At 41.9% G+C, this 144,179-nt stretch overlaps 4 protein-coding genes and 1 long non-coding RNA gene across 5 annotated transcripts; 3 read left to right on the forward strand and 2 right to left on the reverse strand.

The window, feature by feature from the left end:
* Positions 1-601: 601 nt before the first annotated feature.
* Positions 602-20,958, forward strand: FBXL3 (F-box and leucine rich repeat protein 3). Its single transcript, XM_020916752.2, has 5 exons — positions 602-839; positions 5,217-5,565; positions 8,448-8,570; positions 11,492-11,663; positions 18,470-20,958. Exons 2-5 carry the CDS (start codon positions 5,218-5,220, stop codon positions 19,111-19,113), a joined length of 1,287 nt encoding a protein of 428 aa, XP_020772411.1. The 5' UTR covers positions 602-839; position 5,217; the 3' UTR covers positions 19,114-20,958.
* Positions 20,959-22,269: 1,311 nt separating this feature from the next.
* CLN5 (CLN5 intracellular trafficking protein) lies at positions 22,270-32,869 on the reverse strand. Its single transcript, XM_020916753.2, has 4 exons — positions 32,668-32,869; positions 28,731-28,896; positions 27,611-27,836; positions 22,270-25,338 (listed from the first exon to the last, which is right to left on the reverse strand). Exons 1-4 carry the CDS (start codon positions 32,838-32,840, stop codon positions 24,824-24,826), a joined length of 1,080 nt encoding a protein of 359 aa, XP_020772412.2. The 5' UTR covers positions 32,841-32,869; the 3' UTR covers positions 22,270-24,823.
* Positions 32,870-41,346: 8,477 nt separating this feature from the next.
* On the forward strand, positions 41,347-86,334 carry LOC139036337 (uncharacterized). The gene is made up of 5 exons (XR_011489072.1): positions 41,347-41,417; positions 47,948-48,119; positions 51,243-51,443; positions 85,064-85,152; positions 85,975-86,334. It is a non-coding gene; the product is annotated as an uncharacterized lncRNA (long non-coding RNA).
* ACOD1 (aconitate decarboxylase 1) lies at positions 58,236-66,629 on the reverse strand. Its single transcript, XM_070471552.1, has 5 exons — positions 66,555-66,629; positions 64,948-65,109; positions 63,668-63,757; positions 62,246-62,451; positions 58,236-61,161 (listed from the first exon to the last, which is right to left on the reverse strand). Exons 1-5 carry the CDS (start codon positions 66,564-66,566, stop codon positions 60,216-60,218), a joined length of 1,416 nt encoding a protein of 471 aa, XP_070327653.1. The 5' UTR covers positions 66,567-66,629; the 3' UTR covers positions 58,236-60,215.
* A 35,314-nt stretch (positions 86,335-121,648) lies between the features above and the next one.
* Positions 121,649-127,772, forward strand: KCTD12 (potassium channel tetramerization domain containing 12). The gene has a single exon (XM_020901296.2). It carries the CDS (start codon positions 121,826-121,828, stop codon positions 122,807-122,809), a length of 984 nt encoding a protein of 327 aa, XP_020756955.1. The 5' UTR covers positions 121,649-121,825; the 3' UTR covers positions 122,810-127,772.
* Positions 127,773-144,179: the final 16,407 nt, after the last annotated feature.

Consider the following 144,179-nt stretch of genomic DNA (forward strand, 5'->3'; position numbering starts at 1 on the left):
TCTATTTGGTATGTATTGTTACAAGCTGTGTTTTACCCCCTACCGTGACGCGGGAAGGGCGTGGCCACTAGAGGCCCCGCCTCCCACGCGGAGGTGTGTCCGCTGCCGCAGCTACTGTTTATCTGTCGGCCCAAACCAGCTGCAGCCCGCTCCAGAGACTCTCCTTTCTTGTAGCTGCTCCGCCTCCCTAAACTTTCCACTTTCCACCGCAGAGTCTCTTAGGCATCTAACTGGCTCCAGCCCTCCCAAGTTCGGCTTCAAGACGAAAAGAAAACCCCTAAAAGTCGCAGTCACGTTTCGGGGAGGAAGGCTGCCGATACTCCCCGGGGAACCAGGAGACCGAGGCCCCCAGCCGCGCGGGACGGAGCGCGCTCCCGCGTGGGTGTGGCCCCTCCGGGTCCCCCGGCTCATCCTCCTGGAACTCGCCGCGGCGGACACGCGCCCGCCCCCGTAGGCGGGGACGCGCCGCCGGGGGAAGCGCGCGGCCGCGAGCCCGGGCGCCATTTTGGTTTCTGTCTCTGGGCCGCTTCGCAGAGAACCTACGCGGTGGCTGCAGCTCCCTGAAGCCGTCCTTTTCCCGGCGACAAAGGGACCCAGGAGAAGGACACGGACGGCGCGAGACTGAGGAGGGCGGCTTCTCTCTGGGCAACCAGAACCGCAAAGGTGGAGCCGCGTTGGCGCCCCCCAGGCGACCAGCGCCTCGGATGCGGGCGGAGCGCGGGGGGCCGCGGCGGCGGGAGCGCGAGGCGCGGGGCCCGCGGGGCCTCATGTGAGAGCCGCGGGACCAGCCGCCCCCGGAGTCCGGGGTGGAACGTGGGGGAAGCCGCCCTCGGCAGCAGGTAACGGTGGAGGGTCGGGGCCGGAGCCTCACGGCGGCGGCGGGACCGGATAGGGTCGCGGAGGTGGGCGGGCCGGGGGTGGGGGGTAACACGGGGACCAAAAGTGCGCGGGCCGCCCCTCGAGAGGGCGGGGCGCGACGAGGCGCCCGGGGCCTGTTTGGGGGCGTTGCCCCGCGAACCTGCTTCAAAACATGTCAACAAGGCGTGGTCCGTGCGCGGCGCCCAGCGGCAGCCTCTTCCGACGCGGCAGCCTCTTCCGACGCCGCCGCTGCACCAGAGGCTCGCCGCGCCTGTCGCCCGCATTTGTGCCCCTGGGCGGGGGCTGGTGACCGACACCCGAGCGCTCGCGCTCGGCCTGGCTTTGAGAAATGAGGGACAGTAAGATGTCAAAACAGACTGCCCAGGATAGGGCGCGGGAGACGAGTCAGGGAAAGCCAATTCGAGGAGGTGGCGCAGGAGGAGGGGAAACCTCGGCCGCGCGTAGCCAAGTGGAAAAGTTGATCAACTTGCGATGAGCAGCTTTGCCCCTGCTTTGAGCGAGAGTAGCTCTTTTAGCTGGAGTTGCAGACAGGGATCAGGAAAAAGCCTATTAAGTGATTGGCCTGCATCACCGTGCTTAGAGATAAGCAGTTATTTCGTTGCTGAACATGTCCAATATAATCTCTCAGATCTTTCAGAATCTTTCTTTTTCCCTTCTCATGAAATCTTAATAAAAATGCCATCAACTCCCAGTATCTACAAATGATTGGTGAACCAGTTTTCACCACCCCACTCTAATACCATCTAGTTCTGAGAGCCAGTCTGTTCGGACCCTTTTAGTCTTGTATTCTAGCCAAAGAATGCATGTCAATTTTGTTATTAGTCAAGACAGCATAAATGGAAAGGAAATGTGATGCCAAAACAGGCTTTTTAGAGCTAAATACAATCGAGCTTTTAAAATTACTATGATCGCTGTGTGCTAAAAAAACAATGAAGGGCATATAGCCAAGTGTTCTCTTAAGCTCTTCATCTGAACAAAGTGACTGCTCCTTTCAGAGCGTATGGAAGTGTTTAGAGTTAATACCATAATTTTCTGTGATGCTTGATCAGGTCATTCGTTTGTTTTTTGATGTTCCATAGGAGCATCAGTCTCACCGAATGCTTTTAGTGGCCCAAGTTGCATCAATTTTGGGGGGCCTGGAAAAGTCACATTTTGAAGTGAACTGCCAGAGGCATGAAGCAGCCTAGTTTGGGTGTGCTCCTAAATCTATGAGAGGTTGATCATCCATCTTCTCTGCAGTCAAGTTCTAGTGTGAGAGAGGGGGTTTTCACTTTGACTAAAAGTAAGAAGTCGTCCATTGACATAAATTCTTTGCAGACTGGTAGATGCTCTAAATTTAACTTTCTTTATAGCAGAGCTTCATGTGTAAATAGATTTAATAAAATACTTTTGAAGGCAGTGTAAATTTTTGCATGAATTGTCTTGGAAAAGATTTGACATTAAAATGTTTTCATGGGTACCCACTATGATCTGATGTTTTTACATGTAAATGAGGGTAATACAGAGACATTTGTAGTGACATTTGGTCTTAATTTTTTTGTTGTTGCTTTATATACTGTTATTCTGACATTTTACAGTAGTCAAATATGACAGTTTAAAGTCTTCAGTTCAGCTAGAGACTGTTGTTATTTAGTCGCTAAGTCATGTCCTGCTGTTTGTGACCCATTGAACTGCAGTCTCTGTCATGGGATTTCCCAGGCAAGAATACTGGGGTGGGTTGCCATCTCCTCTGCCAGGGTATCTTCCTGACCAGGGATTGAACCCACATCTTCTGCAGTGGTAGGTGGGTTTTTTTTTTTTTTACCTCTGAGCCACCAGAGAAGCCCTCTTTTCAGTATGTCCGCTTTTTCCTCTACTTCATTTGGAAAGATACTGAAATATACTTCTATTTAAAACAAGGCTGCAATAGACAAAAGGTATTTGTTGTTAGAATCAGCAATGTATTAGCAAAGATAATTGTGTAAATAAGGTTGTTTTATTTTTGTTTATATATCCATATGAATCATTCCATCTTTAAATTAAATAGTTCTGGTTTTAGAAGACTTTTCTCCAGAAATAGAAGATCAGCATTCTATAGTGAGGGGTAGAAATTATAACGATAACTTCATTCTTTTTTGAATCTCAGTATCTCAAAATGCTGAGTAGTTTTAGGTAGTCAGAAGAGAAATTATAAACCCTGGGTAGCAAACTCTTTGTTCTTTGACCCAAATTTTGTATGCTAAAATTAAAGTAAGCCTTCAAGATAAGTTAAAGCAGAAAAATGGGTCATAATGACAGTGTTATATCAACCTTTAGTAAGACATTATTCCTAGGAGAGTTTTTTTTTTAATACTAAAGATGACATTATAGATTATACTATCTTTTCTCTAAACATATTTGAAAAATGTATTCTTAGTTTCACATGTAAGTTTTAGTCTTCCATAAAACTAGCCTCTTGCTATCACCTCTCATTCTTTGTTTTCCCTTTCTTTCCCTCTGCACAGTAGCATATACCTCATTTACTTTACTTAATGTATAGTTGAATTAGGAGTAATGAGGAATAGGCCGTTTATTGCACATGTCCTAAGACCTCCTGGACTGATCTTAATAGTGTGAGAGCCAGGGTCCTCTGCACCCAGTCCTCCTTCAGAGTTTTAGCTAGCTACTGGAAAGAAAGAGTCTGCAGAGATGTATTTGGTTGAGAGCCATGCACATGTATGTCCTACACAAGAATCAGAATTCTGACGTGCTGATGTGGCAGGAGAAGGGAGTTGGAGCTACAAGCCATCCTGTGTGAAAAAGCTGTGTCTCCAAATCCAAACTATACCTGCCAGAAACTGCTCTCTAGAGACAAAAGAATCGCAGGCTCTGAACTAAATAGAGGTACCAGTGAGTGGACTGCAGTTGCCCTCATTTAGTTAGAGCCTTCAGTACTTAAATGTAAAACAAGACCTTTTATCTGATTGCAGTGTAATTCATTGACATTAACAGGCATGTGTAAAGTTTAAGAAAACATATTGGTAAAAAAAAATTCATTATGTAATCCCACCACAGTTGTTATCCCACAATTATGAATATAATATTATACAGTCTCACTATTACAGTTACTATATTAATGTGGTGATCTATTTCCAACGTGTTTTTCTCATACATGAGCTTGCGTTCTCACACATTCTCATATACACTTCGTGTTAAAATAAATTTAGGATCATTGCCTTCTGGCTGGAACCTCAGTTTCTACGTTAATGTTTTTAATACAAGACTACTTTCCTATACCTGAGTTCAGCAGTCATTGAAGTCTCCTTTCAAAAGTCCTAGTACTGTTTAATTCCTCACAGGATCCCGGTGTGTTTCTGTTATCCCCATTGTACAAGCTGAAGCCCAGGAAGATGGAGTAATTTGTTAACGGCCACATGAGCAGTGAGACGGAGAGCCAGGGAGCTCAATTCCAGAGCCCAGTCTCCTTATCCACACTACTAGTTTATGCCATTCCCTCGTGGCTAAGATGGTAAAGAATCTGTCTGCAATGCGGAAGACCCCGGGTTGATCCCTGGGTTGGGAAGATTCCCTGGGTTGGGAAGATCCCCTGGAGAAGGGAATGGCAACCTACTCCAGTATTCTTGCCTGGAAATTCCATTCCTATTTTACAACAACACCAGAAACCAAGTAGAATGAAGGCAGGACCAATACATAGAATAAACACTCACCTGTCATTCAGAAATACAACTTGGATAAAACATTGCAACAGCTAGTGAAGTGTTGGAAGAAGCAGCTGCATTCCAGAGCAAACTATGCACAGAACAGGTGGGTTTGCTCATTTTAGGCAAAGCTTGGGTCTGGCAGTAACACACGTGACAGGCCACTCACTGTGGGAAGATCTGTCAGCGACTTCATTCAGATCCTGTCTGAATGTTCCTGTGGTTCTGTGTGCCATGAGTTCAGAAACTCAGATGTAGTAGGTATCCTTAGATGACTTTTAAGAAATCTTGAGGAAATGTCCCTGTAGGTTCTGTTTTGTATTTCTTAATAGTTGACTAAAACTTTGGAAATGTAAATGCTTGGTTTGGTTTCAAAGCTACGATAAACTTCTCCCCCACATAGTACAGTGCAAATACACATGCTTAAATTGAAAGCACCTGACAAAGATACAAGGTTGTGAAATGACAGTTGGTCTTTACTGGCGTTTTTTTATTATATTTTGCTTTGACGTTCTTCTTGAATCTCTGGTCCAGTTCTCCTGCATGTTTATGTTTGTATTTATAGGCATGTGTATACATCTCACTGACAGAAGAATGAATTTTGGATTTGTGTCTATTGAAAAGTACAAAAAAAAGAATGATGCATTTTTTTCTGAATAGGATGAAACGAGGAGGAAGAGATAGTGGCCATGATTCATCAGAAGAAGGTACTGCTGAGAAATCCAAAAGACTGCGGACTACAAGTGAGCATTCTCAGACCTGTGATTGGGGTAATCTCCTTCAGGACATTGTTCTCCAAGTATTTAAGTATTTGCCTCTTCTTGACCGGGCTCATGCTTCACAAGTTTGTCGCAACTGGAACCAGGTATTTCACATGCCTGACTTGTGGAGATGTTTTGAATTTGAACTGAATCAGCCAGCTACATCTTATTTGAAAGCTACACATCCAGAGCTGATCAAACAAATTATTAAAAGACATTCAAATCATCTACAGTACGTCAGCTTCAAGGTAATACTTTAAATCATTCTTTTTAAAAATACAGTGTATTTAGTGGCCTTTGTGGGGGCTTCCCAAGGTGGCACTAGTGGTAAAGAACCCACCTGCCAATGTAGGAGATAGACGCAGGTTCAGTCCCTGGGTTGGGAAGATCCCCTGGAGGCAGGCATGGCAACCCACTCCAGTATTCTTGCCTGGAGAATCCCCATGGACGGAGGAGCCTGGAAGGCTCTGGTCCATGGGGTATCAAAGAGTCAGACATGACTGAAGCGACTTAGTATGTACACACGCAGTGGCTTTTGTGTCCCAGACCGACACATTTTCCCATGTCTTTAAACTATTGCTTTTCTAGGGAAAGTGCTTAAAGATTTAGAATAATTGTGTACCTTAGAGGCTGTCACAAATAACTGTATTGAGCTAAATTATTCCATTTTATTGTAAATCTTAATAATTTAAATTATTTTCATAATTTCTTGAAAGCAGAAGCAGCCATTAAATAAACATAAATCATACACTGAAACCATCACATTGAGTTATTATGAACAAATCTGAGCCAAAAGAAATACATATTAAATGTAGAGGTTTTTATTAAAACTTCATTTTAATAAAATGAAGTCTGAGTTTTGTTTATTGATGGCTTTGTGATATGGAGTTCATTAAAGAGAAAGGAGATATAGACACTCTGTGTAGAATGTTTAGATAAATATATTTTAGAGAGAAATAGAAAAAGGTACACGAAAGATGCCAAAGAGAACTCTTTCTTTTCTTTGCCAGCAGGGACATACTGGAAGTTAGGCAGTAATGAGATAAATAAAGTGAGGTCGCTTTTTGAGAGGTTCAGAGTGGTTTAAAGAATCACAGTTGGTATGTGTGAGCACAGAGGCTTGTCACGTTTTGTTCTGGGGATGAATAATGAAATGTTGATATGTTCACTAAATCCTTAACACATCCTATAATTACTGTTGAAGTAACACATGAATACCTGATTTGCCAGATGCAGCTGATGTTAAACAGGTCAAGTTAAACCCAGATATTGCAGTAATTCTTAACCCAGAGATCCTTGCCAAAACTAAAGTCTCGTCTGCTCCCAAGACTGTCATTCTGTTTTAGATGGAGATTGTCTGTTTATTCTCTCATATGTGTCACAGGAGGAGAGACCTGGTGTTGGGAGTGGTTGGGTGTCTTACAGCTGTCTTTCCAGAAAACTGCACAGACACTTAGACCAGCGAGTGAAGGATTGCTAGGTTTAGCAAATAAAAATGATGGATGCCTAGTTAAGTTTGAGTTGCAGATAATCTGTGGCTAATTGTTAGTGTAAATGTCCCTTGCATTATTTGTAAGTAAGTAAAGTCACTCAGTCGGGTCCGACTCTTTGTGACCCCATGGACGGTAGCCTACCAGGCTCCTCTGTCCATGGTATTTTCCAGGTAAGGATATTGGAGTGAGTTGCCATTTCCTTCTTCTTGCATTATTTGGGACATATCTAATACTTAACTGGATGACTTGGATGTTATGTCTCAACCCTAGCTGAGGGCGAGGCTGGGGGAATGGTGGGAGGAAGAACAAACAAAAATCCAGGAGCTTCTCATGTGTTGTCCCTCTCTTGACTGCCCATGAGGAAACCTGAGAGCCTTCTCAGTTTCAGTCATCTTTGAGTTGTCTAAAAGTGTTCCTATGGTAAATCCTATAACAAGATGAGTATAATGCATTAATCTCCTAGGTCAAAAGACCAATTCCATCCAGTGGGTTGGCTATTTCAGTGTTAACCTGTGGCACAGCTCAGCTGTATCCAACTTGTATAACCATCACAAAACCATTTCTCCTATAAGTGTTAAGCATTTTTTTTTAAGGGATTGTTTATCTTTCTGAGGAAATTTCTGTTTTGCAAAAACACTTCCCCAAGATCCTTCTGAACTCTCCTGATAATATTTGTGTTTAATTCATCACTGACTGTAGGCCAAAGAGTCTTGTAGTCAGAGTTATTAATGTAGAATCGTGGTTCTCACACATGTGCATCAGAAATGCCTGGAGTGCTTCTTAAGACAAAGGATTGCTGGGTTCCTCCCCAGTCCCATCCCCGTTTCTAATTCAGGTAGTCTGGATTAGGCATGAGAGTGTGCATTTCTAGCAGGTTCCCAGATGATGTTGTTGCTATTGGTCCAGAAACACAGCAGTTCTCAAAAGAACCACTGGTATAGAAAAAATAGCTCTGAAACTGTAATGTAAATCGGTGCATCAGTTTCACAGCAGAATCTTCAGAACATTTTTGGGTTAAGATAGCATACATTAATCTGGAAATTAAAGAAATAATGTTACTTTTAACCACTCTGTTTAAAATGCTTTGTATCGTGGGGGACAGCTTCTTTCTTGAAAGAAGAGCTCCTTGATATATCGCTAAGGAGTGTTTTGATCATGTTTCCCTCCCCCCGGGAGAGGTCTGTGCAGAAGAGCAGATGGTGCAGTGTGTGTGCTCTTCTAATGGTGAATCCCAGGTTGTGATTTACCTGAATCTCTTGAGTAAATACTTACTCAGTTTGTTTTAAAGCATTTGTACCATTGGCACTGTATTTACATGTGCCACTACCAACTATATAATTATTTTTTGAAGATTATAAATTTATGTTTATACTAGGTTTTATAGTGCATTTGGAATAAATCAACTTAATAGCTAAGTCCTTTTAACAATAACTAAGTATCTTATCGCGGCCAAAGTTAAGTCTTGACAGTTGCCCTTATTGACATTGTATGTGAGGGTAGATGATTGAAAGGATAAATATTCATTCTGTAGATTATAATGCAGTAAGCTAATAACTGTATCTCTTGCTTTTGTGAAGTTGAAATGCATGCAGAGGAGTGTGACCATATTCACGTGTGAAGGACATTTCTTTCCCCAGGTGGACAGCAGCAAAGAGTCGGCTGAGGCAGCTTGTGATATATTATCACAGCTTGTGAACTGCTCTTTAAAAACACTCGGACTTATTTCAACTGCTCGGCCAAGCTTTATGGATTTACCAAAGGTATCTGCTGGTTTTTTTTTTTTTTTTAATTAATTTTTACTGAGAAATCCAGGGAGACTCTACCCATTTTTTCCACTTATAGTGGGAATATAAGAAAAGTGGTGTGTATATATTGAAAAGCCAGTTACTATTTAGAATGTTAAGTCTTACAAACAATTTTTTAGAGAGCATTTCCTGTTTTTGAATCACTTTGTGCTTCTTTTTGGGTAATGTTAAAGAGTGAATGAATTTGCAGAAGATTCTATATGAAATACTGAAAGAGACTAAGTAAAACTGAGATGTAAGCATGTTAGAAGAAAAGAGACATACATCAATAGATGCTCCTTTTGGACTTTCAGAGCAGATTGGTGAGATTATAATGAGAGAAAAGTAGTGCCAGTATTAAGAGCAGATAGAGCTCGCTTGGAAAATCTTTTGTTGATTGTGTAAAGATTGCGATTGTGTAAAGATTGCTTCTTGAGCACAGTTAATATTAGTACAGTTATTTATTGCAGCACTACACAGATAATGTGTTTTTTACAAATTGAAGATTTGTGGCAACCCTGTGTCAAGTCTATTGATGTCATTTTTCCAACAGCATTTTCTCACTTCATGTCTCTGTCACATTTGGGTAATTCTTGCAGTATTTCAGACTTTTTCATTATTATTATACTTGTTATGGTAATTTATGATCAGTGATCTTTGACATTACTATTGCAAGAAGATTACAACTTGCTGAAGACTTAGGTGATAGTTAGCATATTGTAGCAATAAAGTATTTTTTAGTTAACGAATATACATTGTTTTTTAAATGTAATGCTGTTCACGCTTAATAGATTATAGCATAGTGTAAACATTACTTTTATATGAAGTAGGAAACTAAAAACTTGTGTGACTTGCTTTATTGTAATAGTCGCTTTGTTCTGGTGATCCAGAACCGATTCCTGCAATATCTGAGTTATGTCTGTGTTACTAGCTTGTTTTATATATATATATACACACACATATACATATACACACACACACACACATACACACATACTGTATATACTTGATATATAGTATATATACTATAATATAACTGGGTTATATTATAACCCAGGTTGTTAAATGGAATGTCACTAACAGATGTATCACAGGTTGATTTCGAAGTCTCAATAAGGTACATTTGAGATAAATTATTTTTCTCATGTAAAATAAGGGAAAGGGGAGAGTCTGCTTGTGTCAACATTTTCAGATTCTGAGGACATGAGTTTAGTCATGTGGTTCTCAAACTGAATATGCATAACAGTCATCTTTGAAACTTCTAAACTTTGGATATTCCTAGTCCCAAATTTCTTTTTCTTAAGAGCAGTCCAGGTGGTTCTGATTACAATGATTCAAGGCCCTCACTCTAAGAGGCACCGAGTTACATGGTACAGTAGTGCCTTGTTTAAGCTTCAAATGGGAAATGAAATCATCTGAATTAATTTTTCTATTACATACTGTAGTTAGAAACCAAACATATAGTATATATAGGAAATATGCTATAAGGTATGTTGGATATAATTTCCTTTTTTTCTTATTACTCAGGATGATCATTATGCATATCTAGTACTAATACTGTATAAATCATAAGGTTTTATCAGAGTACACCATAAACTAAAATATAGACACCTCTTTAAACACCTAATCGTTTAATTTACTTTCATGTCATTTTGGTTTGGGGAACTAGGGGTGCATCTGGGACTGCTTGCTTCCTTAGTCAGTAAGCATAGGATGCTTATGCTCTTTTTCTTTCTTTTCCTGTTATGGCTTTTGTAGAAGATTGAAGTAGGCTGTTGATACATCTTGGAAATCCTGAAAGAACTGAAGAGAACATGAAAGAAGTGTATTTGACCAGGGCTAACTCTGAGGGAAGTGGGAAAAAGGAAAGCAGGGATGGAGTCATGCATATACTAATGTAGTGTGATTGTAGAAGATACAATTGAATTTGATATGGAAATCAAATTAGGAGAAAGATGTTAACATTTAAGTTGTTGAACAGTTACTTAATCAAAACTTAAATAGTTATTTAACCACAATAGGAAAAAGTAATTTAGGAAATGTGACCAAGAAGATAATGTTTCTTGTACTTTCTTGGCTACTAGCCTGCCCTTATCTCTTTGACTGGTGTAGTGAGTCCATTGGTTATGGCTTATTAGCCCTGATTCAGAGTCCCAGACTTTGTGCTTTAATTCTGGTTTCCCTACAATGGTTCCTTTAGGTCAGATTTTGTGTCCAACAGGATATTATAATTATTACATAGAATATTATATAATAAAGGGTAGATTATTAATTGGTACATATGTGTTAAAAATACCTTAAAATACCTTTGAAAATAGTATAATTTAACATATTTAAAGGAGTTTTAAATTTGAAATTTTACTTAGTTATGATTTTTATTATTTTAGAATCAAGTTTTATATGAGCTTCCATATTCTAAATAAGCTTTATATAGCTTCTAAGTTCATTGGCTTTAATTTTTGATGGTTATGCTAATAGCTATTACTATTTTAGTGGTCATTACCGTCACCAAGAAAGAATGCAGTTTGATGTCATCATGCACGGGAGCAGGGTTTCGGGGAAGCTTGATGTGAAGCGTCTGAGGGGTGCTCACGCAGGGCTCCACAGCTCCTCTGTTTACTGACCAGTGACTTGTGATTCAGAGACACCTGTCATGAGGCTAGAAATCTTTTTTCCCCCCCGAGATAAAAAGGCCCTTCACAAAGATAACAGGAGGTCACCTCTCTTTACCATATTCCTACCATATTCCCTCAACAGAGTGAGGGGCTGCTGCTACCCCAAAACAGTTATAAATGCATCATTAGGGTTCAGATGAACTGTTTATGTATTATATGAAGACCCTTCAATTCTCTATTTGTAAAAACTGAAGCAGTGTTTTCATTGTTTCTGTTTTTCAGTCTCACTTCATCTCTGCACTGACGGTTGTGTTTGTAAACTCCAAATCCTTGTCCTCACTGAAGATAGATGACACGCCAGTAGATGATCCCTCCCTCAAAGTCCTAGTGGCCAACAACAGCGATACGCTCAAGCTGCTGAAAATGAGCAGCTGTCCTCATGTCTCTCCAGCAGGTGTGCTGTTGTTTTGCCAGATATTTTAGTAAAATGTATTGTTGTGTTTATCAAATTAAGGGGAATTAATGATTATTAACTTTGAAGGTGGGTTCATAGGATTTATTTCCTCTCTATTGCATAATATTTTTAATGTAAATAGTAGTATAAATTCTGTATCATTCCTAACCTAGACATTTATTTTCAACTTTTCTAATCTTCTTATTTGGCAGTTTGTGTCCAGCCTGTGCCAGAAAATGTATAAATTAAAAAAATAAAAGGAGGGGACAGTATAAGGTCGGCCTGAGATGGCCATTTTGGTAAAGTAGACTTTTCTTAAATCGTGGTTGAGCTAACAGGGTAGTTTTGAGTCAAAGCAATCTTGCAATTGCTTTTTGTTTCATGATATAGAAAGAGAAGAGTTTTGCTGAAGTCATTACCTCACATTTTGCAAGATAACCTTTTCCAAAGTTGAGTTTTGGAGCTAAAAGCCCATCAAATGGAGGAGTAGCATTATTTTTTTTTTTTTTTTTTAAATAAAAAGTTTTATTGGAGAAAAATAGAACCACCACGTACACAGGGAAAAGAGCACAAAAATTCAACTGATACAGAACTGAAAGTCACAACTACCCAATGTTGTTTGCGATTACTTTTCAATGTCTTAAATGGCTTCCATCAATTTTTTAAATAGCTTTGCCAATTTTAAGCTGAAATAGAATCAAGTTTTCAGAAAAGTAAGAGCCTCAGCGAAGGGACCAGCTTTTAAGATAACAAAGGTGACACCAAGAGTCTCCCAATAGGACCAATTCTACCGAAAAATTCCTGAAGCACATAACTACTGAGTCTGGTAGAACAGTAGCTCAGAGACCATCAGGGATTAGTTAGAACACTGACTCAGATGGTCCAGTATGCAGAGAGGGCAAACAAAAAAGCTGCATTTCCCTGTCAGATGAGTTCACATAAGAAAACCAAGGAGGTGCTAAGAAAATACAGGCAATGGCTGCTCAAAATAATTAAGAAGGCATTCTAAATACCACATATTATTAGACAACAGTGTGTAAAGTGATGCAATTAGAAAACAGGCAACTTAAAAAAATTATGGTCACAGGTCTTTGAGAACTTAATAAAACAATCAATAGCAAACACAAGAGCTGAAAGTCTCAGCTGAGGGTTGAAAGTGAAAGTGAAGTCGCTCAGTCATATCCGACTCTTTGCGACCCCATGGACTGTAGCCCACCAGGCTCCTCCGTCCATGGAATTCTCCAGGCAAGAATACTGGAGTGGGTTGCCATTTCCTTCTCCAGGAGTAGCATTATTAAAGCTCTTTCCAGCTTTCCTTGCATAGGCTTAAGAATTATTACATTATTCAGTTTGAGAGCATTTAAATTCCACATGGTTTGTATTGTAAAATGATTATAAACCTACACTTTGTCTTAGTCGCATGCTTCACTCCTGACTTGCCCTCCCACTGTTGACATCTCTCCCAACCCTTCAGCTGTGTTATTTGGGAAATCTGTTTTGATCTCTTAACAGAATACTTCCCCCTCTTCTTGCTGTCACTGAAGCCTGGCCTTCCCCTAAGAAAATGATACCTTGTCGGATGGACATTACTTCCTGTCCTTCCTTGTCTCCCACATGGAGGGTCTGGTGATGGGAATGGTGAGGTCCATCTATTGCGGTGTTTTCCTAGCTTTTTTTGCCGCTTCTAGATTATCACTGACGGTGATAACCTAAGTGTAAAATAGAAGTTAAGAAGATTGGGCTTTGGGAGTTCCTTCTCATTGTGAACTTAAGTCACATTTTACTGTCCATTGTATAGAGTATGGTCCATGCTTCATAGCTTCGTAGTGTACAAAGTTCTTTGTATCCTGACTTTCACCTCTCTCTTGAATCTTGTTTGCTTTTTACTCACATGCAGCTTTTATTTGAGTCCTAGATAATGGCAGTTCTCTGTACATGTGTTTGGTTAGTATACTGTACCTTGAGGAATACCTTTAAATAAATTTTTTTTTTTTTTTCATTTCTTCACCTGGTTAACTCCAGTCCAGCCTTCAAAATTAAGTTCAGGTGTCTCGCTTTTTTCCTCCTGTCTGCTTTAGAACCCCCACCTACTGTTTCCAGAGCACTCTGAATGTAACTTGTAATATTTAACCACACTAATGAGAGCCTTTGGGTCTCAGGTTTCTCTGTGAAACTGAGTTTATTATTCTCTTTATCCTGGTACATCCCATGTTTGTTTATTTTTATTAAATATATATATATATATAATCAATTCTCATAGTATAAGCTTGCTTGATCTTACCAAGCTTGAATGGCATTTGGATTAGTTGTTTGGGAAAGAGAGAGCACCTGTGATATTCTTTAAGAATATAAGCATAGAGGGTTTTAATTTAAAATTTAACACTTGTGTGTATTCTTTCTGTTCATATTTTTCATATTTAGTTTCTTAAGTTGAAATTAAAGAACTGTTTTCTGTGCTTTCTTCACTCAACAGTTTTTCAGTTCAATTTTTATCAAACAGTTTTTCCCATTTCATGTAATCCTTACAGTTGTCTATTGCTGGATCTCTAAGTACAGTTTGACACCAGTGACTGTTCTTCTTGCTTATTTAAAAATTTTAATTGGAGGATAATTGCTTTAGTGTTGTGTTACTTTCTGCTGTGTAACAGCATGAATCAGGCATAAGTATACATTTACCTACCCCTGCCTGAGCCTCCCCCACCCCTTCCATCCCATCCTTCTGTAGTGACGGTTTGTGATTTTCCTCCTTCTTCTCTGTTTCCTTTGCTAGTTTCTCTTTTCCTTCCTTAAATTTTTGTGTCTGCCTGTGTTTTGTACTGGGCCCTTTATTATTTTACTCTGTAAACTCCAGGCTGTGTCAGCTTCATCAGCGGCTTCAGTTACATTCTATATGTTAACGCCTCCTACTTCAGTGTTTCTGGAACTCCAGAGCTGTGTGTTGAACTGCCAATGACCCAGTGCCTCTAGACTGTCTCCAAGGTATGTTATACTAATGATCATCTCTCCCCCTTTTTGAAATCTCTTACTTCTCCCTTTTTACCATCTCAGTGAATGGTGCTGCTTATTTCCTTATCCGGGACCTAACAGACATCCTTGAATTCTTGTACCCTTACTTTTTACATCCCCGTAGTCCCTGAGGTCTGGTGACTCCATCACTGACAGTAGGCTTTAAATCTCTGTGCTGTGGACTGAATTTGTGGTGTTCTCCTCACCTCCTGCCCCAGGTCACATGTTGATGCCCTACTCCCCAGTGTGATGGTGTTTGAAAGTGGGTTGGGAGTCATTTGGAGAAATCTCTTTGGGATTAGTGCTTTTCTAAGAAAAATAAGAAAGATATCTGGTCTGTCTTTCTGCCATGTGAAGACACAGCAAGAACATGGCCATCTACAATTCAGAAAGAGTTCTGGCCCTCGCAGAACCCAGCCTTGCTGGCTCCTTGATCTTGATCTGGAAGCTGGACTTCCAGCTTCCAGAAATGGGAGAAATAAATGTTTATTGTTGAGCCACTCAGTCTATGGTATTCTGTTAAGCAGCTGAAATTAACACACTCTGCCTGCCTTCATCTCTAATCTAGCTCAGTGAGTACCCTTGTGAGTACCCTCCTAACTGATTTCCTAACTTGCAGCCTTGCTCTTTTCTAATTTGATTTCCACAGTAGCACCAAGAGTAATCTTTCTAAAATAGAAATTTGATTTTTTTAAATTTCCAATTTCTTACAAAACTTCTCACTATGCTTTACGTAAGATCCAAACTCCTTACTGAGGCTGACAAGGTGTCCTATATGATCTGGTCCTTGTCTCTCTATTGGGTTTCAGCCTTTGACATACTCTATTTACATATTGCATGTTATGTTCCCTTCATTTCATAGAATGCTTGTGTTTTCGTCCATGTCTGAGTGTTTGCACAGGAAATAAACATTAATTTTCCTTGTCTGCTTGCCTTTTGCCTTCGCTTGATTCTTCTAATTCTGTAAGTCTGTGATAGATCTGGAAATTCTTCCCTGATTTCCTTGTTAACATTACCAGAGCGTTCTTGTTTAATTTTCTGCTGGCTGTTAGGATAAGGATGTTTTGTTACTGTTGACTCTCTACCATCCTAGCACCAGTTCTTAACATATAAGGCACTCAGTAATTACCAGCTGAACTAATGAACATAGCTACTTAGTTTTCTTTCTTGTTGATAGGCCAACATTTGCCTCATAGTTCTTTTAAGGTTGAATATTTAACTTGTTTCCACTATTTGCTTTGATTTAAAAAAATGAACTATTTTGAAAATCCTTTACTTCTGTTAATTCCTTCCTTTGGTCATATTAAATAAAGAAGTGGAAGAGCTAGGTCAAAGAGTTTTAGATTTTTTGTTTTTTAATGTTTCCTGCTGTTTTTTTCCAAAATGAGTTGGATGAATTTATACACCACCACCAATGTAATAGCTTTATTGGACATAATTCACATATGATACAGTTCACAGTGCATTCATCACTACAGTCAATTTTAGAACACTTTTACTATCCCCAAAAGGTCCTATGTCCCGCTTAGCTGTCACCCTCCAAAACATTAGCCCAGCCGGTCCTAGGCAGTCCCTGATCTACTTTCTGTCTCTGTAGATGTGCCTATTCTGGGCATTTCATGTAAATGGAATCACATGTGGTCCTTTACGACTGTCTTTCTTTCACTTAGCCTTAGGTTTTCAAGGTTCATCCATATTGTTGCATGTATAATACTTCATTTATTTTTATTGCCAAATGATATTCCACTATGTGAATAACAACCATATTTTTCTCTTGATCAGTTGATGGATATTTGGGCTGTTTACACCTTTTGATTATTGTGAATAATGCTGCTGTTCAAATTTATGTAAAGGTTTTTGTATGGGCATATCATTTAGTTTCTCTTGGGTGTATAACAATTGGAACTGCTGAATCATATGGTAACTCCATGTAGCCATTTAGGAAACTGATGGACTGTTTCCCAAAGGAGCTGTGTCCTTTTACATTTCTACTAGCAGTGTTTGAGGGCTCCAACTTTTTCACCCCTCATCAACATGTATTATTTGTCTTTGATGATGGGTATCCTGGTGAACGTAAACTGGTATCTTGCTGTGGTTTTGGTATGTATTTTCTTGAATTCTCAGATGTCTTTTCCTGTGCTTATATCTTCCTTGGAGAGATGTCTATCTGGATTCTTTGCTTATGTTGTAATTAGGTTATTTGTATTATTGAATTGTAACAATGTAGCAGTTTTATCTTTGTCACTGTTTTCTGTTAAACACTTGTAACTGTGTGTTAGTTTTCTGTTGTTGCATAATTAACAAATACAAATTTAGCAGTTTTTCATTAGCACCTCAGTTCTTTAGGTGAGAGCTGGAGGCATGGCTTGGACTCTGTTTATAGTCACAGAAGCTCTGAATCCACTTCCTCTTCTGCAGCCAACCAGAGGAAACTGTTTATAGGGCTCATGTGATTAGATTAGGATCGCCTGGCTAATCTTATTTTACTGCTAACTGCTATTTATAGCACTACATAATCATGGGAGTGCTCACCTTATCACATCAACAGTTTTCAGAGGTTATATGGCATGACATCTTGAGGACAACTTTTAGAACCATGCCTGTTACAACTGTTTTAGTAGTTATTAAGGGATACCTCAAAGTTTCTTTGATTTGCATCTTTGCTTACCATTACCCGTGTGTTTATTTTCTTCTTAGATGAGGCTTTATGTGATTGCAGAGAGGAGAGATGTACTCACATTAACTTGGGTGATCGGGGGTTTCTTTCAGAGTATATATACATGCCTGTGGAGAACAGAGCTTGGTAGCTGGATAGTAAAGCACAGATGTCTTTCACTCCCTCTCTGGTGACTCCCTTGCACTGATGATTCACTTTATCACTGCACTGATTCCACTGCCTACATTCCCCTCCCACTGCTGTGTAAAAGCTTCGGCTTACTGGTGACCTCTGTCTTGTCACTTTCTAGGCAGTAGGTGAGCACACGCACTTAGGAGTCACCCAGTCCAGCTTTGCTATCTTTAGCTAGCTGACTCAACTTTAAAACAGAAAAGATACTTATTTTTTAGATTTTTTTGGGGGTACTCATGGGATAACATCTAGTGCCTGACATGTCATACGTGTACAATAAACAGTAGATCATATGTTGTGTGTTTTGTTTCCTATCCTTGTTTCTAAAGACAGGAAAGAAATGGCTTGAGTTTGTCATTTATCAAGTAGTATCAGGGTGTCTCTTTGGGGTGTCTCTTACAGTAGGCACTTCAGAGATCAGAAACAAAACCTGCTCCTGCTCAGGGTTTTGGGTAGTTTTGAAGCATAGTGCCTGAAGTATAAGGAACCAGTTAAACAATGGTTAAGAGATTTCTGAGAATGTTAGCACTTTAAAAATCATAGTATATATTTCCATTAATGTTAACTGAGCAGTTTTCTTTTCATTCATCTAGTGATATCTCAGTATTTTTTTTCTTAGAAATTTGACGTTTGTATTAGTAGTAAACTACTCATTTGATAGAAATCTTTAAAAAATTTTTCTCAGATATTTCATATTAATATAAATCATTATATCTGATTTTATTTTTTTCATTAAGATTAGATTTTTGAATGTCAAAAAATGTCTTTTAGCCTCTTTTCAGTGATCAGATAAATTTGTGTGTATGACTTTCTGCAGGTTCAATCAGTGCACCTAAACATAATTATAAGTTGTATAGCAAATGTGAAATTTTATTGTAGGACATGTACTTAATTACATTTTTGAACACATGATGACAAAACTTCATAAATAATTGGTCTTTTTCCTTCCAAGGTATCCTGTGTGTGGCTGATCAGTGTCATGGCTTACGTGAACTGGCCCTGAATTACCACTTGTTAAGTGATGAATTACTGCTTGCTTTATCTTCTGAAAAACATGTTCGATTAGAACATTTGCGCATTGACGTAGTCAGTGAGAATCCGGGACAGACTCACTTCCATACCATTCAGAAGAGCAGCTGGGATGCTTTCATCAGACATTCACCCAAAGTGAACTTAGTGATGTATTTTTTTTTATATGAAGAGGAATTTGATCCATTCTTTCGGTATGAAATACCTGCCACCCATCTTTACTTTGGGAGATCAGTAAGCAAAGATGTGCTTGGCCGTGTGGGAATGACATGCCCTAGACTAGTTGAACTAGTAGTGTGTGCTAATGGATTACGGCCACTTGATGAAGAGTTAATTCGCATTGCAGAACGTTGTAAAAATTTGTCAGCTATTGGACTAGGGGAATGTGAAGTCTCATGTAGTGCCTTTGTTGAGTTTGTGAAGATGTGTGGTGGCCGCCTGTCACAATTATCCATTATGGAAGAAGTATTAATTCCTGACCAAAAGTATAGTTTGGAGCAGATTCACTGGGAAGTGTCTAAGCATCTTGGCAGAGTATGGTTTCCAGACATGATGCCCACTTGGTAAAGGCCAGATGACATAGGGCATGATGAACAGCACCTTAATTTTAACATACTGTATTATAATAAAAGTTTATTTCCTGTAGGTCTGATACAGTTCTATTTTGTGGCACAGAAATTTGATACCTTCATTGAGTATATAAGGATTGTATTTTGGAAGACCTGTGGACCAGTTTTGGTCAGAAAACTTAAATCTATTTCTCTAATAGCAGTCAGATCTCAGATAATTAAAAAGCGATTCAGATCTGAAAGTAACAACCAGTAATAAAGATTAAACATTTTACACTCTGAAGGAAACAAATCCTATACATTGTAATAGCTAATAAGTACTAATAAGTTTTCCAAAATGTTCTCTATGCATTTTTTTTAAAATGTAAACTTGACATTTTAGGGTCTTCAGTTATACATACACCTGTTATAAGGTGTTTAATATAGCTCAGGAAAGTGAGCATTTTGTGAGAAAAATGTAGGATATATTGAATCTCATGAAAAAGACTGGCTGAATGTTATAAAATGTTGCAGAGCTGTTTAAAGAGGTATATGTAGTTAATTGGAACACTTAAGAAACTGATGTCACACAGGGATTATTACAGAAAGATAATAAATAGAGCCAAGATCAAATTAAAGGAAAATAAGTGGACTAGAAGGGAGGCAGTGTTGAGCTTTGTGTAAACTTTTAGGGTTGCTCTATAATCTGCTAAACTATCTCAGTTCTTTTCTGTGATACATTACCATGTATGTGGCACTTGGGGCATCATATGTAAAGTAAGGAATGCTCTACCGGTTCTTCTTGGGTTTATCTTTGTTTAAACTAGTTTTGAAGCATTATACAATAATTGAAATGAGAAGCTTATGTATTTCAAAAAACCAAATTAAAATAAAGGTAGAACTTAAAAATGCTTATAAATTGTTTCCATGAAAGAATATTAGTCTCCAGTGAATTTTAGTGATGGCTCATTTTTACATTTTCGAATTACATAGTTATGTAAGTAGAATTTTCAAAAAATTACAAAAGGAGCACCAATGTACAGTTCAGCATAAACAGTAAATTTAAAAGAGCATATATTTAAGTTCATAATCACATTTTTGAGTAAATATTGCTCAGTGAACTGGAAAACTAATAGAAAAATGTCTGTTTTGTGATTGTTAATTTGGTTACACTGGTATTTTACATTAAGTTAGGTAGCATTTTTTACTACTTTCATATGAATAAGGTAATCCATACATTGTAGAAACTGTAAAAATACTAAGTTTGGGGCTATATTTAGTTTTTTAGGTATTATATAAACTTTGATTCTGAGCATTAGTGCTAGTAGACATTACCTTCCTGGGGGAATTAGAAGTGATTTACCCCCAATGCAGTAGATTAGTGCTTGAAACTTAGAAAGCACCTTGGTAGATACGGAAGCCAACAGTCTTACGAATCTATTCTCAAATAGATTACCTTCCTAAGAATAAAAGTGATTTTCTACATAATTTGTGCTTTCAAAAGTGATGGTATTCTGACCACATATAAAGGAGAAGAAAAAAGGTTGATCTAGATATGGAAATTAAAAGCAATTATTATATATTCCTCCCTCTTACTAAACAGTAAAAAAGCTTGGATTGTACAAGAAATACCTGTTAGTGGATAATGCTTTTTTCTTTGAACAACTTTGGAAAATGGATTTGACAGTATGTAATCAGTTCTACTAACCAAAGCTTTATTTGGAGATTTACTTTTTGTACAGATTGAATTATATAATGCTTGAAATACTTTTGTCACTTTATAAGCAAAATGCATAGCACTTAATTTGTTTATACTGTATATGTTAAATGCTTTTATCAATTTGAGAATAAAGATAGTTACTAATGCTGTTGTTACTAGTTTTTTAAAACTTATTTGATTTTAAAACAAGTTAAACTTACAGATTTATGGTTTTAGTTTCAAATCCATATTTGATGGACATAATGTTAAATATTAAATAATGTATATGATAGGATGGTTTTTTTAATTGAAGATAACAGGATTAGGCATTTAGAATAAGCATTTATAAAACAGACTGTTCAGAAATAGAATTCTTAGGATCCTTGAAACCAGCTAGCATTTTTAGAAATGTCTTTACATAAATGTGTACAATCAGAATATTTTCTAAACAATGTTATTTTCATCTTATGTCTTAATGACTTTCATAAAATAACTTCAGTTTACCTTGGTAATCTTAAATCTGGGCTACTAACAATATTATCAGGAAAAAATAGGCATGACTGAAGATTAAATCAATTTACTGCATTCAAAGAATTTTTTATATTTATGGAAAAGCTTAGGCTAGAAGGGAAGGGTTGGTATCAAGAAGCCTCAGGCCTGAACCTAGGTCCTTTAATAAGCTATAAATAAGCTCTGGGCTTCCCAGGTGGCTTAGAAAGTAAAGCATCTGTCCGTAATGCAGGAGACCCTGGTTTGATCTGTGGGTCAGGAAGATCCCCTGCAGAAGGTAATGGCTACCTGTTGCAGTATTCTTGCTTGGAGAATTCCATAGACAGAGGAGCCTGATGGGCCCCAGTCCATGGGGTCGGAAAGAATCAGTGTGACTAACACTTTTTTCACAAGCTCCACTCTGTCTTTCCATAGAGTCCAGCCCAGTTTATCTGTGAAGCCAGTTAAATGTTACCAAGCAGCCAGAAAAATTTTACCAACTTGCAGATACCCAACTTTCCTTAAAAAAAAAAAAAAAAAAAAAAAAAAAGATGTATCGTATGATACATGAAAAAGAACACAAAACCTTTTACTCCAAAGTGAATTAAGAGCTTATCCTTAAAATAATTAGTCCAGTAAAAGAATATATGATTAACAGTGTCTTGTTTTAAATAGAAAACACAGAAGGATGGAGGAGCAGGATGCTATTTGGACAATAGAAGGGTAAATATGAGGAAGATGCTGGAAACAAACTTTGGCCAACTCATTTTCTGTGAATAGGGAAAAGTATGTGTGAGGTTTGAGAATGCTGCTGTTTCTTTAAGTCCCAAATATTTAAAGTGTAAGAGTTATTTTCACCTTTTGACTATTCTCCTTTAGCTATAAATGATGACACTTTGTGGGTATACTGACCTAATATGGAGCCAGAATCAATGAGTGAGGATATACTTATTCTAAAGCTGTAATATAATTCAAACTGCAACTAAATGGGTTTTCATAGACAAAATTTTATACATTTATAACTTAACAGAAAAACAGAAATCACACGTAAATTATATAGTAGCTCAAATGACAGCAAAATTTAATTGGGAAATTCCTGCCTGGCTTGTGTTTTGGTTTCCCAATGATCATTTATTTTAAAAGCTTGTTCCTGAGTCATCTCTACTTCAAAGCCTTCACCTTCTAAGTATGGTTGGCAGGTTTGATTAATTCTTCAGCAGTACTCACATGAATGCTGTACACTGTTACAGTCATCTGAGTCTATGTCACTTTCATAGCATTTCTTCACTTGGTATTCTTAGGAACAGAGAAAACTGTGAATGCTTTGTTAGTTGCTCAGTTGTGTCTGACTCTTTGAGACCCCATGGACTGTAATGCAGCCTGCCAGGCTTCCCTGTCCATGGAATTCTCCAGGCAAGAATACTGGAATGGGTTGCTATTTCCTTCTCCAGGGCGTCTTCCCCAACCCAGGGGCTGAACCTGGGTCTCCTGCATTGCTGGCAGATCCTTTACCATCTGAGCCACCAGGGAAGCAATGTAACTGTTAGAATCTTGCATTCAAGTCCCAGGTATGGATGTGCTCATTTGTCTTTGCAGCAAAGTCCTGTGTTTTACAGTTACCGCAAACCTGGCACAGGAGTCCTGCTTGTTAACCCCAGTGCAGTTCTGGAAGTCCAGAACAGTTTTCCTGAGGTGTCTGTAGAAGCTGACACTGCCTGCTTTTAGCCACTAGATGGTGATAGTGCAGAATCCAAGTTTTCTTATACTGTGAAGACATCCAGCAGGTTAGAAGCAAAAGTAATGAGGAACATTTTATGCTATTAACATGAGTCGGCTGAAGGGAGGCAGTGAGAGCAGTTCTGTGTGTGCACATGGGTAAGATGCCCTCTCTGCAGCAGGCATCAGCATGATGGTGCTACTTGTGCTAAAGGCCTGGGTTTTTGTTTTCAGACTGTGTTTCAGAGCTAGTTTTGAAGTCAACGTATGAATTTCTAGGCAAGTGAAATAAAAGCAGAGTACAAGCCCCATTTTTTTTTTATTATTAAGATTCAACAGAAACAAAATTAGTCCAACAAGTTGCTTTCAGAGTACCTCCTCGCAGACCAGTAACATACGGGGCTAGGCACATTTGGTCCAGGCATCGGTCTGAGGACCACACTTTGAGTAGCGCTGAAAAGCCTCGCTGGACAGTGCATCCCGTTCGGTCAGCAGAACCTGATTCAAAATGAGGCTCCGTTACCACTAGCTGGGTAGCTGTGGAAAGGTCCGTTTCCTCATTTGAATCATGTAAACTACCTATGCTTAGGCTTTTTATAAAAACTCAATGTGCTAACCTCTTAGGAAGTACTCAAATGTGGGCAGAAACAGAATAGGATTGGTATATTTAAATATTAAATCCAGACTGTTTCCTCTGATCTCTGCATCATTTTACTGACTAGTATTTTTTCCCATGAATAGAAATAAGGTGTTCAGTTGATCATCAAACACTTTGAGGACCCTGACACCTTGTTCGATGGCCCTAAGAGAAGCACAGCTACTTGGTGATCCCTGACAAAAAGCTGCCCTCTCTGGGAAGTGTACTTCCTTCTGTTGCTGCAGCTTTCGTGTGTGGCGGAAGGGCTGTGAGGCAGTGAAGGAGTTAAGAGGGTGCCTGTTCACCCAGACATAACGTGCAGTCAGGTGCTCCCGTGACCTGTATGTTTGAAGACGTGCAGAGCGCTAAGCTGCCAGTTCAAAGTCTAAGTGGTTATTACAAAATCAGGAGAGACTGGCATGTAAACCACATGAGACAAGATCAAGGATGGCAGTTTCTTTGATTAGTCATTACAGTTAACCACTTACTGTGACCTCGCTAGGCCAAACGACACATGGCTTCAATCTTTACAACAGTCCTGACAGATGAATTGCTTTAGAGATGAGGAAACTGATTTAGGAAATGTTAAGTTGCTTAAATCACAAATTGCTGGTTACTGGCTAGTTCTGAAATGTTAGCTGGAGACCTGTGCTCTTTACCACTGATTTTACTGCATCTGGACACACAACCACTCCAGCTATGGTGTCCAAATTACGCTTTAAGGTTAAGTGAATACAACAAAATCAAACTGCAAGACCTGGTTCCTGAAGTTAAAAAGGCTATATAAAGTCCATTAAATGAGAAAGTGCGTAACCATCATACCTTGAGAAAGTAGCTCCCACCATGAGAATGTCACCAAGGGTATTTTAATTTAAGCCTTGGCACACCATAACCACAATGTAACATTGAGTCCAAAGATCCTATATATCTGACATGATATAATTCTCCATATGAATGAAGGCTTGGAGATTGAAATCCAGATTACCTCATCGGTTCACTTTGGCCAACACGGTAAGAGTTTACAGCTTTTCAAAAAATTTCCTGAGGTACCATTATGCAAGCAATGCTGCCCATGAGTATGTTAGCTTTCTGCCCCAAGGAAGAAAAGCCTAAGAAATCCCACATTTGTAAAACCACTCCCTGAAAAACTGATGTGCTGGTAGAAAGAAAGGCAGTAGAATTAAGGTTTTATAAACCAGAGAGTGTTCTGTTTTTTCTGTTAGGTAAAGGGATTTCTTCATATGTTATTTTAATAAAAGGGGATTTCATAGGTAAAAACCAATATTCAAAATTATAAAACAAATAGAACTCTCTGTGTATAACCACTGCATCAAAAATTTGCAAGAGACTCAACAGAAATTCTTTAGTTGACAAATGTGGTTTGAAAGGGTAATAAAATCTTTTTATGGCTAAAGCAAGAGTCTTGTTTCCTGTTGGCCCAAAAACAGATGTTTCATTTCCCAGATAAGTAGGTTCTCCACTGTAAAGAAATATCCTTGTATAGTTGGTTTCTATCTTCTTGAAGTCTGCTCCAAGTTCAGCCAATTTCTCATAGGTCCTTAACACAAATTTGGAACAATCGTAGGATTCAAACCATTTCTCTGCCCCCTTTTCTGGGCTGGCTTGGACAGTCCATGTCTCATAATAAATCCCTGTTTCATTGTCCTGTTTTACCCACTTTGCCATTTTGTTAAACATGTCTCCTAGTTAAAAACAAACAAAACAAAAATTATGTGAACATAATTAAAGCTGATCATGTTAGTTTTAAGTAAAATGTTCTAACGAGACTCAGGCCATAAGTACTTGAATAAATAACAGTTTCTGAATTTCCAAACCTGCATCTTATAACAGAAATCCATGCTCAGCCAATTTTTTTGTTTCATTTTTCAAAGCACAAGATACTTCTGAACTATAAACATTAGACATAACAGGTGTATAAAAAAATACAAATTCTATAACCATTTAAGCTACAGTCAAAAGCTAAATTACATACATGCTGAAGCCCTCGTTTTCTGCTTGGCTCAACAAATCTTGGATTCACAGGCAAAAGAATAAAAAGAAGCAAGGGAAAAATTGTGGAGAAGGAATGAGTGAATGGGGCCAAGACAGTGTACGAAGAACTTAGGAGGGTGAAACATGAAGCTTTTTTATGTAAAACAAAGTATGCATAGGATATGAATTTGCTGTCCAAGGAACTGCTCCTTGAGAAGGAAGCCCATACCCCATCCACCTTGAATATCTAGTATCTCCCCTTTCTGCCTGTACATGCGACTACTGGGAGTCTGCTTACAATCTTTCTACCCACCACACAGATTCTTCCAATGAATCAACTAAACTGGAAATAGTTTTGACCAAATTCATGGATTATATAGACTCCAGGATGGCTAACACTCTCTCCTACCACCTTGTACCAGACCAGAGGGATCTCTCCAAATGTTATCAAAATACTATACTCTGCATGGTTACAACCTCAACGGAGACTAAAACAGCATGACCCCAACATTTCACTTTGTCACTGTTTGTGACTCTTTCTTAGGTTACTCCAGCTTGAGTCCATAAAATCAATACTATTCAAGTCCTACAGGATAAACAGAGTGGCTGCTTTTATCAACTTTATGGAATTAAACTTGTAGAATAATATAAATCCTCTTTTCTTAGAACCAAGGATACCGTTCTTAATGTTCTCCAACTCTGAAAGGCCACTGCTTGTGATGAAGAGATAAGAATGCTTCAAAACACTCTTTGGTAACATGAAAACAGGTCAACAAACAGGATTAATCACAAGGCAGATGGATAACAAAAGATTTAAGTGCTAGCATACTACAGACTCTTCTACAGAATAAACAATGATCACTTGTCCATATGGTCATACTGTGATGTCAGAAGGAAGATTTTGCAGATAATGAGGTAGGTGAATACGGAAAAAGGAGAGATGTGAGCTGGCCTGGAATGAAAGAAGGGGAGTCATTTATCATACCGAGCACTGTTAAAAGAGAGATGGAATTTTATATGATTGGGGTGGTTTGGGGCACATCAATTAGAAAATAGGAAAAAAAGAAAACCGTACGATACATAATTAAAGAGTCCCAGATTACATTTAAAAGACACCAGTTCTGCAAACCAGAACCACAATGAGATGTTACCTCTCACCTGTCAGAATCATTAAAACAGACATCAAACAACAAGTATTGGTGAGGATGTGGAGAAAAGGAAAGCCTCATGCACTGTAGATGGGAATCTAAACTGGTGCAGCCTCTGTGGAAAACAGTATAGAGGTTCCTCAAAAAATTAAAAACCACCACCATATGATCCAGCAATTCCACTCCTGGGTACTTACCCAAATGAAAAGAAAACACTAACTTGAAAAGATATAAGCACCCCTAAATTTACTGCAACATTATTTACAATAGTCAACACAAGGAAATCACACAAGTTTCCATCAAGGGATGAATGATTAAGGAAAATGTGGCATACACATACAATGGAATATGATTCAGCCATAAAAAAGAATGAAATCTTGCCATTTGTGACAACATGGATGGACCAAGAGGGTACTATGTTTATTGAGTATGTCAGACAGAGAAAGGCAAATTACCGTATGACTTCATATGGTATGTAGAATCCAAACAATAAACAAAACAAAACAGAAACAGACCCATAGATTCAGAGAACAAACTAGTGGTCACCTCTGAAACAGAGATTTAAGTCTATTATTTTTTTTTTAGAAAGTCCAATTTAACCATACAAAGTTTCTTATCATTTATTTTTATGATGAAAATAGAGAAGATAATCTATAGATATGATAAGGTGAAGATCTGCATGAATAACAGTTTGGGTCAAAGGTTAGTTCAGGAAGAGTATTTTATAAACTGACCTCTAAAGAGCAGAACATTACTGAGACGCCTCAATGAAAGTCATTTCTGTCACTGGGACACTGATTCAGTCATCTAATCCTGCTATATTTTGGAAACTTACCTGATATGGTTGCTACTAGAACTAACGTCCCATTTTCCTTCCAGTGACTATCATCGATCCCTTCAAAAAAGCAGGCAGCTCCTTGATTACACCAGAAAGGGGCGTTCATTTCAGGTCGGAGATGGGGAAACGTGCAGTTTCCAAGTTGGAAGAGTTCATACCATTCCATTGTGTAGTTCTTCTCCGTTAAAGTACTCCTGAATCCAATGGCATCGTGCATAATTTTCTGTGTAAAGGTCATATATGTATAAAAGCATTTGGGAAGTAACCACTGGTTCAGGAGCCAGACAGGAGAAAATGCAATACCAGAAGTGCATACAGAGTAGAATAACTGTTTCCCTTCGCTATTGCTATTCTCACGTCCACTTCATGGCTCCTAAACTCCCAGCCCTCACCCATCCACTGCGGCTCATCTCAGGAAGGCTGCATGCTATGCGGCCGTGTTCAGAATCTCCTTACAGCTTAGAATGAGTAAGAGAAATCTCCGTGCCACAGACTCAGGAACTCTGTGTACCTCTCAGGTGACGAGAAGCTCAGATGGTGAGCTAACCCAGGAAAAGTGTGCACAACGGGGACTGAACAGGAAGTGGTTCCCACCTGCCCTATCCCCTGCTCTGGGCCTCCTCCTTTCCTTCTTTCTAGGATCCGGGTACAGGAACTGGGTTTGGGTTCAGAATACCAAAAGGGATTAAAGTAACTGCACTGATTACTGTCAGCATCATAAAACCTGGTGTTTTCTGGATTGTTCATTTTACATTTGCAAAGAGGAACTTAGGTCAGATGCGAAGAACTGACTCATTGGAAAAGACCCTGATGCTGGGAAAGATTGAAGGCAGGAGGAGAAGGGGACAACAGAGGATGAGATGGTTGGACGGCATCATCACCAAATGGATGGACATGAATTTGAGCAAGCTCCTGGAGTTGGTGATGAACAGGGAAGCCTAGCGTGCTGCAGCCCACAGGGTCAAAAAGTCGGACACAACTGAGTGACTGAACTGAACTGAAGAGGAACACCAAGGAACATAATCTAAAACCAGTCCTTTGAATAGTGATTATTCCCTCAAATCCACTTAGTCAAATCACTTAATTAGCTAGTTACAATATCAAGATGCAGCCTTACCAAGTGTCCCAGGAGGTCTCCGTACTTAAATTCCCACACTGGGGCTTGTAATCGAAAGACTTCAATGACATCGTCATCCTTCATCACAGGGATGGGGGAACCCGTGGGACAGAAAGTATATTTAGCTTGACAATAAGGATCTGGTTCCGGACGGAAGGAGAAGCGTCTAATGAAGAAAAAAAAAAAATCATCAACTTAAATTCCAAGAGGAATTTGGTTCTCACACATCTTAGAATCTAGATCTTAATTTCACTGTAACATTTTTAGAAAAAATATCCAAAATTCTGCCCATAGTGTATAAATATACATTTGTTATCCTATGAACAAACTCCAATGAGTCTTTAATAGCAAATGATACATTAAAAGCACTGATAAATGCCTGCTTCCCAGTTCCCTGCTTCCACTGTGAGAATTCTGAAGACAGGGACCATATCTGAAATGTTTATAGCTCTACATCTTATTTAGTAGACAGACATTTCTTGAATAAAAGAGTAGTTTTCAATGATATTTAACTTCCCAAACATTCCATATGTTAACATTATTCAAAGATTATCATTATTAAATAGAACATATTTTCTATTAAGAATCTGCCAACATTTCCTTCAATATTTATTGAGTATTATATTATACTAGGAATATATTATGGTAGGAAGGAGGGAAACAAATGCAGGAAATGCAGGTTCGATCCTTGGGTCAGGAAGACCCCCTAGAGGAGGAAATGGCAACCTGCTCTGATATTCTTGCCTGGGAAATCTCATGTACAGAGGAGCCTGGCGGGCTACAGTCCATGGGGTTGCAAAGAGTTGGACACAACTGAACGCACAGTCAGTGGGGGGGAATTCCTTCAATATTTATTGAGGATCTACTGTTACACTAGGAAGGAGGGAAACGAAACAGAAAATGTTATTCCTCTACTCAAGGAGAGGTAGCAGCTGGCAAGACATTAAACAAGTGATAAAAGGCAGCAGGGTATGTGCTACTGTGTGCTGATCAGTTGCATCCGACCATGTGACCCCATGGACTGTAGCCCGCCAGGCTCCTCTGTCCATGGGATTCTCCAGGCAAGAACACTGGAGTAGGTGGCCACGCCCTCCTCCAGGGGATCTTCCTGACCCAGGGATCAAACCCATCTCTCCTGCGGCTCCTGAGCGGCAGGCGGATTCTTTACCGCTGAGCCGCTGCGTAGTTAGGACTGGAATTCAAGATTTGAGGCGGCAGGAGTGAGTGCATGAGGAGGCAGGGACTGTCCTTCTGAGCTAATGCAGGTGCACCTCGGAGATGCTGTGGGTTCGCTTCCAGACCACCACAGTACATTAAATAACGCTATGTCACTGGAATTTTTTAGTTTCCCAGTCCAGTGCATATAAAAACCATGTTTACATTATACTGTGGTCTATTAAGCAGGTTAACAGTTTTATGTCTACAAAAAACAACGTACATACCTTAATTAAAAAATACATTATTGCTAAAAAAAAGAAATCACAAGGTTGTCACAAATCTTCAGTTTGTAGAAAACACAGTATCTGAGAAGTGTAATTCAACTAGGTATGCCTGGACACTGAAGATCCCCCCCCTGCAGAGTCACACAACTGGGGAGGGTTGAGCCCAGGAAGAGGCTTACAGGATCTGAAGTAGCAGGTGTGATAAAACTGAATTTGCTCCAAAATAAACCTCATTTTGTTAGAAGAGGGAGGGGTGGGAAGACAAATGAAGGCTGAGGTCAGTGAGGAAGTCATGGCAGTAATGCATCAAGAAGGGGCCTGAGAAGGCCATGGCAGTAGCAGCGGGAGTGAGATCAGCGAATTGAGATCAGCAGGTGCTCACTACACACCTTTCGTATCTAGCACCAGAGAGAGAGAGGAAAGGGAGAAACAAGCTGCTTTCTGCCCTTTATGGGCTTCCCCGATAGCTCAGTTGGTAAAGAATCCGGCTGCAATGCAGGAGACCCTGGTTGGAGTCCTGGGTCAGGATGATCCACTGGAGAAGGGACAGGCTACCCACTCCAGTATTCTTGGGCTTCCGTTGTGGCTCAGCTGGTAAAGAATCAACCTGCAATGCGGGAGACCCGGGTTCAATCCCTGGGTTGGGAAGATCCCCTGGAGAAGGGAACAGCTACCCCCTCCAGTATTCTTGCTTGAGAATTCCATGGACTGTATAGTCCATGGGGTCGCAAAGAGTCAGACATGACTGAGCAACTTTCACTGTATGCAACATACTGAGCTACTTTCACTTCACTTCATCTGTCCTTCAAGAATCCTAGATCTCTGAGGCCCTAGCCAGACCTACTGTGTTTTGTTTTCTAAGATTTTTTTTTAATGTGGATCATTTATTTTTTTAAGTCTATTGAATTTGTTACAATATTGCTTCAGTTTTATGTTTTGTTTGCTGGCTGTGAGGCATGCGGGATCTTAGCTCCCTGACCAGGGATCAAACCCACACCCCTGCTTTGGAAGGTGAAGTCTTAGCCACTGGACTGCCAGGGAAGTCCCCAGATCTATTATTTCACAATCCTAACACATCAACAAAAATGTCTAATTTAAAAAGCTTAAATATTGATTTAGACAAAAATATTAACTCACCTAAAATTTTACCTGTTTTATAGGTGCTTACCTGATTTAAAAATGAATAGTTAACTATACATAGGTTTCAAAACCTGCCTACAGCAAAATCAAATTTAGGTCAATGGTAACTTCAAAAGTATAATTTAAGTGTGAACATAATAAAGTTAAAATTTTACTAAGGGGGTTAGATGAAGGCATGTGCTTAACATTTCAAACTCTTAAAGAAATGTAAATCAAGTAGTTTTGGATTTCAATCTCTTCTTTGTTTTACTGAATATTAAATTTTTACTTTTTTGGGAACATTAATATTTTCAAGAAAACCAGCTTCAAACTTCTCTCTTCATGTATATCAAGAAAAACAAGAAGGCCCAGGAAGCCATTCAGTGAGCAGAAAACACTAATATTGTATCCAATCTGAAATGCTGGCCGGCCTTTACTAGATTTAACCACCACAATAAAACCTGAAGTAACTACTATTCCCACTTTCTGACTCAGGATATGCGGGCACAGAGATACTGAGCGACTTCCCCAAGATCACACAGCTAGTGATGATGGGGCCTGACTCGATCTGCTTCGGTCAGAGCTTAGAACTCGCTCGCGACCAGGAGGTTATCCTGCCTGCCAACTCGCTATTTTGTCATCCGAAAGAGGTGTGCATTTTCGAAAGCTGCTGGTTTTTCCCCTGCTTGATGTTGACACTTTATCTTCCTTTTCTCTGCTTAGCCACCTCTGATAATTAGGCTACGTAAATACTGTTCTAGTTCAAAGGCTCAAACACGCTTCCTTCATCTCCGCATCCACACAGCATAAGACCAGAGTTCTACCTTTTGGCTGAAGACTGTGAACAGATGAGGCCACTCACCCAGGAGGCAGGGGGACGGGACGTGGCGAGGGGATTCCCTAGACACCCAACTTTGAGTGCTTAAAAACGGGAAGTCCCAAAAGAGCTAGGTTAACTGGTAACTGGGCGTGCAAATGTTATGCACTCAAGATAACTAATGACTGGACCTGACACGGTAGAAAATACATTATTAAGTCTCAAACTATTCAAATTGTCAGCGATTTGTATCCGAAAACGACGCGACGAAATAACATTAGTCCCTTTCCACCCTCCCCACCCCCCCCATTCGGGACAGTCACCTTGGAACCGGCTCAAGGGTCCCGGGAGGAAGAAAGACCCCAGGGCATCGTGCAACAAACACCGCCCCCGGAGCTCTCCACTTCGCCCCTCGCCGCGCCTTCAGGGTCTCTGGGAGCCTCTCCCGCACGATCACGCGACCACGGCACAACTTCCCAGCCCAGCCGCACACGCACTTTGGACGGAGAACCTCGGCCACGCGCGCGCCCGCCTAGCCCCGCCGCGCCCGCGCACTCACTTGTAAGGCACCGGCCACTGGCGCCGGGAGGGGTCGCCCGCCACCGTCGCCGTCGCCGCTGCCAGCCAGAGCAGCGCGGGGGCCCAGCGCCAAGGCGCGCGCTCCGGGCCCGCACCTGCGCCCGCGCCCCGCCGTCCCCAGGCCCCCGGACCGGCGCTCCCCGCCTGCGCCATGTGACGGCTGCCGCTGCGGGTGGCGCCTCCCCAGCCCCGAAACCTACGAGAGCCGGCGAGCGGAGCATGCGCAGAACCCGAGACCCGGGCGGCGGTCCACCCGCGGCCCCGCCCCCTGCCCGGCGCGCCGGGGCTGAGGGCTCGGTCCACTGGGCTCCCGCCGCCTCCTCGAGCGCCGGGGAACCAAGCGCAGGGTGTCGGAGCCGCCGAGGCTCTGCTCCTGCCTGGCGCCCTGCGCGGGGCCGCTTCCGGACTTGAGCGACCCGGAAGGCACTCCGGTCCAGCTCCCCCAGCAGCCCAAACAGGAACCCTTTTTCTCTGACTGACTCGCAATGCCGAGTTCTGCTGGCCTCACGGCTCCGCTCCTTGGGAGCGTCTGCTCCCAGCAACTACCACGAAAAGCAAAAGCACAGAAAAGCCAGCTTTGTGCTCCTTTGGGTTTTGTGTGTGTGTGACTGACTCTTTGACCTCATGGACCATAGTCCGCCTGGCTCCTCTGTCCATGGGATTCTCCAGGCAAGAATACTGGAGTGGGTTGCCACTCCGTTCACCAGGGGATCTTCCCAACCCAGGCATCGAACTCTTGTGTGTCCTGCATTGGCCGGTGGGTTCTTTACCACTGCCACCCGGGAGCGCCGCACTTTGCCCCATCCCTCAGGGCCCAGACTCGGTGACAACAGACATCTGAGTGAAGGAGAGTATGTGGGGGAGGTGAGTGCGGTGAGGAAGCCGGTGATGGCGCGGTGACTGATCCTCACCCGGCCGAACCGGCGATGCCAGTGGCCACCCCGACAGCACACAACCGGGGCTATCGCCGCCACTAAGCGCTGTGACACAGTCCAGCCCCACCCAGCTCCCAGGCGGGTTCCTCCTGGGTAGCTCTGCCACTTCGGTTGGAGAGAAGAGTCCACATTACTGTGTCTTCCTTGACCCTTCAGCCATCTCAGGAAAGCAATGGGATCAACTCCCCTTCTTCTGGCGATCAACTGCCCTTCCACTGCCCTCGTACATGGCCGGCCCTGTTGTCATACACAGAGGTTGGCTTATGTCTATTAATAGGACATTAAAGACATGGCACTTAGAGTCACATTTTACAAGAGGGTGGCCTGCAGAACTGAGACCGGGCTTTCCAGCCCCTTCCCTTCCCCTCCAACAGGAGTGATCCATCATAGTGTTTATAAGTTATGTGGGAACTGTAATGGTCTGAGTGACCACCGTGACTCATGGGGTGGGGATGGGGTCACTGGTTTCCCCACGCCTCCCAGGACTCGTGGGGGTTGATGAGAACTGTTGACCCCCCCCCTCACACACACACACACACACACACACACACACACACACACGCGCGCGCGCGCGCACGCGCGCCTTTGCCCACTCGCTGTAGCAGGCTGGGGGCTCTGGGGAAGTTCTGGCAGGGCTTCGTTTTAACACTCACTTAAGCTCCCCTGGTGGCTCAAACAGTAAAGAATCTGCCTGCAAGGCGGGAGTCCCTGGTTGGATCCCTGGGTCAGGAGGATCCCCTGGAGAAGGGAATGGCTTCCCATTCCTGTATTCTTGCCTGGAGAATTCCGGGGACAAAGAATCCTAGCTGGCTAACAGTCTATGGGGTTCCAAAGAGTGGAACACAACTGAGTGGCTAACACTTTCACAAGCATTTAGGTAGCCAAAGCTAACCTTCCTCCAATTACCACCGCCCAGTTCAAAATCATCAAGGCTAAACTGGGTACTCCGAAGTCCTGGCCAAGATGAGAGGGAATTCATCCAAGCCCTGCAAGCGGATGTGTGCTGTTGGATTTGAAGGGCACTTGTAGCATTCTGCATGGGCCTTCACTTGAACTTAAAGCTAAAAGAAGCAGTTCTCGGAAGTAACATTATAGCGTTAGAGACCAGACACCAGAGGAACTTGCCATCCTGCTCAGGATTTCCCAGGGCTGCAATGAACAAGCTTCAGGTTGACCTTGGTAGGTGGTGGGGAATCTCCCTTCTTGGAGGTGCGGTCTCTTCATTCCAAGGTCAGGGAGCTCTGGTGATGAGAAAGCATTTCCTCCTATCAACCTTAACTCAGCCTCTTGGTAGCTCCCATCTGCTCTGCTTTGGTTCTGCCTTCTGTTCTTTTTAGCTATGACTCCAATACCCTGGGATGCTTCCAGGATACTTCCAGATTGTTGTAGCCTCATCCTGCGTCATACTGGTTACTTCTCTCTAGTTTGAGGTTTTTAAACTTTGGGAACCCAAAAGATAGACTGAATTTTAATTCAACTGGTTTTCCTTGGGATTTCCCGTTAGCATAAGACCAAAATAGTGGAATAGTACTGTAGTCTATTAAATCAGATTTATTAATCATTGCATTGTGGGAGATTGTACATAGAGGAACTTCATGGCATCTCCCCAAATAAAGGAAATACAGAGTTATAGGATTCTGGGGGTAGTGTGGCCTTTAGGTGAATTCTAAGTGAGCAGTATTTTGGTAGGCTCAAAGCAAGGCTGTGTGTCAACAGAGAGTCAATGTGCAGTCTAGACAACTAAGTGGACCCAAGGTCCTATTTCCTTGGAAAATGTGAAGGTAAAATAGGGATGGAATTTTTGTGTCTAGAAGCCCCTGATTGGGAGCTCTACACCTGGGTTATAAAGGTTGTAAATAGAAGCTGCTTCTCTGTGTCAAGGGACTGAGAAACTTCAGACAAAGGTGGGATGTTTCATTCTTACTGATATAATTTCAACAGCCAAAACTCTCTTAAGTCTTTAATTTTAGAGAACAAATTTTCTCAGTGAGTCAGAAAGCAGGAGGTGGTGACGACACTTTACAGCTCTACTGTGTCTGGGGAGAAATATTGTATTATGTTCTGGGCTTCCCAAGAGGCTCAGTGGTAAAGAATCCACTTGCCAATGTAAGATACACAAGAGTTTGATCCCTGGGTGGGGAAGATCCTCTGAAGGAGGAAGTGGCAACCCACTCCAGTAGTCTTGCCTGGGAAATTCCATGGACTGAATAGCCTGGTGGGCTACAGTCTATGGAGTCACAAAGAGTTGGACACCGCTGAGTATGCACACATATTGTTTTGTGTTAATTTTGCAACTGGTTTTACCAGCCTTTTGTTCCAGGCTACTGAATGGCAGAGCAGATTTTTACAGTCTGAGGTAATTTTCCTTTCTCACTTATGATGAAATAAAAATCCATAGTTTAAGGCAAGACAAGAATAACTTGAACATAAATTTTTTCTCTGCCCATTTAGACCTCCTCCCTTCCCGACCAGTGTGTACTGTACAACCGCATTATGTGTTAATGAGACCTCCCCAGTGGCAGAAATCCCAGCTTAACCACAAAGATCAATTTTTCTTCTGGCATCAGGCATGTTGTAACTCCTTAGAGAGTGTTATTACTTTCTCAGTCCTGTAAGGGGGTCACAAGACTCACCACTGGCCTCGTCCATGCAGGTATCTTTAGTGAATTTCATGTACAAGACCACTGTTTGTCTTAAAGATACGTATTAGTGCAGAACAGACAGCTCAGAGGACCGGGGGAGATTCTAAGTCACACCTACTGAAAGTTCTTAGCTTAAATACTTAGGTAAGACTTCGTGATGTTACTAGTTATGTTACTCTTCTACCGCTTTTATAAGATTATTGTTTCTGGCATTACCAGAAGTGTGACTGAAGCTCAGATGAAATGAATGCATATGTGACTTGAAATGATTGACCAAATATACAGTTCTGTAAGATGAATGATGGTAATAGTGTAACTCAAGATATGGGAAGAAGCAGCCAAGAGGACACCATGTCCCTGACCAGGACACTCTGATAAAACAGTCAGTTCAGAAGCTTTTGGCTAAGGTTGCACTGTGCTGTGTTTAGTTGCTTAGTCGTGTCTGACTCTTTGCAACTCCATGGACTGTAGCCTGCCAGGCTCCTCTGTACAAGGGGATTCTCCAGGCAAGAATACTGGAGTCGGTTGCCATGCCCTTCTCCAGGGGATCTTCCTGACCCAGGAATCGAATGGGGGACACCTGCATTGCAGGCGAATTCTCTACCAGCTGAGCCACATGGGAAACCCCAAGGGCCTTGTTCAGTAATAGCACACTGAGTGGGCTATTAAAGAAATCCTCTCCTGACCTGGGGATGAGCATTCCTAGCACCTGGGGACAAACTGGTCCTGAAATGCCTCTCAACCTTGGTTGAAATGAAGACTGAAAGGGAAGGGACTGGAAAATAATGTTGCCCACCATCCAGTTCTACAAGAATCATTTTATTAGCCACTGAAGTTGCTGATCTATGATACACCCTAAAAGGAATTCAGGGTGAAGATCAGGGCAAGGCACTTTGTGCTCTGGGAAAACTGATAGAACTGGCCCTCAGAGAGTTAGATAGTTTCATGAGAAAGATTTTTTTTTAACCTGATTCTTACATCTTCCCATATTTAGAAAAGCATAAAACCATTAACTAAGGTATCTGTTCTTCATGACTAGCAGTAACCTTCTGCCAAGCTGTGTGGTTGACTGCACCTACCCACTTTGTCAGAACCACATAGATACTGACCTCCCTCCTTCTTAATTCTTTGGAACAGTTCTTAGAGCTCTCTGAGAGACTGTCTCCTGGGTGATAATCCTCAGTTTGGCTTGAATAGGATTCTCCATTCCTTCCTTAGATAGACTGTTGATTAGTTTTCTCATTGACATTTATAATCCAGTGTGAATATTGTAAATCCAGTGTTACTGTTATTTTAGATACTAAAACACGTTCATCTGAGAAGGGGTTTAACCAGGCTACTAAAGAGGTCCATGGAACATAAAGGATAAGATCCTTTGCCCTGGACACGCTCATTTTCTGCACCAATTTTATTGCAAGGGGTTCATAATATCTTGATGCTAATCAAATCATTTACAGCCCCTCCTCAAAGCTTATGAAACGGGTATATGGTACATGTCTTCAGTTCAGACGCTCAGTCATGTCCGATTCTTTGCAACCCCATGGACTGCAGCACACCAGGCTTCCTGTCCATCACCAACTCTCGACATGAGTTTGAGTTGGTGATGCCATCCAACCATCTCATCCACTGTCGTCCCCTTCTCCTCCCACCTTCAATCTTTCCCGTTATCAGGGTCTTTTCAAATGAGTCAGCTCTTCACATCAGGTGGCCAAAGTATTGGCATTTCAGCTTCAACATCAGTCCTTCCAATGAACACCCAGGACTGATCTTTAGAATGGACTGGTTGGATCTCCTTGCAGTCCAAGGGACTCTCAAGAGTCTTCTCCAACACCACAGTTCAAAAGCATCAATTCTTCGGCGCTCAGCTTTCTTTACAGTCCAACTCTCACATCTATACGTGTCTACTGGAAAAACCATAGCCTTGACTAGACAGACCTTTGTTGGCAAAGTAATGTCTCTGCTTTTTAATATGCTATCTAGGTTGGTCATAACTTTCCTTCCAAGGAGTAAGCGTCTTTTAATTTCATGGCTGCAATCACCATCTGCAGTGATTTTGGAGCCTAAAAAATAAAGTCTGACACTGTTTCCACTGTTTCTCCAGCTGTTTGCCATGAAGCGATGGGACTGGATGCCATGATCCTTGTTTTCTGAATGTTGAGCTTTAAGCCAACTTTTCACTCTCCTCTTTCACTTTCATCAAGAGGCCCTTTAGTTCTTAACTTTCTGCCATAAGGGTGGTGTTATCTGCATATCTGAGGTTATTGATATTTCTCCCGGCAATCTTGATTCCAGATTGTGCTTCTTCCAGCCCAGCATTTCTCATGATGTAGTCTGCATATATAAGTTAAATAAGCAGGGTTACAATATACAGCCTTGATGTACTCCTTTTCCTGTTTGGAACCAGTCTGTTGTTCCATGTCCAGTTCTAACTGTTGCTTCCTGACCTGCATACAGGTTTCTCAAGAGGCAGCTCAGGTGGTCTGGTATTCCCATCTCTTTCAGGATTTTCCAGAGTTTATTGTGATCCACACAGTCAAAGGCTTTGGCATAGTCAATAAAGCAGAAACAGATGTTTTTCTGGAACTCTCTTGCTTTTTCATGTCTTATAGGTGCTTATAGGTACATGTCTTATAGGTGCTTAGCTGGCTTAAACAAATACAATCAACTTTATATATATATATATATATATATATATATATATATAATATAGGTATTAACTAGATATAGATTGATAAGTCCTCTTTTCAGATTTTTATCAACAGTTTCAGTTATAGTATAATTTATTTTAGTGAAAGATAATTTAACAGTATACTGTGAATTTAATAACATTACAAATTATATTCACTTGAAGGAATTAGTGTTATATACTTAATATGGAGTACTTTGAAACAAATACCTATGGAGCTAGAGTTAACATTCTGAAAGTGAAAAAGTGTGTTAGTTGTTCAGTCATGTCTTTGCACCCCCATGGACTACAACCCTCCAGTTTCCTCTTACCATGGAATTCTCCACACAAGAATACTGGAGTGGTTTGCCATTTCCTTCTCCAGGGAATCTTCCCAACCCAGGGATTGAACCCAGGTCTCCTACATTGCAGGAGGGTTCTTTACTGTCTGAGCCCTAAATCTAATAATTTTGAATTTTCACTCTTGTTACATTAAATCTTTTAAACAATTCTTTATAATCTTGTAGTTGTTCATTTAATTTTTTTTTTACTTCTGTTGTGGACAAAAACCAGCTTCAGAACAAAAGCTTCTCTTTTCTTTCATGCATATCAAGCAAAAGGAAGCAATGCCTACCACTCAGTGAGCTGAAATACATGATTATTAAGGTTTTGACACAGCTGACATTTACTATATTTAATCCTCCCAACAGCTCTATGAAAAAGGTGCCACTTCCCTCTTTCATCTTTCAAACTGAGGAAATGCAGAGACAGAGACTGTAGTAACCTTCCAAATATCACTCAAGGTAGATCCCTAGCAGGCAGACCTGAAACCTGCATCCAACCACCAGGTTATCTTGATTCTCAAGTTGACTTATAACTCTCCTCCTCCTTCTCTTGTTCCCCTTAACCTCAGAGATGTGGGCAGATACATAGGTGTTTTCATAGGCAGCTGATTTTCCCCCTGCCTGATGCTGGTACCATGTAGACTTCCTCTTTCTGAATTTAGGCATCACTGATATGCTATGAAAATGTCCTTCTGGGCCAAGAGTTAGAATCAGTCTCAAGGGTTTGTAGTCTTCCATCCATGACTTATGACCAGCAGCTACCTCTAGGCTAAGAAATGTTGGTTTTTATTTTTTTTAATTAGATGCAATGCTTTATTTAGCACATGGCACATAATGAGGACTTAGTAGGTTTTTGTTAGAGGAAGACAGGGTTAATAATTTAAATATCTAATAGGGGAAGTGGAGGTATAATTGTTAGAGATTGTAGATTTCGTCCTTTAATAAGGACTAAACTTCTTTCAAATTTCTGGTCAGTGTATAAAGTCATACAAAAGAAAGTCAGGAAGTATTCTTTCTAAACAAGGCAAGCACATTCTTCACTATTTCTTTCCTAGGATCATAGAAGAAAACTAGGTTACATATGTGGATGTTGGATTTTCTAAAAACTTGCTACATTTGTGAAACACAAAATATCAGTAGGAACAATGGATCTTAGCGAGACTGCCTCCTTTCTCTGCTCTTGGTTACGGTCCACGCTGTATCTGGTCATCAACCTTTCCATTTTGAGTGTCGTAAGAAATTATTTGTCCGTCAGCTTTGATGCAGATGAAAGAGTGCAGTGGCATTTCTCATCCAGTTTTTTTTTCTGTCAAAAATACCATTTTGACTTCCAGCCTTGGAGCCGAGTACTTAAAAAATCTATTGTATATGATTAAAAAATGTTTAATTGGAGTATAGTTGATTTATAGTATTGTGTTAGTTTCTGGTGTACAGCAAAGTGATTCAGTTACACATATATAAAGATATTTTTCAGACTATTTTCCCTTATAATTTAGTACAAGATGTTAAATATAGTTCCCTGTGTTATGCAATAAATCCTCATTGTTGGTCTATTTTATATGTAGTAGTTTGTGTCTTATTAATCCCATACTCCTTATTTATCCCTCTCCTTCCTTCCCACCTTTGGTAACCATAAGCTTGTTTTTCATGTCTGTGAGTGTGTTTCTGTTTTGAATACAGGTTCACTTGTATTATTGAAATTTTTAAATTAAAAATTATTGTATATAAATATTGATGTTCTCTTTGGAATAAGTTGCATGGAAATTACTTTAGTCCCGCTAAAGGTAGAATTTCATTTTTTTTCAGCTTAAAGATAATTTTGAAATGAGCTTCTGGTTAATAAAATCTGGGTTACAGCTCCCTCGCACACTTTTCTTCTTTCCTAGCCCAAAGCACAGAATAACTGGATGTGCAGTTTCAGCAGGCCCGCGGTCTCCCCCACCCGACTGTGTCCCCGGGCCACACTCCCTCCATCTGGTTGTGCTCAGTCCGATCCGCCGCCAGGGGTCGCTTGAGTGCAGCCCGCTCCGGCCACCCGGCACAAGGCTCGGCTGCGCGCCCTCCTGCTGGCTGATGCGACGTTTCTATGGCAGCCACGCGCCTCAAACTTCGGCCGGCCAGTGCGCCTGAGGCACCAGGGCAAGGTCAGGACTACCTGCGGACCGGGCGCCGGGGGCGGAGGTGCGGATGGGGGCTGGGTGCGTATTTTCACTTTGTAGCCTGTGGAGCTGAGGGCCAGACGCAGCCGAAAACTTTTTCCTTTCCGGCGGTTTACATCTTTCTAATTTTTATCTGTATCACGCGCTCTTCTTTTTTCTCTCTCCATTAGGTCGCCAGCTGCTGAACTGCACTTTAGCAGAAGGAAAAAAGCAGGGCCTCTGGCAATGTTCACCATCCTAGTGAGAAAGCAGGGCTTGCACCTAAGAGGCCCACCCTTCACTGCAGCGGCCTGAGAGGCTCGCAAAGGGCTGCCTGTGGCCAAAAGCATGTTTCTGCTTTGGTTTGGGTTTTCTTGTAGTGTGTGTGTGTGTGTGTGTGTGTGTGTGTACGCGTGATTGGTCACTCAGTCGTATCTGACTTTACCACTCCACGGATTGTAGCCCACCAGGCTCTTCTGCCCATGGGGTTTCCCAGGCAAGAATACTGGAGTGGGTTGCCATTTCCTACTCCAGGGAATCTTCCAGGCCCAGGGATCAAACCCTCCAGGCTCCTGCATCTCCTGCATTGCAAGAGGGTTCTTTACTGCTGATCCAAATATACATAACAAATTTTATCATCTTGAGCATTTTTATGTGTACAGTTTAGTGGCAGTAAGTAATCACAATACTGTACAACCATACCACAATTATTTCCAGAACCTTTTCACCACCCTCCAAACTGAAACTTTGTACTAATTTGTGATACTATGATTTATTATAAATGTGTATATTTGGATGTCCTCGGGTTTTTGGCTCAAAGCTCCTAAAACCCAAGGAATTTCCTAAGCGAACCTTGAAACTGTTCTTTGTGTTAATAAGATAGCTTTTGGTTGCACCTAAATTGGAGGGGAGCTGGTTGCCTGGGGAACAGGTTGATTAGAGCATTGGCACTTTGAGTCTTCCCCTCCCCTTTCATATTCAGGTTAGGGAAAAAGGGCTGGAAGTTGACTCAGTCACCAATGGCCAATGATTGAATCCATCATGCCTATAAATGACGCCTCTTTAAATACCGGAAAGGACAGGGCTGGGAGAGCATCTGGGTTGGGGATCACGTGGTGTTATGGGAAGACCAGATGGTTTAGAGAGGCCTTGGGTGCTCTCCACTATTGCCCATGCCTTGCCCTGTGCATCTCTTCCATCTGGCTGTTCCTGTTATACCTTTTTATAATAAACTGGCCATCTAGTAAGTAGAATGTTTCTCTGAGTTCTGTGAGCTGGTCTGGAAAATTAATTGAACCCAAGGAAGGGGCGGGTCACTGGAATCTCTGTTCTATAACTGGTCAGTCAGAAGCACAGGTGACAACCTGGACTTGTGACTGGTGTCTGAAGCAGGGCCAGTCTTGAAGGATGGATCCTTACCTAATGGGATCTGACATCTCCCTGTGTTAATAGATGGTATCAGAACTGAGTTGAATTGTAGGGCACCCAGCAGGTGAGAATTGAGAATTGAGAAATGAGAATTGCTTGTTGGTTCAGTGGGGAAAGCCTGGACAGGCTGGAATTGGGTGTAGAATCTTGCCATTGAACAGTAATTCTCCATTCCCCCGCCCCCCAACTTGCAGCCTGTGGTAACCTCTACTTTCTGCCCCCATGAATTTGACTGTTCTAGGTGCCTCATGTAAATGGAGTCATATAATATTTATTCTGTTATTGGCTTATTTCACTTAGCATAATGTCTTCAAAGAAAAGGAAATGGCAACCCACTCCAGTATTCTTGCCTGGAGAATTCCATAGACAGAGGAGCCTGGCAGGCTATAGTCCATGGGGTCACAAAGGGTCAGACTCATGAAGAGTCTGAGTGACTAATGCTAATGCTAATGTCTTCAGGGTTCATCTAGGCTGTACTGTGTATCAGAATTTCATTCCTTTTTAATGTTGAATAATATTCCATTTTGTGTAGATATCACATTAGTGGATCTGTTCATCCATCTAAAGCATTTGGGTTGTTTTTTTTTCTTTTGCTACAGTGAATAATGGGCTTCCCTGGTAACTCAGTTGGTAAAGAATCTGGCTGCAATGCAGGAGACCCCAGTTCGATTCCTGAGTCGGGAAGATCTGCTGGAGAAGGGATAGGCTACCCACTCCAGTTTTCTTGGGCTTCCCTTGTGGCTCAGCTGGTAAAGTATCCGCTCGAAATGCAGGAGACCTGGATTTGATCCTTGGCTTCGGAAGATCCCCTGGAGGAAGGGAAAGGCTACCCACTCCAGTATTCTGGCCTGGAGAATTCCATGGCCTGTATAGTCCATGGGGTCGCAAAGAGTTAGACATGACTGAGCGACTTTCACTTATAGCAATAATGCTGCTATGAACACTGGTGTACAAGTGTCTGCTGAATCCCTGCCTTTAATTATTTTGGGTACGTACCTAGAAGTGGAATTGTTGGATCATAGGGTACTCCCATGTTTAGCTCTTTGTGTATCTGCCATACTGATTTCCACAGTGATACTGTGGAAAATTCTGAAAGAGATGGGAATACCAGACCACCTGACCTGCCTCTTGAGAAACCTGTATGCAGGTCAGGAAGCAACAGTTAGAACTGGACATGGAACAACAGACTGGTTCCAGATAGGAAAAGGAGTATGTCAAAGCTGTATATTGTCACCCTGCTTATTTAACTTATATACAAAGTACATCATGAGAAATGCTGGGCTGGATGCCACACAAGCTGGAATCAAGATTGCCGGGAGAAATATCATTAACCTCAGATATGCAGATGACACCACCCTTATGGCAGAAAGTGAAGAAGAACAAAGAGCCTCTTGATGAAAGTGAAAGAGGAGAGTGAAAAAGTTGGCTTAAAGCTCAGCATTCAGAAAACTAAGATCATGGCATCTGGTTCCATCACTTCATGGGAAATAGATGGGGAAACAGTGTCAGACTTTATATTTCTGGGCTCCAAAATCACTGCAGATGGTGATTGCAGCCATGAAATTAAAAGATTCTTGCTCCTTGGAAGGAAAGTTATGACCAACCTAGATAGCATATTAAAAAGCAGAGACATTACTTTGCCAACAAAGGTCTGTCTAGTTAAGGCTATGGTTTTTCCACTGGTCATGTATGGATGTGAGAGCTGGACTGTGAAGAAAGCTGAGCACTGAAGAATTGATGCTTTTGAACTGTGGTGTTGGAGAAGACTCTTGAGAGTCCCTTGGACTGCAAGGAGATCCAACCCGTCCATCCTAAAGGCGATCAGTCCTGGGTGTTCATTGGAGGGACTGATGCTGAAGCTGAAACTCCAATACTTTGGCCACCTCATGTGAAGAGTTGATTCACTGGAAAAGACCCTGATGCTGGGAGAGATTGGGGACAGGAAGAAAAGGGGATGACAGAGGATGAGATGGCTGGATGGCATCACCGACTCGATGGACATGAGTTTGGGTAAACTCTGGGAGTTGGTGATGGATGGGGAGGCCTGGTGGGCTGTGGTTCATGAGGTCGCAAAGAGTCGGACATGACTGAGGGACTGAACTGAACTGAACACCATTCTTTCAAATAATAATTTAAGATATGCTACTTGTTTATTTTTTGATGGTAGGACTTGAAGTTTAAGTCAGAAGACATGTCTATTCATGAGGAGCTCACTGAGATGGTACAGAGAAGCCTGAATGAACTTTTTGGCCAGCCCAATAAAACTTAGGAAAAATAAACTATTTAAATCTCGCACCTGTTTACCTTGAAGGATATTCAAATTTATGTGGCTGTTATTCATTCATTTGCTCAACAGGGAGTTATTGATTTTCTGGAGGGTGGAGAGCAGTGTCCTACCTGCTCTGGGTTGTTGTTTTTTTAATGAACCCAGGTGTCTGTCCTTGAGGTGAAGTCCCTCCAAAGTAGAGGGATTTCCTTACTCTTTTTTTATGTTGAAGTATAGTTGGTTTACAGTGTTGTGTTAATTACTGTTGTACAGCAAAATGATTTGGTATATATATATATTTACAGAAAGTCTGTCTCTTACATCTCCTGCATTGGCATGTGGGTTCTTTACCACTAACGCCTCCTGGGAAGCCCAAGCATATATATTCTTTTTAAAAAATATTCTCTTTCAAAAATAAAATAAAATATTCTCTTTCCATTATGGTTTATCATAGGGTATTGTACATAGTTCTTTCTGCTCCATAGTAGAACCTTGTTGATGTTCAATTCTGTGTATTATAACATATCTGCAAATGCCATCTTCTCACTCCATCCCTCCCCCAACCCCTTCCCCCTTGGCAAGTACCAGTCTGTTCTCTATGTCTGTGATTCTGTCTCTGTTTCATAAATAGGCTAATTGCTGTCATATTTTAGATCCCACATACATGTAATATAATATGGTATTTGTCTTTTTCTGACTTACTTCACTTAGTATGATAATCTCTATAGTTATACCCGTGTTGCTGCAAATGGCATTATTTCATTATTTTTTATGGCTGAGTAGTGTCCATTATGTATTTGTATCACATATTCTTTATCCATTCATCCATTGATGAACATTTAGATTGTTTCCATGTCTTGGCTATTGTGAATAATGCTGCATGTATCCTTTTGAACTATACTTTTGTCCAGATATATGCCCGGGAGTGGGATTTCTGGATCATAGGTAATTCTATTTTTAGTTTTCTGAGAAACCTCCATACTGTTTTCCATAGTGGCTATGCCAATTTACATCCCCAATTACAGTGTAGGAGGGTTTCCTTTTCTCCACATCCTCTCCAGCATTTATTATTTATAGACTTTTAAGTGATGGCCATTCTGACCAGTGTGAGGTGTTAACCTCATTGTCTTTTTGATTTGCATTTCTCTAATAATTAGCGATACTGAGCATTTTTTCATGTGCCTATTGGCCTTCTTATTTCTTCTTTGGAGAAATGTCTGTTTAGGTCTTCTGCTCATTTTTCCATTGCTCCGTTTGGTTTTGGGGACTCATTTGCTCTTGACTACAATACAGCACTTTGTTAAAGGGTCCAAGGGACACCCTAGTGATGGAAGTATGTTTTTGACTGTCACCTCCACTTTGGGCAGGTAGATCCAATTAACTCCATGAAGCAACTGCAGGCCAATCTGTTTCTAAAATTATTGGTTTAAAAATCAGTCCATGTTTGTGTACATCTGTCTGTGCCTTCAGAATGTTCTATGTCTTCTCACAAATAATGGGATATACGTGTGCTTAGGATCTCTCTCACGTATATCACAGATAGGAGATATTCCTCAATTCCTCAAAACCATGGGCCAGAGAGCATGTTTAGAATATTGTTATATATTTTAATTAAATACAGAGTTTAGCGATAGGAGGTTGAGACTCTTGACCTGATGCTTTCTAGCCCTAATGGTGCCTCTCAGAGTCAGGCGACCTTTGACTCAGGCCAGCCCTGTCCATCTTCAAGAGAAGTGGACTCTGCGCTTAAGGGTTGAGAAGGAGGCGCTGAAGAAGGTGTGACTCAAAGGCCGCCCCACAGTATACAGGAAGGTGTATGGATCCAGTTGTGCTTAGTTGAATTGTTTCCTGTTGATCCTACTACTTGTAACTTTCTTTTCTCTTACTAATTGCTTGGAAGTGATGCAAATGAGAGCTTCCAAATTTGCTCTGAGCTCTTGGTAATAAAAGCCCTAAGATTTTAACTCAGAGCCCTGAGGTTGTGAGTTTTATATCTCATTTGCTTTAGATCATCTGCTGTCAACCTGACAAATGGTAGGATCACCTGGGGAGGTTTTAAGCCATGCCAGTGCTCAGGCTAGTGCTTGACTCCCAAAGGTTTCCATGTAAATAGTCTGTTTGGGCCTCAAACACCCCAGGGGATTGTAATATGCAGCCAGAGTTAAGAATCACTGCTTTCGAAAGATTTCAAGGGCTGATTTCATCCATTCTCCCATGTTTTGGAGCCCTATACATTCCTCTCTGTAAAATTGGATCCTTTCTTTCACCTCTTTAAAAAGTATATGTATATATGCAGGCATGCTAAGTCACTTTTGTTGTGTCTGACTCTTTGTGACCCTATGGACCATGGTCTGCTAGGCTTCTCTGTCCATGGGATTCCTTAGGCAAGAATACTGGAGTGGGTTGCCATGCCCTCCTCCAGGGGATCTTTCCGACCCAGGGATCAAACCCACTTCTCTTATGCCTCCTGCATTAGCAAGCAGGTTCCTTACCACTCGTGCCACCTGGGAAGCCCTTAAATACATACATATATGTGCGTGTGTGTATATATATATATACACACACATGCTTTAAATCCACACACACACTCACACATACAGCAATCAACCTCTTTCAGTTCTGCTTTCTTTATGGAAGCTAATTTATAGCTCTAGTCTTTTTCCCTCTAGGAGTCCCCTGAAATTTCTCCCTTGCAGTTGAGCTATAATATTTTTCAGTTGGTGTTGGTCCTGAAGGCACACGGAATTACCTCGTGGTTTTCTTTCTGATTTAGGCTCTGAGATTGACTTGCTCATCTTCATAGAGGAAATGACATCATTTGCTTTTATTTCTATTTTTGAAGGTGAAGATATTTGCTCCTAATGCTGAGCAGATGCACATCATTAATCACTTGAAAGAGAGCCCAGCAGAAGAGAGGAGACATGTGCTGGAGGAAAGTGCCAGGAGGGCCAGTGAGGATGCACTAGACTTGGCAGACCTGAAGTTCAGCGAGCTCGGTGCTGTCGGCGTGCCTGGTGAGTGAGCTGAAAGCTGTGAGGCCAACTGTTCATTTTAATTAATGCTCACTGACTTCCAAACCCTCTTCCCGAAACAGTGGTGCAGACTCAGCTACCATTTTGAACCCCTGTTTCAGGCTCTGAGTCTGTGGCACATGAGACACACTTGAAGAGTTTTTAAAACCTCCCAGTGCCAAAATCACTGCAGATGGTGACTGCAGCCATGAAAGTAAAAGACGCTTACTCCTTGGGAGAAAAGTTATGACCAACCTATACGGCGTATTAAAAAGCAGAGACGTTACTTTGCCAACAAAGGTCCTACTAGGCAAGGCTATGGTTTTTCCAGTAGTCACATATGGATGTGAGAGTTGGACCAGAAAGAAGGCTGAGTACTGAAGAATTGATGCTTTTGAACTGTGGTGTTGGAGAAGACTCTCGAGAGTCCCTTGGACTGCAAGGAGATCCAACCAGTCCATCCTAAAGGAGATCAGTCCTGAATATTCATTGGAAGGACTGATGTTGAAGCTGAAACTGTAATACTTTGCTCACCTGATGTGAAGAGCTGACTTATTTGAAAAGACCCTGATGCTGGGAAAGATTGAAGGTGGGAGGAGAAGGGGATGACAGAGGACGAGATAGTTGGATGGCATCACTGACTCAATGGACATGAGTTTGAGTAAACTCATGTTGGGAGCTGGTGATGGACAGGGAAGCCTGGCGTGCTGTAGTCCATGGGGTCACAAGAGTCAGACATGACTGAGTGACTGAACTTAACTGAATGCGCAGGTTGGGCTTCACTGGTGGCTCAGATGGTAAGGAATCTGCTTGCAATGCAGGAGACCTGGGTTCAATCCCTGGGTCAGGAAGATCCCCTGGAGAAGGGAATAGTTACCCATTCCAGTATTCTTGCCTGGAGAATTCCGTGGAGAGAGGAGCCTGGTGACCTTGGGGTCGCAAAGAGTCGGACATGACTGAGCACCTAACACACACACACACACACACACACACACACACACACACACACATACACAAAGCCCAGGTCACACCTGGGACCAGTTACATTGGACTCTGAGGGTATAAACAAAATTTAGTGGTTTTTTTGATGTTCTCCAGATGATTCTACTGTGCAGCCAAGTTTGAGAACCAAGCGCTCTACTAGAATGACCAGTGGCTGCACCTGGAATCCACTGGTGAGCTTCAAAACCATCGATGCCCATGTCCTTATGGCCTGGATATTGGAATTAAGATTCCCAGATGATTTTCATATGCAGACAAGTTTGGGAACCCTCAGCCTAAACCAGTGTGTCTCTAACTTCAAAGAGTATATGAGTCACCCAAAGATGTTGCATTGCAGATTTGGGTTTGGCTCGTAGGTGACAGGTGGCATTTGGAGTACAGTCCCCATTCTGGTTTAGGAAGTCACAGCAGCGGCCTGCCTGTTTCTGGGCCTTTTCTGTGCAGGAATCACTTACACATAGGTGACTCCGTCTTTTCAAAGACTGATTTACATGTACAACTGTCTTAGATAGCTTTGGCTTCTTTTCATCTAGTTCCCTTCGGAAGGAGCTATATGTTATGTATTTCTTTTTCAAACTAAAATCAGTTTTAAGATTATTTTAAGTGTTCACAATATTCTGATGTATTGGGAGGCAATTTGGAAATGTTCCACAGTGAGAAATGGGGTCGTTATTTTATTAATAGATTAGGAGTGTGTTGCTCCGAGTCCTAGTATGTGGATACTTATATTGGGTTGGCCAAAAAGCCCATTCGGGTTTTTCCATAAAATGTTACAGTAAAACGCAAACTTTTGGCCAACCCAGTATCTCTATCTAAATAGGTTGCTTAGTGTTCCTTTATATATACCGTATTCCGGATATGTATTGCTGTGTAACAAATACCACCAATAGTGGCTTAAACAATAACCTGTTACCACTCCTACATCTGAAGGTTGACTGAGCTTAGCTGAATTTGCTTAAGATCACTCATGCTGTTCAGTCAGAGTGGCTGGGGCTGCGAACCTCTGAAGGTTTCGCTGGGCTGGGTAGCACCACAATGGTGTTGTTACTCCCAAGTCTGGTGCCTGAGTTGAGGTTGGCTGGAACAGTTGAGGGCTGGCTATGCAGCAGTCTTTGGCTTCCTTAGAACCCATAGACCTCGGGTACTCAAGTTGTTCATATGAGAGCTAGTGTTGTTCAGAACAAGGATTCCAAGAAAACCGGGCGTCCCTCTTATGCTTTAGCCAAGAAGTTTCTCAGCATCACTTCTGCTACGTTCTGTTGATCAACAGTGAGACCCGATTCAAGGTGAGGAATAAAAGGGCATGAGTACTGAGATGCACGGGTACTCGGACACCATCTTTGGAGACTTGCTATATATTATATATACACAAAGTTTATCGTGTAAACAAATTGAAATGTCTACTTACAAAACCCCATGGAGAGTGAGGGAAATTGATTATATTTGAGTTACTGGTGTTTTGAGAATTTATTCTTTTCTTCCATTATGAATAGGTTTGCCCTGAGACAACTTTAGAAAGATTATTGCCCATCAGATGCTAAAATTAGTGTCTTCACATCTAACACAGTATTACTTTCAAAATCAATAAAAAGTTAATGGTATTAAAAACTTTTATTCTAACACATAAAAAAGAGATTTTTTATTTTAAGAGAAATAAAATTATCTCAAAAACTGTATACTTCAACTGTGTACTGAACTTGAAATATTTAGCAAAAATTAGCATCCTGATAGGTATTCTAGCCTGTGACAGAATTTCATACTGTTGATGTAGAATATTTGTTATCTTTATTATTATTAGCTTAATATAAACCCTTTATGTCTGTCTATAATGTCCACTCTCTCCAAGGGTTACACTGAAGCCATAATGATTAGGTCTGTGTTCTAGCATTTGGCACCAGTTTTTACAAAAACATCTCTGAGTCACTTTGACAAATATAGATTGCTATCCTGACTTTAATGAATTAAAGTCTTATCAACTCCACAAGACTTTAAAGGAATGCTATTTTTCCATCTGATTCACATGTTATTGCTCTTACATGCCTTAATTCTTTGCTTAAGATTTAATTGTTCATAGGTTTATTTTGTCAGCTGCCTCAAATAATCCCAGATCCCCTGTCTTTGCAGGCAGTTTTGGGGTGGCCCAGAACTGCACTGTCAACAGTTCTGTGAAGGACACTTCACGCCTTCCACTGTGCTAAGAAGCCCACGAGCTGGTGCTGCATTGCCCTGCGCTGGCAGCTGAAACATTCCTGCTTGTGAAGTCATAGTGGGTCAGGATAATATTGGGGATGGAGGGGAAGAAAAGGATGAAAAGCTTCCTGTCGGGTAAGCACTTTCCTATTTCCCTTCCTCCGGATGAGTATAAATGTAGCTGCTTTTCTGATAGCTTAATGAATTATCTTTCCTTACCGGTCTGCGGTATTTGGTGATTGGCATTAATGTGGGGGTGGACATAGCAAGGGACTGTAGTTTAAAGTGATAAGACCAGGTGGCGTTGAATCACGGAGAAGATGTATTCTTACAAAATGCTCTGGCTTAGTCTATAAGAAGAAAATTTCAGGATAGCAACTCTTGTATGATATCATCCAGCTGCATGGCTCCAGTTGTGCTTTCTTGAATTGTTTCCTCTTGGTCCTAGTACATAAAGCCTTCCTTTTTCTTACTAACTGGCTAGTTCATTGAAGCCTCACGTTGGAACGGATTCCTTACGTGAACAGTGCCTGTGAGCTTTTGTTCTGGATATTGCTGTGTTTGAGAGGCCAGTGCGAGCTATAATTTTAACTCTCTTCACAGCCATGCTATCAGGTGCCTAAGAAACATTTCTCCCACTTGATTAGATCTCCTCTTCTGATAGGTTTGCTGATGCAGACCCAGCAGAAGCCTGGATGCAAACACAGCTGCTGGGATGTGAGAGGATCCTTCAGGATACAGCCAACAAAATGGCTCAGATGTGCACCTAGGTGGTGTGGCCCCTCACATGAAAACTGGTGGAGTAGGACAAATGAGGGGGCTGTTTTATCATGTGTTTGAACAGTGATACCTCTCTAGTATTTAGAAGAACTTGTTCAAGGAGAACTATTTTTAGCTCCAAACAGTTGCATTGCACGCTTTATTAATTGATTATAGGCACTTTCAATGTGATCTTGACTCAAAAGATGAAATAGCTGTCATTGAATTATCCAGCTATCCTTGGTTGTTTGACAAGCATATGGTCATTTTTTTTTCATTTGTTAACGTTGGAAGAAGTGTTTTCCTGCCATGTTTTATGAGGATGGGCATCGGACTGGTCCACAGGCTTTATTCTGAACCCCCAGGTTGGCGTCTGGGAACTTGGCACTTGACCCCCTCCCTAACTGATAAAGGTGATTCACTTTGCCTAGACTGTGCAAACAATGTGATTATGCCGAACACTTGCTTTCCTTCTTGGAGTTTGGAATTGTAGTTGTTATTGGGCAGAGGATACCTTCATGACCTTATCAGAACCTTGGGTGGTAAGTGCCTTCCCAGGGAAGACATGTGAAACACACTTTACTGCCCTCTTCTCTGCTGGAGAAAGAGGCACATTCATGCAGCTCCTCACTGGAGAGAAGGAACCTTGAAATCCTGTGCAGGGGATTCTCCAGACTCTGCCTGTCTTTGTCTCTTGTCGATCTTATCATGTGTCCTTTCACGATAGTAAACCTTAGCCATGAGCACAGCCTTGTGCAGAGCCCATGGGTTCTTTTGGTGCACATTTGAATGTACTTCAAGGGAAAGTGTTAGTCACTCAGTCGTGTCCGACTCTGTGTGAACCTGTGGACTGTAGCCCGCCAGGCTCCTCTGTCCATGGAGTTCTCCAGGCAAGAATAGTGGAGTGGGGTGCCAGTCCCTTCTCCAGGAGATCTTTCCTACTCAGGGATCAAACCCGGATCTCCCACATTCCAGGCAGATTCTTTACCATCTGAGTCACCTGGGAAATCCATGTATGATCTTTAGGAAGAAGCACAGGCTGGAATCAAGATTGTTGGGAGAAATATCAATAACCTCAGATATGCAGATGACACCACCCTTATGGCAGAAAGTGAAGAGGAACTAAAAAGCCTCTTGATGAAAGTGAAAGGAGAGAGTGAAAAAGTTGGCTTAAAGCTTAAACATTCAGAAAATGAAGATCATGGCATCTGGTCCCATCACCTCATGGGAAATAGATGGGGAGACAGTGGAAACAGTGTCAGACTTTATTTTTTGGGCTCCAAAATCACTGCAGATGGTGACTGCAGCCATGAAATTAAAAGACGCTTACTCCTTGGAAGGAAAGTTATGACCAACCTAGATAGCATGTTAAAAAGCAGAGACATTACTTTGCCAACAAAGGTCCGTCTAGTCAAGGCTATGGTTTTTCCCATGGTCATGTAAGGATGTGAGAGTTTTTCTGTGAAGAAAGCTGAGCACCGAAGAATTGATGCTTTTGAACTGTGGTGTTGGAGAAGACTCTTGAGAGTCCCTTGGACTGCAAGGAGATCCAACCAGTCCATCCTAAAGGCGATCAGTCCTGGGTGTTCATTGGAAGGACTGATGCTGAAGCTGAAACTCCAATACTTTGGCCACCTCATGCGAAAAGTTGACTTATTGGAAAAGACCCTGATGCTGGGAGGGACTGGGGACAGGAGGAGAAGGGGACGACAGAGGATGAGATGGCTTGATGGCATCAGTGACTCGATGGACATGAATTTGAGCAGACTCTGGGAGTTTGTGATGGACAGGGAGGCCTGGCGTGCTGCGATTCATGGGGTCGTAAAGAGTCGGACACGACTGAGCGACTGAACTGAACTGAACTGAACTGAACTGATTATATACCAGCCCTCGAGCTCCCCAGAGCTGGCCGAGCTGTGTCTGGTGACCGAGGTCCCTTGGCTCAAGATCATGGACCTGTGCTGAGGATGCAGACATACAGAGAAGGAGCTGGAATATAAACCTCTCCTGTGAGCTGGAGCTTTTGTCCCAGCCTCATGGTGGGCTTTCTCTCTGGCTGTCTGGCCTATCACACTAACCGTGGGCTGAAGGAGACAAGAGAGAGGAAGCAAGCATTTGCCACGATGCTTAGATGTCAGATCAGAGCAGCCCAAGCCCTGTCTTGGGCTTTCTCAAGATGGAGGAGCTCACAGAGCTGTCCCTGCTCTCCAGCCTCATGAAAGGAAGAGACATGGGCTCCCCTTTAACTCTCTCAGTCCATCCAAAGTCTCCACCAGCACTATGGCTCTAAAATGCCCTAGCTTTTTAAAAGGAATCAGCTAGAAAGGAATGTGGGGAGCCAGCCTCCCTCCTCCTCTCCCTCCTCTGTTTTTTTGGTATGTGGTAAGTGAGGGTGGATGGTGTACAGGGCTGTCAGTGAAGAGGACCATTAAGCTCTCTCTGTAGACCCATGTTCCCTGATATTTTCTCCTGCCTTCAGCGAACTCAGTGGGTATAACAGCCAGTGTCAAGGTCACCTTGAGTGCTGTTGTCCCCCTCAGGGGAGATCGCCTTCAACCCCTGCTGTTGGTCTGAAGCAGCCTTCAGGGGTGTGAAAAGACAGACTGAGTCATATTAGATTTTTTTAAAGGGTTTAGTGAAGTGAAAGTCACTCAGTCATGTCTGACTCTTTGCGACCCCATGGAATATACAGTCTCTAAAATTCCCCAGGCCAGAATACTGGAGGGGGTAGCCTTTCCCTTCTCCAGGGGATCTTCCCAACCCAGGGGTTGAAGCCAGGTCTCCTGCATTGCGGGCGGATTCTTTACCAGCTGGGCCACAAGGGAAGCCCAAGAATACTGGAGTGGGCAGCCTATCTCTTCTCCAGCAGACCTTCCTGACTCAGGAATCGAACCGGGGTCTCTTGCATTGTAGACGGATTCTTTACCAACTGAGCTATCAGGGAAGCCCTTAAAAGGGTTTAGTTAAGCAGAAATTGGTTTGAATCATGTTGCTCCCAATCTAATAGGTAGAAAGGGGCATAAGGAGCTGAGCAAAATGAAAGACTTTTCTAGACAGAAGGGAGTGGAAACAGGGAAGTTACACTGGGTGAAAAAAAAAAAACCTGAATTGGTTATTGCATGGTTACTTTGCTTAGAGGATGGCAGAGGTCTATCAGGCAGATTACCTAACTGATAATCTGGTCAGAGATTCCTGATTCACTGGTTCAAGATTCTATATCTGGAAGAGCAAAAACTGTAATTCAATTAAGCCTTGATTTGGTGGATATGGACTTAGCATAAACAACTCCATTTGGGGTTCATTGTCTTGGTTTTTTTTTTTTTTTGGTGTTGTTGTTTGTTTTTAATTGGAAGATAATTGCTTTACAATATTGCATTATTTTCTGACGTACAATAATGTGAATCAGCAATAAGTATACATGTCTCCCTAGGGCTTCCCACGGGGCCCGGTGATAAAGAATCTGCCTGCAATGTGGGAGATATGGGTTTGATCCCTGAGTCCAGAAGATCCCCTGAAAGAGGAAATGGCAACCCCCTCCAGTATTCTTCCCTGGAAAATCCTATGGACAGAGGAGCCTGGCGGGTTACAGTCCATGAGGTCTCAAACAGTCAGACACAATTGAGCACACATGCATTCATGTACACTCCTCCTGAACCTTCCTCTAACCACCCCCCAGGATGTCATAGAGCACTGGATTGAGCTCCCTGTGTTATGCAGCAATTTCTCACTAGCTATCTGGTTTACAAATGGTAATATCTATGTTTCAATGCCACTCTCGCAGTTCGTCTCACCCTCTCCTTCCCTCACTGTGTCCACAAGTCTGTTCTCTATGAGTGCATCTCTATTCCTGCCCTGCAAATAGGTTCATCAGTACCATTACCCTAGAACCCATATGTGTGCATTAATATATGATATTTATTTTTCTCTTTCTGACTTTCACTCTGTATAGTAGGCTCTGGGTTCATCCACCTCATTAGAACTGAGTCAAATGTGTTCCCTTTCATGGGTGAATACTATTCCATCGTTCATATGTTCCACAACTTCTTATCCATTCATCTGTTGATGAATATCTAGGTTGTTTCTATGTCCTGAAAAGTGAAAGTGAAGGTTGCTCAGTCGAGTCCGACTCTTTGCGACCCCATGGACTATACAGTCCATGGAATTCTCCAGGCCAGAATACTGGAGTGGGTAGCCTTTCTCTTCTCCAGGGGATCTTCCCAACCCAGGGATCGAACCCAGGTCTCCCGCATTGCAGGTGGATTCTTTACCCGCTGAGCCACAAGAGAAGTCTCCTAGCTCTTGTAAATAGGGCTGCCATGAACATTGGAATACACGTGTCTTTCAGTCATTGTTTCCTCAGAGTGTATGCTCAGCAGTGGAATTGGTAGGCCACATGGTGCTTTTATTCTCAGTTTGTAAAGGAATTTCCATACTGTTCTCCATAGTGACTGTATCAATTTGCATTACCACCAACACCCCAGTTCAAAAGCATCAATTCTTTGGCCCTCAGCTTTCTTTATGGTTCAACTCTCACATCCATACATGACTACTGGAAAAACCATAGCTTTGACTAGTTGGACATTTGCCGGTAAAGTAATGGCTTTGCTTTTTAATATGCTGTCTAGGTTGGTGATAGCTTTTCTTTCAGGGAGCAAGCATCTTTTAATTTCATGGCTGCAGTCACCATCTGCAGTGATTTTGGAGCCCAAGAAAAGAAAGTCTGTCACTGTTTCTATTGTTCCCCATCTATTTGCCATGAGGTGATGGACCAAAGGGCATGATTTTAGTTTTTGAATGCTGAATCCATGTAATACAGAGCCAGTGATAAGAAAATTCTAAATTTATAAGTACCGTTTTTATTATATCCTATAAATTTTGATATGTGGCATTTTTGTTACTGGTTCGTTCTAAATGTTTTATAATTTTCTCTATAACTTCTTTTGTGATTTGAGTTATTTAGAGGAATTGTTTATTTCTAAATGTGTCAGGCTTTTCTGATTGTATTTTTACATTGATCTTTTTCAACTTAAAAATGATTTTTAAGAAGTTTAATACATTTTTTATTGGGATGTAGTTGATTTAAAATGTTATATTAGTTTCAGCAAAGTGAATCAGTTTTACATATACATATGTCCACTCTTTTTTTGCTTCTTTTCCCATATAGACCATTATAGAGTACTGAGTGGAGTTCCCTGGACTGTATAGTAGGTCCTTATTAGTTATCTATTTTATATATGGGTTTCCCCCCTGGCTCAGACAGTATAAGAATCTGCCTGCAATGTAGAAGACACTGGCTCCATCCCTGGGTCAGAAGGTTCCTTGGAGAAGGAAATGGCAACCCACTCCAGTATTCTTGCCTGGGAAATCCCATGGACGGAGGAGCCTGGTGGACTACAGTCCATGGGGTCACAAAGAGTTGAATACCTAGTGCGTATGTGTCCATACGAATCTCCTGTTTTATTACATTGATTTTTAACTTGATTGTATTGTGATTAGAGATAATGATCTGGATGATCCAGTGCTTTCAAAAGTTGAGACTTGCTTTATGCCCAAGTATATGGTCCATTTTTATAAATGCTCTGCTCTGTGGTCCATTTTTATAAGATTGTGAACTCTCTAGTTGTTGAGTGCACAACTCTGTATATGTCCATTAGATAAAATGTGTTGAGTGTGTTTAAATCTTTTATAGTCTGTTTATTTTTGGTTTCCTTGAAATATAAACTACTATGGAAGAAATGTTAAAATTCTTCAAAAATATAAATGTTGGATTTATCTATTTCTCTTTGCAGTTTAGTAGTATTTAGATACAGAAGTTTAGAATTATTTTAGTTCTCTAATGGCTTCAATTTATCATTATTATCTTTTTTCTAGTAAAGTTTTTTTTGCTTGAATTCTTTTTTAATATTAAATTTTTTTATTCTCTTTCTTTTGTTAATATTCTAGCTACATTTCCCTCATCTTTTTTACTTTCAGCTTTTCTTAATCTTTATGTGTCTTGAATAAAGTACATAACTGGATTTTTAAAATCCCTTCTAGTAATACCAAAAGTAAGAACAAAAATTATTTTTAAAAATGGCCAAAAAATACTTGATCAAAATTTTAAAGTTCTGCTCTTCAAAATACACCATTAAAAATACAATAAGACAAGCAACAGATTGGTAGATAATATTTATAAAACATGTATTTATTAAAGAATTATGGTCAGAATAGAAAATGAAGTCTTAAAACTCAATAAGAAGATAACATAATTAAAATAATAGGCAAAAATGGGCAAGAATTAGTCATCAGGAAAATGCAAATTAGAACCACAATGAGATACAATTATATACTCACTAGACTGGCTAAAATGACAAAGACTGATAATTCCAAAGTTTGGTGAAAATAAGGAGAAAACTGAAACCATCATACATTGCTGGCGGAAATGTAATGTGATAAAGCTACTTTGGAAAACAGTTTTTAATACAGATAAATAAGTAATTACCAAATGATCCAGCACTCCTGCTCGTAGGAATCCACCCGAGTAATGGAAAGATATGTCCCCAGAAAGACATGTTTGTGAATGTTCATAGAAGCATTTTTTTCATAACAGCCCCAAAGTGGAAGCTATCTACCTTCTCTTTAACCAATGAGTGGGTAAACAAATGTGGTGTATCCATATGATGGGGTGCTACTCAGCAATGAAAGGGAATAAAGTACTTATACATATGTGGAATAAAACTCTTATGCTAAGTGAAAGAGCCAGACACATAAGACTATATATTGTATGGTTCCATTTATATGAAATGTTGGAAAAAGACAAAACTGTAGAGATAGAAAGCAGATCATTGGCTGCTGAGGACTGGAGAGGACTGGAGATGGGAGTGAGAATTGATTGCAAGCAGGCCTAAGGGGTGTTTGAAAGTGGTGGTTTTCCAAAACTGGATTGCAGTGATATTTGCACGACTCTATGCATTTATTAAAACTAATAAAATGTAAAACGGATGAATTGTGACATGTAAAGTAGTATATTTGTATGTTTGTAGTATATTTGTAGGTATATTTAGATTTTTTTCCTGTCATTTTATATTGTGCTTTCTGTTTGTTGTCTTTTCTGTATTTCTTTTCCCCTTCCTTTCTTACTTTACTTCGGATTATTTTTACCTAATTCCTTATTTCTTCTTCTATTAACCTGGAAGTGATACATTCTACTGTTGTTTTTTAATATAGTCACCCTAGAAATGTCAACATACACACTTGCAAGTCAAAGTCTAGAGTTAATAGCTTGCCCTTTTCTTGGACAATGCAAGGAATTTAGACTACATGAACTCTAGTAACTCCCTGCTTATGTATATATAATACTAATGTGGCAATTTTAACCCCACAAGACATTTAATTGTTTTATACAGTTTAATACTATTTGACTATCCACATATATGCTATGTTTTGGCTGTCATACTTTATTACATCTCAGATTCTACATCCATGATATTAGTCTCAAAATTATTTTTTATAATGAAAGATGATAGATTGTATTAAGAATACTGCTTCTAGAGTCAAACTGTTCTATTTTTTATACTTTTTTTAAAAAATTAAAGCATAACTTGAGGGATACCCCAAACCATGCCCAGTGCCACATCTAGTCAATGGCAGAGGCAGGATTTGAAACAATGAAGCCCTTATTTTAAACCCAATAGCATCCCCTCCATTGTGAAGGGCTTCTTATAACTCATAGTCTAAGAAGTCTGTTGGCGCCACAACAGATCAGAGCCATCTTCACTGTCAGCAAGTTTTATGTAGAAGTTCAAATCCCTCTCACGCCTCGAGGTTCATAAAGGTTCATAAAAAACTCCTCTGAAAAGTTTAAGCTAAGCACAGGTGACTTGAATTTCAGCCTTATGAATGCTTTTAAAAAAAATTCTCTGTGTTTCTTGCACCTTCATTACCTTGCCAAAATAGGTTACTGGAACCATCTTGCAAAATTTACAGGGCAAGACTGCTTCCATGTATATCTAGTTCTGTGTCTGGGCCCTGAAGCGTGCTGCCCTTATTGCCAGGCAGGCCAAGGACAGACCCTTGTTCTCTACAGCAGAGAATTGAATTTCCCCCAATACAAAGTCACTTGGATGTTGTCAAGCCACAGGAGAGATTGTATGATGGAATTGTTAAATGCTAGATAGATTTTGAAGCTATCTTTGGTGGAGAGGGTTCTTTCAGAAGTGTGGTTAGCACAGAGCAATCTTCCAGGTCTTCTAGGTTTCCTACTGTCTCTAGAAGCCTTTCTACAGCGTGGCAGGACAGCATCCTGCAGGAATTGGCTCTGAACTTTTCCTGTAGGTCCTTCTGGCTCAGAGGCTTCCTCCAGTGACCGTAGAAGGTATCCGAACGCTCTGTGAAGATGGCTCCATCCTTGAGGGTCACACTCATCTCACAGTACAGTGAGTTGAAGTTTGGTAGGTTGTCTCGAGGGTGCTCCAGCTCCACCTTACCAAGCAGCTGTCTCACCTGTGACCTGTTGATCTGGTGTTTGTGGAAGGCTGGGACAGTGATGGCGCCGTCGAGCAGCGTGGCACAGGCCACATACTGGAAGGAGTGGCGGGCTTCGTGCTCGGAGCTGGGGAAGGGCCTGTTCACATACTGGACGTCTGGGACTCGCAGCACAATTCTCTCAATGCGGTCAGTGGGCAGCGGGGCTTTGTCTGATACAAGGTGCCTTCTCAGAGATGCAGCTGTGTCTGCCACCCAGTGGGTGGCCAAATGGGCAGGGAAACGCTTGAAGGCCACATCCTGCTTGTCCAGAAGCCAAGTGTGTGACTCTAGGTCTGGAAGGACTTTAGGAGAATAGTTGGCATAGAAGGCCCCAAACCCTGTCTCCAAATCCAAAACCCGTTTGTTTCCCTGGAGACCCAGCATTGCCAGGAAAGCAGCTTCTAGCCCATGCCTGGCAGCATTGCCCACGTGAAGTGGCTTGGTCTGAGTGGCAGCATTTGCCATGGGTGCCCCAGCATAAGAAACAGCAATAGCCAGGGCCTCTTGGCACTCTGTCACGCTGAGCCCCAAAAACTTAGATGCGGCAGCAGCACTCCCCAAAGTTCCCACCACTGAGGGGGGATGGAACCTAAAAAGCAAAAGAACACAGAGGTGGAGACTTACAAACTTCAGCTGCCAGGGGGCAGTATAGTACAGTGGTCAGGAGTTTAGCTAATGGAGCCCTAATGCCTACATTCAAATCTCAGCTCTTCCTCTCATTAGCTATGTGATCTTGGAAAAGTTATTAACTTCTCTGTACCTGTTTTCTCTTAAAGTGATCATCATCATCATCATAATAGTAACTCCCCTGTGAGTTTTGAATAAATTCATATAATTACAACAGGGCCTGACGTAAATAATAGTAAATTATTTATAAATGGTCCTGTTACAGTTGGGCTTCTCTGGTGGCTCAGCTTGTAAAGAATCCACCTGCAATGTGGGAGATCCCCTGGAGACGGGAAAGGCTACCCACTCCAGTATTCTGGCCTGGAGGATTCCATGGACTGTATAGTCCATGGAGTTTCAAAGAGTCGGACACGACTGAGTGACTTTCACTTCACTTTCACTGTTACAGTTATTGCCCAAAAGGCAGAAGTTTTTGATTGCTGAAAGCCTCTGTAAGTAACTGTAAAAACTCAATAGAAACTGTGAATGCTTACTCAATCTCCTTATTTATTCCTCTCCTGGAAGGCTGGAACAAATGGCAAAATAAATATTAGATTGAACCATATGATACAGTCAGCATTTGAACATTTTTGATCTGTGGGTTGAGTAGTTAGGTTTAGGGTATTCTGTATGTTCTTATTCATCTGAAGGACCCTAGAAATACCAAAGTAGATTCTGCTTTGAGGTGAGCTGAGAGCTATTCGGAGTACCCACAGAGGCCAGCATGTCATGATCACCTTGGAGTTAGGAGATCCAGATCTGTTTATGGTCCTGGTTGCTCGATTGGCTCGCTAAACCCAGTGGAGACTTTTCACTAGCACTTCTGAGGTCACACTTTTCTATATGGAATAAGCAGTTTGATATCTGGTTGAGTGGACTTACCTGCCAGCACTAATGACAACAGCTTCCACTGAGCCAACCTCTATATTAGTAAGCTCCACAGAGATAACGACTAACAGATGAAGGGGAATGTGGCTGCCTCAGGATGGGGCACACTTTCTCCATACCTCTTTGGTATGTCATAGGCTTCTTTGGAGAAACGCAGTAATCGGCCTTGAACTTCAATACCAACATTGAAAGCCAGCAGCAGGTCAAGGCCAGAATACTTTGGACTTGGTGGCAGGGCTTCTGATAGAGCCATGAGGACAGGAAGGACAGGTCCAGAAGGGTGGGTGGCAGGATACCACGTGTCATCAAAATCCATTGAGTGGATCTGTGTGAACAGACACACAAACAACAACCAGAACCTAAATGTGTCTCCCTTCATGTGATGGCCCTTGGACCAGTCAGGGTTTATTTCAGTAATAACCTTGTTTGATATGACATTTTTATATCTGATCCTCTGAATATTAAACCTATGAACTCTCTGTGATTCTTAATCACATGGTTGGGCACTAGATATGCTGTCCTCTGGCCAGATCAAATGGGGCCTTCCAGAGCAGCTGGTGAACTGCAAGGAGCTTGGGTCTTACTCAGGGGCTACCATTGGAAAGATCCATAACTTCCTTATAAACAAAACTGTAGAATTAGGTAGCTTCTCCTCCCTCCCTCTTTGACCTTTCAACAAGTCACATGAAGAGTTTAATGTCATTTATTCCATATCAGGCCATATTTTCTGAGCCCTTTTTATTATGAAATAATTTCAAATTTATAAAGAAGTTGCAAGAACTCTTGAACCCAGATTAACTATTAAGCTATATTTTTAGATCATTATTTTCAGCTATAAGGTTTTATTCCTTCTCATCCCAGTCATTTGTTTTTTCCTTACATGAAATAGTAATAACCAGAAGTTCAATTTAAAGTAGATTTTTGTCTCGTTGTGGCTGGTGCCTTCCCTACGGCTTACTGGATGTTTACTTGTGGATGCACCATTGGATTTGACTTTCGATCTTCTGTACTACCATTCCCATAAACCATAAAAATATCTCAGAATTCCCAACAGGTTCATGTCCAAATTATATCTCGTAGACTGCTCCTGACACACAGAAAAGTCATATAAATTGTCTCTCAGATTTGATTTTTGGTTCAGAAAAAAATAGACACCAGATGGTCATTGTTTCTATCTTGATAAATATCTGCTGATTGAATGAAAGGCTGGTTGCTGAATAGAAACTGATACTGGCCACAACAGAAGAGATTAAAAAGGAATTGAGTCTGGATATTTAATTTAGAGTTGAGATAATTTAGGAGCATTTTTTTCAAAATATTTCCATCTTATTTCCTCTCCTTCACAATTTCAAAAACATTAATTCACTGTAAAAACATGGAACTGAAATTACAACATAGGAGAGACTGCAGGCCACTTCACCTCTCTGAACTTCAAGGAACTCATCAGTAGGATATGAAAACTGGGAAATTTCTGAGATATCTTCTGGCTCTGAAATTATTCTGATTGTTGAACAGTAGGAAAATCATGGAAATTTCCTTACAGCCACACCATTAACAAAAGCAGCATAGGTTGGTGGGAGCCTGAGTTCTGGCTGGCCCCAAACGGTGCTGGATACATTGGAACTATAGATCTGGAATGAAAGAATACCAATCAGTGATACAGGTATGAACCTACATGTCAAGTCACCATTTCAATAGTTGTTCTTCATTTTTGGAGACACTACTTTATTACTCCTTATTGAGGCCTCTGTGCTAGATTGAAGCCCTAGTCATTGGATTTCTCACTTCCATGTAGAACAAAAATGCAACTTTCTCCATGGAAGGGAGAGGAGATGCTGTCACTCAATCCCAGACTGTGATCCCTAAGTGCACCAAGGAATGAAATCTGAATTTACTCTTATTTATGCCTTGAAGAGAAACACTAGGAAAAGGTGGACTGGTCGTTTCTATCAAGCATATTCTTTGGTGGGTGGGTGCACATCTCCCATGTAAACACCTGCAGGCTAGTCCAGGCTTTTCTCCAGAAAATCTTCAAATCTTTGCAAGAACAAATGGCTCAGGGCAGGTGCTATGGCCACCAAGACTCTCAGGTAAAACTGTGCTTTCAGTTATAATAGTAATCAACTTGAGATATTGCTAGCCTTAAGATTAAGACTGGCCTTAAGACAGTGACTTAGTAAACGATGTGGATGTATACAAAGACTCAGGTAATATAAAGCATAGATGTACGTATGTGAGAGTTGAACCATAAAGAAGGCTGAACACTGAAGAACTGATGCCTTGAAATTCTCATGCTGGAGAAGACACTTGGGAGTCCCTTGGACAGCAAGGAGATCAAACCAGTCAATGCTAAAGGAAATCAGCCTGAATGTTCATTGGAAGGACTGATGCTGAAACTGAAGCTCCAGTACTTTGGCCACCTGATGCAAAGAGCCGATTTATTGGTAAAGACCTAGATGCTGGGAAAGATAGAGGGCAGGGGGAGAAGGGGACAACAGAGGATGAGATGGTGGGATGGCATCATTGACTCAATGGACTTGAGTTTGAACAAACTCTGGCAGTGAAGCACAAAGAAGCCTGGCATGCTGCAGTCCATGGGGTCGCGAAGAGTTGGACACTACTGAGTGACTGAACAGCAACAACAACAAATACAGCCTAGAAAAGCATAAAACTGTAAACCACAATGCTATATTCAGCAGGCGCTCTCTCTAAAATGAAGAGTAGAGCAGTAGAACACAAATGCATGTCCCTGGATACGTCTCACAGACAGGTGTGTGTCCACTCCTGGTTTCAGTTCTAAAGTAGACATGGAGCTTCTTACTTTACTGTATCCGCTGACTTTGTGAAACACTTCTGTGCTGGTTCCCAGGAGCCCCACTCCCAGAGCATCCAGAACCATCCTCTTGCTCCTTTGAATGACACGATCCGTCAGGTGTCCCACCTTCAAGCCATGGATCACTTTGGCAAAGCTTTCTGTGACAGACTTTAAAGGCAAGAGTGTTAGAGCAAGGCTATGATTACTCTGTATTCACACACTTCCTTTCTACATGAGAACTCAAGGTACTTCTGCATAAAGAGTGTGCTCCACTACAGGAAACCCAGTTGGTCAAATTAAGTTCAGATCCTACAAAGTGACGTGTAGTGAACATATGTATGAGGCAGAGGGATGTGGAAATGTATGATGGCCAGTTTCTGTCCTCAGTTGAGTTGAGGACACAGAGGAGCAAGCAGATAATGGCCACAGAGCGTGGTGGGCTTTGGTGGAGGCAGGAAGAGACTAAGAAGAGGAGGAGAGGAGAGATGTCTGGCCCATCAAGTGAACATGCCTGGGCGTGGAGTAGGTCCCGGGGACTTCCCTGATGGTCTAATGGTTAAGACTTCACCTTCTAATATAGGGGGTGTGGGTTCAATCCTTGGTCGGGGGCTAAGATCCCACATACCTTGGGGCCAGAAAGCCAAAACATGAGACAGAAGCAATATTGTAACAAATTTTTAAAAGGCTTTAAAAATGGTCCACATTAAAAAAAAAAAATTAAAAAAAGAAAGAAAGAAAAAGTAGGGCCCCAGCAGACCCCCGACAAGTCCTGAACACCACCCCATGTGCCAAAGAATAAATGATCTCTTGGTGGCCCCTGAGGCAGGGAACACTAGGAAACAAATGTGCAACTTCTTAGCCATTTTTCACCTTGTGCCATCTATTTCTAAAATATCTTTTTGGTCTTGATTTTTCTCCTGGCATTTACATCTGCTCTTAGTAAAGATACTATGACTAATGCATAAATTATGGTAAAATAAAGAACGCGGGTTCAGTCCCTGGATGGGGAAGATCCCCTGGAGGAGGGCATGGCAACCCCACTCCAGTATTCTTGCCTGAAAAATCCCATGGACAGAGGAGACTGGTCCATAGCGTTGCAAAAAGTCAGACATGACTGAAGTGATTTAGCACACACTCATGCACTTATTTAATAAATATTTCACGAGTTCTTGCTATGTGTATGCCCTGTGCTAACCACTAATATTTCACGAGTTCTTGCTATGCGTATGCCCTGTGCTAAGGACTCTAGAATACCAAACCAAGATGTTATGGTTCGTGCCACAAAAATAATAATCTTTTCCTGGGGACTAAGGACAGTAGACAGATAATTAGGAAAGCAGTATGGCAACGTCGTAATGGATACTTGTTAAACTAGAAGGTTAAAATTTCATGAACTTATACTGATTCATTTTCTTCCTATTTTTTTTTAATCAGAGAATTACATCTATTCTTGGTAAAACATTAATGAAAAACAAGATGCTATGAAAAATATTGAAATGACATTTTTAAGGTAGAAGCAAGTAACTCTTCAAAGGAGAGGAACTGAGAAAGCTGAGAGGAAAAGGAAAGTTAGAAAAACCAGTTTAAATAAGCCCCATTAAAGGAAACAATACCTTGAGCATCATGTTGTTCTGAAGAGGAGGGTTGTCTCCAGAGGGGACTGGGGAGAAATTTGGTTGCTGGTGACTGTCTTTATACCTCTCTCTTCTCTTAAACCCATTCTCTTTCATTTTGTTCTAACTTGAAAATTTCCACTATTTCAACACCTCTCAGCTTATTTTACTTCAACTTCCTCTGTAATGAGTTGTTTAACTTGCCAGTAAACTAACTAAATAAACCTAGAAAGTACAGTAGCAATGATCAAATGAGTCCTCACAGATATCAGAAAAGTACATTGATGGCAAAACTAGGCATCTTGTGCCTAGATGCTATCCGTCACAATCAGAAAAATAGTCACAGTCTTTTATATAGGCGTTCTAAAATTTTTCCTGGGGAGGTAGACATGGATTTATGGAAAAGATCAACAAAAAAATAAAATAAAAGTCATAAACTAACTTACAATATTGTAATGAAAATTTAAAAAAATTAAGTGTCCCCCAAGTGTGACTTAATTTGAAGAGAAAAAGTTAAAATTTTATATAACCTCCCTCTCCTTCTGCCTCTGTAACTCAGCTTGCCCCTTGCAAAATCTAGATCATGCAGGTCACATAGTCTCAGAAAGTGGGGGCTTGCAATACTAGGAACTGGAGTTTATCTCACTCACTCTTTTCCTGCTCTTTGCAATCGCCCAGGCCCATGCAAACCTGCTTAATCATGCCTGTTTGTGTAAAGTCAGGCATCCCTCTTCCCATCTTGACCACTGTTCCCATGTGCGTGAAACCCCTTAGTTTAAACCAGCCTATTAACAGCTAGTGTTGCCCACTACAGTCTGTTTATCAGTTGCTCAGTTGTGTCCGACTCTTTGCGACCTCATGAATTGCAGCACACCAGGCCTCCCTGTCCATCACCAACTCCCAGAGTTTACTCAAACTCATGTCCATTGAGTCAGTAATGACATCCAGCCATCTCATCCTCTGTCATCCCCTTCTCCTCCTGTCCCCAATCCCTCCCAGCATCACGGTCTTTTCCAGTGAGTCAACTCTTCACATGAGGTAGCCAAAGTATTGGAGTTTCAGCTTCAGCATCAGTCCTTCCAATGAACACCCAGGACTGATCTCCTTTAGGATGGACTGCTTGGATCTCCTTGCAGTCCAAGGGACTCCCAAGAGTCTTCTCCAACACCACAGTTCAAAAGCATCAATTCTTCGGTGCTCAGCTTTCTTCACAGTCCAGCTCTCACATCCATACATGACCACTGGAAAAACCATAGCCTTGACTAGACGGACCTTTGTTGGCAAAGTAATAGCTCTGCTTTTTAATATGCTGTCTAGGTTGGTCATAATTTTCCTTCCAAGGGGTAGTGTCTTTTAATTTCATGGCTGCAGTCACCATCTGCAGTGATTTTGGAGCCCCCCAAAGTAAAGTCAGCCACTGTTTCCCCATCTATTTTCCATGAAGTGATGGGACCAGATGTCATGATCTTAGTTTTCTGGATGTTGAGCTTTAAACCAACTTTTTCACTCTCCTCTTTCACTTTCATCAAAGAAGCTTTTTAGTTCCTCTTCACTTTCTGCCATAAGGGTGGTGTCATCTGCATATCTGAGGTTATTGATATTTCTCCCAGCAATCTTGATTCCAGCTTGTGTGGCATCCAGCCCAGCATTTCTCATGATGTAGTCTGCATATAAGTTAAATAAGCAGGATGACAATATACAGCCTTGACATACTCCTTTCCCTATTTGGAACCAGTCTGTTGTTCCATGTCCAGTTCTAACTGTTGCTTCCTGACCTGCATACAGGTTTCTCAAGAGGCAGGTCAGGTGGTCTGGTATTCCCATCTCTTTCAGGATTTTCCAGAGTTTATTGTGATCCACACAGTCAAAGGCTTTGGCATAGTCAATAAAGCAGAAGTAGATGTTTTTCTGGAACTCTCTTGCTTTTTTGATGATCCAGCAGATGTTGGCAATTTGGTCTCTGGTTCCTCTGCCTTTTTTAAAACCAGCTTGAACATCTGGAGGTTCATGGTTCACATATTGCTGAAGCCTGACTTGGAAAATGTTGAGCACTACTTTACTAGCATGTGAGATGAGTGCATTTGTGCGGTAGTTTGAGCATTCTTTGGGATTGCCTTTCTTAGGGATTGGGATGAAAACTGACCTTTTCCAGTCCTGAGGCCACTGCTGAGTTTTCCAAATTTGCTGGCATATTGAGTGCAGCACTTTCACAGCATCATCTTTTAGGATTTGAAATAGCTCAACTGGAATTCCATCACCTCCTTTCATGGGGTTCTCAAGGCAAGAATACTGAAGTGGTTCGCCATTCCCTTCTCCAGTGGACCACATTCTGTCAGACCTCTCTACCATGACCCATCCATCTTGGGTGGCCCCACACGGCATGGCTTAGTTTCATTGCGTTAGACAAGGCTGTGGTCCATGTGATCAGATTGGCTAGTTGTCTGTGATTGTGGTTTCAGTCTGTCTGCCCTCTGATGCTCTCTTGTAACACCTACCGTCTTACTTAGGTTTCTCTTACCTTGGATGTGGGGTATCTCTGCACGGCTGTTCCAGCCAAGCGCAGCCACTGCTCCTTTCCTTGAACAAGGGGTATCTCCACACAGCTGCCCCTCCTGACCTTGAACGTGGAGTAGCTCCTCTTGGCCCTCTGTTTATAAAAACTCTGTAATCCCTTTGTTCGGGGCTCAGAGCTTGGAGTGTTAACTCCTCTGGGCCCGCTGGCTAATAAACCTGAGTTCTCCAACTCTCCGAGCGTGATGCTTGGTTTCTCGAGTACTAGTTTCTGCAACAGGTTAAGTGAAATATGGCATGTACAGTGTTTAAAGAGTACTCTCATTTTCCCCTTCCATTTCACCTCTGCTAGTCACCATTGTCAGGGACAAATATGCCTTCCAGAAGTTTCTGGTAGTTTGAGATTAAGAATCTAAAAGGGCATTGAGTGTTTATCACAATTCTTCCCAGATGTTCCCTTGTTTGCACCTGAACTGCATTTTTCAGTATACGCAGATCACTGGCTCCTGGTCCTCTGCCTGGTTTCTGGGGTCTATTGCCTGCCTCCCTGCTATGGCCCAAGAGGACCTCAGCACAGCTTGTTTGGGCATTTTTGTTTATAATCAATCACTGCAGTTTCACTAGTCTGAACCTAGCTGTGGTCCTCTAGGGAATTCTTATTGCCCTCAGGCTGCCCAGTTCTGGGCCACTGGTTTGTACTTACAGGGGGTACCAGAACTCAGGTTGAGTTTGTGGTTGCAGGTAAAGTGGCAGAACTCTTCTTGGAGGATGATTGCTTATTAATTTCAGAGGAAATCTCCTAGAGCCTTGGGGTTCTACCTGGATCCTGTCACAGAAGAGAGAATTTGAGACAAAGAGAAACTAAATGGTTCTGTATAAAAATGCAAAAGGCTGTCTTTCCTGCAGTCTGACACTGTCTCTCGGAGAAGAGGTTAAGTGCTTTGCTTCTCTTGGTTGGGGCTCTGGAGACAGGGTCAAGGCATCAGGAACCTCTGTGTGGGTTGAGGCTGGATCTGGAGAGGTAGTCAGCAGGGGACCCTTTGTTGGAAGGGCCCAGGCAGACAAATTTAACAGCAGTGGAACCAAATATCTAATTTGAAGTTTTTCTTTGCAATATAATAGTTGTTCATCATCCTCAGGAAAGTTTGTTACAGACTACAACCTATGTCAGCCATGCTTTGGGGAGTTTATGTATAAAGTTTATGTATAAAGAAGGCTGGGGGGTACCAGTCAGAGAGAAAAGTGACCGGAAGCAACATGGAGGGGTTATTGTACCTGGCTGAATGATGCAGGGAAGAGCGACCAGAAAGGATGACACTGGGGCATGTTTGGATTCTCTTCTTAAGCCAACTGCTGACTAAGGTGGGCTTCCCAACCATGGTCCAGACTGAAGAAACCCAAAGCCAGACTCCGTAGTGGCAATCACAGTGGTTGTGAGCATCAGGGTACAATTTCAGACAATCTGTCTTATATCAGTGGACTCCAAAGCCAGGTTCCAGTGGATGGGTGAATTTCTGTATCCAGGAGTAAAGTGAATATTTGGGTAGAAAGGGCAAGATAGGTATTTGGGGCCATTAGGATAGACCTCAGCAAGTAAGAACAATCACATCATAAGATTTTGTGATTTATTGCTTGATAGTCTACATAAACTGGTGTTAAGAATAATCTGATAGAGTTGAAAGGAAACAGTTATCTAGTTTGAAAAACACTCAAAATAGAACTCCTGAAGCATTATCTCAGTTTGAAATTCTGGCGTTTTCAGCTTCCTTGTGAAACAGGGAACCAAGTTCTGTTCACAGAGCCGAAAAATGGACTTCGCAAACTTGCAAACACTCATGCAGGCAAAGTTTATTTTGGAGGATAGAGATACAAAGCCCTCAGCATTGACACTGAGAAACCCCGAAAGTGGGAATGACAGTAGTTTTTATGTCTTTATTAGAATTGATCTGTTCGTTTTTGGTTGGCTAAGGGCCAGATCCATGTAATTTTTGACCAATCAGTTTAAATGTTGCATTGTCCAGTTTGTCATTTTTATGGCTTTCTTGGATCCCCCAGTTTCTCAGTTTTTCTAGACTTTGAGATGCCATCCCTTGACCCATTCTCAAGATCTCAGAGCATTATTTAGGGGCTAGATGTATGTTTAGGAGCTAATTGTCTACCTGGAGTTTTTCTCCTTGATATACTGGAGAGCAGTTTATGATTGTCTTGTCCTGGGTCTGAATGTTTTATGACCCTCCAGACCAGGGAGGCATTCCTCTGAATGTCTATAATCTGAAGCAATAAATATATCTTTTCAAGGAGTAAAATGCTTGTGTGTGAGAATTAAAATTGAAATTAGAAAAAGAACTGAGGCTCTGACTTATACACTGTGTAACAATTTCTACCTCAATTAGATATTTAGAGAAAACTAAGACCACTTTTACATGAAAGGAAAGAATGGACTATAACAGCTTCAACCACCTCACTGTGGAAGAACTTTACAAAGTGATGATAAACTGCATAAAGTCTGATGAGCTTTGATGGAAGTGCTCTCATTTAGCTTTTCTGGGCTCACATTTTTTCACTGGTATTGAATTTGAAGGTATGTTAATTCAGTTATTTGCTTGCTTATTTACCCTGTGCTTTTATGGAACAGTGACCAACTTAAAGACTAAGGCTCTCTGTAATTAGAGTCACTTTCTAGTTATTTAGGGGCTTAGATAATAAAGTGTAGATTGACTGACATCTCTCTAATCAAAAACAACTGATGGCTTCCCATTGCCTCTTGTTCTGTTTTAAGTATTAACAGAAGCCAGATTATATTTATTTATTTATTTTGCCAGATTATATTTAAAAGGAAATTTGATCTTCCATCACTGTCTGGAGGGGAAGCAGTGCATTCCCATGAAAGCCCACGTGGGGAGGAACTGAAGCCTCCTGTTAACAGTGGATTTGGCCATGCATCTCTCCATAGCAAGCCCGGTCTTCAGAGACCTGGCTGGTGGCTTATTGTTGTTTAGTCCCCAAGTCATGTCAAACTCGTTTGAGACATTGTGGACTGTAGCCCACCAGGCTCCTCTGTCCATGGGCTTTTCCAGACAAGAATACTGGAGTGGATTGGCATGTCCTACTCCAGGAGTTCTTCCTGACTCAGGGGTTGGACCTGCATCTCTTGCATTGGCAGGCAGATTCTTTTCCATTGAGCCACCACTGAAACCTTCTGAGAGACCCTAAGCCACACTTCCCAGTTAAGCTGCTCTAGGAATCCTGACCCTCAGAAGTTGTTAAGATGATGAACAGTTTGTTCTTTTAATTGGAAAAGTCTTGAGGATACTTTGTTACACAGTAATAGACAATACAAACTCCTATTTGTCTATAAGCCTTACACAAGCTTTCAGGATCTGACCAGAGTTCTCTCTTCATTCTCACTTTGGGCTTAGCATCTCCCTTCCACCCAAAGAGCCGAGGTCTTCATGCCTTAGGACCTTAGTACTAGTGATTCCCTCTCACCTCTCATGTCTTGTTCCCACACCATATTCCTTTCATGTCTAACTTACCCCACAACTTTCTTCTCTTCATCTTCCCTCTAAGTCAATGGTTCTTAGCCAGAGATGAGTTGTCTCCCCAAGGGACATTTGGCAATGTCTGGAGACAGTCACCAAGTTGTGGCATCTAGTGGGTAGGGTCCAGGGTTGCTGTTAAACATTGTGCAATGTACAGAGCATCCCCCTGCAACAACAAATTAACTAGTTCAAAGTGTTAATGGTGTTGAAGTTGAGAAACCCTATTAAGTGTAGAGTTACATCTAGAAGTCCTCCCAAACACCTCAAGTTTAGGTCAACATGCCCATCTGCATGGGACACAAAGTTTCCCTCTTTATATTCTTTAAGATAGGGAAGTTCCATTTAGGAAGGGAACTGATCTACTCCCCTGAGTCACTACATCTAGAATCTCATACATAGTAGGTGCTCAATAAATATTTGTTGAATGAATTAATGCAAACCCAATGCTTTCAATAAGCCAGTCATACTAACACCTGGATGAAATTGAATCCCTGTTTATACCCAGTGAAAATGTGCCCGGAATGTTTTTTTCTTTTTTCTTTTTTAATGACTGTGGTTTTTATAGCAAGTAAAATACAGTGAACTGATCTTTGTCTTCTCTTGACAACAGCAGGTCCAGTCATAAGGGAGGGCTTTTGAATGTGAGCTCTCAGAGTAAATCAGGAATATTTGAAAAGGCAAATCAGAAATGTGAGAGTGCAGATGATTTCGCAAAAGGAAAAATCATGTAATATGATCTTTGCCCAAAATAGTTGATTTGGCATATCTGAATTTCAGTTTTCTTTTTTCTGCCTTGCCCTTCCTTATGCGATCTGATAAGTCAGTCTCTGGGCTGTAAATATTAAGTGTCATTTTTTGGGAAAGCTTATGTTTTATCAGAGAGCAAGTGGGAGCAACCAGGTTTCCTTTCCCTAGTTAGTATTTTTGTTAATTCCTTTGTGATATTGAAACATACTGAGAATGTTTTGTAAAGGAGAAAACTTTGGAGTAAAGTGCATTTAATTTTCTTAAAGCAACAACAGCACCACAGTAATAACAGCCATCAAAATCTTCAAGGCTTACACCATTATCTGTCTGCCTTTGTTCTGGTTCCATTTTTCCCCAGGCCCTAGACAATAAAATAAAACCAGATTTTAACTTGAAAACATCAGTAAGGCATCAAGAAAGAATGTCTTAAAGTAATATTAAGAGAATGCCTCACAGAGTCAATGGTTATTTTATGTATACATGTTCACTATACGTTATTTCTCTGTGTATGTGAACTATTCTTTACCGACTTATTAAATTTTGGATGGAAGTTTGAAAGTGCTCATAAGGAATTAGGTTCCTATGAAGCGAGGACTTTAAACTGTTGAAGGAATGTGTGGATGTAAAATCAATGATTCAATATAATTGACTTGATATACTTTATTGTGAAGATATCTTTCCATTTGTGGAGGCTCAAAGTGGCTATGTTTCATCTTCAAAAGCACCCTACCTCAAAGAAAAGTATTGTCTGTAGCTTTTCTTGTAGCACAAAATAGCCTGTCAGTGTTCCCAAGCTAACTAGTAAATACTGAGCGATTATCCACCAGTTGTATCATTCTGCTTACGATGCTGTCATAAAGAAGAACTAAGTGGATGGATGTCTAATTTGAAGAAGTCTGGTAGACATTTAAAAAACATTCCATGCAGAAATTGTGTATGCATATTTAGCAGGCAGGATAGATTCTAGGTACTTCCTCCTCTTTTGAAGCTGTATTTATAGAATTGTTGTGGAGCTCAGAAAGAAATGTGGTTAAACAATTCAACAGCAAAGGTCTAGTTACTTCCTTTCTTAAAAAAATAATTTTATAATTATTTATATTATATAAAAACATATTCATCTACTTATTTTTGGTTACACCGGGTTTTTGTTTCTGCGCGGCTACTCCGTGGCTGCGATGTGTGGGCCCCTCACTGCAGAGGCCTCATTGCAGAACAGGGACTCCAGGCGAATGGACTTCAGTAGTTGCGGCTCTCGGGCTCCAGAGCACAGGCTCAAAGGCCACACGGGGCTTAGCTGCTCCACGGCGTGTGGGATCTTTCCAGATCAGGGATCGAACTTGTGTCTCCTGTATTGGCAGGAAGATTCTTTACCTCTGAGTCACCAGGGAAGCCCTCATTACTTCCTTTTGATATTCCTCTTTCACACCAGAGGCTCTTTTTCAGATGATGTAGTCTTTCTTCAGCTCAAGGAAAGTTTCTTCTATTGTTTTCTTGATTCAGTCCCCTGTCTATTCTCTTTCTGACTATAGCTTAGGTAGATATTGTTTCTCTTGCCTTTATCCTATATGTCTCCACTTGATTCTTATAATTTCCATATTTTACATTCCTGTTTAATGCTATGATAGGATTGCATGACTTGGTCTTCCAAGCATTAAATCAGTCTTCAGTTGGGCCCATTCTGCTTATTTTGGCAATAATTTTTGTTGTTGTTGTTAGAACTCTTACTTGTTCTCTGGTTAATATTTTACAGGTATTTTCTTATTTAATGAATACTTGTAACTTAATCTCCTAGAGAAGATTACTTTAAAATTAAAAAAAAATTTTTTTTTTTTCTGTTTCTCCTGGAATCATTCACAATACTTCTTCATCTGGTACCTCTCTTTCAGGCTGTTGTTTTCCCTTTGTTTATTCATGATGGGTCCCACATGAATCGGACTGCCCCCCGGTGTTGGGACCCGACTTGTCTGCTGCATCCCTCTGTCTATGGTGGCTGCTGTTCCACCAGCTCAGTCCGCTGATCTAGAATGATGACTCCTAGGCTTGGAGACCATGGGGCCTCCCTGACCAACCTTAAGGAAGCTCTCAAACTTGGCTAAGGTGAGAGGTTCTGGTCCGGATACAAACTATGGGGGCTAAGATGGTCAGCCATGCTTGCATGTTACAATTTTAACTGTAAAAAGAAATGTACAGGACAGAGAACCCAAAGAGAGAACTTCAGGTTTACTCACTATCATCTCACTTTGGTAGAAATTTTGGATCAAGCCACCACCAGACTCCCTGGGGGTCTTTAGATCAGTGTCTCCTGCTGGGACGATCAGTCACGGCAAGGATGCTAGGGTCTTGTGGGGCCTGCATGGTTTGGAGGGGGCCCATGGGTGTACCATATGTTATTTGGCTTGTTTTCTCAGGTGTGATGATCTTCCTCTAAGAGTCGTCATCATCTGCTTTTAATATTCTTATTTTTCATGTGGCTTTGACTGTCCCCATTGAGCTGAACATAGGTCATTAAGCAGGATATTTTGCTGATGTCTCGGTGATTTTATCCCCTTGCCCTCCATTTGCATATTTTCTTCATGGCTGATAAACTAGAGTTCTAAAACTTGCTTCATGAAATTAGGGTGGAGAGAGAGAGGGGGAGAACAAAGAGATACAACGTGACTGCTGGGGCCAGGCCCCATGGAGGCATCAGCCATGGGCTCACTTTGGTATGTGAGCACACTCACAGGACTGATTATCAGGTTTGCAGATCTGTTTTTAATCAGCACCCATGATCGTCTTGAGTACCAGGGGCTGACTTTCACTAAGCCAAATTATTTGAGAACAGAGAGTCAATCAGAATGCCAGTTTGTTAGTTTATATTGAGCAGAATTCCATAAGGTCTTCTATTAAGCCCTTTTCTGTATCAAGGTCCCCAAGAAGTTAAGTTAGTGATGTTCACTTGGTCAGTAGTGAGGAGGGAGCACTGAGAACTACTTTATCCAGACCATGGAAGAGATACTATCCTTGCCCCATTAAATCTCCTACCTCTCTGGTGCCCAGACACATGCACCCATTGGATTCTCTGCTAGATATGCTTGGCCAGAATTTATTTTGCTCTTCATAAATTACCATTATGTTGTTAGCCTTTTAGTTTTTGTTCTGTGAAAACATGATGCTAACTTACCACACAAAGCAATCAGACATTCCTGGGTTTTACATTTTACACCCCAAACATGTCAGCTTTGTCTGTTGGCAGGCTAGGTGAGCTCGATACCCACTACATTTACTGTACAATAAAACACAGTCTCTGGGTGGCAATAGCATGGCAGCTAACAGGAGAAACTCACTGTTGTTGTGTCTCAATAAGAGAAAAATTCCTGTCAGTTGAAATGTCTGTCATGATTCATCCAAAATAAACAAATTAGCCGTTCATTTCAACATTTAAGTATTTCCTCAAAATTTTAGAAAAATAGTTGGAGTTAATGTGGCCTTTTTCTGATTTTGCTGAGTTTTGGCACTTTCTGTGTGACTACTTGGCTTCCACCCTCTGGAATACCTACTTAGCCCTGCTCTTTCCCTTCCTTCCTCTATAATTCACAAAGAACATTCTCTTTTTTCTTCAGTTTAACAAACTTAACTAAATCTAGTTTGCGAAGATTTTTTAAACTTTCAGACTGTGGTTTCATTCCTTGGGTTATTCTTTATTTTATCAACGGGAAAAAAAAATCTGTCTTGGTCTCAGATATATGAAAAATGGGAAAAGGAATTGTCAAAATCACAAAGAATTTTCTGTATGTTAGAAAACACTGTGCTAATGACTGTGGATGTGGAAATGAGGCAGGAGGGAAGTGGGCAGGACACAACCAGTACCTTTGAGATACAACAAAAACTGGTCAGAAGAGAATGGCTCAAGATACAGGAAGATTTGACTTCTAGGAGACCTCATGACCCTGAGTCTCATTATAAGCTCATTGGAATATATTAGCATGTGATAGATGACACATCCACAGGTGCCATGACAGTTCTGGGGACGGCTATAAAAGGCCAAAAAAGTGGGCAGTGGCCCCATTCATGGAAATCACAACCCTTTCCCAAAATATTAATAGTTGGAGTAATCCTCCTACTTGTTAACCCATGAAATTACCCTGCCTATAAATGCTAACCACCCCATATTTTGTGACTGCCTCTCGCCTTCTGAGATAGCCCACAGTCTGTCTATAGAGTATGTAAACTTGCTTTCACTTTGCCATGGCTCGCTGTTGAACCCTTCCCTGCACAAAGCCAAGGACCCTCACTTGGTGGCCCCATCCCAGGGTTGTTGTTGTTCAGTTGCTAAGTCATATCTGATTCTTTGTGACCCCCATGAACTGCAGCTCGCCAGGTTCCCTGTCCTTCACCATCTCCCAGAGTCTGCTAAAACTCATGTCCATTGAGTCAGTGATACCATCCAACCATCTTATCCTCTGTCACCCCCTTCTCCTCCTGCCTTCAATCTTTCCTAGCATCAGGGTCTTTTCTGTAGAGTAGGCTCTTTGCATCAGGTGGCCAAAGTATTGGAGCTTCAGCATCAGTCCTTTCAATGAACTTTGAGGACTGATTTCCTTGAGGATTGACTGGTTGGATCTCCTTGCAGTCCAAGGGACTCTCAAGAGTCCTCTCCAACACCACAGTTCAAAAGCATCAATTCTTCAGCACTCAGTCTTCTTTATAGTCCAAACTCTCACATCCATACATGACTACTGGAAAAAACATAGCCTTGACTATATGGACCTTTGTTGGCAAAGTGATGCCCCTATTTTCCTGCAACAGAATAATCAGATGTTGGGAAAATGTAACTAAAATAAAAATCTCTCAACCCAGAAATCCTCTCCACAGAGGTAATAGAGTAAGAAAACTTTATTAAATAAGCCTTAAACCAGAATGTGATACCCACCACAGGCAATCTCCAGAGAGACTGCAAGGATAGAAAAGAATCTCACCTCCTTCTATAGGCAAGCAGACACTATGCATTGTATACACAGTGTTGAAATAAACAGTAACTAGTCCTCAAGTCCGAGGACTTGACAGCACCTTTTGTCATACATTTACCTGTCATAAATTTACCTGGTAATTGAGGTGACCGTTGTTTAATTAACTTTATCCAGAAGAAAAACACACTTCTTATTTCTTCATGAATAAGTAGCTTTGCAATTTGGAACAAGACACCCACCAAAGTGAGGCTGTAGGACCTATTAACAGTCTCTCCCACGTTCTGTGTGAACGAATGTGTGAGGGACTGTGTACATGTAGATCGTAGGTGAGTATAGTGGTTCCAAATCCCTACCTAGCTCTGGTTTCTGACCAGCTGAGAAATTGCATTTTAGTGCTGGGGGTGACATCTCACCTGTCTATCCCACAGTGCTCTCAGGGGGGGCTTTCCTGAGAGGCTCTGGGATTACTCAGCATCCATGGACGTCTGGGATGTCAGGGGCCATTTTCAGCTCAGAAACTCACCTGGGGGAGGAACGAAAGCTGACAGCGGGACAGGTTGCCATGAGAGAATAACAAGGGGGAGTTTAGAGAGGCCAACTGGCTGCCCCAGCAGATCCTTTCTGGGAAAATGCCTTCATGAGGTCACCTGGGTGAGCGGGCTGGATCCATCTCTGAGTGCGGAGCTCGTCTGGGGAAGGGCCTCGCCCCTCGTAGGAGGCTGAGGTGTGGACGAGAAGGCCAGTGTGTCATTTACACTTCGGATGCTCCTTTACATCTCGAGGCTGGCTGTGTTCACTGTGTAGGGTCCTTCCCTATGGCAGTGTGGCTGGGACATCAGATGAGTAATGGGATGTTGCTTGTTCAGTGTGAAACTGAAATAAGCAGTGGAAGAAATTGGAGGGACTTTACCAAGACTTTGGGAAAGCTAGACTTCCCTGACCCACACAATGGATACTTCTCATTGATCTTCACCAAATGTAAGATCTTGACTTTGTTTGCTTTTTTCATTTTGTTCCTCTTTTAAAATTCCATATTGATCATCTTCCTGTTGTCGTAATACACAGACATGTCAGCACATTCTTGTTTGGCTACCTTTTTGGTGTAACTCTAACAAGAAGTTAAAATCAAGTTCTTGTAACTGGGAAGATGGCACCTTACTCGTGGAATATTGTGTCTCCTTGAGGTATCCTTGTGGTCCTGAGGTTCTGTCATAATTCTTAGAAATCTCTCCGTTCCTCTTCCTTAGCATGGGTCAGTCATTATATGTGGATTTTGCTAGTATAACTGAGTGGTAATCTGCAGAATCAATCCCTGTCTAAGGGGCACCTTTTGTTGCTCCAGTGCGCTAGTAATAAGGAGACCTGGGTTCGATCCCTGGGTCAGGAAGATCCCTGGAGAAGGGAATGGCAACCCACTCCAGTATTCTTGCTTGGAAAATCCCATGGACAGAGGAGCCTGGTGGGCTAGAGTCCAGGGGGTCCTAAAGAGTTGGACGTGACTGAGCGACTGACACTTTCACTTCCAAGGAGATTTCAGAAATCTGATGCCCAGACAGTGAAGCAGACTCTTGGGGTGACCCATGCATCAGTTGTTTTTAAAGGTTCCCACCCCTAAGTGATTCTGTTTGCAGCCAAGGGGTGAGCCAGTGATCCGGCCTGAAGTTCTGAGGCTACGGAGGCTGCGTCTTCCTCATGGGTGGCCAGCACTTACAGGCATCCTGGCTTATACTCCAGGACTTCAGACTTGTTCCTGTTCCTGACACACACTGACCTTGTGCAGAGCCCCACGGCTCTTCTGCTTTTATCCTGCTCTTTCTGGGTCTTTTCCAGGGACCCACGGATCCCTCCAAGATGCTGTCTTTGTCTCTTTGCATTTCTGACTTTTGTCTGATTTCTTACAAACTGCGACAGGCTCCGTTGGGGAAAAAATGACTTCTTTGAAGACCCAAGCACTGAAAAAAAAGGGCCCTTCTGCTCTTTCCACCAACTTATAATAAAATTAATATTAATGAAGCACTGACTGTTTATCATGCACTATTAAGCTTTACATATGCTCTACTAATGTAATGTTTAATTCCCACAAAACATCATCACCCCCATTTGAGAGAGAAACCAACTGAGGCAGTGAGAGGTGAGTAATTTTCCCAAGACAACACAGCTGGTACATGGTGCAGCCAGGACTTTGAGACAGACAGTCTGATTCCAGAGACCACCAAACAGTAAAATGAGTTTAAAGAAGGGGAATAATGTAGATTTTCCAATTGGGTCTACTTTGATGCTTTTTTTGGAAATTCTTTCAAAATTTTTTTCTTCTTCTTTTGGTCTTCTTGCTTAGCAGATGCCTTAAGCACACGCCTATTTCCGCTGTTGGTGATCCATCACTGTTGGGTTAACCCATGTCAGACTTCCCTGATGTTGAAAGCTTGTCCCCAGATATTTGCATATATTAAACACACCCACTTGAAGCTTCAGCCAGCTGCTGGCAGGGCCTGTCTCTCCAAGGCCCTCTCTCCATTGTAGGCAGATCTGTTACAAACTCTTCCTACAGCTTACTAAGCGCTGGCTTATCTGTCTTGGTTGTCTCAGCCCCGAGATAGTCTCGATTCCTCCCTTCCTTGCAGGAAACAAAACACCTGGTCCCTTTAGGCAAGCAGAGTGCTGATTTAAAGCAGTGGTTCTCGGACGTTCTGTCAGTCACATGGAGGGCTCGCTCAAACCCAGATTACTTGTCAGAAATATCGCTTCTCAGCGCCAATCATGTGTGATGGGCGCTGAGAAGCAGTATTTCTGACAGGTTATGCCTGTGCTGCTAGCCCCATGACCACACTCTGAGAACCCTTGCCTTAAACCCGGTCTGCTGCAGTGTGGTCCATAGGTTGGCATCACCTGGGAGCTTGCTAGAAACACAGACTGGCAGGTCAGAGCTCACACTTCTAGAATGAGAACTTGTGTTTAACAAGTTTCTCAAAATGTGATAAGTATGCACATTACAGTTTGAGAGGCACTGGTTTCGATCACCTGTTTTGATTCCTTCTAGGACTTTTAATGTCACAAATAAACCTTATTTGACAGAAAAATTCAAAATAGTTACCACATTGAACTATATTCTGGCCACAAAAAAGACCAAATAAGATGATACAGGTGGTTTGGGACAAATGTATGACAAGTCCCTCCAAGCGCCTAACGGCTCAGCATCATGACCTTCTAACAGAGGGAAGATGATGTGTCCAAGGTGATGGCAACTTAAAAGATGATTAATATGCACATGCTCAGTAAAGCCTAAGGCTGGCAGGCAGGACTGATGAGTTTTTAAACTCCTCTTCTATCAGCAGAACAATGACATAAAATGTACACTCAATTTAAAGTTTATATGAAGTCTGAATACTTTGAATATCAGTCAGTCAGAAATGAAAACTGCTAATTCTGGGTCAGTGAGGGTAAGTAGTGGGGAAAAGGGAAAGCTATTTTCACTGTTACTTTTACATTTTAGAAAAAAAAATGATAGGGTGGTAAGATAAATATCAAGCTTGTTCTTTAAAAAGTGAGGAAAATAGTTATCGAGATTATCGTTATTTTCTCTAAGCCTCGATAAAGACTTTTGGATTTCAAAAGTCAAAGGATAGACAGATGAGTCTCCAGCACAGTAAGAGAAGATCATTTGCATCTGTCAATATATTCTGACATGCTGGGTGAGGATAATCAAGCAATATCAGCAAAGCTGCCACTTCAAACAACAAAAAAAAGTGAAAAATGAAAGCACATAATAAATGTTTCTGAAGTATAAAATCTAAGTGCTACAAAAACCTGAAACTTGAAAATCAAAATAGGTGTATTTCTTGGGCGCTTGGGCTTGCCTTGTGGCTTAGCTGGTAAAGAATCCACCTGCAATGTGGGAGACCTGGATTTGATTCCTGGGTTGGGAAGATCCCGTGGAGAAGGGAAAGGCTACCCACTCCAGTATTCTGGCCTGGAGAATTCCACGGACTGTATAGTCCATGGGGTCACAAAGAGTCAGACACAACTGAGTGACTTTCACTTGGGTTCTTACTGTATGCCAGGAATTAAGCTAGTGCTTTATCTATATGTTATACGTGGCCTCATTAATCCTTGCCAGAACCTTAGGGTTCTCCAGTGATTTGTACTTTACAGATGAGGAAACAGAAGCTCAAGGATGCTTAGGGGTGAGTGTTATTTATGCACGTTGATACATGTATACTGTAGTTACACACCATGTAACCTACCTCTTGAAGAAATACTTCTTAGCTTATTTTCCTGAATGTTGCTGGTAGGAGGATAAAGAGAAAGATTTACTTAATTTGCCTATAATTAGGATGAAGAATGCTTTCTGTGACCAGCTGTCTTGGGTTTTTTTTTTCCAATGCTCAAACCAGATGCGTGCATGTGTGCTAAGTTACTTCAGTCGTGTCTGATTCTATGCGACCCTATGGACTGTAGCCTCCCAGGCTCCTCTGTTCATGAGATTCTCCAGGCAAGAATACTGGAGTAGGTTGCCATGCCTTCCTACAGGGGAGCTTCCCAAACCAGGCATCAAACCTGAGTCTATGTCTCCTGTATTGGCAGGTGGGTTCTTTACCACTAGCACCACCTGGGAGGCCCACTGAAACCAGATAGTCTCAGGCAAATTGGGACAGTTGATCAGTCTACTGGGATTCCAGGGGAATGAAGCACTGGAGTCAAGCCTTTAAAAGCAGATCACTTGACCTTTTCGCAAGTTTTAGTTAATAAGTGTTTCTTATGATAAAAGCACTGAAGTTCATGAAGGTCTATTCTTACCGGATTAAAGAATGATGAACCTGCCTACACTAGAACTGGCTGGTTTTGCTTTGTTATTCTGAGTAGTGGTGATGGATAGCCAGATAAGAATCACAGTCTGGAGTCATGGGTACTGTGATTTGCTCTACCTTGGGAACACAAGCAAGAAATCAGCTTTGGAGGACCCTCAGTCTGGACATGTTTCCAAGCCTTTGTGCCCTTGGACTTTTTAGCTATCAAGTGAAAAAGCCTTCCTTGCTTGCTGTACACACATAACCCCACTCCTACCTGTGTTTTGTAATTTTGGGTTGTGAGCTTATCTTTAGAGAGGCTTAGTCTGTGAACTTCCATGGTGACCTGAGTTGAGGTTTGTATTTGCTTATATTGGGAGCCCTGGGGTATTAATATCATGGTTGGAGGGACATTTCTTATACTAATTTCTGGCTTGGTAGGTGAGGATCTTGTAGGTAGTTATTGAGTTCTGCCTCCAAGGCCACAGGTGTGAGCCCTGAGTACCAAGGCCACAGAAGTGGAGCCCAGAACCGAGATCACCTCTGAAGCTAATTGAGCTCCTCTGTAACTACTGCCAGAAGCCCCCTGATCATCACTAACAAGCTTCTTAACTCCAAATTAGGTGAAGATGCCCACTCCAGTAAACACACTATAAAGTCCTAACCAATCAATGCCAACCTTCCAGCAGGAATTTTCTTTGTCTTGAGGCTATAAAAAGTGATTATTAACACACGGAAAAGGTCGGCTGTCCCTGATCTAGCAGGAGGTCAGCCTGCTGCATTTACAGTGACTTCATTATCTCTGCTCTTTGTTCTCACTCCCTTCTGAAATTCTCTGTGTCTGGAAATTCTTTTCCAGCTCCCTATTTGGACTGCCTCAACAGCAGTTTAAAATTGAAGTGTAAATCCATGTAAGGGCAGGCCTGTGACTTAATTCTGGAGAGGATACTCTCCCCACCACCCCTCATCGGAAAGCCCTGATAGAGATGGGCACATATTCTCTTTGACTTCCTATACTGCTGAGTGATTTTTCTTAGGTACATGGGGCAACTAGGTGAAACATAGTGCTGCTCAGTTAAATCTGAATTTTGGATAACAACAACAAATTTCCCAGTATAACTGTATTCTAAATACTGTATTGGATATGGTTGTATTAAACATTTTGTTGTTGTTCATTTGCAATACCAATTTAACTGGATGTCTTGTATTTTTATTTGCTAAATATGGCAGCCTACATGATACACCCTAGGTATATCTTTTACTCAGGCTGAGGTCCTTTGGGAAGTCTCGCTTTATTTGGGGTCTTAGCGGTAACTCCCTAACATGAGGGGTTGTCTCTTGCTTCCATGAAGTCTTGGAAACCTCAGCCCTGGGATTGTAATGCTAGTGTTGAACAGGAAGTCTCTTACCTACTTGACTGTTGCTCTCTTGGTTTTCTGGGTTCTTGCTGCAGTTTTCAGTTTGTTTCATTTTTAGCCCCTCGAGTTATCTTATTTTCTTCCAAGTGCATGTCATGTATACCTTGAAGAGAGTGTTTGTTATGTTTTGTCCCAGATGTTTTGAAGTATAAGGGTTTCAGGTTATCTGGTCTACCCTATCATAGAAGATGTAAGTTAGGACACATGGTCTGTTAACAGTCAGCTAAGGTGTCTGATACATTGGTGTTGGGAAAGTTAAAATGCTGTTAAGATTTTAAAGTCTCCAGGCTTTCTGAGCTCTTTATAGGAGGGTGATACTATGCATGATAAAGTATATTTGACCAAAGTATAACCAAGTCAATAGTGAGATACTTTGAAATCAGGTTATTATAAAACAATTTCAAAGGTACGAAGGGTTAGCAATACACAGGAAGAAATAATTAGAAGAGCATGTAACTAACTTAAGAACATGTCATTTTTAAGTCTGGGTGACGCAGTTCCTAGGGCAGTGTTACAGATGGTACTACAGATCACCAAGCATTCTGTTCCTCCTTGCAGGGCCCCTCCCTGAGAGGGTACACATTCCCTTCCTGGCCACGTGACGGGGGTTTGGCGAGGGAAGCAGAAGTGAGCACTGCCAGCAAGAGGTTTGTGGTTTGTCTTTTCTCTATGCCATGGCGATCTTCTAGCAGATATGAGATAGATGGAGCTACATATAGCCAACCCTATGATGTATATCAAGTATAAGCAAGAAGAAACTCCTCATTCTTTTAAGCCAGTGGGGTTTTCAGGCTGTTTGTTACTGCAGCACAACTTGATCTCTTCTGACCTATTTTGACTGACAGAGATACCGTCAGCCCTCAGGCATGGAGCTGGGTGCCCAAGGTGCAAACACGAGCAGGTTTGGTGTGGTCTTTCTTCTCATGAACTTAGGTTCTAAGAGGTGACAAAAATTAATCAAACAGAAAATGTGGAAGCAAAAGTTTTGAAGGAAACCAATTCTTGGTAAAATTAAAGTGCATTTCTTTAAAATGATGGCCTACCTATTTCCAGAAAAGCCTGAAGCTATTTATAGAATCAAACACAACATACAACGTAGATCAGAGACACATTAACACAGCAGAGGAATCAAAGTCACTGGGCTGTAAGATAGACCGATTACCACAGTAGGGCATGATAATCATTTCCACCTTCTGGAGCCAAGGCAAGAAGGGAGTTGAGTAATACAGTTCTCACTGTCTGACAGCAGGATGCAGGCTAGATCTTTGAGGAACTCAACTTTTTTTGCCATGAATAAAGAAGCAGTTTATCGACTGGGTCTTCATACGAGGGGCATTTCACAACTTGACAGTCAGTAACTCTAAATTTGACCTTGCAGAAGTCATGGAAACATTTTGCCATGGAAATCCGTACCTTTTGCCAACCTGGGCTGGTGCCGTGGGCTCCACGGGACTCGTTCTCTCTTGCAGGCGCCGGTGTCTCCCCGGTGTGGAGGGCCCACCTGTGTGCGGGGCTGTGCCAGCCTACCCCTGTCCTTCCCCATCCCGCCCCGTCACCACTCCGGCAGCTGGGGGATCCCGGCCTTGAGGTGGGCCCGGGGTCCCCCTGGAGGCCTGGCCCTTTGCTTCCAGAGGAGGGATCACTCCTGCCCTTTGGCCCACAGATTTCTTGTCCTGCCTTCCAGACACCTCAGCTACAACCCAGGGGACCCGTGGCTTCTGACTTATTATGTATACCAACCTGTTTGGGTTCCAGCAGAAAGGTAGGGGTGTGTTTGTGCACAGATGGGCTTGCCGGTGGGGGTGCTGCTAAGGAGCATCATTTTAACAGATAAGTGAAGCCAAATAAAAAAAAATACTGTTGAAATTGGTAATCCTGATAAACCATCTATAAAAGCTGTGTGTGTGTGTGTGTGCTCAGTAGTGTCCAGCTCTGTGACCCCATGACCCGTAGCCCACTAGGCTCCTCTGTCCATGGAATTCTCCAGGCAAGAACACTGGGATTGGTTGCCCTTTCCTACTCCAGGGGATCTTCCCAACCCAAGGATAGAATGCGAGTCTCTCGTGTCTCCTGCATTGGCAGGCGATTCTTTACCACTGCACCACCTGGGAAGCCCCTATAGAAGCTGAAGAGAACAAAAATCTCAATTAAGGGAAGCCATTCCTGCAGGGAGCTTAGGTACTCAAAGCTAGACTGGTTGCTTTCTGCTGTCTTATCCATGACAGGTTGGAGAAGGCAGTGCTAGCGGAGGGCCCAGGAAGTGTACATTGTCAGATGACCCTTAAGGAAAGTTGCTCAGTTGTGTCTGACTCTTTGTGACCCCACAGACTATATAGTCCATGGAATTCTCCAGGCCAGAATACTGGAGTGGGTAGCCTTTCCCTTCTCCAGGGGATCTTCCCAACCCAGGGATCGATCCCAGGTCTCCCGCATCGTAGGCGGATTCTTTACCAGCTGATCCACAAGGGGAGTCCAAGAATACTGGGGTGATAGCCTATTCCTTCTCCAGTGGATCTTCCTGATCCAGGAATCGAACTGGGATGTCCTGCATTGCAGGCAGATTCTTTACCAACTGAGCTATCAGGGAAGTCCCTGTTATCAGAGGCCTCAGGAGCCTATGGAAGATGCTGCTTTTGAAGTGGTCTGTGTTTGAGTTTTTTCAGCCTAGACCTTAAATTATGTTGTGTAGTTTGTAGAAGAATCCATCCCTCCATTTGCATCAGAGGCCAGAAGGAGGCAGGACTGTCATGTGCTATATCACAGACCTTCAAGAGCCTGAGTTCTGTCTTTTGTCACACACGGACCAGTTGGAGGGATCGATATTTTCTTCGAAAAGGAACACAAAAACTTCTCAAATACTTCAACAGTTATTTACAAGACCAGCGTTTGGCACCATGAAACAGATAGAATGTGATTTGTTTCTGAATATTTTAAGGGCTTTTAATGATGGGCTGCTTCAGCCAAATAAGAGCCCGACAGGCCATCCCTGGCTCATTGAATGGAGCGCTGGTGGGCCCCTGCCCTAGATGAGTGCTGGATCTGGGGAAAGGCCCGCCATATAGTCCTGTCACGCCCTCCTTGGAAAGCTGATGAGGCTGTGTGGGCCAGGGTGGTGCATAGACATGAACACACTTCTGTGTGATCCTAGCAGATGACTTCTGTAGCGGGTATGCAACTTCACGCATAAACACAGGTGTTTAAGAAGTGCATCTTCTGTAAAGTGTCTCTGACTGAATCTGTTTTCTTGCAGAATCTTTATTCTGCTGAAGGACAGAAGTTCAGTCTCTGTCGGTGTCAGGATCTCCCCCTCTCTCATCTTCCAGGACCCTGTGGGGAGGTGATGCTGTCTCAAGGGGTTGGGGAGGGCCATCTGGTATCAGGTGTCAGAGTTGGATTGTCATCATCTGTCTAAACTGGCTTTGGTGGAGACACCCCTGCTGTTCTGGCCTCTGGTCTCTGGCCCACGGAGCCTAGTGATGTGCTGTACAATGCTGTGCTTGTGGGTAACAAAACTGTACTGTGCACTTAAAAACTGGCTGAGTGTAAATCTCATATCAAGGGTTCTTATACACACTCTCACACTCACATAGAAGGGTACAAGGAGACTTGGTAGGTGCTGAATATTTCTCTTACCTTGACTGCAGTGATTGTGTTCCACGTGTGTATACATACATCCAAACTCATCAAATTACACACATAAGGTATGTGCAGGTATTTGTATATCAACTGTGCCTCAATAGGGGCTTCCCTGGTGACTCAGTGGTAAAGAATCCACCTGCAGTGCAGAAGCTGCAGGAGGCACTGGTTCGATCCCAGAGTCAGGAAAATCCCCTGGCGGAGGGCACGGCAACCCACTCCAGGATTCTTGCCTGGAGAATCCCATGGACGAAGGAGCCTGGTGGGTCCATGGGGTTGCAAAGAGTTGGTCATGACTGAAGCGACTCAACACACAAACACACACCTCAGTAAGAGTGTTTTTAAAATGCTGTTTAAAAAAAGACCATAATATGTGGCGGGTAGTGGGCTAAATGTTACTTGTTAACTTATTACACTATCACAATAGACCACACGAGGTGGGTACCCATCGGTACATCCATTTTACAACTGAGGCAAGGAGAGTATAAAAGAATTTACTCTATTTCAGCCAGTTAGTAAGTGCTGGAGCTGGGATGGGCACAGAGGCAGACTAAAGTCAGAATCTAAGCTCCTTTTTTTTTTTTTTTTTTAAACATCTCTGCCTCCCCGTGCAGTGTGCAGGATCTTAGTTTCCCCACCAGCGCATGCCCTGCAGAGGAGGTGTAGAGTCTTAACTGCTGGGCTACCAGGGAAGTCCCCAGAACCTACGCTCTTAGTCCGCACTGTGCTCCCTCCTGAAACGCCTTCCTCTGGAGCCCGTCACACCAGGCTGTCCTGGTTCTTCTCCAGCCTCTCTAACCACGTTTCTCTGTGTCCCCGTGGCTTCTCTTCCTTGCCAGCCCACTTCCCCGGGTGCCATCTGAGCTCCGCCTTGGCTTTCTTCTTCTCATGGTGAACCCTCTCACCAGGGCTTCTTTGCAAGCTCGTGGACCCTGACTTCAGTCAAGGGCAGATGACTCCTTGCTCTGTCTCTGTGGCTTGTTCCGCTAGCCCAAGCTTCAGGCTCAGATGGTTCACTGTCTCCATCTGGATGTCCTTGGGCACCTACTGCATCCTCTTTTCCCCTCTTATGTTCTCCGGATCTCATGGGGGCCCATCCACGCTGGAAAACTGAGTCATCTTTGCCTTCTTCCTCATCCTCCAGTCTATTTAATCACCAAGTGTGGGGAATTTCATTCTGCCCTTATGGTTGCTCTGGTTGGAGCCCTTATGGTTTCTTTGATGCTGAAAAGGCTTCCTAAGTGGTCTCTTTGCTTCCATTCTCATCCGCTTCTGTATATCCTCCTGTAAACTGAGAGAGCTTTCTCGCTAAACACAACTCTTGGTTATTTGTTTGGGTGAACCCCTCATTTACAGAAGTGTTTCCCATTGCTTACAGGCTTCCCATCATTTACAGAAGTGTTTCTTAAAAATGGGGTTCTTCGACAAGATGCATCAGAGCCACATGAGAGTTTGTTAAAGTGGAAGATTTCTGGCCCCAGCCCAGATCTACTATATCAGCACCTCTGGCTACAGCATAGGGATGTGGACCTCCTTGATGCTAGCAGGCTGATTCCTAACCTGCTGCCTGGATAAAATCTAAGCATCCTAAAAGGACATGAATGTTCTGATCTCTATTCCTCTCTCTTCCTGATGTCTATCCCTTATCTCTTACCAGTCTCTCTGAGTTCCCCCAAACACTCAGCAGCTTGTCCCCATCTCCACACACACACAAAACCCACTCAGCAGGCTGTCCAATGTCCCCTCTGCCCAGAATGCCTTTGCCTTCCTTCAAGTTGTTGATCGCTCTTTCCAATAACTGTCTCAGGTATCCATCCTCTCCTTAGGTCTCTTGGCTCCCCAACCCTGCCACCATGGCCTCAATAAGTTGGTCCCCCTCTGCATTTCCCTGGGTTTCCCTGGTAGCTCAAGTGGTAAAGAAGCCGCCTGCAATGCAGGAGACGCAGGGTCAGGAAGATCCCCTGGAGAAGGAAATGGCAACCCACTCCAGTATACTTAACCTGGGAAATCCCATGGACAGAGGAGCTGGCTACAGTCCTTGGGGTCGCAAGAGCAGGACACGACTCAGCGACTAAACACACACATACCTCTGCGTCCCCCTAATGCCCCACCCCCTTGCATATCCTTGTCCATCCTTAGCGAACCCTCCTGTCCTCTGTCTAGTTTACTAGTTTCTTGACAGGGGACCCTTCATCTTTCTGTTTCCAGGGCTAGATACAATGTCTGATCCATGCCAGATGCCCAGTATTTGTTGAGGAAATAAATGAATGAGTATAGTGTCAGTGCACCAAAGCAGAGGCTCTGAGGAACCACTGAAGCTGGGGTTACAGATTGGGCTGAAGAGCCTGGTAGCCGTCACGAGGGAGGTGATGTTTCATAAAGACCTTGAGGGAAAGGGGTGAGGAGAATTTGCTAGGAGAGCAAAGGAGACAAGGAAATTGCTGGCAGAGAGGACTTTCAGGGCGAGGTAGGCTCGCAGGCACACCTGGGCCCCGGGTGACTTGAGGGGAGTAGCAGCGGGTGAGCTGGGAGGCAGCTTGAATCAGGGCTGCCATCACAGGCTTTCCTGAGGCAAAACCCTGTGGCGGCCACGTGACCTGGACTGAGCGACCCAGGGCCGGCAGCGCCACCTACTGTGCCAAACTGGTTTTCCAGTCCCTTGAGTGGGAAGATGCCAGTAAGTGACTCTTATCTCGTCAGGACTGTGTAAGTTTTAAGTTAAAACCTCTCACAGAATGAGAAAACCCATCTGTGCCACACATGAAACACATTTACCAAATGATAACAAACATTCTTCTAACTTGTGACATTTTCTTGCATTCAGCATTTTAAGAAAGGGCCCGTCTTTATTATTTCATGGACTGTATCTCACTGGCTTGCAGGATTTTCCCTTTACTTCTCTTGGTGTTTTCATTTTAAAGTTCTGTCAGCATTGGACGCTTAATCGCTGCTGCTGCTTTTAGTAATTTTCGTTCACTATTGAGAATTTTATTTCCATAAAGTAGTGACACACCACAAATGATACCACAATCATTGGTAAAGTTAATTGGAATCCAGCTCTTTCAATATATCTCATTGTATCAGTAATGCCCAGAGTTAAAACGGTTGTAATCTGCATTGTATCTGACACAGTTCTGAGCACCATGTGGGGGCCTTGATAAACTGCAATCTGTAGAAGAAGAGCGTTGCTTTCAGTCAGTTCGATCTTGTGATCTATCAGTGTTTGCACAATGCTATTTCTGTTTAAGGCTACCTTTTCTTCCAAAATTTCAGGAATAAGTCCTTAAGGCTATTCTGGAGGGAAAATCATGCAACTGTGAAGCCCAATTCACTGAGTCTTTCCTTAGAATCAGAAATTTCTGAAGGCATCTCTTCTTTTCTGCTTCCATTCATTTGTTACAATGAGTTGGTTCTATGAGTTAGACATCTTTAGATTTCACATATAAGTGATGGTCAATACTGAGATCAGATTGTTTACATTCTTTGCAGCCAAAGATGCAGAAGCTCTATTTAGTCAGCAAAAACAAGACTGGGAGCTGACTGTGGCTCAGATCATGAACTCCTTATTGAAAAATTCAGACTTAAATTGAAGAAAGCAGGGAAAACCACTAGACCATTCAGGTATGACCTAAATCAAATCCCTTATGATTATACAGTGGAAGTGACAAATAGATTTAGGGATTAGATCTGATAGACAGAGTGCCTGATGAACTATGGATGGAGGTTCGTGACATTGTACAGGAGGCAGTGATCAAGGCCATCCCAAAGAAAAAGAAATGCAAAAAGGCAAATGGTTGTCTGAGGAGGCCTTACAAATAGCTGAGGAAAGAAGAGAATCAAAAGGCAAAAGAGAAAAGGAAACATATACCCATTTGAATGCAGAGTTCCAAAGAATAGCAAAGAGAGATAAGAAAGCCTTCCTCAGTGATCAATTGCAAATAAATAGAGGAAAAGAACAGAATGGGAAAGACTAGAGATCTCTTCAAGAAAATTAGAGATACCAAGGGAACATTTCATGCAAGGATGGGCACAGTAAAGGACAGAAATGGTATAGACCCAACAGAAGCAGAAGATATTAAGAAAAGGTGTCAAGAACGCACAGGAGAACTATACAAAAAAGATCTTCATGACCCAGATAACCACAATGGTGTGATCACACACCTAGAGCCAGATATCCTGGAATGCGAAGTCAAGTGAGCCTTAGGAAGCATCACTATGAACAAAGCTAGTGGAGACGATGGAATTCCATTTGAGCTATTTCAAACCCTAAAAGATGATGCTGTGAAAGTGCTGCACTCAATATGCCAGCAAATTTAGAAAACTCAGCAGTGGCTACAGGACTGGAAAAGGTCAGTTTTCATTCCAATCCCACAGAAAGGCAATCCCAAAGAATGCCTAAACTACTGCACACTGCACTCATCTCACACGCTAGTAAAGTAATGCTCAAAATTCTCCAAGCCAGGCTTCAACAGTACATGAACCGTGAACTTCTAGATGTTCAAGCTGGATTTAGAAAACGCAGAGGAACTGGAGATCTAATTGCCAACATCTGCTGGATCATCGAAAAAGCAAGAAAGTTCCAGAAAAACATCTGCTTTATTGACTACGCCAAAGCCTTTGACTGTGTGGATCAAAACAAACTTGAAAATTCTGAAAGAGATGGGGATAGCAGACCACTTTACCTGCTTCCTGAGAAATCTGTATGCAGGTGAGGAAGCAACAGTTAGAATCGGATGTGAACAACAGACTGGTTCCAAATCGTGAAAGGAGTACGTCAAGGCTATACATTGTCACCCTGCTTATTTAACTTGTATGCAGAGTACATCATGCAAAATGCTGGGCTGGATTAAGCACAAGCTGGAATCAATATTGCTGGAAGAAATATCAATAACTTCAGATATCCAGATGACACCACCCTTATGGCAGAAAGTGAAGAAGAGCCTCTTGATGAAAGTGAAAGAGGAGAGTGAAAAAGTTGGCTTAAAACTCAACATTCAAGAAACTAAGATCTTGGCATCTGGTCCCATCACTTCATGGCAAATAGATGGGGAAACAATGGAAACAGTGAGAGACTTTATTTTTTTGGGCTGCCAGAATTACTGCAGATAGTGACTGCAGCCATGAAATTAAAAGACACTCTCCTTGGAAGAAAAGCTATGATTAACGTAGACAGCATATTAAAAAGCAGAGACATTACTTTGCCAATGAAGGTCCATCTAGTCAAAGCTATGGTTTTTCCTGTAGTCATGTATGGATGTGAGTTGGATCATAAAGAAAGCTGAGCACCAAAGAATTGATGCTTTTGAACTGTGGTGTTGGAGAGGACTCTTGAGAGTCCCTTAAACTGCAAGATCAAACCAGTGAATCGTAAAGGAAATCAGTCCTGAATGTTCACTGGAAGGACTGATGTTGAAGCTGAAACTCCAATACTTTGGCCACCTGATGTGAAGAACTGACTCATTGGAAAAGACCCTGATACTGGGAAAGATTGAAGGCAGAGAAGGGGACAACAGAGGATGAGATGGTTGGATGGCATCACTGACTCAATAGACATGAATTTGAGCAAACTCCCGGAGTTGGTGATGGACAGGGAAGCCTGGCATGCTGCAGCCCATGGAGTTACAAAGAGTCGGACATGACTGAGTGACTGAACTGAACTGAAGTGAGATCATATGGTATTTCTCTGTCTGGTTTATTCACTTAGCACGATGTCCTCTAAATTCATCCATGTTGTTACAAATAGCAGGACTTTCATCTTTTTATATGACCCCATCTTGTTTGTGTGTGTGTGTGTGTGTGTGTGTGTGTGTGTGTAGTGTGTACATACCCCATCAGTTACAGAGCCAGAGAGTAAAATGGTGGTTGCTGGGGGTTGGGGGCCTTCGGGGAGGTGGGGAGATGCTGGTCAGACGGTACAGATGTTCAGCTGAAAGATGAATAATCTCGGGGCTCTAATGTATGTCATGTGGCTCGAGTTAACAATACCGTGTTATATACTTGAATTGTGCTAAGAGAATAGATTTCGTGTTCTTACCACACACACATGAATGGTAAGTATGTGAAGTGATGGATATGTTGATCATGGTAATTATTTCACAATGTATACTACCACATAGAGGATACTTAAAGAGTCCCTTCCAGGTCAACTGGGTCCTGTCAGTGATTTACCATATAAACTGCTTTGATCAGCTCAAGCTCCTGAGAGCTGCAGTTTGGTGGAAGAGGGACCTTGGCTGTGGCTGTCTTACACTGACCAGAGCAGAGTGCAAGCTCGTCTGGTCTTGGGAATTGCCTCCCTTCAGACTGCACCTGCCCAGGTGTCCCTAGTCCTCCTGCCTCTTTGGCATAACCCACACTGCCCTCTGGGGCTAAATCCCCTTGTCATGCCCGTGGGACTCTCTGGAGGCCCACCATCTCTCCAAGTCCTATCTTCCTCACCTTTCCTCTGGGCTCGTGAGGACCGTGACGCTGGCCGAGCCCAGCTCCTGTTGTCCCCACCCTTCCGTTTCTCCTCCCCCTCGCCGTGGTGGCTTAGAGGAACCACAGGCAGATCCCAGGATGGCGGCCGCTCTGCTCTCAGACCCTTAGCCTCACATGGAACCCTCCATCATCTTCCCTTGTAGAGACTGAGGAGGTGGGAGTGGGTGCAGGAAACCTGCTTCCAGTGACTAAATATTTTTTTCATACCTCTGTGCAGCTATTAGCAGAAAAACAGATGCCACCTTACTGTGTCTCTCTCTCACACCTATATGGGGCAAAATCACTCCAGAGTCAAGAATGAGAGACGTTGATTCCTGCATTCCTCCCGGTTCTCCGTACAGGGCTGGTGCGTGTGTGCTCAGTTGCTCAGTCATGTCCGACTCTTTTGCGACCCCAAGGACTATAGTCCACCAGGCTCCTCTGTCCATGGGATTCTCCAGGCAAGAATACTGGAGTGGGTAGCCATTTCCTACTCCAGGGGATTTTCCCAACCCGGGGATTGAACCCACCTCTCCTGCATTGGCTGGTGGATTCTTTTACCACTGAGTCACCTGAGAAGCCCCATATAGGGGTGGGTCACAGGGTCACATCAAATTCAGGAGAGCCGACAATAGCTAGTGATTTGAGAGCATCCCACACTTTTGATAAGTGTTGTCACGGGAGCAGATGAGGTTCCTCCAGGGTGTGTTGTACGGCAGGGCTCCTCAAATTTTAGAGAGCATCAGGATCACCTGGAGGGCTTGTTCAAACACAGATTGTGGGTCTCATCTCCAAAATTTCAGGAGCCCTGCAAAAGGGACCAGTATTTTGCACTTAGGATGGCAAGACTCAGCAACTAAAAATACAAGATCCCAGTTCAATTGAATTTCAGATAAAACAACAAATTTTAAAAGGATAAGTAGCTCCCAAATACTGCATGGGACATAGAGAGTGAAGTCGCTCAGTTGTGTCCAACTCTTTGCAACCCCATGGACTGTAGCTCGCCAGGCTCCTCTATCCATGGGATTTTCCAGGCAGGAATACTGGAATGGGTTGCCATTTCCTTCTCTAGGGGATCTTCCTAACCCAGGGATCAAACCCGGGTCTTCTGCATTGCAGGCAGATTCCTTACCATCTGAGCCACCAGGTAAGTCCTAACAAGCATGGAACATACTCATGGAAGCATGGGACATACTTATCCTGATTTTTTTTTAATCATAAAATTTAGGCATTACTTATCTGAAAGCCCACTTTGACTGGGTGTCCTGTATTCTATCTAGCAACCTAATTTGCCTTTCCAGCAAGGGCCCTGGTGATGCGGATGTTGCTGGTCTGGAGACCACAGTTTAGACCACGTGTACAGGCTAGCATGAGTGCAGAGCCCTGGGTGATACCAATGTGTAACCAGTGAAAGAATCCGAACAGCAGTGTAAGGGAGGCAACAGAATTATAATGAGTGTTTTCAGAACCCAAAGGAAGAAAAAGTTTCAAAGACACTACATCACAGAGTTTGGGGGTAGCTGAGGATTGAAAGTGAAAGAGGAGAGTGAAAAAGTTGGCTTAAAGCTCAACATTCAGAAAACTAAGATCATGGCATCTGGTCCCATCAGTTCATGGGAAATAGATGGGGAAACAGTAGAAACAGTGGCTGACTTCATTTTGGGGGGCTCCAAAATCACTGCAGATGTGATTGCAGCCATGAAATTTAAAGACGCTTGCTCCTTGGAAGGAAAATTATGACCAACCTAGACAGCATATTAAAAAGCAGAGACATTACTTTGCCAACAAAGGTCCGTCTAATCAAGGCTATGATGGTTTTTCCAGTGGTCATGCGTGGATGTGAGAGTTGGACTGTGAAGAAAGCTGAGCGCCGAAGAATTGATGCTTTTGAACTGTGGTGTTGAAGACCCTTGAGAGTCCCTTGGACTGCAAGGAGATCCAACCAGTCCATCCTAAACGAGATCAGTCCTGGGTGTTCATTGGAAGGACTGATGCTGAAGCTGAAACTCCAATACTTTGGCCACCTCATGCAAAGAGTTGACTCATTGGAAAAGACCCTGATGCTGGGAGGGATTGGGGGCAGGAGGAGAAGGGGACGAAAGAGGATGAGATGGCTGGATGTCATCACCGACTCGATGGACATGAGTTTGGGTAAACCCCGGGAGTTGATGATGGACAGGGAGGCCTGGCGTGCTGCGATTCATGGGGTCATAAATGAGCGACTGAACTTAATTGAACTGAGGATTGAAAAGACATTAGATTTGGCAACACAGAGGCCTCTGGGGATCTTTGTCACTTTCAGCGCACTAATGGGGGCAGAGCAGTGTGCAGGGACGGCGAGAGTGGGAGTGGCAGTGATGACAGCTTGCGTATGGCTGGCGGGGGACTACTTTGTGAAATGAAAAAGAGGGGGATTCAGGGGCACTCGAGGGTACTTTTTATGAAAGGAGACAGGGAATATATTTACAGCCAGAGGAGAAGTCAGTAGAGAAGGAATGTCTGAGATTACAGAAGACAGAGAATGGCAGATGGGGTACAAGGCCAAGGGATCCCCAGCTGGGGAAGCAGGAGAAAGATGGAACAAGGGAGAAAAGTTGGGAGGGTGGTAGCTGGGCAGGTTGCAGACTTACCTCCCAGCCCAGGGCAACATGTTGGATGTAGATTTTACAATTTGGCCCGTAAAGGAAAAAGAACATCTGCTTAGAAAAAAATCTCTGCTGACAGTGATATTACTGTTGCAAAGTAGAAAAACATATGTGTGTATGAGTAAGGGTGCTGAACAATATATTAAAAAATTCTGTGTGCTTTGAAAACTTTTTTTTGGGGGGCTGTAATTTATTCTTTGAGTCTCTCTTGCATTTGGTTTTACAAGGCTATATTCACAATTTTCCAAAATTGGTTTTTCCTCCTTGGGGCTTTCTTTTTCTCATGGAGTAAACCTTTTTAATCTTCAGTTGCAGGCTGTATGTCCTCATTGGTTTGTACCTTATGTATTTCCTTCCATGCCTGTACTTTGTTGACTGTGCCTTATCCACAGACATCCCCACCCAACCTCACCGGTTTGTCTCTGATGATTTTCATTCTTGCCTTTCTCACTAATTTCTATGTTAAATTAAAAAGCATTGGTCTTATATATTCAATAACCTAAGACATACCATGTAAGCATTGTTTTACTCTATAGTATTAAAATTATCTCAAGCTCAGGTTGTTTAAAAGATCAGAGTTTCTCAAATTGTAATTTGGGAGCATCTGTCCCAGAATCATTGACTGACTTAGGCTTCAGGTGGTATCCTGAAGGTGAATCTTAAGGGCCACAGAAACCCTGGAATGAACAGGTGGCTTTGCAGCAGAGCCACCAGGCTTCTCCTCTTCTACTTCTGCCTGACTGCCCTGTTCTCTGCTGGGGCCCAGCGGGAGGAAACTCCCCTTTTTGCTCCATTTCTGTCCTCCTCTCTAAAGTGGGTGAGGCGGCTGAGGTGGTTAGAACTCTAGCAGCCTTTTTGGACCATGAGGGGAATTTGAGGGTGGAAACTAGTGGTAGGTTAGAACAGAAAAAATAGAGGACCTGGGTCCTTGATTGTATGGACACACAGTAGACTGCCAATAAGTCACACCCTTGTATAATATTCTCGCATTAAATTGGGAAGGAATCCAGAATTTGGCAAGGTAGATGGGATGTTGCACCCATGTTTATACTACATTGAATGGCAAGTGAAGGGGAAAGTGTTAGTCACTCAGTCATGTCTGACTCTTTGCAACCCCATGCACTGTATGTAGCCTGCCAGGCTCTTCTGTCCGTGGGATTCTCCAAGCAAGAATACTTGAATGGGTTGCCATTTCCTTCTCCAGGGGATCTTTCCAACACAGGGATCAAACCCTGGCCTCCTGCATTGCAGGCAGATTCTTTACTGCCTGAGCCACCTGTGAAGGAATTTTGCAGATGTAATTAAGGTCCCTTCAGTTCAGTTCAGTCGCTCAGTCATGTCTGACTCTTTGTGAACCCATGGACTGCAGCATGCTAGGCCTCCCTGTCCATCACCAACTCCCGGAGTTACTCAAACTCATGTCCATCCAACCATCTCATCCTCTGTTGTCCCCTTCTCCTCCTGCCTTCAATCTTTCCCAGCATCAGGGTCTTTTCCAATGAGTCAGTTCTTCACATCAGGTGGCCAAAGTATTGGAGTTTCAGCTTCAGCATCAGTCCTTCCAATGAATATTCAGGACTGCTTTTCTTTAGGATTCACTGGTTTGATCTCCTTGCAGTCCAAGGGGCTCTCAAGAGTCTTCTCCAACACCACAGTTCAAAAGCATCAATTCTTTGGTGCTCAGCTTTCTTTATAGTCCAACTCTCGCATACATATATGACTACTGGATAAAGTATGATTCTAAATGCAAAAAGTTCTAAAGTTTGATTCTAAATGCGATTTTGCCCCTGATCAGTTGACTTTTAGTTTATCAAAGGGAGACTATCCTGGGTAGGCCTGACCTAATCAGGTGAGCCCTTTGAAAGAAGGGGTATGCCTTCCCTGAATTCAGAGACTACAACCAGCAGAGAGTCTTTGCCTTTGTTGCCAGCCTGGAGGAAATAACATTCCAGGAATTTTACAGCCACAAGGCCATAAATTCTGCTAATAACCTAAGGGATTCTTCTTTTGTTTTCAGAAGGGAATGCAGCCAAGCCAGCAATCTGATTTCAGTCTTGTGAGACCACCCAGTTAAGCTATAACCAGACTCCTGACCTGTGGAAATTTTGAGATAGTCAATGTGTGTTGTTTAAAGCTTTTAAGTTTGGGCTAATTTGTTAGGCAGCATAGATTGATGTCCATGTTGTTACTGTAACAGCCCAGGAATGCCTACCTCCAGGCTTCTTTTACATGAGGAAGAATTTAACTTATGAAATTAAAGAATTTCTTGCTTTTTTAAGCTGTTGTGATTTTAGATTTTTCATTTATAAGGTATCTTAATCTAAATTTAACTGCTTCATTGAGTACTGAGGAAAGACTTATGGAATATCAATCATTTGTGCTTGACCTTGAAAAATGTATAGTTTCAGAAGGTGGAAACTGGGTGACTGGAGGCAGAAAGTAATTTTCCTGGGGCAGAATGCATGAAGTAGAGTAATACGTATTTTGAAAAAACAAATAATAATTGAGTTTCACTAGATTGAGTGAGATGAGGATGAAAAGGTGGATTAGAGCCAAATCACAAATCCAGATGGTCTTGGGGATTATTTTTTAAGCAATGGAGAACATGGAGATTTTCTGACCAAAGTAGTAGTATGATCAGAACTATGATTTATTTGTATTAGTTGTTTATGATTTGTTTAGTTATTATCTTCTAATTTTTAAAAAATTTATCTTTAATTGGAGGATAATTGCTTTACAATGTTGTGCTGGTTTCTGCTGTATTATTATCTTTTAAATTGAAGATTCTCCTGGAGGAGGGAATGGCTGCCCAGTCCAGTATTCTGGCCTGGAGAATTCCATGGACAGTGCAGTCCATGGTGTCGCAAAGAGTCAGACAGGACTGAGCGACTTTCATTTTTGCTTTTCAAATAGAAGTATATTTCTTTACAGCACTGTGCTAGTTTCAGTGGTACAGCAGACTGATTGAGTTATACAAATATATGTATGTATATTCTTTTCCAGTTTCTTTTCCATTATGGATTATTACATGATGGTGAATATAGTTCCCGGTATATATAGTAAATCCGTTTTATATATAGTAGTGTGTATCTGTTAATCCCACACTCCAAATTTTTCCATCCCCCTGCCCTTCCCCTTTTGGTAATCGTAAGTTTATTTTCTATGTCTGTGAGTCTATTTCTATTTTGTAAATAAGTTAATTTGTATCAGATTCTTTTAGATTCTACATGTAAGTGATATCATAGGACATTTATCACTCTCTTCTGACTTACTTCACTTAGTAAGATGATCTCTAGACATACCCAGGTTGCTACAAATGGTAATATTTCATTCCTTTTTGTGGCTAACAGTCCACTGTGTGTGTGTGTGTGTGTGTGTATGTGTGTATATGGATCACATCTTCTTTATCCATTCAGCTGTTTTTAAATTAATTAAAAAATTTCATTGGAATATAGTTGATTTACAATGTTGTGTTATTTTCAGATGTCAGTGTGATTCAGTTATAAGTATACATATATTTATTTTTTCAGATTCTTCACTCATATAGGATATTATAGATTACTGAGTAGAGTTCTTCATGCTATGCAGTTGGTTCTTGTTGGTTATCTATTTTGTATATAGTAGTGCATGAATGTTAATCCCAAACTCTTAGTTTATCCCTCCCACCCATATTTCCCCTTTGGTAACCGTAAGTTTCTTTTCAAAATCTGTGAGTCTGTTTTGTAAATAAGATCACTTGTGTCATTTTAAAAAAGTTAGATTTCACAAGAAGTGCTATCATATATTTGTCTTTCTCTGTCTGACTTACCTCACTTAGTATGATAATCTCCATCCATGTTGCAGCAAATGGCTTTGGTTCTTTTTTATGACTGAGTAATATTCCATTGCATATATGTACCACATCTTCTTTATCCATTTCTCTGTTGATGGATATTTAGGTTGCTTCCATGTCCTGTCTATTGTAAATAGTGCTGCAGTGAACATTGGGGCACATGTATCTTTTTGAATTAGAGTTTGCATCTTTTCTGGATATATGCCCAGGAGTGGGATTGCTGGATTTTATGGGGGCTCTGTTTTTAGTTTTGAAAGGAACCACTATACTGTTTTCCACAGTTATGCTTTTTCAAAATATGCAGTATGAGTCAATTCTTCGTAGGTTGCAGAAACATATCTCAAAGTAGATTTTGTCTCAAAGAGATTTACGGGAAGAGAAACTGAGAAAGCGAAACAGGAACAGGAAACAGGAGCCAAGGACATCAGCAACCAGAACAAGAGACTCATGTCCTAAAGGCCCTTTCTCCTCTCCTGTCTCCTATTTCATTTCATTCTCTGTTGTGCTAAGTTTCTTATCTCTGGAGCATCACCCCTTACAGCTGCCCATTAAAGGAGAAGGAATGGACTTCTCCACCAGTTCCGGTTCACGACCTCACTTCCGGAAGCTGCATTTGATTGGACAGTCCTGGCATAATCCCAAAGGCCACGGGGTGGAATATGATGATTGGCTTGGCTGGTGTGTGTGTATGTGTGTGTGTGCACATATGTGTGATATCTGCTATGAGAAAAAGGAGCTTGGGGAATAAAAACAAATTAGGTTAATTTGAATTTCACAGTTCTTTCTTTTCTGTGTCAGGGTCTCAAGGGCAGATGACAAAATTCATGATTACGCTCCCACCAAGGGGATAAAATGTTAGTAATTGAAATATGCACAAATGCTTATTTATAATATTTCCAATTATTTCTCCTTGCCACTATCATCATCAACTAAACTATAAGCTATATAATTAAAACTAGTTTCCATTATATATATTTTTAAATGCTCAGTTATTCATTTATTGTGTGTCCAAAGTGCATGGAATACTGTATTATATTTATGACATCTATTGCTTGAAGAAAAGAGAATTTCAGAGTAGCTATTTACAGGTACCTCCAAGTTCTTGAAATAATCTCAGTGAAATACAACTTCTTGCTTAAGAAAGCAGCACTCTTTTGCTCAAATGTGTTAGTAGACTGAGATAAGTAATAATTAAATAAACTCTCAGTAAAGTTCAGTTCAGTCGCTCAGTCATGTCCGACTCTTTACGACCCCATGGACTGCAGCATGCCAGGCTTCCCTGTCCATCACCAACTCCCAGAGCTTACTCAAACGCATGTCCATTGAGTCAGTGATGGCATCCAAACTGTCTCATCCTCTGTCATCCTCTTCTTCTCCCGCCTTAAATAAACTCTTAGATCAGCTGAAAAATATGCTATTTTAACCTGAATATTTTACCATACATGCTTTGGGCATCTGTGAAAAGTTTAGAAAGTATTGGCTCTTTTTCTAAATTCTTGTTTCTAAATTCTAAATATGTTGATCATCTATGCCTTTTTTGGGAAAATATTCAAATACATTAAATTGACTCAAATCTGTAAGTGACATACATGACAAACACCATCACGGGAATTAAAGATGCCATCATTTAAGACGCCTGAGATGTGTTTTTAAAAAATCTGGCTGAAATAATTGACTACTTCCTGGAAGACTTCCAGTCAGCTCCCTGGTGGGTGCAGCTGATACATTTTACCACTAGGTGTTACTGTTCCTCCATCACACATGAATCTAGAGTTTCAAAAGCAATGTTGTGCATGCAAAACCAACAGTCTTCTCTATCTCCTGTCTACTGTTTAAACACAAGATGCAACTTTACCCCCAATATTTACTCATCATTGTAACCATATAAGCACTCAGCACGGTAGAAAGTGAAGTGTATTTCTGCTTTCTGTAGTATCATCTCACACCAGGTGTCCAAGGACTAAAGACTGTCAATACCTCTGTGCTGTGTGCTGTGCTTAGTCGCTCAGTCGTGTCCGACTCTTTGCGATTCATGGACTGTTAGCCCGCCAGGCTCCTCTGTCTATGGGGATTCTCCAGGCAAGAATACTGGAGTGGGTTGCCATGCCCTCCTCCAGGGGATCTTCCAGACCCAGGGATCAACCCAGGTCTCCCTCATTGCAGGCAGATTCTTTACGTCTGATCCTCCAGGGAAGCCTCTCAATACCTCTAGTTGTTGTTAATTCTTCTTAATGGAAGGAAGTGACAAGATTATAATCTCATTAAAAAGACAGTTGACCTGCCCATGACTTCTCTCTGAAATGGTGATACATTGTATCTAAACAATTTTACATGTAAGATGATAAAAATACAAAATTCTCAGTTATTAGTTATGTATCATTAATTAACCAATTTATTGATATATTGTACATATCCAAGAAAGAGGGAAATGTATAGAATCTGATTATAGTGTCCTGATACATGTTTTGAGATAGAAGATAACTTTTTAATTTTCTTGGAAGCATTTCTCCCACCCTCTGCCTGTGAATGCACAGTAAATATTTTTAAAGATGAAGAAGATATAAACCACCCTCATATTTATGTCCACTGGGCCCTTTTGAGAAAAGAATCACATTTTACTAAGGCATCTGATTTTAAATCCATCTATTCTAAATATTTCTATAAAGAAAGCTGAGTGCCGAAGAATTGATGCTTTTGAACTGTGGTGCTGGAGAAGACTCTTGAGAGTCCCTTAGACTGCAAGGAGGTCCAACCAGTCCATCCTAAAGGAGATCAGTCCTGGGTGTTCATTGGAAGGACTGATGTTGAAGCTGAAATTCCAATACTTTGGACACCTGATGCGAAGAGCTGACTCATTTGAAAAGACCCCGATGCTGGGAGGGATTGGAGGCAGGAGGAGAAGGGGATGACAGAGGATGAGATGATTGGATGGCATCACCGACTCAATGGACATGAGTCTGGGTAAACTCTGGGAGTTGGTGATGGACAGGGAGGCATGGTGTGCTGCGATTCATGGGGTCACAAAGAGTCAGACATGACTAAGCGACTGAACTGAACTGATTCGAAATACTGAAATTTAAAAATTTTCTCTCCCCAGTGGATAAAAAAATGAGGCAGGATATAATTAGAAGCTAAATACATTCATTGTGATCTAAAAATTAAAACAAGCCAAATCAGATACTTGGAACATATATAATCACTTTTTCCCTCAGATTCACCTATCCAGTTTAGTAGTTCATTCACTGTCTCATTCACTCACTTACTTATTGAACAAACTTTTAGTTGGGTGAGCTCATATATTTCGGATTCAAAAATGAAATGAAACAACCTTTATTTTGTGGAATCCTGAGGTTTAAGGTGAAGTAGAGTCTGGTGGCTCAGATAGTAAACAATCCGCCTGCAACGCGGGAGACCTGGGTTTGATCCCTGGGTTGGGAAGATCTCCTGGAAGAGGGCATGGCAACCCACTCCAGTATTCTTGACTGGAGAATCCCATGGACAGACGAACCTGGCGGGCTATGGTCCACGGGCTTGCAAAGAGTCAGACATGACTGAGTGACTAAGCACAGGGCTGGTAAGGAGGAGGAGAGTCAGATTTGTAAACACAAAACTGGCAATGTGTGACAGCTCACAGGATCATCTTTTATTTGGGCATAACAACAAGATACGAATATAAGGATCTTTCAGTGACTCTAACACATCTTGGGACTAAGTGGATGAAAATGTTCCACTGACTGGATAGGTGTGTTGCTGACCCTGTTGCTTGCCTACTGTCCGTTGCCTGATAGTCCTCTGGGTCGATTGCTCCCACCTGCCCAGGCCCTGGGTGTGGCCACAGGGCTAAGTTTTGGCCAAAGAGACTGATGTGAAACATTGGGACACCTTTGGGACAGCTGAACTGCCATTGTTGCCTACCTTCCTCTTGGCCACCAGCATGTGCCAAGGTCAGGAGTGGTGAGATCTGCCCCATTCACTGTAATGGGGTCAAGGGTAAGCTGGGAATCAAACCAGCACTGCTTTATGTTTCTTTTTATAAAATATTATGTATTGATATTTAATTAATTAATTAATTAGTTTACTCATTTGTCCGTGGTGGGTCTTTCATTGCAGTACTCAGGCCTCTCCAGCTGCAGTGAGCAGGCCTCTCTTGTTGTGATGTGGCTGCCCGGAGACATGTGGGATCCTAGTTCCCTGACCAGGGGTTGAACCCATGTCCTCCACATTGGAAGGCAGATTCTCAACCGCTCGATCCCCAGGGAAGTCCCTGGTTTTTTATGTACACAAATCTGTTGCACTGAGATTCCCTGTGAAGATCCTATTTTGATCATAGGAATAAGCATCTACTTTTCATTCTAACTTTGGAAATAGGACATTAGTTTTCAGCCAGACAGAAATAAAGAGAAACAACATAATGATCAAATCTGGCAGTCCAACCTCTTTCACACAGGCAAGAGTGCAAGTCACCAACAAAGGTTATTAATACTTTTGAAGGTCAAAAGAGAACTTCAGTGGAAGGAATATTGATTAATGCAGGAGAAGCTGGAAAGGCTCTGCTCTCATGGTGGACTCAGAGCTGTGGGCTTCAGACACGTGATGTTAGAAAAGGAGGCTAAAGAGATGCTGGGAGACTGTAAAGGCAAAAGGTGGGAAACGATCTTCCCTTTATTCCCTCTTGGTTGGAAACCCCATTATATGCTCTGTTGGCTCCCTGAACTCCTCCTTTGAGGAGAAAAGAATATTGAAGAGTAATCCCATGTCTGTTAAGTGCTATTTTCAGCAGGCCCTACTCATGGCCTCATTTCCCTCTTTGAACAGGTTGGATTTATTTCATCATTTTAATCCCTCCCTTGGCTATACCTTCAACTTCCTCCCTGGGTAAATCCAACTCTTAGATTCACCTGAGTAGCTGGAAATAGCTGGGGGAAGAAAACATATGCCTTTTGATGTTTCTGTACAGGATGCGTTGCTATTGCCTTATCATGCTAACAGGAACCCACACCCCCCCAAAAAAAAGAGTTGCTCACTAATTCTCTGGATTGAATATCTGAAGGTTTGATCAGAATATTTAAATACCTAACACATGCTAGTATATATTTAGCTTTCCTAAAGTGCTCTGACAAAGCATTCAGGGATAATTGTTTGGTAGGTTGAAGTTGTGTATAACACAGGAATAATACTGAATAAAAAATACAGCTTATTTGAAGCTTATCAAATAAGTGGCTTTTCCAATGTCTTTAAAAGATGTTCAATTTTAAGGAAGTTGAATATTCATCCATTATTTTATAATATTCTTACTATTTAATAAACTCTTTTTAGGTGGTATAAAGGAAATTTTTAATTAAGTCCAGGTTATTTTTTTAATCAGTTGAGTTCATTCATTCATTTGACCAGTATTTGTTGAGCACATGCTATGAATGTGATAAACATAGAGTTGTCTATTTATTGTAAAATTAGCTTGTGTTCTGTCTGCGTTCTTTGCTGGGGACAGGAAATCTGCCTGCCTTAGACAGAACTGCAGACCTGGAACTCAATACACAGTGCCTTATTTGTGATAGGCACTCATGCCTGATGGTAAAGGGTGATGAAGATTGTTTCAGCTAAAGGGATCAGACACTCCAAATATGTGTAAAATTCCTGGCCATGGAAGAACTATCCACTGTCCTTGGGGTATACTGACACCTGGTTTTATATTAAATAGGGTAGGATTAAGTTAAAATTCCAGTTGTGATAGTGTCACTCATTGGGACTATTCCTGAGATAAATGAAAGTTATTTCTTTGTATTTTTAGTATCTCTATGGATGAGAAATTTGTAAGCAATTATGAAGCCTGGGAAGCCTGGCATGCTACAGTCCATGGGGCCACAAAGAGTTGGATGTGACTTAGTGACTGAACAACAGCAAATGGATGAGATATTTGTAAATGATTATGAATGCAGGGTGGTAGATCATTTTGGGGGCACCCAAGGGTAAATAATCAGAAGGTGATGAAATTTTGACTGTTCCATTTGAAAAAATATTAATAATAGATTTTATTTCTTTTTTCTGTTATTTCATAATTTACCTATTCTCTACTCGATATACATGTATGAATTCCTCAACCCCTTATGGTTTTGCTTTTACAAACAGTTATCATTGTATGTATATCTTTTGCACATGGGCCAATATTTCTTCATGTTGGGTTTCTAGAAGTGAAATTGCTGGGTAAAGGAATATATTATTTTAATTGAAGTGTAGTTGATTTATAATTTTATGCTTGTTTCTGGTGTACAGCAAGGTGAATCAGATATATATATATATATATATATATATATACACACACACATAATCTTTTTCATGTTCTTTTCCATTATGGTTTATTACAAGATATTGAATATAGATCCCTGTGTTATACAGTAGGACCTTGTTGTTTATCTATTTGATATATAGTAATTTATATCTGCTAATCTCCCGCAAACATGGGATACCTCATAAATTTGCATGTCCTTCGCATGTTTGCGAAGGAGCTATGCTAATCTTCTCCTGTTGCTCCAGTGTTTGTTTAGCATATGTGCATCTGAAGTGAGCACTAGAAAAGTTTTAGGTGTAAAGTAAAACTGAATAGAAAGTGTAGATCCTGAAAATGGGAGACAAATGTTGGAAAGAAACAGCACCTGTTGTGCTCTGAAATTGTAGAATCTTAGAAAGAAAGTAGAGATCACTTAGTACAGCTTCTTGCATCATGCATCCCTTCTCTGTTCCCCATCTTTAGTGGTCCATAGCTTAGATCTACAGGAGGAATGGGAACCAGCTTTTGTTGAAGTGGTTTTTCTGATCAGTGGGTGGCACTAGTTGTTCAAAGGTTTTTCTTAAGCTAAACTTGAACTTTTTCTTTTAATAACATATATCTGTAGCTTCCAGTTTTGCCCTTTAGTTTTGGAAAGACTACAGCTGCCATGCTGCCTCTAATAATACTTCCTTCTATGCTATTCTACTGTATTCTAGGCTAAAATAATTATTAAAAAAAAAAACTCTTGTCATTTTATATCTGCTATGTTGTTTTTAGATTTCTCACAACCTTGTTTATACTCTGTGAAAATATACTCTTGCCTATTAAAATAACACTTCTTCTTTACTTATTGCTATTCTCATTTGTGATAAGAACACTTAACATAAGACTTACCCTTTTAGCAAAATTTTAAGTACACAATACAGTGTTGTGAACTATAGGTACTATGTTGTGATGTAGATCTTCAGGACATCATCTCATCATTTAACAACCTAAACATTGTACCATTTGACTAATACCTCCCTGTTCGTCCCTCCTCCCAGCCCCTGGGAAATACATTCTGCTCTCTGCTTCTGTGGGTTTGACTATTTTAGATTCCTTATTTAGGTAACATTATGTAGTATTTGTCCTTCTGTGTCTGGCTTATTTCACTTAGTCTAGTGTTCTCCAGGCTCATCCATGTTTCCCCCAAAATGGCATGATTTCCCTCTTTTTTAAACCTGAATAATATTCCATTATATATTTCTTAATCTGTCAGTGAACATTTAGGCAATAAAAGCAAAATTAGACAAACAGGAGTACATCAAAATAAAAACTTCTGCACAGCAAAGGAAAAAGTCATCAAAATTAAAAGACAACCAACACAAAGGAAGAAAATATTGGTAAATCATATATCTGATAGGAGGTTAATATCCAAAATATATGAGAACTTATTTACTTCAAGAGCAATAAAACCCACAAATAACCCATCTAAAAAGTGTGCAAAGGAATTGAATAGATTTTTCTCCAAAGATGACATGCAGATGGCCAAGAAGTATAAGAAAAGATACTCAGAATCATTAAACATCAGAGACACACAAATCAAGACCACAGTGAAGTAACTCTAAGGAAAAAGATGTCTATAATAAAACCTACGTAAATACCAGATGTAGTTTTACTGTCAGTTACTGTGTTTTTATTATTGCATGCTCAGCTTTTCTCTGCAACATGAGAGGTCTGACTTGAATAATTTCTAAGGTCCTTTCCAACCTTTAAAAGCTATTGTATTCGGGTGCATGTGCATGTGTGTGTTACAGGCATACCATCTTACTGGCTTCTTGAACTTGCAGTTGATGCCGAGTCCCAGATAATTTTTCACATGAACTTCTGCTAAGCTGCATTTTAATCAGCTCTGTGACTTTACATTTATCCTTATTATATCCTCTCGTTTGTTTCTTTTTTGCTACTGAAGCCCATATGGATGATTTTGAATGTCCTTTCCCTATCTGTTGGATTGGCTAGCCCACTAAGATCTGGGTCATCTATAAATTTTGCTAGCATGATTCTACACATGCATTTAATTTTTATTTTGGTTTATTTAATTTTGATTAATTTCATTGTTGATAAAATAAAAATTCAGTAGTTAAGAGCTAAAACAGAATCTTATTTCTAGCTTTTTTCTTCAGTTTGACATGGTTCCATTCATCGACAATTTTTAAATAGACCTGTCTTATCAACAATGTGTCCATCTAATTGGGACTATTATCCAGCTTACACTTCTCTAAATTGTCCAAAAACATATCATGAATGAGCTGTGAAATCCTTGCAAAATTATAATATACTGTGTTTACAGTATCACCAAACTTCATGAGATTAACAATGCCATCCAGGAAAGGCAAATGTTTTGTTTGACCTGACTTACTCAGGGCACGCTGATACTGTCTCCAGAAGGCAGTTCTCTCTCTCTCTCTCAAAAGCTCAAAACCGGTTTACTTAATCATCCATTCTGGAGTTGTTAACGGGAGGAATGTTAAGTTTTCTAGTGTCTATATTCTGGGAACCATCGTTTTTCTCTCCTTGGAAAGCAGAACATTTGATTGTCTCCTTTATGAGTAGAAAAGATCAATCCTTTGACATGCTGTCCGTATAGAGCCTAGAGATGGAAGACATAGAAAGTTCCATGGGTTCCTTGCCATGTGAGTGCCCAGTCACGTGTGACTCTTTAGTGATCCCACTGGCTGTAGCCTGTCAAGCTCCTTTGTTCATGGGATTTTTCAAGCAAGAGTGCTGGAGTGGGTTGCCATTTCCTCCTCCAGGGGATCTTCTTGACCCAGGGATTGAATCCGAGTCTTCTGTGTCTTCTGCATTGCAGGCAGATTCTTTACCTGCTGTGCCACTGAGGAAGATAGCTGTAGGGGGAGGGAAAGGTGAGTTTTGGAGGGAATGCGGGCATTGTCAGTTTAGTTACAAAATGCTTTCTTCTTCTATGATTGTTTCATGTCTTTTTAACAGAATCATTCATAAATGATACATAGTAGATTAATAAATAAAGAATATCTTCATTAATGAGTGGATAGTCTCTATGTCTTCTCTTATGTCCCTGATGCCAGTGTAACCTAAACACCTAGTTTATATACAGCAGAGGGTCTCTTCCAACCCCTGCAGTGGAAGCTGAGAGTGCAACTACTATAGCTCCTCTGTTAAAAACATCATGGACTCCACAAGGCTGTCTAAAACTTGATCATAAGTACAGGGGGACTAAGAAGACTAAACTTGTAACCACACAGGCTCTTACACTAAACATGAGTGGAGTATCAGTTCTTTATAGCTTGTGAAACGATGGCTTCTTGCTAATGAACAGGCATCTTTTCTCAGAAGAAGTTAAGTTTCACTTCCAATAAAATGCTGTTTGGAAGTTATGATGGTTAATTTTATGTGTCAACTTAGCTAGACTATGGTGCCCAGCTGGTTGCTAGTCTAGATGTTGCAAAGATATTCTTGGAGACATGATTAATATCAATACTTACAATTAGTTAGCTTTAAGTAGATTATACTTGATGATGCAGATGGGCCTCATGCAGTCAGCTAAAGCCCATAAGAACCAAAAAAACCTGAGATATCCCAGAGAAGAAGGAATTCCATGTCAATGTAGCATAGAACTCCTGCCTGCCAGCCTCCCTGCCTGCCCTACAGATTTTACTTAAGACCTCAACTTCAACTCTTGCCTGAATTTGCAGCCAGCTGGTTTGTCCTACAGACATCAGACTTACCAACCCCCATAATTATGCAAGCCAATTCCTTAAAATTAATCAACCTCTCTCTTTTGTATCTATCATTTAATAGATATAGCTATAACTATATACAACTATTTCTATCCTATTGGTTCTGTTTCTTCAGAGAAAACTGACCAATAAGGAAGTTAACGTCCCTCCCTATGATGTGACATGTGACATATGGAACTCCCGATGGCTCCGGGCAGTACTGGCCACTTGTTTTGATATTTCATACTTCCTCATAGATTATGGGTCATCCATGACTTCCAGGAAGCTTAGGCACATGGCAGTTACTTCATAGGGCTTCTCAAGTGGCGTTAATGGTAAAGAATCCACTTGCCAATGCAGGAGACGGAAGAGATACGGGTCAATCGCTATGTTAGGAAGATCCTCTGGAGGAGGAAATGGCATTCCACTCCAGTATTCTTGCCTGGGAGAGCCCATGGACAGAGAAGCCTGGGTTGCAAAGAGTCAGACAGGACTGAGTAACTGAACACATACTGTTACTTCATAAATACTTGAAGGGAAGTTGAATACAACATAAAGAGGAGCTAAACATCCCTTGCACTGTTGATATTTCTTCTGGTAATATCTGCTACAGTGATGCAGTCTGCATGAGTGTCTTTCTCTTGCCTCATCCCAACCTGGAAACTGTGGGGAAACACCACAGTTGCCCTCTGAGATGGCATTCTTACTGCTCTACCCTCTTTAGTCTTGGATCTTCCTCAATTCCTGGAGGAAATTACCTTCATAGAATTCTAGTGACATCTGAAATTTTTTTTAAGGCCCCTACTTATATCACTTCTGCCTAATTCTACCTAGACTTTATCTCCCAGGTGTTGCCAATGGCTGGACTTCCAGTTAGAGATAAAATTAAGCTGGGCTTCCTTGGTAGCTCAGCGGTAAAGAATCTGCCTGCAATGAAGGAGACACTGGTTGAATTCCTGGGAATGAATTCATTCCTGGAGAAGGAATGGCTACCCATTCCAGTATACTTGCCTGGGAAATCCCACAGAGGAGCCTGGTGGGCTGCAGTCCATGGGGTCACAAAAGAGCTGGACATTACTTAGCGACTAAACAACAACAGCAAAAATAAGCTATGTTGATAATTGTCACTTGAGACGCAAATACTGGGATGAGAAATAATCTCTGAAATGGAGAGTTCCAAGCTGTCTAGATTTTGACTACATCTTCCAACCAAATAGTAAATTTTGTGAGAAATGACTGACTATTGGAAAGAACAAGGCACTGCAGATGAAATGTCATTGACCCTAGTCCATTATAGATAGTACCCAAGAGATGTCATCCAAGAAAAGAGAAAAGAAACTAGAAAGAGAGCAAAGAAAGCACACTTGACAAGAAACTGGGTTATAGAAGTCAATGGAAACAGGGGGTTGGGAGGGTGGAGGCAGAAAAAAACTTATGTTTATGACATGTCCATTATGTGCTGGAGAGTGTACAGTGAAATGCTTTCCCTCATCTCATTTAATTTCACAAGAGTCTGATGAAGTAGGTATTTTTGCTCCATTGTAAGATAAACGTCTAAAGTTCAGAATATTTAAATAACTTCACTCCATATCTTGGATTTTAAGTAACAAGGCCAGAAGAAGAATACAAGTTCATCCAACTCCAAAGTGTATAATTTTCTCATCTATACTTTACTTTAGGAAAAGAGACCGATTTTCTAAATACAAATCATATTAAGTAATATAAATTTAAAGTTTAGCATAAGGACTTCCCTGGTGGTGCAGTAGATAAGAAGCCGCTTGCTAGTGCAAGGGACATGGGTTTGATCCCTGGTCCAGGACGATTCCACGTGCCGTGAAGCAACTAAGCTCATGCCCACGCTCTACAGCCTTTGAGCCAGAACTACTGAAGCCCTCGTGTCTAAAGCCTGTGCTCTGCAATGAGAGAAGCCACACTGCTGAGGTGGTGATGCTGGCACTGGAGGATGTGGCTGCCACTGTCTTTCTGATAACAAGCCCGAGCACCACAAGGAAGCGTAGCCCCCACTCTCTGCAACTAGAGAAAGCCCATGTGCAGCAACGAAGACCCAGCACAGCCAATGCATAAACAAATTAATTAAACAAAGCTTAGCATAGTTTGAAGCCATGTCCCTACTGTGAAATATTACACATATTTCTGGAAAGCAAGCTGGGGAAAGGTGTTTTTCTCTCTTAGTTATATCAAAGAAATGATCTTACAATTACACAAGTAGTTGCCCATTATGGTCTTGCTTGTCTTCTTGTCCAAGCCTCACAGGGAAACATGCAGACTTCTGGAACCACATATTAAAGTCTTGGAAGTTGAGTCAGCCTTTCTTCTTTCTGAGTAACCTAAACTCAGTGCTATTCAGCAGACAAGTGAATTGCAGGGATAAGATCTTTAAAACCCAATGTCAAAAGGTGAATAGTTGATACTCATTGCCTTAGTTTCGCACTCATGAAAACAGGCTTTGTCCTAATTATTCTCAGGCACGTAGGTGTGTCCTGCAGTGTTGTGCTCTGTATCACAGCCTTGTAAGAAGTAATCAACCCCCAAATTTGGCATCAGTGTAAATTAGTGAAATAAGCTTCTTGTGTAAACTAGTCCTGAAGAAAATTCCTAAACAGTTATGCTAAAAATGGTGGGTGATTCAGACATCTCTCAAAGAAGCCTAGAGTCCTCAAGGTGATTATTTTGAATGCCAGCCTTCACTGGGGGTATTACATGGAGTAGATTTGATAAGGCTGCTAAGGGGTTTGAAGAGCACTGTATGTGGAGTCAGGAAGCATACATTTGCATCCCAGCACTGCATCCCAGCTTTCTGAACGGCACCATTTGCATACCCGAGAGCAACGTCAGTCACCTAACCTTTCCCAGCTTCTTTTCTTCGTGTGTGACGCTGTTGAATAACACCTTCTGAAATTGTGATCATCATGATGATAGGAAAGCCCTCAAGACAGTGAAGCACTAGAACAGGATGTGACAGCTCATTTATAATTAACCTCTAAGTTTCATGTCACAATTTGAAACCAAAGCCTTACAGATTCATATGAAACATCAGTGATGGTAATTCCAGCATCACCCATGTGTGTGAGGTCCAGTTATTTTTGTGCTCAGTTTAACATCTAACCACAAGTAGAATATGTTTGTTCAACTTTACAAGCCCCAGAAGAGCCATGGATACTACTTGCTTTTGAATACTAGAACTTAGATCTCAACAGTTTCCATGGACTCACTTTATCCTTGTCCAGAGTAAATGAGATCAGAGTAAGATTGACTAAACATACTATAAATCTGGCTCTTTGAAAACCATAACGATATTTCATAGAGCCAGAAATAAAATCATACTTATCATGTGTAGGACTCAGTGGGGTGACGAGTAGGACAAGAGTGTGTCCATTCTGTCTGTGGGCTCAGGGTGTCCCTGCAGATTCCTACTTGATAGAAGTAGAAATGAGAGCCATTGATAGGAGAAATGAGAGCCAGGGGTTGAACTCCTTCCTAATTCCTAGTTCTTTCTCAGCAACTACTTTGAGTTTCTGGTTACCGATCCTGTAAATCAGTGGTCCCCAACCTTTTTGGAACCAGGCGCCAGTTTTGTGGGAGATAATGTTTCCATGGATGGGGAGGGGGATGGTTTCAGGATGATTCAAGCCCATTACATTTATTGTGCCCTTCATTTCTATTAGTATTACATTGTGATATATAAGGCAACAATTATACAACTCATCATAATGCAGAATCAGTGGGAGCCTGGATGTTTCCCTGTTACTGAACGGTTGACTCCAGGGGTGAAGGGACTCAGTGGCAGCTGTTCCCCAGTGCCAGCATCACCACCTTAGCTCCATCTCATATCCTCAGGCATTAGATTCTCATAAGGAGTGAGCAACCTAGATCCCTCTCATGCACAGTTCACAAGAGGGCTTGCACCCCTACAAAAATCTAATGCCACCACTGACCTGACAGGAGGTGAAGCTCAGGTGGGTAATACAAGTGATGGGGAGAGCTTAAATGCAGATGAAGCTTTGCCTGTTTGCCAGCCACTCACCTCCTGCTGTGTGATCTGGTTCCTAACAGACCACAGACCTGTACTTGTCCACAACTCCCAGGGTTGGGGACCTCTGCTGTAGATCAGAAGCCCATGGACATTAGAATACCATTCCTGGGCTTCCACGGTGGCTTAATGGTAAGAATTCTGCCTGCCAACATAGGCTTGAACCCTGGCCCCAAAAGATACGACATGCTGCAAAGCAATAAAGTCGGTGCACCTTAACGATTACGTCCTAGAGCCTGGAAGCTGCAACTACTGAAGCCCGCGCACCCTAGAGCCCATGCTCTGAAACAAGAGAAGACACCGCAATGAGAAGCCTGTGCACCAAAACTAGAGAGTAGCCCCCTGCTCGCCACAACTAGAGAAAACCTACGTACAGTGACGAAGACCCAGCGTAGCCACAAATAAATAAATAAAATCATTAAAAAAAAAAAAAGAACACCATTCTTGTTCTGAGCAGGGTTAAATGGCTGCATTATCTTGGTCACATTACCTAACCTCTCTTTGCCTTGGGTTCATCATCTGTAAAGTGGGAGAATCATAGAACCTATTTCTTTCCTACATATAAAGCATTCATAGATGTGTTTATATATATATACAGTTATATACACATGCATTGTTTAAAAGCACAGATTCTAAAGTTAGACTGTCTGGGTTCAAATCCCAGTTCCACCACTTATTTGCACTCATGATCTTTTAAAAGTCAGGCGGTAATAGTACCAACTCCATAGAGTTATTGTGAGGATTAAATGTACTAATACACATACAGTTCTATCAACAGGGCTGGCACATAGTAAGTACTATATAAATGCTATCATATTATTACTTATTTCCTAGAAAAGCTTCCAAACTATCTATAAGGATAAAAAAAAATGAAAATTAAAAAGTTTCCAAATTGTTTTTTGTTTCTCTGGTTCTCAGGTATAAAACATATAATCACGATATTGTGATTTTCTCTACTGTCTCAACCTAATATTTCGGCAGTGTTCCTCACAGGACATTTTCACTCTCTTTTTTAAAATTAGTTATTGGCATATCTTTTACCAGTTATTTATTGAGATCATTTTATCTCCTGGTTCACTTAAGCTTAGTGATATTTAATCTCTCCAAATCTCATTCTTTTCTCTCCCTGTATACAAAAAAGTCAATGATTTTTAAAGCCTGTGTACAGATAAGATTCACGTATATCGGGAAGATGATGAACGAGCTAAACATTTGTTTGGGACAATTTCTGATTCTGTCTCTTTCCCTCTTTCCTCACAGCATTCATTTTCATGTTCCTGCCATTCATTTATTCATTCAGTATTTATTGAGTAGACCTGTCAATCTTGATAGGCAGTAGAAAATCCTGATTCTGACACTTGAATGGTGCTTTACAGCTTACAGATCGTTTTCACATATATTACATTTATTCAGTCCTCAGAGGCACTCACTTCATTTCACCCCAGTTCTTCCTCCCCTTTTAACTTTACATTTCTCTTAATCTTCTTCATTCTTTTCTTAACTCTTTGGTGTGCAGAATATTTACTGTGTGCATTGGGGGTGGGAAGCTGGTTGGAAGAAAAGGCAATAGGTGGGGAAGAGATACAAATCATATGAGAAAAGAGGTACAAGGATGTAGCCAACACCGTACATTTCAGAATGAAAGGACAGAGCTCCATCTCTTATACAGGAAAGTACACAATCACTTGGAAAGGAACAATCACCATCAATGCATCCATCACTAGAAACTGGATTGAGACGAGCTGCAGAGCTAGTGGCTTCCCAAATCTACCCTTGAAAAGCGAAAGTGTTAGTCGCTCAATCGTGTCTGACTCTTTGCAACCCCATGGACTGTAGCCCATCAGGCTCCTCTATCCATGGAATTCTCCAGGCATGAATACTGAAATGGGTGGTCATTCCCTTCTCCAGGGGATCTTCCCAACCCAGGGATTGAACCCAGGTCTCCTGCACTGCAGGCAGATTCTCTACCATCTGAACTTCCCTAACCCTCTGATAATTAAGCATATTTAATCTACTGAAGAGCCTAAAGAGTTATGGCCCTCCCCTCCTCTGTAAACACCCAGCCCATTAAGTCCCGGCATTAAAGTTCCCTATTTTATTTCCTCTTGAATTTCATGACACCAACCAGTAGGCAGGAAACAGACCATTACAAAATTAACCAGAAAATTATTCCTTCAGTCTGGCATCACCCATTTCATTCATTATTATTCCTCTCATGCACAACTGAGACTTCTGCAAGGAAATCCCAATGACTTCGTGCAGTGGGCCAGTCTCTGGCAGACGAATGTGTGAAGTGACGGAGAACGAAGATGTCTGGGCACATATAGTATTGCTCACATGTGAGCCTGTCCTGTCTCTTCAAGAGTACTCTGGCGATCACAAGATACATGAAGATGATACAGCAGACAAGCTTCCACTGTGAAACATACCAATCTCATTCCTAACCCAGACTCCTTTCCCTTGCTCTGCCCTCTGCCTGGAATGCCCTTCCCTCAGAACTTCCCACGGCTGTCTCTCTTATTATTCAGCTCAAATGCCACTCTCCTGGAGAGGCTCCCAGCCAGTCTGTATACAGCAGAGGTGTCCAGTCAGTCAGTCATGTCCCACTCTTTGTGACCACACGGACCGCAGCACGCCTGTCTTCCCTGTCCTTCACTATCTCCAGAGTTTGCTCAAACTCATGTCCATGGAGCCGGTCATGTCATCCAACTGTCTCATCCTTTGTTGCCCCCTTCTCCTCCTTCCCTCAACCTTTCCCAGCATCAGGGTCTTTTCCAATGAGTTGGCTCTTCACATATACATATGTATATTCTCCTATACATACTATGTACTGTAGTATCCCAGAACTTATTTCACCAACCAGTCCCTCTATCTCATTTCACATTTTAATTTTTTTTCATGGCATTTATTGCTACCTAAAGTATATACAGTCATCTATTTACTTATGTCTCCCTCACAGGTCTGTAAGCTCCCAGACAGCAGAGATTATTTTTTTAGACATGTTGTCTTGAACATAGTAGCAGACCTTTAATAAACATTGGTGGTATAAACAAGTGAGAAACACTTAGTTATCCCATGTCTATTACATGCCAGTTCTGTTCCAGGCACTGGGGATGTGGTGCTGAATCAAGCAAATCCCAGTTTTTAATCTCTTGGACTTTATATTCTAATGTAGGGAAACAAATGGCAAACAAATAAAGCAGGGTAAATGATTCTGCCTGGGTGGGGTTGTGCCGCTTTAGTGGGGTGATCAAAGGAAGGTCTTGCTGCAGACACCTGCAGAAGATGAGAAGGGAGACACCTGAACAAGATGAGGAAGGTAAGAAGGGAAAAAGAGCAGGAAGTGCAAAGGCCCTGAGCCAACAGTAGGGGGAGCAGAGGGTAACCTGGTTAAAGCAAGCAAGAAAAAGTGTAGCCGCTTGTATGTGCTAAGTTGCTTCAGTGGTGTCCAACTCTTTGCGACCCCATGGACTTCAGCCCACCAGCCTCCTCGGTCCATGGAATTTTCCAGGCAAGAATACTGGAGTTACCATTTCCTACTTCAACCTGGGTCTCCTGCTTTGCAGGCAGATTCTTTACCATCTCAGCCACCAGGTTAAAGCAAGCGTTCATGGGAAAGTGGCAAGGGCCCTGAGAGGGTTGCCCAGGTGGTGCTAAAGGTAAAGATCCCAGCTGCCAAAGCAGGAGACATAAGAGACCCAGCTTATATTCCTGGGTCTAAAGAGCCCTGGAGGAGGGCATGGCAACCCACTCCAGTATTCTCGCCTGGAGAATCCCATGGATGGAGGAGCCTGGAGGGGTCACAAAGAGTTGGACACGACTGAAGCTTAGCACGCATGCTGGTCTGAGAGGGCCTAGTGGGGCAGCTTTGATCTAGTGGAGTATTGTAAGCAATAAAAGGACTTTGGTTCTTACTCTTTGGTGCGATGAAAAGCCAGTGAGGGGCTCTGGACGATGACATGACCTGACTTAGTTAAAATAGGATCCCTCTTTTGGTTCTGGTGATAAAAGACTGTAGGAGGCAAAGGTGGAGGCAGTCAGGAGTCCAGTGGGCGACTTGGTCCCAGGTGGTGGCTGGGAGGTGGTGAAACACTAAAGCCTGGAAGAATTCTGAGGGCAGAACTGACAGGATTTGCTGATAGGAAGAGGAACAAAGAAATGATACAAAAATATGTACAGAATTGATACAAAGAAGGCTTTTCTTGGATTTAGGAAAAAGAGACTGGTTTCTTTAGGGCTTTGACACTGATTTAACAAAGAGCACAGCCGCCTAGAAAATCAGCATTGGAACTTACTTGGAACTTCTGTGTCAGCTATTATTTATACCCAAGAACAAACAAAAAGAGAGTGGTCAAATATATTCAGTATCAGAATCTGTCCTTGCAATTAAGTGCCCTGATTTGGGGCTTGATCTTATTTCAGCACACTGACATGAATGAGATAATTGTTCAGCAGACATAAACATTTCAAAGTAAAAATGACACTTATCCGTGAGGAGACTGTAAAGCTCATTGGGTAGTTACACAAAAGGGAAACATTATAATCAAGAACAAAGATCTTGCCTGATTTATACTGATTGACAGTCTGTGCTTTACACTGATCTGATAAACTGCTCAGACTTCTAACTCTGGCCTACCCAGCTACACTGAAAGCTCTTTGGAGCGTATTCAACCTTGCATTCTTCTACCTGGTGTGGCCAAACAGCTGGTGCACAACAAATATCCACTGACTTCATGATTTGCCAACAAAGGTCTATATAGTCAAAGCTATGGTTTTTCCAGTAGTCATGTATGGATGTGAGAGTTGGACCATAAAGAAGGCTGAGCGCTGAAGAACTGATGCTTTCAAACTGTGGTGTTGGAGAAGACTCTTGAGAGTCCCTTGGACTGCAAGGAGATCCAACCAGTCAATCCTAAAAGAAATCAACCCTGAATATTCACGGGAAGGACTGATGCTGAAGTTGAAGCTCTCATCCTTTGGCCATCTGATGCAGAGCCGGCTCATTGGAATAGACCCTGATGCTGGGAAAGACTGAAGGCAGGAGAAGAAGGGGATGGCAGAGGATGAGATGGTTAGATAGCATTACAACACAATGGACATACGTTTGAGCAAACTCTGGGAAATAGTGAAGGACAGAGGAGCCTGGCGTTGCTACAGTCCATGACGTCCCAAAGAACCTGACATCACCTAGCCACTGAACAACAAAAAGAACACCTCCTTCACTAGCCTCTCTTCTGTCCTCTTTCTGGAGTGCTCAGGAGTACTTTATCTGCCAAAGTCGGAAATCTGATAATCACTCAGAAATGCGAAATTTCCTATTGTGTTTGGCCTTAGGGTACATGGTAGGAGACACCCGAGGCCCACTCGCCTGAGAAGTCAGGGAAGGCTTCCCGGAGGAGGAGACTGTGTGCTGCATTGTGAAGGGGGCAGGAGTTACAAGACCAAATGAGGTCCAGAGAAGGCCTTCAAATGCACAAGGGCCTTGAGACTAGAGGGAACTCGGAAAGGGCTGAAGGGAATGACCCAGGCTCGACGGAGAGCAGGGGCGCAAGGACATTTGCGAGAATAAAGACGCAGGGTTTGAAAGGTAGGTTTTCTAAATTCCCTTAGATCTTCAAAAGCTCCGACTGCATACAGCCATTCACCCAGTGCTGAGAGGGCCCCGGAGACGGGGCTTTCTCTTAGGCCTCACCTTGTACACCTCTTCAACCTGGCCTCGAAGGGGAGGGCAAGCGGGGAGGAGACCGCGACGGCCACCCAGAAGGGAACGTGCCCCGAAGTCCCCCTCTTTGCCATTTCAGCCCATTTCCTCCAGTTCTGAGGTCTCTTAAGAGTTTGCCTTTTGGCCCAGAAAACAAATTACAGGAGAGCAGGATACCGAGGTTAGCTTCTTGTTTCCAGGATTTTTTTTTCGAGGTTACTCGTACACGCGAACAAAATCTAGCTGCCTCTGGGCCGGGGGCGGCCCCACCACCTCTCCAGGTTTTTTGGTTTCTCTCTAGAACTTTCAGCAACGCGACAACCGGTGTGTTTACAGCGCCACGGTTCCAGTGTTTCAAGCGGCTAGTTTCTGGGGGAGAGGGGTGGCCAGGCACTTCCACTCCCCGGGTTGGGGGAACTGGAAAGTTTACGTGTTTCTTCCACAGTCCCCGGGTGCAGTTAGGAGAGGAGCGGGCGCACCGGACTGCCCCTGCAAAGAAGGCTCGTCTTCCCTAGGGGCCGGGCCCAGGACCTTCCACTTTGGAAGAGAAAGAAAGTTGGGCGGGAGCGGGAAGGCGCTAGAGTGCGGGGCGACGGGGCTGTAGGGAAGTCGGGGACCCGGGCTGCGCGCGAGCCCGGGTGGAGTCAGCCGCCGGCCGCGGCGTCAGCGTTTAAGACGCAAATCGATTCCCCGCTCCACCTCCCCCTCCCGCCCGGGGAGCGAGGCTCCGCCGCTCCGCAGCCGCCCCCGCCTCCTGCGCGCCGCGGCGCCCCGGCGGGCGGCTCTACTTAAGCGGCGCGCCGGCTTCCACCCGGCACTCCCCTGGAGCGCGCGGGCGAGGCGGGCGGAGCGCAGCGGGGTTCGCGGGGGCGCACAGCGGCGCGCTCGCCTCGTGCGCTCGGCTCCGCGCGACTCTCGGCTGCAGCCAGGGTGCAGGGCTGAGCGAGCGTCCGGGAAAGGCGGCGGCGGCGGCCCCGGCCACCTCTTGGCCATGGCTCTGGCCGACAGCACTCGTGGATTACCCAACGGGGGTGGCGGCGGCGGCGGCAGCGGCTCCTCGTCGTCCTCGGCGGAGCCGCCGCTCTTCCCCGACATCGTGGAGCTGAACGTGGGCGGCCAGGTGTATGTGACCCGGCGCTGCACCGTGGTGTCGGTGCCCGACTCGCTGCTCTGGCGCATGTTCACGCAGCAGCAGCCGCAAGAGCTAGCCCGGGACAGCAAAGGCCGCTTCTTTCTGGACCGCGACGGCTTCCTCTTCCGCTACATCTTGGATTACCTGCGGGACTTGCAGCTCGTGCTGCCCGACTACTTCCCCGAGCGCAGCCGGCTGCAGCGCGAGGCCGAGTACTTCGAGCTGCCCGAGCTCGTGCGCCGCCTCGGGGCGCCCCAGCAGCCCGGCCCCGGGCCGCCGCCGCCGCACTCCCGGCGCGGGGTGCAGAAGGAGGGCTCGCTGGGCGACGATCTGCTGCCGCTCGGCTCCGCCGAGCCGGAGCAGCAGGAGGGCGCCTCGGCTGGGGCGCCTTCGCCCACGCTGGAGCTGGCTAGCCGCAGCCCGTCCGGGGGCGCGGCGGGCCCGCTGCTTACGCCGTCGCAGTCGTTGGACGGCAGCCGACGCTCGGGCTACATCACCATCGGCTACCGCGGCTCCTACACGATCGGGCGGGACGCGCAGGCAGACGCCAAATTCCGGCGAGTGGCGCGCATCACGGTGTGCGGCAAGACGTCGCTGGCCAAGGAGGTGTTCGGGGACACCCTGAACGAGAGCCGGGACCCCGACCGGCCCCCGGAGCGCTACACCTCGCGCTATTACCTCAAGTTCAACTTCCTGGAGCAGGCCTTCGACAAGCTGTCCGAGTCGGGCTTCCACATGGTGGCGTGCAGTTCCACGGGCACCTGCGCCTTCGCCGGCAGCACTGACCAGAGCGAGGACAAGATCTGGACTAGCTACACCGAGTACGTCTTCTGCAGGGAGTGAGCTCCCCGCTCCCCTGGCGACTCCAGCGCGCCCGTTCCCTCCTGTCCTTTTTGCCCTGGAGGGGACTCTAGATTTCCCCTCCGACCCACCACGTTCTCGCGTTCCCCTGTTCCCCACCTCCCGTAGACCCACCGCCCCCTCACTTTACAGGCTAGAGCCGCAGAGCCTCTCGGCTTCTTGTCTTCTCCGGACCCCACTGAAAGAGCCCAGGCGTACCCCCCCACCCCATGTTTCCTCTGCCTCCGGCCCCAAACCAGCCCTCCCCCCGAATTGTCCTTCGGGCTGGATCCAGTGGGGGGTGGGGCAGTTTGGCCACAAAGGCACCGAGTAGCCGGGAATGACTGAATTGTCCCGACCCTGATTGGACCCTGTCCACTTGTATAGAAGATTCCTTGAAATCTTCTCAAAGCCCTGATGACTCACTCGCGGTTTAAGAGACTTGGTAGCACTCTGGGAATAGTTTAGTTTCGAAAGGTCATTCATTACGCAGTCTTTTGACCTTCTTTAAAGGTAGAGTTTTAGAAGGCTGAACGGAGGACTCCGGAGCGGGAATGAGTTCAGTGCGGAGGCAGTTCAGTGACTCCACGTGAAGAAAGTTCTGAACGGTTACAGGTAGAAGTAGGAGAAGAATCTCGTGCTGGCTCTATGGAGGAGCCTCTGGTTTCCCTGCCGATTTAAAGATCTCCGCCTGTGGCTTAAACTTGCAGGAAGTTCCCCTCCTGCCTGAGGAGGCACCCTTTCTCCTGGGCTCAGCGCCCGAAGCCCTTGGTTTTCGACCGCTTGACATGGCAGCCTTTATTGGCAAGAAGGGGAAAGAGAGCAGGACAGCCCAGGTCACCAAGCACTGCTGTGACTGCCAACGCAACTGGGTGGAAACGCACGTCGTGGGTGTTAGGAAAGCCCGTATTCTTGCAGTGAATGGCGCGGTAGTACCTTAGCTCTTAAGACTTAGGGGGTAGGGTGGGGAGGGAGGAAGGAAGTTAAGAGGGGTGGGAAAGGGGGGAGCAGATACACTCATTTATTGTTTGACAGTTGGAAGTTTGTACCATCCGTCTGAGTACATGCACATTAACAAAGTAGTACACAAGAAACAAACAGAGCGTTTTATAAAGATCAATCACAGATCTCCTCCTCTTACCTGGCAGTTGATTGAACTAACTGTTTTGAGTCCTAAACTTAGAAGTTGCTGATACTTATATAACCTAACCAAAGAGTTACCCAGTAGGGTTTTAGTTTTTGAACTTTTTTTTTTGTTGTTGTTGATTATAAGTCCCGATTTTAAAATCTATTACCTTGAGTAAAATATGTTTGAGTTACTTGGATTTAGTTTTCTTATTAAAAAATCCTTATTTTCTCCAAGCCCAGCCAATGTTGACTTCTGGGCAAACCTGAACATGCCCTTTTGATGCAGGTGGTTTGAAGTGAAGATGAGTCTTTCCAAATGACAGAGCTGCAGAGAAGTAGAAATGCTGAGGGCTGCCATCTGTAGATAACTGGAAAGTGGGAATATTTTTAAATGAAGGTAAATAAGTACTTCAAAGTGAGCTGAGCAATAAAATGGTGTCCCAGGTAAATGCAGCTGGAGCAGGAGACCTGGTTGCCTTATACCTTTACTCTACCATGGAATAAATCCCCACTGTAAATCCTATCTACACTGTAAGTGAAGGGAAATGAATCCTTGTCTTTCATGCTGTGAGGCTCCTTTGGATATTCTGTGATTAAGGAGAAGCCTTTCCTTTTTCATTTGTTTCAGCATCATTCTCTGAAGTATGTTTTTAAAAGATTTTGTAAGAGTCTTTTCAGTGTTGAAATTAGCGCTATTTTTTTCTTCTTTTTAAAAATGAATCTTGTACTCTATCTTCCTATATGTCCATAACAGATGTTAAGAATTGAAACAGTTTTATTCTTAGTCTCATGTGATCCATTCTGTACATATCATATATAAACATTTTACACGAATCATTTAGTTTTTTAATTCGTTTACTAAATGCTATAAACTTTCCTGTATTTACCCCAGTAACTTGCATCATATGGTGTATATACTAAAGCAACATGCTTTGATGAGTTTCTTATATCTTTGTCTATGGGGAAATTAGGTTAGGAAAAAAGGCATAATTATAAAGCTTCATTTGCTCCATTCTTTTTGCTTGGCTATTAGTTGTATTCTAATATGTTGATTAACTATCTTTGTAAACCAAGGTACCTGTATTTTTAATCCACTAATTCTTTTCTTTTTTTATTGAGGGAGAGAAGGACTTGAGGTGTTTTCACTGGAGGTTCATTTTTAGAAAAGTAAAGTTAGCTTTATATACAAAGACTGTAATTTTAAAGGAAGCAGAAACAGAAATTCAGGAAGTCGTATTTGCTGGTGTTGAGCATGTTCTCAGACTAGGTAACACATTGGAACATACCCCTGTTTCAAACCTGAAATGATTTAGGAATGTCACCTGCTGGCCAAAAGTGAGTATCCCAGAGATTTCTGTACCCCATGTGGTCTTCTGTATTGTGCAACAGAAAGCATATAATTGAGAACATCTTGGGGACAGATCAAAGCCACTGACATATGGCAAGACTCTGAGCTTCTGATTTCCCTTGTTAAATCTGCTCAACTCCAGGAGTCACGGGAAGCTGCTCAAGTTTTGTCTCTGCTATTCAAGTCTAAAAAGTTTAATCTTGTAAAACTTTGAGTTGACTGTTCCACTGCTTGGCAAAATTTTACTCCTTCCAGACATCCCTGATGGCCTGCAGGTCTCCCCTACTTCTTCCATTAGCTGAAAAACTGGGAATTGAACCGTTAGAGACAGTAAACTGACCTCTTTTCATATGATGACTGTCCTCTCTAAAGTTGGAAGTTGTTACGTGAAAAATTCTATCTTCAACCCAAAGTAAAGGCTGGGTAGGAAACTCATGTTTCCCTTGGGTGGACACTGTAACTGAGGTAAGATGACTTGGCCACTGCCCTTTTGGGTCTTTTATTCACCATGTGCTTTGAGCCATGGAAGGACCCTTAGTGGTCTACATCGCGGGCTGGAGTGTTGATTGTCATCTGTAGGTTGGATGAGATTCTGAGGGTACCTGTGAGTAATCAGTAACTTGGAAGGGTGTCATAAATTATTCAGAACTTATGACTGCATTCATCTGACTCAGTGCAATATGTATTTACATATGTAATGGCTCAATTACCATTTGGTCCATAAATACTACTGAGATTTTAATAACAAATTTAACTTTTTGAAAAAGAATAGTTGACAGTGGTGGTTAGAAAAACAGGTACCATGTCCAATGCTCTTGCACCAAGTGTATGACAAATTGTCTGTTTTTTAATACATGTAGAACTGTGATCCATGTTCATTTTAATTTTTCATATGTGTTTTGGAAAATACCCCTTGAATGTGTGAAACTTAAATTTTTTTCCCTTTCAGTACGATTCTTGTGTTTTATTTGGTTTTGGTGTTGATAGCAAAGTAATTTGTATTAATACTAGCCCAAATTGTCTTCTCTTTCAAACCAGATCCGTATAAATAATATAACCTGTTGCTTCTTTGGGGAAATGCATAATCTGAATTCTCAAACAAAATGGGCAACTGGCAGTGCTCATGACACATTTCCATTTTTATTAGATTTTTTCCTTGTAATGTTACTACATTAAAGCCATGTAAGTTGAAGCTTTGATAATTTTTTACTTTTCAGATTATGGTAAATTCTAATCTAATACTCAAAAAACAGTTTTGTACTCCACATGAAAAATGCTAAATGATAATGCAGGTATTTAGAAAAGTATTGACTGGGGTTGAATTCCCTAAGAATTTCTTTTATAATCTAAATCATAAGTACTTTACTCAGTTGACTTAAATTTTTTATTGTAAACTGAATGTTTTTATTCTAAACCTACCAGAGTAAATTCTTTGGATTTTTTTTCCTGTTTTTCCTTATTATAACTCATTTAAAAACTGAATTAGTTTTCTTAGATGACCTAAATCTCTCTCTTGAGAAATAAAATATTCTTCTGTTTCCAGTGGCTATAGTACCTAAAATAAACCTTCCTAAAGCCAGAAACATGCTATGTTGAAGTTAACTTTTCTTCGTTACAATTTTGGACAACAAACAACTAAAAGGATTAATGTTTGAAGATTAATATTCTCTACTGGGACCATTGAAACTTCGATGGAAGAAAGTCAACCAGAATATTTATATTACAATATAATCTCGTGTGGTAGGAAGCTGAACTAGTTGATCAAGAATTCTTGTCACCTTAGTCATTTTGTGATTTTTTTTCCCCAAGTTTTTAAAAAAAATTAAATATGTTGAGGTATGTGGACATAATTGTAATGTAAACTATTATACAACTGTCTTTGTGACTTCATAGGCAGGTAAATTTTGCTATTACTGTTGAATACAAATGACAATTCATTTATAATCACTCAAACAGCATTTGTGACATTTAATGACAAAGGTTAAAATATCCATTATGGATGTTAATTTTGAAGTTATAAATTACGTGTTATTTAAGTTTTTCTGGGCATCTTAAAAACTCTTATCTGGGAGACAATGTAAGATTCCCACAGAATTACCTGGGATTAGGAAATTGTTGAACATGTTATATGCTCAGTGATATGAATCACTGAGCCATTTCCTCAGTGATTGAAGGAGAAAGGGGGATAAAAATCATCGTACCATTACCAGATTTTCTAACAAAACAGAAAGCCAAGGAAAGAACAGTCCTTCTATATTTTAAAAACTGACAAAGTTCTTTTCAGACATGCCCAAACTTAAAGTGAGAATTTCTTCCACTATCTAAATACTCTATATAAATTTTGGTTCTCTCTGTTCACAACCAGTTGTATTACAGAAATACTGGATACTGTTTTCCTCCCTGTGTGTGAAGTAATGAATCATTGATTATGTGACTTGTTATGTATTCTATTAAACACTAAAGAATAAAACATCTACTCCTTTAATTATTCCTCTGGGCTCCAGGGTATGAACTGGCTCCAACACTGGTCTAATTTCATTTAAGGGGCACTCTGAATACGGGAACATGCATACGTGGATGCGTGCATGCTCAGTCACTTCGGTCATGTCTGACTCTTTGCAACCCTATGGACTGCAGCCTGCCAAGCTCCTCTGTCCACGGGATTCTTCAGGCAACAATACTGGTTAGTTCCTGTTAGTGGCTCAGTTGTGGCCTACTCTTTGTGACCCCATGAACTGTAGCCAGGCTGTTGTGTCCATGAAATTCTCCAGGCAAGAGTACTGGAGTGGGTTGCCATTTCCTTCTCCAGGGGATCTTCCCGACCCAGGGATCAAGCCTCGGTCTTACTCATTGCAAGCAGATGCTTTACCCTCTGAGCCAGCAGGGAAGGCCCAGGAATACTGGAGTGGGTTGCTGTCCCATCCTCCAGGGGATCTTCCCGACCCAGGGATCAAGCCTCGGTCTTATTCATTGCAAGCAGATGCTTTACCCTCTGAGCCACCAGGGAAGGCCCAGGAATACTGGAGTGGGTTGCTGTCCCATCCTCCAGGGGATCTTCCCGACCCAGGGATCAAGCCTCGGTCTTACTCATTGCAAGCAGATGCTTTACCCTCTGAGCCACCAGGGAAGGCCCAGGAATACTGGAGTGGGTTGCTGTCCCATCCTCCAGGGGATCTTTCCGACCCAGGGATCGAACCCGAGTCCCTTGCGTCTCCTATCTTGCAAGAGGAGTCTTTACCTCTGAGTCACCAGCCCCTTAAATACTGGTAACGCTTCCTAAATTATTCTGAGGTTAATGCCATCAGAAGGGCACCTCCTTGGAAATTAGCCAGCTGGGTTAGGAGAGAGTGGGCCTTTCCCCAGAGTTTTTTTGTCAAGAACCCCTGTGTCAAAGTGGTTTGGTCCTCAGTGTGGAGGTAAAGCCCTTCACAAACATTTTCTTCGACCACAGTCTTGGCAACACGTGAATTATTTTGAACAGAGGATGGGTTTGGAGAGATGACCTCTTAAAGTTTATAAGGAAAGGAAATAGAAGCTGTGAGATAGGCCTTAATTAAAAGTATAATGCATGAAGATAAAAATCTAAAGAATGTGGGAAAAGGGTCTACATTTTTTTTAAATTTTATTTGCTGTGCTTAGTCGATCAGTTGTGTGTGACTCTATATGACCCCATGGACTGTAGCCTGCCAGACTCCTCTGTCCATGGGGATTCTCCAGGCAAGAATACAGGAGTGGGTTGCCATGCCCTCCCTCTAGGGGACCTTCCCCACCCAGGGATCAAACCCAGGTCTTCCTCATTGCAGGTGGATTCTTTACCTCTGAGCCACCTGGGAAGCCCATTTATTTTATTATCTTAGTATAATTGCTTTACAATGTTGTAGTCCTTTCTGTTGTGCAACAAAGTGAACCATCTGTATGTACAGATAGATCTGCATTTTGGATAAAAGGGCTCTTTCTTGAATCATCCCTGGTCATTGATGTCCCACTCTTGATTGAAAATACAGTGCCTCCCGGGTTGAGAAACCACAGACGCTGGAGCTGGCCACACCAGCCCTGGGTTGCTGGGCTGTGACTCAGGAAGCTGTGCGTTGGGCGGGGTAGCAAGGCCGGCTTTGGCCTTCCTCTTTGCTTTTGCCTGTACTTCCTCTAGATAGCTTTTGTTTTAGTTTCCAAAAAATACAGGGTGAAAATTTAAGCAGTATAAGAGTGTATATCATAAAAAGTAGATGTTCACCCTTCAGCAATCCCTAGTTTTTCCTGGGGGTAATCACTGGTGAATCTTTATAGAAATATTCCATATATTGAATGAATGAATGAATATAGGAATGAATGAATACATAAATAATTCCTCTCTCTTTTGTGTTCAGTAGGATTTATGTCCATTCCTTGCCTTGCTTTCTTCTTTTAACCACTTACCCTGGAGCTCTTGCAATGCATGCTTGTACATGTAGCAATGATTTACCTCATCTTATTTGATGGCTTCATAATATTCTGAGTGATATGCCATTGTCTAGATGAGCTGTCATTTATTTTACCAGTCTTTTTTTGATGGGCATTTAAGTTTCCATGTTTTTTCTTTTTCTTTCTACTTCAAAAAGTACTCTATTGAATATATTTTTACATATATGCAAATATAGCTGAGTCTTTTTTGTATGAAGTGATGCCAAGAGAGAAAGCACCTGGCGATGCTTTTTTCTTCTTTAAGGGCTGTGGAAATAATAGGATTCATTGGAAACTCTAAAGGGAATGAGGATGGTGGTAGTGTGAAATAACTATAGAGTCATTAGGTAGATAACGGTGTGAAGTTTTATGTACCTTTCACATTGAGGACAAGCCTCCCTTGCAAAAAAAAAAAAAAAAAAACACCAAACCCCACACACACACCTTTGTTGTTTTCAATTTATGAAAGTCCTCCTCCCTCAGTTTTTATTCTAATTTTTTTTTCGTTAATCATGGCTGATGCTTGGTTTTAAAGAATACAGTACGTTAGAGGAACCATAATGTGTCCCATACTTCTTAATGAGGCACCTCTTGGGGGAGTTGGAAAAGGATGAGAAACTATAAAATAAATATGGGGCATCTTCCTGAAACATTAGTTGGACTAATTGAGGTGTGGATATATGAATTAGGGAATTAAGTAATTTACCTGGTAACTAATTTACAAAGACTGATTCCATTTTATGGAAAAAATGGTAAATTTACGTGAATTTAAAAGACAAATTCCTAAACTTTAAAGATACCCTAAAGTTGTAGAATTCCAGGGAGGAGTTCACCTTCTTTTGTTGATGAGAACTTGGTGATGGTGGTGGTAGTGATGGGGTCGAGAACTGTTGGTATCTGCTGGGCTGGTGTTTTGATGGCTAGGTTAGGGGAGATGTTAGTCTCTTGAGCTCTTTGCTCTGCTCACAAAGTAAGTTTCAAGGTCAGTGCTGTTCTGAGGCCAAAAAGCACCTCCCCTTCCATTTACAGGTAGAGTGCTCTCTGGAGCTAAGTCAAAAAGAGGCATAGAGGGTTACTTCTGGTCATTAACTCTTAACTTGGCTTCTGCAACATTTCTCTATGGGCAGTCGTTCAGTAGTCATTCATTCATTCAAAATCTCTTGAGTACCTACTGTGTGCTGGGTTGTGCCCGTCTCAGAGACACACGAGTAAGTAAGTGGTGAACATTAGTAAGGGAGCTGATGAATAATGACATAACTTGGAAGTGCAGTGCTGGGATAGCCTGAGTAATTATAGGAGTGAGAAAGGGGGATATCTAGCTCTATAGGCTTTAGGCTTATATATACAGCTACATATAGATATATAGCTCTAGGCTTGTTTGGAGGAGGAGATGCCATAACTGAGGCTTCAAGGTAAAGAAGAAATGGAGATACCTTCTAGGCACAGGCCAACTTAGTGTGGAGAGACTCAGAGACAGTAAGAACCATAAACTCATTGGGAAAAGCCAATCCTCTCCAATCTCACAACCAAAACACCAAACCAAACCAAAACAAAAAAGTCAACCAGTCAACAAAATGAAAAAACAGCTGGAGAGACAATGTTTGTGTTCTTGTTTAGTCACTAAGTCGTGTCCAACTCTTTCATGACCCCATGGACTGTAGCTGGCCAGTCTATGGGATTTTCCAGGCAAGAATACAGGAGTAGATTGCCGTTTCCTTCTCCAGGGGTCTTCCTGACCCAGGGATCAAACCTATGTCTCCTGCATTAGCAGGTAGATTCTTTACCACTGAACCACCTGGGAAGCCCATGAGAGCCTCATATATGATATTGAAAGATTTGAACATTATAGTTCTTAGGGATGAAGAATTTTAAGTAAAATGTGAAATAATCAAAGGGTTGCATTGGAGAAGGAAAGGCTACCTACTCCAATATTCTGGCCTGGAGAATTCCAGGAGAGTTACAGGCAGAACACATGAGTCTGCCTGTGGGGTAAGGTTTTGATCACCTTTCTTCTCCCTTTAAACATTTCAGGTCGTGCAATTAAAAAAAGAATTGTTTTTAGTTGGAGGATAATTGCTTTACAGTATTGTGTTGTCTTCTGCCATACAACGTGAATCAGCCATAAGTGTACATATGTCCCTTCCTCTTGAACTTCCTCTCTACCCCTACTGCTTCCCACCCCTCTAGCTTGTCACAGCATGCTGTGTTGAGCTCCCTGTGTTATACAACAACTTCCCATTATCTATTATTTTACATATGGTAGTATATATATTTCAGTGCTACCCTCTAATTTCCTCCCATCATCTCCTGCCCCCATAAGTCTGTTCTCTATGTCTGAGTCTCTGTTCCTGCCCTGCAATAGGTTCATCAGTACCATTTTTCTAGATTCCATCCGTTCATTTCAGTCGGTCAGGTGTGTCCGCCTCTTTGCGACCCCATGGACCGCAGCATGCCAGGTCTCCCTGTCCATCACCAACTCCCAGAGTTTACCCAAACTCATGTCCATTGAGTCGGTGATGCCATTTGACCATCTCATCCCCTTCTCCTCCCTCCTTCAATCTTTCCTGGCATCAGGGTCTTTTCAAGTGAGTCAGCTCTTCTCATCAGGTGGCCAAAGTGTGTTAATATATTGTATTTGTTTTTCTCTTTCTGACTTACTTCACTCTGTGTAACAGGCTTTACATCTACCTCAGTACAACTGTCTCAAATGCATTTTTTATGGCTGAGTAATATTCCATTGTATATATGTACCACAACTTCTTTATTTAGGTCATGCAATTTTACATGAGATTTGTTTGCAATGATATTGAGAACAGTGTGGTTTTTCATTTGAATTTATTTTTAATTGGAGGATAATTGCTTTATAATATTGTGTTGGTTTTTGTCATGCGACAACACAAATCAGCCCTCAGTATACATATGTCCCCTCCCTTTTGAAGCTCCTTCCCACCCTGCAACCCCATCCCACCCTCTAGGTTGTCACAGGTTGAGCTCTCTGTGCTATATAGCAAATTCCCATTAGCTATCTATTTTACATATGGTAATGTATATATTTCAATGTTACTCTCTGAATTTGTCAATCCTCTCCTTTCCCTGCTGTGGGTACACTATGTTTGAATGAGGAACTCTTCTGTTAATCTCTAGATCTCATCCTCAAGAGATGTATTAGGAAGTCTTGAGAGAAACCTAATGAATTATTTACTTAGTAGGTAGTTTATCAAGTACCTACCTGCATTAATGCGTCAAGAACCCTGAAACAGCAGTTCATCTTTCAGCTTTCAACAATCACTCATTGAGCCCCTCAAATATCTGAGAAACAGGCACGTCCTTTCAGGTTTGCTTTCTTTATCTTCCACAACAGAGAGCAAAATGGTGAACTGGCCAGTTAAAGAAACTTTACCTCTGGAACAATCAAAAAGCACAGAAAACCTAGCCATGTTGGGCATTATACACTTTGCATTTTTGGACTTTTATGAATAGTATCTCCCCTCGCAATTGTTTATTTATTTATTTATTTTTATTCTTTTTCCATTTATTTTTATTAGCTGGAGGCTAATTACTTTACAATATTGTAGTGGTTTTGCCATACATTGACATGAATCAGCCATGGATTTTCATGTGTTCCCCATCCTGGTCTCCCCACCCACCTCCCTCTCCATCCCATCCCCTCACAATTAAAAAAGTACACTGAATATCTACTAAGAATGATACATGTGCTGCCCTTCCTGAGTTTTTCAGAGTGGAAAAGATGAAGCCTGCAATGGCATTTTTAAAAATTTGGGGCCTCTCTTTTGTTATAGTCACTGGCAAAAATTTCCCAAGTTATTTACAAATTATTCCTCATTAATTCATTATCTTTCTCCATTACTTTCTGGGTGGGTGAAAAAGAATCTGAAGTGATATCAAGCCCTCATTTCTGTATGTTGATGGAAAGGGCAGTACGAATATCTTCTTGTTCAGCCTTTATCTTTCTTCTTTGGAAAACAATGAAAGTCACCAGTTAGGGTGAGAGGAATGTGAAGGAAATGAAACTAAAAGTTTAGATTTCCCAGTGACTTGGGTTGTTTGCTTTTCTTTATGGTGTAATCTTAATATTCACTCACCTTTGACATCTATTTGCCCATTTGTAGGAGGGGAAAAAGCATTTATTTCTTTAGTTTTGTTTAAGGGCTCCATATTGCTTAGCATGTAATAGATCATCAGTAAAAGTGTGTTGAATAAATGAATGAGTGCTTATGTTAATTCATTCTTTTATGTATTAAGGAAAAAACGAACTAACTTAAAATTGGCTTTTACCTTTTTGGTAACACTACCAAGAATCACTTTTCCCTCTGTATACATATGTATATATTTTTTGAGAAATTTGTAATTGTAGTTTTCACAAATAAATACATAAAAATGACTATCCTCTTTGACTTGAAAGTCACAGGAATTATGATGAGACCTAAATTGATTTGGGTATTTTTTTCTGAATAGTTGTTAGGTGGCAGCTGCTCCAAAGCCCAAAACACTTGACAATATTTCCATTTTATGATGGAAGTTAAGTTCACTGACAGCTATATTATAGGCTTTCCTCTGGGGCTGTTATTTGTTACAGAGTTTTGAAAATCTTAACTGGAAAGTTTCAAGAGGTGCCTCTTAAGAGTTGTACAAAAGAAATTTGACTTCGCTGACATGCTAGAGTGTACTGTCCCAAATATTCAGCTGGTGAGAGTTGTGAGTTTTTAAAATGACAGCTTTAAGGACTTTTAAAAAATAAATGATCTGTACCATGATGCTCTGACCTTACAATAGCAGATATGTTTTTTTTTTCTTCAGCTCAGAACCACGTGTATTCAAATGTATAAATTCTCCCCCTCAGTTTATGTTAGAAACACAGCTGTAAGGTCAATGTTTTATCCAGGAATCTGAGAGGCTTTCTTTTAAAATATGAGCAAGAAATAGCAACAGTGCTATGGGCTGAATGTTTATGTCCTCCCAAAATTCATATGCTGGAATCCTAATCCCCACTGTGATGGAATTTCAGGGTGGGGACTTTGGGAGGTGATTAGGTCATGAGGGTGGAACCCTGATGCATGGAGTTAGTGCCCTTATAGAAGAGACTCCAGAGAGACCCCTCATTTCTCCCACCATGTAAAGTCAATGAGAAGATGTGTGTCTATAAACCAGAAAGCAGTCCTTCATCAGACACCACATCTGCCAGTTCCTCCATCTTGGATGTCCCAGCCTCCAAAACTGTGAGAAGGAAATGTTTGCTGTTTCAGCTAGGTGGTCTATGGTATTTTTGTTATAGCAGGCCAAACCAAAACTTCATTATATTGCTGTTATATTTCTCCCCTATAATGCATAATCTTCTCCCAGAGTCTTAAGAGAATTCTCAAAAAACTTCATGCTATTATCATCATATAATTTAATTCTAGTGCAATTTGAGGATAAATGAGGAAAATCACTGCTTTTATCTTAGTTTCTGGATCTAACAGGAGAAAAGAGCCTTTGGGGCTTGTACATGTTAAGTTCCCCTAGGCTGTTGACAGGGAGATGGAAGAAGGTCAGGATAAGTCAGGCATTGAGTAGTGGGAATGTATGAAGCATGATTATGAAAAGACAAAAATTCTCCTTTTGTTTAAGAAAGTTGAATTAATAAACCTATATAAATGCTGTCCTTGAAAATAATTATTTTAGTAAGACTTTACATTTATTTCAGTAAGAGCTACAGGAAATTAATTTAAAATGACATTTAGCAGATTATTAGTAGGCATAGGAGGGGCAGTATCTAGTAATACCTGTTGTCATTGGAGAAGACTGTAAGGTGAGTGTGGAGAAAAAGAAAGCGAGTGAGCAGTCAGGTATAAAAAAGGAAATTTATTAGAGGGAAATGAGAGGGTGACTGGCCCTTAAGGAGAACCAGTGTCCTCCCTTTCTGATGGGGTCTTTCTTATACCCTTGCCAATGAAAAATTCTCTGAAGGGATGGTTAATTTTTAGCCTGTAGCTGAGGTCTGTGGTCACGTAGCCAGAAGTCTGAAATCAGGTGGTCTTGTAGCCTTGAGAAGGTAGGTGCCAGTGGGAAAACAGAATGTTATTTGGCAATTTGGTCAGTCTCAAGGGTCACTGTGATTTTATTCTTTGTTTGCAAGGTCAACATAATGAGCCATTTTAACAATGTGCCCCCATGTAGGCCCTATGTAGATGAAACAGTTTTGGAATTGAATGGTGGTTATGGCTGCACAAAAATGTGAATGCACGTAATGCCACAGACTTTTCCATTTAAAAATGCTTAAAATGGTAAATTTTGCATTAGGTATAGCTTATCATAGTAACATAATATGGGCTTAATAAAGGTAAAAAATATAGATAATTATAAAGCAAATAAAAGTTGTTCTTTAGCTTTACCAAAAATTTGACATTAAAATTATCTCCAACTATGATGAAGAACTATGGAAAGTCATTACTTTGGCTGTGTTTTGCCAATGATATTATTCTCAAACATATTAGCAATTCTTCACTTGGATGAGTTATGAGTCACACAATAAAATCAGTCTAATAACTTTTAGTAACCTTTTAATTTCTGAAAATTTGAGAATATGTGTTTGTGTTAGTATGTGCTTAAATTTGTGTTATGTGAATTTTCTATTTTTTGTGCTTTATCCCTTTTCATTAGCTCAAATAATTAAGAATTGTTACTCAAAATGAAATGAAATTCCACTCAATTTGAGATTTCAAAGGGCTTTGCAAGAACATATGATTCCTATTTAAAGGGAGAAATGAATAATTGCTCAGGAAGGTACGTGTGTTTGGAGTCAGGAACCAGCTTAGCATCTGTAATTTTAAGAGAGGGTCTGATCTATGTTCTGCCTATTAATACTCCCACAGTTATATAAATTAATTTGGTTTTCACAGGGCTTATAGCGTAAGACCAGTCTTTGTGGAACAAAAGTATTTAATGGAGAAATTATCGTTGCTCCTCTGCAACGGGAGGGTTAAGGATGACTAACAGATGTGAGGATCTGTCTTAGCTGCTTTGGAGTTGGCATCATTTGTGAAGTTGAATCAAAGTTGAAGGCTGCCAACTCAGGAGGAAGTAGATGCTTCAGAGTAATGGATTGTAAACTTGGGTGAAATTGAAACTGGGAAGGAAATATACACCAGATGGCAGAGGAACGAACTGCAGTAGTTTTAGACATACAGAGCAGTGGTTTTCAATGGGGTGTCAGGATGGAGGGGCAGTTCTTCCCTCTCCCCAGGGATCATTTGGTAATGTCTGGAGACATTTTTGTTTTACAAGTTGGAGGAAGACGGTTCCTGACATCTACTGAGCAGGGACCAGAGATGCTGCTAATCATTTTATTAATATACAGGACAGCCTCCCACAACAAAGAATGATTTAACCTTACATGTGATAGTTTTGAAGCTGAGAAGTCCTGTGATGGAAAAGAGAATGGATAGATGGACAAAGAAATGGCTAAGGTAAGGTGTTTGGTCCAAATGTAGAGCAAGGCATTGAATGTTGCTGAGTTTCAAGAGCAAAAGATGATGTAGATTGTCAGATTTGAATGGGCTTAAATGAAGGAGGAAAATGGTGTGTGGGTAGTTGGACTCCTGCTAAGGGACTTTTGTAACCTTGGTGGATGTTCTATTGGGAATAGCCAGGAGAAGACAGGACCTGGGGAAAAAAAATTGATCAGAAGGTCTTGCCAGGTTTATATCAAGTCTGGAGAAGAGCAAGAGAGTACCATAGCAAGAGGCAGCAAAATGAAGGTCAAGAGGTCCTAGAATGATGAAAAGAAGTGGGTAAATATGGTGGTCTAGGTAGCTAAGTGTGGAAGAAAGCCTGGGAAGAAGTGGAAGGTAAAAAGGAGCAGAAGCTAGCAAGGTAGAACAATGGTTCTCAAACCTGTGTACTTTAGAATCACTTAGGGAGTTAAGAAAAATACTGGTGCCTGGGCCTGACCTCAGATGGTTACCCCAAGTTCAGTCATGCCAATAAATTGGAGATGAAGTGGTGAGTCAGGAATATAACTTTATTCGGAAAGCTGGCAGACCAAGAAGATGGCAGATTAATGTCTCAAAATAACCATCTTATGGGGTCTGGACACCAGGTTCTTTTATAAAACAGAGAGGTGATGATGTGAGGAAGTAAAGTCAAAAGGCCATTTATCTTGCAAATATCTTCTGGAATGGCCAACCTTGGGGATCAGTTCAGTTCAGTTGCTCAGTCATGTCAGACTCTTTGTGACCCCGTGGACTGCAGCACGCCAGGCCTCTCTGTTCATCACCAACTCCTGGAGTTTACTCAAACTCATGTTCATCGCGTTGGTGATGCCATCCAACCATCTCATCCTCTGTCCTCCCCTTCTCTTCCCACCTTCAATCTTTTCCAGCATCAGGGTATTTTCAAATGAGTCAGTTCTTCACATCAGGTAGCCAAAGTATTGGAATTTCCACTTCAGCATCAGTCCTTCCAATGAACACCCAGGACTGATCTCCTTTAGGATAGACTGGTTGGATCTCCTTGCTGTCCAAGGGACTCTCAAGAGTCTTCTCCAACACCACAGTTCAAAAGTATCAATTCTTCAGCGCTCAGCCTTCTTTATAGTCCAACTCTCACATCCATACATGACCACTGGAAAAACCACAGCTTTGGCTAGACAGACCTTTGTTAGCAAAGTAATGTCTGTTTTTTAATATGCTGTCTAGGTTGGTCATAGAGTTTCTCCCAAGGAGCAAGTGTCTTTTAATTTCATGGCTGCAGTCAGCATCTGCAGTGATTTTGGAGCCCCCCAAAATAAAGTCTCTCACTTGGGGATGGGATGTGTTAATTTCTTCTTTGTTGTAGCTATTCACGGTTGGACAGGGTCAGGATGTCTTCCTGAATGAAGGCATTTTGGTTTAACTTTCAGTCAGGGGGTAGGGTTCCCTGAGGAAGTCCATTATGTATGGGCAGTATTCTATTAGTGAACAAAAGCAATGGGAAACAAAGGTTAAAGTAAAAGAAACAGATTCCACATGGGGTCAGATTTTGTTTTTCCCTGTAACAAGACTAGGGTGGGTTCTGGACTTCAAGTCTGGTTATCGACATTTCCTCGGCATTTCCAATGAGCAACTGGTGCTGAGAACTGGTCAGTAAAGTCGAGGAGGAACAAACGGGGCAACTAGAACAATGCTCTGAAATAAGCTGCCGTCCAAGATTAGAGGCTGCTTGCCCTCTGTTGCAGTGTTTTGCTACCCGTCCTTTGCAGAGAGGTGTGTGTAGGCTGTGTCTGAGATGACAAGAGCTTCAGGCTGGGTTTTGCTTACAATTTGATGATAAGGAGTGAGCAGGCAGCAGGAGCTCACTTCTTTCTAGTGACCAATGACACAGCTTTGGGTTTAAACCGGTAGAGAGTAGCCAAATTACCTTGTGATGAAAAAACATCACTTAGAGTAAAAATAATATTATGTAAGTTACATGGACAATTAAAAATTACTTCATATTCTACAATAAGAATGACATTATAAGAGACGAAATGAAAAGCCATCCAACTATGGCTATCTTGGCAAAAGTGCATCATTTTCTCTACCAGTAGCTGGTAAAGATGGCCTGTTTTCTTACCTTTTTGCCCAAGGAAGGCTAATGAACTGGTCAGAGGGTACCTCTAAGAGCCTCCTTTTCAGAAGGTCATCCTTTATCTGTCTTTTCCAGGTCAGAGAAAACGTTCCTTTCTAGTAGAAAGGGAATATGAGTGAACATGTTCTCTGTCTGCAGATTCCAGGGACATTTTCAAAGGGATTGAAAAAGTGACTGGTGGTAAGAAATCTGTTCCATTTTCATTTGTCTCTAGCGGGGGCCTGGTGGCAATTTAATATTCTTTATTATTATTTTACATGCAACTTCCTCCCTAGCTTATGATTCCTGTCAGGACTGAGTGTTATTACCCATTAGTCATTTTTCTTGGGTTGGCCTATGATGCTGCAAAGGAGAGCTGGTGTATTTCAGTCATTTTGCTTACAATTTGATTTGTGTTCTCTAGAATCCCAATTTAGTTTCATCAGCACATTTCAACATACAACAGCTGGGTCCCTGGATGGAGTCATTTACATACATTAGCAGCTGAAAGCTAAGCACCATGACCTAGAAGCTGGCCTGATGTTTTCCCAGAGCCTCACCTGACATTTTTTAAAGTAAACTCTGCCTTCTTATTTGTAACTATCAGTGTCAGTGACAATATCCTGTGAACGTTAAAAAAGACAAAAAACTGTTGGCCTCTAGATAATTTTTAAGCTAAAACACTTTGATCAAAACCTCAAATCCTTATCAGAGAACAAGTTTGGTCCTAGTTTAGTATCAGGTAAGAATATTGCCTGCCTCCATTACAATTATGTTTTATTATTAGCAGAGAATTTTATACAGGCAGAGAATCCACTGATCCACAAACATCATTATGACTAAGACCCTGAACATGACTCCAAACATCATATAGTCATGACATGAGAAGGACATGGATGGTGTGAGGCTTATGGATAATGCAGGTTCCCTGCCCCTCACCATTTTCTTTATCTATGTTTAAATTCTTAAACTATGATCCTGAGCAGTGTGATCAGTGTGATAGGCTGAAAATACCACCACTCTCCCCCCCCAAAAGATCTCCTTCCTAATTATTGGAACCTTTAATTGTGAAAACAGTTGTCTTTACAGATGTTGATAGAGTTAAGGATTTTGAGATCAGGATATTTGATTATATGTTACGTGTGTAAGTCACTTCGGTAGTGTCTGACTCTTTTTGACTCCATGGACTGTAGTCTGCCAGGCTTCTCTGTCTGTGGGATTCTCCGGCACGAATCCTAGAGTGGCTTGCATGCCCTCCTCCAGGGCATCTTCCTGTTGCAGGGATCGAACCCATGTCTCTTACATCTCCTGCATTGGCAGATGGGTTCTTTACCACTAGCGATATGGCAGTTCTTAAATGCCAACACAAGTGTTCTTATTAGAAAGGCAGAGGGAGATTGGAACACAGAGATGAGGATGAGCTTGTGAGGCCATGGAGGCAGAAGCTGGAGTGATGGGACCACAAACCAAGGAGTATACTAAGTCCTCTACATAGGAACAAGTTCCATTCTGAGAATGTGTTTGTAAGTCCAACAAAATTAGCCTAGGTCCACAGCTAACACAATCAGCTATATAGTACTGTACTGCAATAGGTTTATACTACTTTTCACACAAATGATACATAGAAAACAAACCCCCAAAATAGAGGAAACATTTTTAATCTTACTGTTAAGTACCTTGTAAAGTACAATAGTACAGTACAATAGCTGGCACACAGGGGCTGGCATCGAGTGGACAGGCAAGAAGAGTTACTGTCTGCAGGAGGGAGGGGAGGTGGGAGATGGCAGAGCTGAAGGAGCATCAGCAATAGGAGGCGGAGGGCAAGCTGCGATTTCACTCATGCCTGATGCTGATGGCACAGGTTCTGCTCCTTGCTGGATTCAATTCTATCTACCCTCTTGAAAAGAATGATCCAGTGATGTCTGGGTAGTAGCTCTTTTTTTCCTCATCATAGATGACACAGTAGCACTGGATTGCATTCTGAATGGCTGCTGCAACCTTCGTGTACCGTTCTATGTTTGGGTCCTATGCCCAAAACCCAACAGTGCCTCCTTAAATAAAGAAAATCCCCTTGCCATTTCCTGAGTCGTGAATCTCTCTGTTTCTTCAGTTATGTCTTCTTCCTTTTGTTTCTCTTTGTCCTTGCTCTGGGCCTCCAATTCCATCTTTGCCTCACTCTTTGGATTATTTTCACCTTTGTTTCCATTGTTATCACTTGGCACTTCTTAGCAGTCCCAGCGACGTCACTGCTGCTTTTATGCTTGCTTGCAGACATCCTGGACTTGAAATAAGACACTGCCCTACTGCACTGTCTACAGCTCTGCACAGTAAAAGCACATTCACTGGTAGAGGAGGCGTACATGTGACCAGGTGCGCCAGACACTTGAACGTACGTGACTGCACATGTGAACGCACTCAGTGTCTTTGAAAGTTTTCAACTTGAAGGCTGGACTGGATTTTGGACACCTGGCCTCTGAACCATGAAGGAACAAATTTCTGTTGTTTTAAACCATCAAATTTGTGGTAATTTGTTGCACAGGAAATTAATACAGTCAATAGGAGTCTATCCCACGGTTCTTGAACAGGTAGTTTATTTATTCTGATGTGTCAGTGTTTTTTCTGGAAATGTTAATTTTCTTGATATGTTTTCATTTGGTATCTTATTTAGGATCCATTCATTCTATTGCGTCCTTTCTGTTTGGGCAAGTAGAGACCACTATGGTAGATGACTAGCAGGATTGGTTGATCTGCTAAAGAAATCCTCAGATAAGGGCAAAACAGTTGTGAACAAGTAACCCAGAAGCCTCATTATTCCAGGAAGGAGAGAGAATATTCTCTGCTGTATAGTGAATGTTCATCAGTTCAATTCAGTTCAGTCGATCAGTCATGCCTGACTGTTTGTGACCCCATGGACTGCAGCACGCCAGGCCTCCCTGCCCATAACCAACTCCTGGAGTTTACTCAAACTTATGTCCATCGAGCTGGTGATACCATCCAACCATTTTATCCTCTGTCCTCCCCTTCTCCTCCCACCCTCAATCTTTCCCAGCATCAGGGTCTTTTCAAATGAGTCAGTTCTTTGCATCAGGTGGCCAAAGTATTGGAGTTTCAGCTTCAGCATCAGTCCTTCCAATGCATATTCAGGACTGATTTCTTATGACTGGTTTGATCTCCTTGCAGTCCAAGGAACTCTCAAGAGTCTTCTCTAACACCACAGTTCAAAACATCAATTCTTCGGTGCTCAGCTTTCTTTATAGTCCAATTCTCACATCCATACATGACTACTGGAAAAACCATAGCCTTGACCAGATGGACCTTTGTTGGCAAAGTAATGTCTCTGCTTTTCAATGTGCTATATCACTTCAGCATTTTATTTTTCTTTCCAGTTTCCATGAGATAGACCCACTGTATTTTATCAGTGTAAAAATAATGTTCTATCTTAGAACTGGAATTATACTCTTTGGAATGGATATTGGTATAAGATTGTTATGATTCTGGACTTAAATGGAAAGAATAGAACCAGGATGTTCTTGTCCTGTTTAGTCAATAGCAGAATGCCATCAGACTTTGCTTCCTCTGCAGTGATGCACTGGGCCTGCTCATGAATTATGGGAAACTATAATATAGGTGTCACTGAGGATAATGTGGGCCCTTAGGGGAGCTTATTTATACATAAGTTGTGATGCCCAGTGAAATGTAATGGATTTTTTGTTTTAGCCAAAGGTCCTGGAAATATGGATGAAAGAAACTGCTGGATATTTTAAAAATGTTCTTCATTAAAGTACTTCTTGAATTCTTTTCTTAAACAACCAGAGAAATAGAATTCTTTTTATAATTATCAGTCCCCTCATGCAACAACAACTATTTAAAGGGAACAGTCAAAACTTTATAATCGGGTTGGAAAAACTGAAATGGTCTTCTTTTGCAAAGAATTCCATCATGCTATATGTGCCTATGTCTTTGCCAAAAGATATCAATAAGCAAGCATTTTTGGAAGACATAGTTTTATGACAAAATTGTTAGGTAAATTTTCCATTAAATGTAAATAATTCTATTTTCCCAAATACCTTCGTGTTGGAAATGGGTGAACTCTTCAAAGACGGATTTGAGTCAATGGTAAGGGAAATCTATACTTAAAGATTAATTTTGTTTGCGGGCAAATACCTAGGAGGTTACCATTTTCACATCCTCTCCTTTCCTTCCAGGGCACCTCAGTAGAAACTGATTGAAGTAAATAAGACATTGTCTTTGCTACTAAATATTTCATCAAAGCCCTCGTGAATTTTCAGATCCAAAGCAGCTGTGAGCAAGGTGGGCCAAAGATCAGACTGAGAGGGGAGAAGGTGTTCACTTCAGAATGAATCTACAAAAGAACAAAAATAAGTTAAATTTCACTCGGTTGGGAGGTGGGTTATGCATGTGTGATTTTTATTTGCAAAATAAACCTTTGATAAGGAAAGTGCTAAAGAATAATGACAGGCTTTGCTCTGAAGGGTCAATCTTAGAATTGACCAGAGAGATGGCAGATGAATTATGAATTTTCTTTTCCAGTGAAATCTCTTTTATCACAATTCCCTAAGAAATTGTCATTGTACATATTGAAGAGAATGAGAATTAATTTAATTATCTACTTTCTCTTTTTAGTTATTTATTTTTTACCTGAAAGACAACACTGAGTTTTTTTTTGGCGTAGCTAACACTTTTGTTAAGTGAAACTATGATGAAAGCAAATAGAATGTTTTTGTTGTTAAAAATGTTCTAATCTATAATGAGTGTGTTTTCTTTATCTGAGACAATACAAATTGACTTACCTATCTTAACATACTAAAAATATAAGAAGGTGGATAGTGAAATAATATCATGTAAAGTTGA

Source organism: Odocoileus virginianus, chromosome 8 (genome assembly GCF_023699985.2).
Source record: "Odocoileus virginianus isolate 20LAN1187 ecotype Illinois chromosome 8, Ovbor_1.2, whole genome shotgun sequence".
Lineage (NCBI taxonomy): Eukaryota > Metazoa > Chordata > Mammalia > Artiodactyla > Cervidae > Odocoileus > Odocoileus virginianus.

Bases quoted from the DNA above. Each gene is read 5' to 3' on its own strand.
- FBXL3 (XM_020916752.2), top strand. From the start codon at position 5,218: ATGAAACGAGGAGGAAGAGATAGTGGCCATGATTCATCAGAAGAAGGT. The intron at 5,566-8,447 runs GTAATACTTTAA...TTCTTTCCCCAG, and splicing joins TACAGTACGTCAGCTTCAAG to GTGGACAGCAGCAAAGAGTC. The intron at 8,571-11,491 runs GTATCTGCTGGT...TCTGTTTTTCAG, and splicing joins GCTTTATGGATTTACCAAAG to TCTCACTTCATCTCTGCACT.
- CLN5 (XM_020916753.2), bottom strand. From the start codon at position 32,840: ATGGCGCAGGCGGGGAGCGCCGGTCCGGGGGCCTGGGGACGGCGGGGC. The intron at 27,837-28,730 runs GTAAGGCTGCAT...ACCTTTACACAG, and splicing joins GAGACCTCCTGGGACACTTG to AAAATTATGCACGATGCCAT. The intron at 25,339-27,610 runs GTAAGTTTCCAA...GTTTTTAACTAG, and splicing joins TCTAGTAGCAACCATATCAG to GAGACATGTTTAACAAAATG.
- ACOD1 (XM_070471552.1), bottom strand. The intron at 62,452-63,667 runs GTAAGGAAATTT...CTGTTCACACAG, and splicing joins CTTTTGTTAATGGTGTGGCT to ATCCACTCAATGGATTTTGA. The intron at 61,162-62,245 runs GTATGGAGAAAG...TTTGCTTTTTAG, and splicing joins GCCTATGACATACCAAAGAG to GTTCCATCCCCCCTCAGTGG.
- KCTD12 (XM_020901296.2), top strand. From the start codon at position 121,826: ATGGCTCTGGCCGACAGCACTCGTGGATTACCCAACGGGGGTGGCGGC.